This window comes from Agelaius tricolor, unplaced genomic scaffold (genome assembly GCF_023055355.1).
Source record: "Agelaius tricolor isolate 1412-34295 unplaced genomic scaffold, bAgeTri1.0.p SCAF_12, whole genome shotgun sequence".
NCBI lineage: Eukaryota > Metazoa > Chordata > Aves > Passeriformes > Icteridae > Agelaius > Agelaius tricolor.
The window spans coordinates 26,228,371-26,369,479 of NW_027269272.1; the positions used below are offsets into that span (position 1 = coordinate 26,228,371).

Sequence of the window (141,109 nt, forward strand, 5' to 3'; positions counted from 1 at the left end):
CGCGGTCCCAGCCGGGCGCGGGGAGGGTCCCGCACCGCCCGCTCCGCAATTCCACCGGGCCGAGCCGGGCTGGGCCGGCCCCCGCAGCAGTGCCGGGACTGCCCGCACCGATCTCCAGCGGCCGAGCGGCCCCGGGCCCGGGCATCGAGCACCGGGCATCGGTCCCGGCGCCGGCCGCAGCCCCGCCCCGGCCCCCGGCCCGCTCCCCCCGGCCGCGGGGGCGGTGCCGGCCGCGCCCCTCCTCCCCCCGCCCCCGGCGCGGCAGCGCAGGGCTGGGCTGGGCCGCGCCGCCGCCGCCGCAGCGCTCGGTCCGCTCCGCCGCCGCACCGCCGGGACCGCCGCCCGCCCCGCGCCCCCGGCCCGCCCGCTGCCCGCTCGCCCTCGCCCGCCGCCCCGCGATCATGGCCGGCTGGCAGAGCTACGTGGACAACCTGATGTGCGATGGCTGCTGCCAGGAGGCCGCCATTGTGGGCTACTGCGACGCCAAGTACGTCTGGGCAGCCACGGCCGGCGGCATCTTCCAGAGCATCACGGTGAGCGGGGCCTGCGGGAGCGCGGCCGGCGGGAGCGGGGCCGGGAGCGGGGCCCTCGGGCCGTGGCCGGGGGACGGGGGCACCTTGCGGGCGGGGGGCGCGGGCCCGGCCGCCCGCGCCGCCTTTTTGTGCGCGTCGGGAGCGGCGCGGGGCCGGTGCCGCGGGCGGGGGCGGCGGCCGGCCCGGGGCGGGGGGTGCGGGCGGCGGGCCCGGTGCGGGGCGGGCGGCGGAGGAAGGCGGCTCGAACGCCGCCGCGCCGCCGGCTCCATGTTTTCTCCGCCAAGATGGCGCTCTGCCATTGATGCTCCCCCGCCCTGCCCGCCCGCGCCCCCGGCCCGCCCGGCTCCGCGGCCCCGCCGCCCGAAGAGAAGGGCCGTGCGCGGCCGCCGGCGCGGCTCCCCCGGCCCCACGCGGCCCCGCCCCGGGCGCGGCGGGCCCGGTCCCGGCCGAGGCGGAGCGGGGCCGCCTGGGCCGCGGTCGGGGGGCCGGGCCCGCCGTGACGCTGCACTTTGCGGCCGCCGCGGTGCGGCCGGGCCCGCGCCGCACCCCCAGGCTCCGGGCCCGGGGCCCTTCCCGAGGGGCAGGCGGAGGGGCCGCGGCGGCGGGAGCAGCCCGGGCCCCGCGGGCGGGCCGCAGCCGGGCTGATGCCGCGGGTGCGGGCAGGCCCCGGGCTGATCCCCCGGGACAGGTGCGGACAGAGTCCGCGGCAGCCCGGGGTCAGGCTCCGGCAGACGCCCTGCGCCGTTTAACGGGCTCGGGCCCGGAATCGCTGAGGCAGAGGCTCCCCCGCGCGCAGCCACCGCGGAGCAGCGCAGACTGCGCCTAACAAAGCCCTGTGTTCTGGAGCACTTCCTGCGGGTAGCGAGGGGAAATCACGGCCTCGGCCTCTCCACACGAGACGGGACCAGTTCTAAATAGAAATTACAGCAATATACCCTTCCGTGCTAACTCTGAGCTCTTTCCTTTGACAGCCAGGAGAAATAGATATGGTTGTAGGAAAAGACCGAGAGGGTTTCTTCACCAATGGTCTGACCCTTGGTGCAAAGAAGTGCTCTGTGATCAGAGATAGCCTGTATGTCGATGGTGACTGCACAATGGACATCAGGACAAAGAGTCAAGGTGGTGAGCCGACATATAATGTTGCTGTAGGCAGAGCTGGACGAGGTAAGCACCCTTTTCTCTACCTTCAGATAGCTAAATTAGGAATGTGACCCTAAGTATAGACTCCAGCTATTAGGAGAACCAAACTCCTGTATTTAATGGCTAATTTTGGGAAATGATGCAAGGGAGTGGATGGCAGTGCTCTAGCTGACTTCTGACTGAGAATTATACTCATCCTTGTTCCCACCTGCATCCCAGCCCAGCACCAGGCTGTGCAGTAGTTGACAGGTCTGTGACAAGCAGGAAAAAGCAGGCTGCAGCTCCAAGCAGGCTTAGCTGGTATCCCATCACTTCATACTTGAAGCTCAGGAGGGGTCTGTTAATGACAGGCAGTGACTGCAAGCTTTCTCATTGTAAATTGCTTGATGGAAAGTTTATTCTGCAAAGATGTGAATCTCTTGTATGAGCTGCTCCTACTAAAAAGTTCTACATTAACTTTTCTTGCACTTCCTATTGAGCCTGCTAAAGTCTGTCCAGGCAGAAAAATCCTGTCCAGTTTGGTACCACTGAGAAATGTGCTTCATTGTCATACACCTGCTCCTTTGTGCTCTTCATTTAACTTCCAGTAAAATCTATTATGGTGCAGGCACTCATCTGGGATATGAAATAACGTCCAGTAGTGGTGTGCCTTACGTTGGGAACACCTGGGCTAGCATTTTTGGGCTGGCTGTGGAACAGGTTCATGAATGACAAGACTTTTGCTAATAGGTGTAAAACCAAAGGCAGAGCAGATGTCTGTAGGCTAAAGCCCAGGGCAGGCATGCAGGAAGAGGGTTGGCAGCACTGAAGTGAAACAAGCAGAGTTCTGACTTGTGAAATGACAATGAGAACTGTCTTAAGCTTTTATGGGCAAATTGCTATGGAGATAGAATCATAGAGTCATTAAGGTCGGAAAAGCCCTCCAAGATCATAGAGTCCACCCCTTCTCCCAGTGCTGCCAAGGCCACCACTAACCCATGTCCTCAAGTGCCACAACCACATGGCTTTTAAATCCCTCCAGGGGTGGGGACTCAACCACTGCCCAGGGCTGCACAACCCTTCCGGTGAAGAAGTTTTCCTAATATCCAGCCTAAACTTTCCATGGCGCAACCTGAGGCCCCATTGTGTGATCATGTGTAGGTAGACTGGCTGCAGCATTCCCAGCTTGGTGAACAGTCCCTGGCCTGTAGCAGCCCAGTGTTCCTTGTGTCCCCCTCCCTGTGGGGGATATCTCATGGCAGCTCACAGTGGCTCTTGCTGGTGAGCCTCCAGTGTTCCTTTTACCAGATAATCTGGGATACCTTGCTGGAACTGGGGGAGTGGGGAGAGCCTCAGTATGACAATTGTCCCTGTGTTTTGTCTTATGTAAAAAGTGTGGTTTACAGCTGTGTTACTGCATGGAAAGTCTCAGCCCAACTCACCCTTTGGGGTTTTTTACCAGCATCAGGGCAGTTACTCTGGTTCCAGATCATGGGAATTTTCTTTTGCCACACATGCACTGTACCCCTGCTCCTACAGGTGTTTAAACTGCTGCCAGGATTTCCTTGCTGGGTGATGAGTGATGGTGAGAGGCATTGTAATGCTGTTTTGATAGCTGGTGGCATTTTTCTCAGCAGTGAAATCTTAAAGCTTCCACAGTTAGATAAAATCCCTGAGGATAGCTTGTACTTTCTCCCAGCCCTTTCTACATCTGTGTTTTAACAAAACTGTTAAAATAGCTTAATACTCAACTACTAAATCTTGAATTTGAGGGTGTTTATTGCACTGCCTAAAAGTTGCATTATTTCCATGTCTAACACGCTCTTTTAAAAACTTTTTTTTTCTTTTCTCTTTCAGTCTTGGTCTTTGTAATGGGCAAAGAAGGGGTCCATGGAGGCGGATTGAATAAGAAGGCATACTCAATGGCAAAATACTTGAGAGACTCTGGGTTCTAGTTGTTAGGCAGACTGTTAAGTATTAGGGGAAGATTGCTATTAAATTTTCCTGGCGGTGAGCTTTAAACCTTACATTCTGGAAACTTTACTAGCAATGCAGGGTGATGGGGTATGAACCTGTGTCTCCTTTGTATCCCTTTGTTGGTGGGGAAAGGTGTTATTTTTTTTTCCCTTTAATTCTTTTCATTTCTGTTTTGTTTCCTTGTGTACTCCAGCATTGGTTATAGTCATGGGAAAGGAAGGTGTCCATGGAGGGACACTCAACAAGAAAGCATATGAACTGGCTTTATACCTGAGGAGGTCTGATGTCTGAGCAGCCTCTCCCCATCCACCTAGCAGCTGTCTGCAGCACCACCCGCTTGTGCTCAGTGCTACCAGACCGTAGATGGTAGTTTGTGTTTTTTTATTTACCCATTTCCTACTGTCATAACTCCAGTTCCCCCTTGTTCATCTCTGTAACCACTGTAGGTAACCGAGCCCATCTGGCACCACCATGATGATGATATGCATGATAACTTGAAACTTGGGAGGGGAACATGCCAAGTGTAGGCTCTGCTTCGTCTTAGCGATTAGTATGATATTGACAGCTAAACCAACTGAGATACTAAACAAGGTGCCGATTGTACAATCTAATTTGATCAATGCCTCTTCAGCACTTTGAGCAAGTCACAGCTCACTAGTCTTCCTTTCACAGAGCACGGTTGGGAGGAAAAAAGTGTGTGCATATCTTCATTTCTGTCCCTCTCTTTGTTTCTGTTTTTTAAACCCATGTGTTTGCTTACACCCATTTTTATAGTGCCTGGTTTGTTTAACCAATTTGCCACTCAAAAGCTATTAATGTCACATTAGTTTTGTCATTGCACTTCACTGTAGGCTTAAGTCTCTTACTTTTTCTTGATGTTGTCTGAAGGTTGTACTGCTTAACAAGTGCAATCACAAAACTATGAAAGGGTACAGATGTACTTCCTCCCATGACCTTAAACCACCATCCTAAGGACTCCCCAGACATTCCATCATTACAATAGCTCAGGCACTTTTTTTTTTTTTTTGCCAGCTCCTGTTCTGTAGTTGACTTGTGCAAGGCTGCCACTGTGGCCATTAGCTAGCCTGGTATAACCAGCTGGAGTGTGTCTGGTTTCAGTTTCTCATAGGACCAATTTTAATTTGCAGCTTGGGGGTCGGGGGGGTGGGGGGTGGTGTTTTTGTTTTTTAATATGAAACTGCAATGTCATTGTGGAAAACTGCCACCTTCAGCTACCCTGGGAGCTATGACTGGCTTCAGTCTTTCTGCCAGATCACTTAGTGGTGCAGAGTTTGGCTGCTCTGAAGCCACTGTTTGGATGAAGGTCGGTAGTTTGTAAGCTAAACTGTCAAAATACCATTTCAAATTTAAAAATCTTCATCTGGCCTGTCACACCCTTGCTGCAGAAATGATGGAGTGAGCTGCCTTGTGCACGAGTCATCTGAAAATGTCTGTAACCAAACTCAGTTCAGGCACTGTTCTGACCTGTATGTCCATTGCAAGAACTGCAGAACTCTGTATACTAAAGAATAAATGGGAGATGGTAGTGGTTGGAATAACTGACTTGGCTGTCTTGTGATGAATTTTTTAATATGTATTCTGTGCCATACTATTGTTAAAAAAAAAAAAAATGAACTGTTGCTATTGTGAGATGGATTTTAACTGACTCTGAGGGTTTCTTTTGACTGGCACTACCTTAGGGACATTCTAGTATTTGCTTCTATTGTTGGGCCTTGTGGATAATGTACAGATTTAAACAAATTCTTGTTGCTGATTTGTCCATTTCTTTCCCTGCACTTTGTTACATCTGGGATACAGTCTAACTCATCTGATTTAATATGCATTTCAAAAAATGCCATAACTATTAAAAACACCTTGTTTACAGACAGATGAAATAAATTTATTCCAACCAAACAAAATCAGACTGTTGGTAATTTTTCTGCCTCACACCCAGGAAATCCTCTGAGGCCCTTCAGTGCATGGCTGGCCCCGCTAGCAGGAAGTCTAAGTGCAGTTTTAAGTTTGGCAGGACAGCAGTAGTATAATAATATAAATAGTATGATATGATAATAAGGTAAGTAGTATGATAATATGACTAGTCAAAAGCCAGGCAGTCTTTGGGGCAGATCTTAAATTAGGAGACGATTTCTCATCTCTTAATTCCACGTTTATCCAGCTCTCTGGTGTGGGGCTCCCCTGCCCCTCTGAATGCTCAATACACCATTCCTAAACAAGCTGAAGGCAACCTGACATCAGACCTGGCAAAGGAGTGTGGTGGCCTGCCCAGGTCAGTACAGCCAGGGTGGGACTGTGCTCCCCTCACCCAGAGAAGGGGCAGATGTAAGGTCTCCCTTACTTTAAAGGATTGCACCTGTATTTGTTACTTCTGCTGAGAACTCCTAAAAATACAGGCCCAAGGGGATGTGATGGTGAACCCTGGAGCTTGTGGGATGGGAGGACCACTGAACCCAAATCATGGGAGGTCAATCTGCCTTCCTGGGCCCTCAAACTAGTCAGGTGCTTCTGGACAGGACCTTTGTTCTCCCCTCCTTCCCCCACACCTTCATCATCAGTGTCAGCTGCACCTGCTCCTCTGTTTGGCACTAGACCTGGGTCTAACTAAAACCTTCCTATATATAGTGTTCATATTGTCCCACTGCCAAGTGGCTCTGTGTCTGAACTGGATCTCCCAGGGCCAAAGTTAGAGCAGACCAACAACGCACGCAGAGCACAGAGCAAATTCCTTTCAGTAGTAACCGGTACAGAACATGCAAATCTGCTTCCCTCTTAAAACACATGTGAAGCTGTGCTCAGTGTCTGAACACAAAGCTGTACTCACCTTTTGACGGCAGAACCTTGTTTCTCCCCAGTTAGGAGGAATGAGGATATTATATTCCCAGAGCTGATTCTATGGTAAGGCCAGAGTGGATGGAATTGACTATAGCAGCACCCCAGAGGCAGAGCAGCTGCTGGCAGCACACACCAGGTACTTGTCATCACATTCCTTAGTGTGACATTGCTCCTTTCTGACCAATTTCCCTCTCTTGAGGTCTATGTCACCTGTTTCCTTCTGCTTGGTTAAGAATTAGGTGTTGTTCAAATTACTTTTTCAAATGCATTTGTTGGTGAATTTTCCTAGCATAACTGTCTGCAACTGACTGCAGGCACTAGAATTACGTAAGAGTATATTAAAAAGTTTAGGTCAGTCTGTGGTTCTGGAACTCTTCAGATTTTGGGGGCCTTTCCTGGAATACAATAATGAATAATCATATGCACTCACAGCAACAGCAGGGACCTATTTTAAGAAAAATCTTTCAGTGTAGTAATTACATTTTCAGAAACCATTTTCCCATTTGGACTCACCTAGACATATGCACGCTGAAGGGGAATTTTGCCTTGTGAAAATATACCACTACACTGGCTGTCATTACCCCATGGCTGCTGGCAGCAGTGGTTCCAAGATGAATCATCCTTTTGTTATTATCCTTTTGCTGTGCCTCATTGTGCAAAATAAACTTTCCCTGCTCTCAGCCAGGGCCAGAAAACAGATCTGCACTGCAGAGTATGTGGCTGCATAGAGTGTAAGGTCAGAAACCACATCTGGGACCACCTCACCTGCCATCACTTGGCCAGGGTTCTAGCACTGGGCTGTGGTTCTGCAGGTGCTGCCAGCTGGGAAGGAATTGTTCAGAGCACCCTGGTCCTCCTTCACACTCCCCCATGCAAACTACAGACTCTGGCCAGTCCAAACTCCTCCTCAAGCTAGAAGTGAACAAAAATGAAGGTTTTCTGCATAACTGAGACCCCTGCACATAGCACTGGTCAGTGCAACCCCTTGTACTGTGATTCACAGTATGATGCAGGAAACATCTGCTCGGGCTCCCAATAGTTCCATGTTACACATCTTCAAAAGCACTTCAGCCTCAGTAATGGAGGTGAGTACTCAAGGCCTCAAGTGATGCAAAAGTTCAATAAAGTCCTTTTGATATTTAAAGTGGAAAACATGTTTATTAACATTCTTTCAAGCTTTCCTTAGTCAAGGCCATATAAAAAAATCTCCATTTGAGTATATGCATGGTTTTACTTTCTACATAGTTACAGAGGTATTATATAGAATCTACCTTTTTTGTGATACACTGGTAAGTACTGAGTTCTGTGAGACTGGTGTAAGCACTTGTTTTCAAATCAGGTATTTGAAAAGAACAATTTTTTATATACAGTTTAGCAGACTAATGCAGCATAAAATGCTCTTAGTAAGAGGTATATGAGCCAAGGATCAATATAATACTTACCCTAAACTTTTTTTTTCTATGTGGAACAAAACCTCTGTCTCGGTTATCTCCCAGCTCCCACCTCCTCACTGGAACCCACACAACGAAGTAGTAGAAAGGAGGGATAATAATGTGCTTATGGTGGACCTGACCTTGTGAATTGCTCAAAACTAAGCATATACTCTTAAGTTTCCTCATCCTGGGAATTGCCCAGTGGAACTGCTTAAACTCAGCTACCATGGCAAATTCCAAAGGATCATTTGGAATCACTGCATTGAGATAAAAGTGGAATTTCTTCTGCTTTAACATACCAGCACATAGAATATTGATCTGTTCTACTTTTTCCTTTCAGCAGTGGTGACAATTTTTAGGAAAACTATACAAACATGCAAATACAGTTTTTGTTGGGCCTAAGGGGTAACACATATCTACATATAATAAATATTGCTCTCAGGATGACCCAGTTGTAGCTACAAAATGGAAATAAAAGTACTTCCAGAGAAATCCCATTTCAACAGGAGACAGTCTCTGCGATATTTCAGTTGATATAAACTATTAACATTATTCATTAGCATAGTGAAGTCCAGTTTAAGTGTTGGTTTTGAGAAGACAGAATGCGTGACTTAATACCTGAATCAAAAATAATCTACCTGTAATGATTTAACCAGAGTACTACTACATGAACTGCTGCTCCTATCAAAGAAACCAAATGGATTACAGATTAAAAGAGATTCCCTATGCAAAGGTTTGTAAATAGCCTCAAGAACCCTTTTGTTCATACACCTATGGGTCATTAGTAGTCTCAGACAGTGTTTGCCACTCTGTACTCCCTGTCCTCACTGGGCTGCAGCTGAACCACTACACTTTCTTCATTCATCCCATTTTCCGCATCACTGCTATCAACATTGTCATTGTCATCCTCCTCATACTCTGAGGACTCGGTCATGTTCTGATGGGAATGGGACTCTGACAGAGCCCCGAAGGACTGTGTGCTGACCGAGGCCAAAGGCCTGAGCAGAGGAGTGTTCTCAGACACTTCATTCTCCTCTTGGCTGCTGTCTGTCTCCGAGTCAGAGTCCCCCTGGGAAGGGACCACTTTCTGCTTACACACAGGACAGGTTTTTTTTGTTTTTGTCAGCCATGGGTCCACACACTTGCAGTGATATGCTGTTAGAAAATAAAATACAAGGACTTCATTATAATGGGGAAAAGGACAGGGAAATCTGCTAAACCATTTCTGTTCAGTGACACTGGAGAATTTTAGAACATAACACACAGAGAATTCTAGTGCCAAATTTGTTGGCATGCAGCCTGTTCAAAAGGCCTATTTATTTAAATGCAAAAGTGTTACAATAAATATTGATATTTAGGGGACAGCATCAAGTCTCAATTTTCTTTTATGTGTATATCCAAGGAAAATGCAAAGTGGGAATGCTAGCTTTTTAGCTTTCCTATTAGCAAAATGGGATTTTATAAATCACTTACTGAACATATGCACTGTAGGTTTTGGACAGTGTTTTGGAAAGCTGTTTTAATCTAAATTCAAACTTAAAACCCAGTTGCTTACCATGAGAGCACGGAAGGATCCTGAGCTTGTCTCCATCCTCATATTCATCCAGACAAATGGCACACACATCATATTCATCTCCTACAGCATACAATTGAGAATTAGTTTGACTTTAAAGGACTTGCAGCAGACCCTCCTGACATGCACTTGCATGCAATTTCTGCACTAATTTTTTTAAGCAGTGTTTTAATGCTCGGCCACAGCCTTCTCTGCACCCATTAAGGAAGTGTTAGAACTCCTCTATTTCAGCGAGAACAGGGCCAAGCCAAACGTTTTGTATGCTTTCACTCAAAACTCTTCTACCTATTTCAAGTGTACTCAAAATTATCACTGAAACTTAATACCCCTTTGATTTACAAGGTTTTTGGAGTTAAAAACAGTATGATCCAGTGAGTTAGACAAAGAATGATCCACTTGCCTTTCTTAAACTTATGTACAGGAAGTTTCTTAAGCTGATCCTTCCTAAGCCGATTCCTTCTTGCTCTGTGTCTGTCCTGAACAAATTTTGTTATCTAGATAACAAGATAACACGAATAGTAAGTTACACCAATAAAAGAACAATAAAAGTTTTGATTTATGAAGCTTTGCAGTAAGTTGGTCGAAAAGGAACCCTAGCTAACACAGAATAACTTCTTCCCTTGGCTGAACACAAGGATGAAGCCAAACAAGCCTAAAGGCTGTTCTCCATGAACATGGCACTTGGAACTGAGAGCACACAAGGGGTTTTTTGAGAGGAAAGAGAAACAAAAAGGTATGTATCCTACATAAAATAATGGCCATTGCTGCAATCCTCTACTGAGGCCTGTAAAAAGCAGGAAGCATACTGCAGAGCAAAACACAATTCATTAAGTTTGATCAGTTTTTCTTACAGGTTTAAATTATGACAGCTCTTTTAGAGAGTTATTCCCACATTCATCAGAACTGTTTCCATATTAGCTAAAAAAGTAGGTTGAGGAGCAAAGGGTTTACTTTGAGTTATTGTTACATGTTATACTATGCCATACTAAGATCACTCAGTAAAAAAAACCCCACTAAATACAAAGCTCTCCAAATAACTGTAATAAAAATTTTGTTTCCATTTTCTTCGTAGTCCCGAATGCTATTTCTGTTCAATTTCTAAATTTAGCACCTGTGATATGACATTTTTTCAAATATGATGACAAGCAAAGAAATGAACAAAGGATATTTGAATCTAAACTGTTCATTCAGGCTCTTTCACCACAGCTAAACCGTAAGCTGTATGCACAAACTGCAGTTTTTCTGCTGTAATGCAGATCCTTAGTGACAATCAGAGTCTCATGTAAATTTCCTAGTTAAAAACAAGATTGTCTTAAAGAAGCAGGGACAAAATCAGAAAAGAATGAGGACCAAATCCAACCTGGAACCTCCCTGAGCTCAATTTCACTGCACCAATTAATTGTCCAGTGCTCTAGTCTGTTGAGCTGTCTCTGTGAAGACCTCTCTATATGCAAGGGAATCAGTATCTCCTAGTTTAGTATCCTTGGCAAATTTACTCAGTGTGTATTCGACTCCTCGGTCTCAGTTGCTGACAACAACACAGCAGAGAACTGGCCATAAAATTGACCCCTGATGAGCACCACTGCAGCCCAGCCACCGGCCAGGTGTTACCCCTTTGCTGCAACTCCCTCAGCCTGACCCTACCCACAGTTCACCCACCATCCTGTGTACACAGTTAGCTTTCCTGGGGTGGTTTTATATAGAAGGACACTGTAAAAGACAGCAGCAAAACTTTGCTAAAAAGGAATTCATCTTTAGGTGATCATTCTGCTTTGTTTTCAGAGCTGCTGCAATTGCAATGGTGTCAAATGTGCCCGGGATTGTCAATGAAATATGTAACTTCCAGTGCAAAAAATACTAATGCAGAAAAATATTTTAAGTGTTTATACAACAGTTGATGCATTACTTGCTTTTTATTAGAAGGTAAAATAATAATTTTGGCACAGATTACAAAAAAATGGGATGCTGAGTATCCCGAAATATGTAACTATGCTACCTTCCCATTTCAAGGAGAGATGTCCCAGCTGAGAACCCCTACAGCAATGCATGTGCTGAGATCAGTGCTCTGTGCTGTGAGGCTCTGTGCTCACACACTCGTAGCTACACCTAAGTGCAGTACAAAGCAGTGAGCCCTGCACCCTGGAGCAGTGGGACTAATGATTACTAAGTTTGGTAAGGCAGGGTATGCTCACAGTGTACAAGAGCACACTGTGTGTGGGGCCAAAAGCCAAGCACTTGTGGAGTTAAGAGTGCAGTGAGGACAATTCCTACAAGCAGTTACACGCTAAGGAGAACACGCAAAAGGCTCCTGATATCCCTTTGACAAAATCCTGCATCTGTTTGTTTTATTGATAAACTAAAGGATTACATGTAAGCATGGTACAGATATGTGCAGTACACACAGCTTGACTCTTCCTTTACTGTATACCTTCCTTTAACTTCAGTGTGTGACAGCTCCCTGATGATTTGAAAGAAAAAAATATTATTAAAAGAAGAAACTTACCATAAATATGACGATGAGAATAAGACAGATCCCTACTATTATTAGGAAAGGGATTAAGTAGTACTCCAAAGGAAGACTGAACTCTGGGATTAACACAACGTGGCCACTGTGGGGAGGAAGAGATAACACCTTCTAAATTAATGAGGACTTAATGAACAAGTTGAGGAGCAAATACAATAAAAAAAATTTTAAAAAGATTGTCACACAAGACACAGGAACCCTACAGGAACCCTACCTGTGCACGGCAAGGTAGAAAATTCAGTCCATAGCCACACAATGTAAAGATAATTAAATGAAAGTATAAAACACTGTTTCTTAGAACATTTTTTGAGTTAAAACTATTTACTGACCTCAATCAAACCTAGAGAAACCAAGAAAACCACCTCATAGCTGCTTTGACAGCAGAATGAAAAAAATGTAACATGACTATCAAAACATACAGTGAAATTATTATTCACTAAAGCATTACAGATTGCTCTCAGCCACAAGACTTCACCTGAAACACCTATAACCTCTGTCATCACAGCATCCTACTTTAAAGCCATAAATATTCAAAAGAGACAACAATTGAATGCAAGGAGTAACACAGCTGCATGTGAGTTAACCTACCCTTTTTCATAAGTAAACTCCTCTTTAAGAGAATTAGCTGATGTCTCACCAATAAAGACAGAAGGAATGTCAATCTTCTTTAAAATCTCAACTGTATAAAAAAAAGTAGGAAAATAAAACTATTATTATGTGGACAATCTATGGGTACTCAAGATACAAGACCTGAACATTATGAGACTATCACAACAGGAAGACATTTTAGCACAGTGACATTCAGCCCAACGCACATGCATGTTACAGCTTTACTTCATGTAAGTACTATTATTTTTCCTACACAATTTCTAGGGAATTTATTGCAGGTAGAAAAGTTTCAATTCCTAATGGAATAAAGGGAGCCTAAAACCAAAATATGTTGATAAAACAGGATCATAATTTTAACTAGAATACCATTCTTCACTCAGAGATTCAAGCAAGTCACTTAGGTCCATTGATTTCCAGAATTTCTGGCAACTTACATGATTTTGTGAACTCGTTCTATAAGTTTTAATTAATCTGTCTTCCCTCCTTTTCACCCCAAACATAAATAAACATACTGGAAACAACTGTGGCTAGATAAGGTCAGAAAGAAGAAAGAAGAAAATTAACACATATTTCAGTCTCAAGAAACTGGATGAATTGTTGTCTTCTCTGTCTACCAGTGAAGGCAGTAATAAATGAAAACTTATCAAAAGATAAGTCACACATTCTAGAAAACTTTCTCCTCAGCTTCACGTTATATTGATTTTCCCCCTAATACTTCACATTTAAAGCTCAAAGTAACCTGAGTTTAGTCCATCTCAAAGCAGTCAGGTTCCCCAAGGCAAAAGCACATGTGGCTGAACATCAGCTCACTCTATGAGGTCTGTGTGTGTTGGGAACTTGTTCTACATTTGGTTACTAAGTGAAACCTGAAAATAAGATTCACATGGGTTGAGAATTCATTAAACCCACTTTCACATAATTGCCCAGACTACTCAGCTCCCATGTAGTTTGTCAAAGTTCACTCCTAGTTTACTCAATGGCATTTCCACTGGAAAAGAATTTATTTTCCTCTTATTTATTTTCTTGTTCCATATTGAACAGGTTGAAAACTGAACAAAATAAAGAAATGCCACAAAGAAAGCAGTAACAGCACTAGAAACACAAAGCACATACCACAGATAAAACCCAGCACTCTGACTATATTTCAAGATGTTCTAAACATATCCACTTCATGAAGGTTAAAATTGGAACAGCTAACACAAGAATGGTAAATGGTGCACTGGGCTCTAAAAACTCTCTTTCCAACTGAAAATCAGTGCAGGTGATATGCTAGAATCCATTTGTCCAGAGGAACAGGAAGATGCATCCAACAGTGCATCAACAAACTGGAATGACTATCACAGATGAACTTCATGATCTAAAGTCCTTTCCAACCTAAATGGTTCTATGACTCTAAATACTACAATGTCATATTATAAAGTTTGCCAAATGCGCATTTTCTACTTTTCCACTTAACTAAGAATACATCAGCTATTTTCCACATAAGTAATATAAATCTAGCCCAGAACGCTTGAACTAAAATTTGAAGGAAAACCAAAAGAAACATTGAGAGAAGGCACAAGTCAATGTATTTGTTCTTATGCAAAATTTCCTGTTATTATATCTTAAAAGCAAGAGGATTTATCTGGGTTTTTTGTTTAATTTGTTTTTGGTTTTTGTTCATTTGTGGTGGTGGTTTTGTTGTTGATGTTCTTGTGGTTTTTTTGGTGGTGCTGCTGTTTCCAGTGGGTGAAATGATATTCAAACAGGAGAGAAGAAGTGATACCTGTACTTACTGTCGTTGGATCCCATGCTTATGAGGTCATCAGAATCAACATTGTGAACTATAGCTGCCTTGTATCCAGCTCTCTGGGCATTTAAGACCTGTAAGCCACACAAAATGCTTACTGGAAAGACAATTGCTTCCAAATACAGTAGCCTGCCTGTGCTTTCTGAGATAAGGTGCACTCCCACAAAGTGATTAATATGGACATAATTTGCACCTATAAACCATGTGTCACCTTTCAAGGCAAAATCATATAATTATTCTTACACTCATGTAAAAATTTCTTCAGAAAGCCATTTTAATATTGTCTGCAGACAGACTATATATATATATATATATATATATATATATCAAAAACAGAATTAAAAACTTTCTACAAATAGTTAAAAATATTTCATCAGAATTGAAAATAAAGGCACTAACTGACTTTGGTAATCTAGATATTACCACTTGAGAGTTCATCAAGTCAGATGAGTAGTATCTTTTCTGTGCTTTAGAGATGTCAAATATCTCACCTGAAAGCCCAGGTATAAGAAGCTCTCTCATGGAAAAGTGCAAAATTATAACTATAGGTACAAAACTATTAACATCCTGTGTACCAATTACATTTCTAATATAGACTCACCTTTTCATTAATACAAGGAAAACCCAAGGTCCATGTAAATGGCATTTACTGCAGCAACTATTACCAACATAAACTTAGCTAAGTTACAACTGTTCATCTTGGATATTGCTTTTACTGCATCCATCACAGTATAAAAATCTCTGCACAAGCTGCAAAAGGCACTTAAGAGCGCCTTGAGAAACTTTTGGGTTACATCCCAACAACACCAATTCTCTTCCCATATTGCTAATGACTATTTCAAACAGCAGAACAATGATACTGGAAGATGCAGAATGTAGACACCTTGAGAAATTCCAATATTAAAAAAAAAAAGCAAATCCACTTAGAGATGTTAACATACATGCATGGTTGAGAATTTGGCCCATATTGCATCACCACAGAAAATATCCATAGTGCATGCATAAACAAATCAAGAAATAACTTATACCTGCACTTGTAACACTTGTCATTTTCAACTAAGACAGAAGTAGAGGACTTTTGCCCCCTTTGTTTTCCCACTGAGCCATATGCACACACAGTGGCAAGATTCCCAGGACAGACTGTGTGCCATTCCCAAGTCTGATGTGAAGGCAGATGACACGCAGTGAACCTACCTCTGCAGGTGGAAGCTACAGGCTAGGTAGAATTTATATGGCTCAATCACCACATAACTGAATCTACCACACAGCAGCAAAAGCAAACACAGCTGAAATCTCCTTTTAGTTCATGAAACTCAACAACAAACTGAAGAGCCCTGTTTTCCTTAAGACATCCTTAGCTGCCTCATTGTATCAGATTAATTTTCAAGAAAGCCATAGTCAAACACAAATCATTCTAATTGTGCATTTTTAAAATCAGAGAACATTAAGGGTTGGAAGGGACCTGGCTGGAGCATGTCCAGAGAAGGGAATAGAGCTGGGGCAGGGTCTAAAGCACAAGGAGTGGCTGAGGGAGCTTGGGGGCTCAGCCTGGACAAAAGGAGGTTCACGGGTGACCTTCTCACTCTCTACAGCTCCAACAGGAGGGTTCAGCCAGGTGGGAATAGGGCTCTTGTCCCTAGGCAACCATCAGTAAGACAAGGGGACATAGTCTAAAGCTGTGCCAGCAAAGTTCAGGTTGGACATCAGGAAGAATTTCTTCACAGAAAGGGTGATAAAACATTGGAGATGGTAGAGTCTCCATCCCTGGAGGTGTTTAACAAAAGCCCAGGCATGGCACTCAGTACTCTGGTGTAGGTGACATAATGGTGTTTAGTCACAGGTAAGCCATTGGTTGGACTTGGTGAGCTCTGGTTTATCTGTCTGGAGACAATAAAATTCTCCCTCCACTTCGTATCCATATCTATTCCACTGTTAACTACAGAAATTTTTCTGAAGCACCAATAAACTCTTTGAAACAGAGGGTGGGGGGAAAAATCACATCTTACCTTGACATCAAAGTTGCACTCCAGCCTTCGGATTAACACAATAAAAGCACCAGAGGAGTTGTCTCTCAGTGGAGGTGGGGCTATAGGTTCACATGCATTCTCTGGTTTGGAATTTATTAGAAATCCCTAGAAAACAGGAGCAGAAAAAGAAGTTTCATTTCTTTATAACAAAAGGATCAGTAGTCAAGTATATGGAAAGAAAATGGCACATTTTCATACAATAGCTAAAAAAATTGTTATTATCAGCTCAGTCCTATATCATAGTAAGATTTCTGCTACTTCCCTGACTACATATTTTGATTCATCAGAATTTTTATATCTGTAAAGAATTAGAAAGTTTAGAAGAAAATACAGTTTTTCTAATCCCATCATACTCAGACTCTGCAGTGTAATTCAAGAAAAAAGAAGACAGCATATACTACATTAATATAGGGTAACTATTGTTCTAGGACATATGAGACTAATACAGGAAACCACAAATACAATGGCCTAAGAAACACCAACACAAACTCAGCACTCACCAATTAACAACAGAACACAAGCAAAGTTCCATTTATATGACCCCAGCACTGACCTAGCATACAAAACAGTTGGTTTGCTATGGTAAGCAAAGATCACTCAATAAGCTACAGCTGAAAGCTTCAAGAAGTAGGAAACTCTGGCAATACCAACTTTGAAGCAATCTTTGAGTTTTTAGGTGGCTGAGATGGTGACCTTCTGTCAACAGTCTATAGCCACTTACTATAGAATCTGACAAATAGTTTTTTACAACTTGCTTACTAATAAATCTTAATCACAAGTTCTGAAAGAGTATTTCATGCTATTGTAACAAATATCATAGCATTTTAAAAAACTAATTAAAATCTTAATGCAAAGAGAAAGTTTTAGTATAATATTCAGTTCTAAAACTCCATCATTTCTACACATGTGATGACATCTGCCTTAATTAAGACACAGAGCTGTCTAAGAGTTAAAAAGGTCAGAATCAAAGCTCCTTATATCTATTTCTGGTGTATTAAATTGGCTCACTACTTGGGTCACTTAATCACCCTCTGATTCCCAATATAGTCAGTAAACAACTACACAGCTTTAACATACCTTCTCCCCATGATAACACTCACTGGGCATGGAAATGAAGCTTGCTTGAGGGAAATTGCACAGAAATTCCTGAGTTACAGGAATTCTTGCAGTACTTTATTACCCTTTGGGATTAAAAGGGCAACACGGAATTAAAGAGCAGTCCACCCTTTCACCTTACCACCAGCTTTTTTTCCTTTTTTTTTTCCTTGCATAGGGGTTACTTTCAACACTGCAACATTAACAATGCTGCAGAGCCAGTTTTTGGGGCCCTACAGGCTTACAGAGAGAATAAACATGAAAACAATCTCCTGCCCACACGGGCTATTCACGGTCTCCATGGGGTTAATACAATACAAACTCCCCTTTCTCCAGAATTTGGAAGGTGGTCTGCCTAAATTTTTGTTTAAGAATTCTAAGCTGTAAAAGTAAACACATCTCAGTCATAAACCCTCATACACTGTCCAAAGGGAACAGCAAGACGAATCACTGCCACATGACTGATTCCATGTAGCCACTGCCACAGCAAAAAAAAAAGTAAGGAAGCCTGAACCTCCCACAAGCCCTAAATTGCCTGGATGGCCAGACACAAGCTCCTTTCTCGTGGACAAGTGTTTCAATTGCCCGAGTGAAACAGAAAATACATTTTATCCAAAATGAACAAACTTACCGACACTGACTTGTACAAACCTGACTCTAAAGGAAACAAACGGTTCCTGTCACTGCAGAGCACCTCAGGTCAGGCAGCCAGAGAGAGAGACCCTGCCCCTTGATGCTGAACTCAGCACAGCACACCAAAATGCATAATCTCAGCAACAAACTGCTTCAGAGAATGTGAAGACTAGAACTGAACTGGATATTCACCTGGCTTTTATGTACTTTTCTAAGCAACAGGACTATGACACCAGTTCACAGCATTAACATCACCATAGGAAATTTATTTTTAAATAATTTAGTTTCTACCTCCTCTATCTTATATTACAGAGATAAAAGTTATGAATAAAAGCCTTCACACCAGTTACTACCGTCACCAGTATGTCTGGACAGCTACTACCTCAGCAGAACCCAGAAAGAGCAAAATGTGCCTTATCATTGCTGTCTAAGGAAGATGCATTTATTTAACCTCTCACAGTTCTTTCCTATTTTATTTTCAACTTAATCTCTCTTCTGTTAGTTTCACTCAGTCCTGTCTTCCAAGTGAGTGTACTGACCACACTAAAGACATGAAAAGTAATAAAAAACATTCTTGCAGCTGTATTTCAGAAGACATCAAGTCTTCAGAATTTCTAATCCAGTACAAAATACTGATAAAGCCTAACCTGTACTCCCATGGCCATATCCATCTTGGACAGTTTTTACATATTAATCATTTTCCATGAAGTCAATACAATTTTTCCCTTTCCAATTCCACTAACATTTGCAAACCTTTACATCTTACTTCTGTCTTCTCTAATACTAGGCGACTTTTTCAATTCCATATGGTGTAATATTTATATGTTTTTCCATATCAATGAAAATGGGATTAAGAAAAATTTAAAAAATAATTAAAAGCCACCTGCATATTTTCTGCTAATTCAATAGATCAGCACTTCCTAGTGCCTTCTCTTGATATTATTATGACCAGTTTTCAAGTCATGGCCCAGCATCCCTACCCAACATGATGCTATTTCAAGAAGTAAGACACTCCAACAGATAAGTAACAAAAATGTATAAGTGTATCTGCATTTTCCTCAAATATTGATACAGAGTGAAATAAAAGAGCATGAGTGTAACCCACACCTTAAGGGGCACTGGGAGAATGCGGGGACCTTCTCACCTGCTACTGGGTGTGAACTGCAATTGAAGGGAAACCATGTAAGGAGAGGGCACGGGATCAATCACAATCCCTGCCCTGGACCCCAGCGCTGGGCACAGCACACAGGCACCACTGCAGAGCTGCAGCCCCTGAGCTTCTCCCCTCGGCTGCTTGAGCAACACAACAAGAGTAGCAAACGCACAGCAGCTGTAACTTCCCAAAAAACTGAGCTACAGTTGTTTTATACAGCATAATTAACCTGGGCCACACGCATCTCTCTTCACAGTGTGAAGGGGCTTCCCAATGTAGGACTGTAGGGAGACAATGAATCTTCCAAATAGATTTTTCAAAAAACTGTATCACACAAAATTTAGTCTGTCTTCTGCTGATTCCAGTGCAAGGTAACTGACATCATGTATCAGGTATTGCCATCAAAACAAAGAAAACAGTGGTCTATCAAACTTCTTAGTAAGATTTCCATTATTTATCTATTTTTAATATATTTGATAAAAATTCCAGCAAAATCTCCTTAAGTAGACAAAGATTACCAAAATTCACTTCTTTGCAAAAGAATCGGCCTTTTCACAGGCAACATCAGATCCTTTGCACGTTTGCTGCTCACTCACACCCCCACCCACAGCATCAGGGAGGGAATTGGAAGGGTAGAAGCTAAAGAACTTGTGGGTTGAGATAGAGACAGGGTAATAGGAAAAGCAAAAGCCACACACACACAAGCCAAGGAAAATAAAGAATGAATTTGCTTCCTCCAAAGGCAGGCAGGTGTTGCAGGGCCCCATCACACACAGCAGTGACTTGGGAAGACAAACATCATACTCAAAAGGCCTTTCTCTTCTCTTCTTTGCCCCCACTTCATATACTGAGCATGATGTCACAGGCTCTGGAATACCCCTTTGATCATTTTGGGTCCTCTGTCCTGGCTGTGTCTTCTCCCAGCCTGCCCAGCACTCCCAACCTCCTCACCAGCGTGGCAGTAGGTGGGAGCAAAAAGGCCTTGGCTATGGGGGCACTGCCAGGAGTAACAAAATCACCTCTGTGTAATCAACCCTGTGTTCAGCACAAAGCCAAAACACAGCTCCATACCAGACACTGGAAGAAAATAAACTCTAACTCAGCTTAAAAAAGCACTATATCTCTCTCTCTCTCTCTATGTATATATATATATATATGTATGGGGTTTTTTTACCTTCAAGCCTTCTGCTGGCAGTCTGTAGCCAAATCTAGCAGGTAGATCATCAAATGTCTGGGTTCCATTTTCAAGGTTATACTAAGAAAAAGAATTAAAAAAAAAATTAGATTTGCAACAAGACCAATAGTTAACAAGTATAAACAAAACCAAGTATCACTGTGTATTTTTTTAGATTAAAATATTCATCAGACATAGGACATCTTGTGACCATGTCGATGACATCACAAAACTGCTTATTCCACCTGTCTCCTACTCACATGTTAACATCATTCTTTTCTTATCTAGCTGTCAGAACAAGAAAGTAAGTAATAGATATTTTGTTGAACTATTTACATGGCAAATCTTTCTTTCTACTGTATAAAACTCAAATACTATCATATGTGCACAACAGAAACTACAAAAAAAACCAAGCAAGCAAAAATCTGAAGAGCGGGGACACTTCGATGTGGAGTTTTCTTTGGATGGTAGTGGTGGGTCTTTTGCCCTGGATTCATTTGTGTACAGGGAAAGCAAGCTTTTAAGAGTTGCTTTACTGCAGCCTCCATATGCCATCTCTTCCCAATTCCCAACTATACATTCAGAATAGTCACTGAAAAGTATCTCTATTTTTAATTTTAATTTAGAGGAATACTATAAAAGACCCTAAATATGTGCAAGCTTTGTTTCCCCTTTCTTAGTTCATCTTCTCTGGCTGTATAACATGCCAAACCAACACAGAATTCAAACAGAAAAAAATGCTGTATATTTATGGCATATTTTTTAATTAAAAAAAAAAAAGTTTCCTGCAAAAGTTGTGAACTCTACAGTTAACAGACTTGAACATGCATCAGTTGTTTTATTAAATGGTTTAGTGAGTCAGAAATGTCTATTCATCACATCATCCAGCTGTCACACAGAACAGCCAAGTAAGGATCCTGTTTGCTTCAGAGGGAAGCTTCCTACCAGCCAGGCTTGGACAGGGGAATCCAAACTACAGTTCAGAGAAAAACACTGCCATGATTTAGCTGAAGTCTTCCAAAGGAGCAATGTTTGGAAAGAGCTTTCTTCCCACAGACTTTGAGGGGAAAGAGGTAGGAATGGAGCCAAATTTCAAAGAAGCTTCTTTATTCTATGTAACCAATGTGCCCCACACAATCTCTCCTCCTGACCTTCCACCACAGAGAGCACCAGTGCACCACCTTCCATTCACCTTCTTCAAAATGTCCTGAGCTTGGGCTACTGTCAGTTTGTCCTTGAATCTACTTGACAAGCCCCAGCTTAAGCCAGGAGTTTGACACAAGCCTATTTCTTTTTACCCCTTTTTAAAAAAATAACCAATCCTGTCTCACATAACAGCACTTTACATAGACAAGATCCTTTGAGGCTGCAACTATATGAGAACATAGAAGCATAAGACCACTCCTACATTTAAAGGGAAAAGAAGAACTTCTTTCCTTGGTAGGAACCCAAAACTTTGGCCAGTTTTGCTAACAAATGGTTAATCATTAAATGGTGAAATCTCTCAAGACTGTAAGTGATCTGTGCACCAGCAATTCCATGTGACACAATGCAAACATTCCCTCTTCTGAGCATCTTTTAAGCATTCCACTGGCTCCTTTGTACAGCAGTTTAGTATCTAGTTCATCTCTTAATTTCTTACTTCAAGATATTCTCAGAATAAATCTGCAACCTCCAAATATCTAAGAATAAAACACGCTTCATTTTTATACAGTATTGTTTTAGAATACTACACACAAAGCTTAAATAGGAAAAAAAAAAAACCAACTAAATTTCCAAAGTGCTCTGTTTTTCTTTTTTGAGGTTGAGGTGGGCTGTTTGTTTTCTTTTAAGTAACTTTTCTAAGAGAGGAAGAAGCAAGAATGAGTTAGGTTTTTATGAAAAGAGGAAGCTCAGACTTGGTGACAGAGAAAAGAGGGGAAAGGGAAATTGTGCTTACAGTAAAAAGTTTAAAATTTCACAATAAAATGATCATGTCAGTGCCATAATAAAGTGATTATCTATCTGCATTGTTTCTTTGTATTTTTTCTTCAAAAAGTTTTTACAGAATAGTATAAACTGATTCATTAATAGAACAGTTGAAGAGATTATTCAATTTCATAGATATTTCATCCATGTAGAAAAGTATTATTATACTTACTGCTAAAATATCTGCCTCCACAGGTAAAAGATTCAGGAAGGCAAACAACTGCACAGTCACAATAGTGTATATCTGAGTGGCAGACAACATCAGCATTCCTATTGATAACAGCATATTTTATTCAATATCTGCAAGAAAAGAATCAGAGTCAAGGCACATAGCAAATACTTTCCTGTGTCATTTTACAGGACTCTTGTCACTTAAAACTTTTGATATGCAAAATGTTATTCAATGTATACCTTGAGAAACAAGTAATCTTAAAGTTATAGGGTTATTTTAGAAGTTACATGATTATTTTAGAAGTTCCTTTTGCTAGAAGCATGTCCCTCCGTGGGAGTGACAGCATGCATAAACAACAAAAACTCTAAGAGCAAGACTTGATAAGGCTTTAGGCACCACAAAGCAATGCGAGGGGTACAAAGGGATGATCGTTCACATTACATTAATCATCCTTAGACACTTCATTTTAAACTTCCCTTCTTCTAGCACAAATCCAAATCAGCAAAATTCCTGATGTACCTTGAATAATTCCACTAAAAGTATGGATTCCAAAAATACACTTCCAAGAGCAATGCGATACCAACTTGAAGGAACTTGAGATTTCTCTCAGGCTTAGCTACACCATGACTGTGGGCAAGCAACCACTTAAGAATACAGAAAGCACAAAGTATCTTATTCCCTTTATAAAAGCTCACACCTAAACATGATCAAGTCGGAAAACCCCACATTCAGAATTTAAATAAACATGCTCCAGTACACCTCATACCCATGAGTACAAAACAAGCACCGATGAAGTGCTACATCCAGCGGGAAATGTAACCACTTGCACTCCTGAATGTAAGAGAATTGTAGGGTCCACAGATGTCTAAATGTCTCTAGAGATTCTTCCAGTCTCAAAATAAGAAATTACGGGAAATTACATAGAATAGTTGTAACACAAAACAATGGGTCCATTTCGGGGTCCAACATAGCTATAAGAATTAAAATAATTAACAGACAAGTTCCAAAAGTGCACAGTATGCACTTAATGTAATTATCTGAACATCTGGATCTCCACTAACTTCTTTTACTGGAGTAATTAATAAAGTACTTCACAAAAAACTCTTATTAAGTCATACAAAATGTTAGTTGAAACAATTTTTTGTCAAAAACCTCCAAACTGTGGCTTCTTATACAAATGCTTTCATGTGAATTTATTTTCATTGGACTGTAGGTATTTCTTCTGAAAACTGTTGACTTAACTGAGAAATCACAGCCAACACTACTACTACTCCTTTCTTTTTCAGAATCAAGAAAAACCTAAGAATTCCTGTCCTTCTGACCTACCTTTCATGGGTTTTTCAACCAAAAGCATTGTTCCATGATGTGATTAATTAAAGCAAATACCAGAGAGATAAACTTGACTTAAGCTAACATGAAGATAATTAGAATTTATTATTAGTATTTGGAGGAAACAGCTGACACTGATACTTTCAACTGTAGTATATAAAGTTTTGTCATTCTGCTCTCCAAAACCGATATGACATTAACAACTCTTAATGTTGTTAATTAATAACATGGTTCCAACTTGGCCAGAATCAGATATATAATGCTTTGTGAAATTTTCAACTGGTTCACAGAAATGAAGTTACACTCACAGGAAGGAAATAGTAGTGAGTTACAAAACTAATGAACTTTTATTACTAAATTAAGATTTATCACATTCTCTCATCAGCCTGCCCTAAAAAAGAGGACATCAGTGAAACTGGGAGGATAAAAGAACCATTGTTTCAAAAATACAGCCGTTTTTACTATGACAGAAACAACAATACACTTGAAGCTACCAGAGCACTTAAACCAACACAGTAAGTCCAGCACAGATATTAAGCAAGGTTAGAAAACACAAGAATTATAGTGATCCTTGCACACAACATGCATATACAGTGCACCCTTCCCCATCAAAGTTACGTGCACACAAATTCTTCTGTGCTCAGGATCTGACGTCTCAGATGCAAGCCAAAAAGCCTTACAATTCCTGAAATTCCATGGCTCTTTGGAAAGCATGCCCCTCTCAGCTGAGGGAAGCAGCTCAGAGCACATAGAAATGCAGGTGTGTGGAAAAGGGCTCTACTGTAAACTAAACAAAACAAGTTCAACCTGACTCTGCAGTAACCTTCCACGCTTCACACTTGATTTACCAGCGTGTATAGGCAAAGTTGTCCTTAAATAACTTTGAGTACTTCTTTGCACTCTCCATGCTAGAACACACAAACCAAACTGGGCTTGAAGTGCTGCATCCCTCTGTCATGGGTCTGAAATGAGGAGGGGAAAACGTGGGGTGTGCTGGACCAGCACAGCTATGAGCAGCAAAACACCCTGGAGTAAATACACTAAGCACATATAAGATAAAGGTCACAAACACATTGCACAACTCAGAGACACAGACAAGAACTTTCACAGCTTTTGGCAAATATTCACAGGTCAGGCTTCACAAACTACACCTAAATAAGAAATTTTTAGATATTTGTATCTCAATCAACTCAAAATCTGTTTCAGAGCATAATACAACACAAAGCAATTCTATATTCACATGGTTATGTTTACATTTTAACTCTCTCAATAAAACAGCTTTTCCCTCCCACTTCTAAAAAAAATAACTTGTACATTTGTATGAAACAAACTTAAATTCTATTCTTTTAAAGCCAAATGTGATTGTAAATCTTACAGCAATCACAAAAACAAACCTATGAACATAAGGAAACTTTGTGACAAATTCCAAATACTTTGGTAGACTGGGCTGCACCTTCCAAAATTTCCTAAGCAGAGGATTAACAAAAACTAGACAGCTAATAACAGTAATTCTCATTCACGTCCTCTGATCTCCCCATATCTGAATTCTTGCATTTTGATGCCATCGTACCATTACTGACACAAATGTCCATCTCAGACCTATCACAAAACTGGACACTGACGCACGCGAAGTAAGATCAGCATTCACACCTGTTAAGATGCAGGAACAACTCCTCTCAATTAATTTTAACGTTTTTACTAAGAACTTGGCTTTCAGCTAGTCAGACTCGACGCTACTCATCATCCCGCAAGCCCAACCAACACCTCCAGCCCGCCTCAAGAACCACGCACCCGGCAGAGACGGAACGCGCGACCAGGGGTCGAGCTTCCACCGGGCCAAGCGCGACGCTCGGGGAGCGCTCCAGAGGCCTCCGCTCCGCGTTGCTCATCTCCCTCTCGCGGTTCCCGGCAGTCCCGGGACCGCGGCCGCTGCAGCCGGGCTCAGCCCCGGCAGGGCCTAAGCCGCCTACGGAACCGGGCACCGCCCCGCCACTCCAAAGGTGGAGGCGAATAAGCACTGCGCAATGGAGCAGCAGGCCCGAAAGTGCTCGGCCGCCGCACGGTCGGAGCGCCCAGGGAGCCTAGCGGCCGTGCCCCAATGCTCACCTGCGGCCCGGGGGACCCGCCCCGCGCTCACCTGCGGCCCGCGGTCCCCGGGCGGCCTAGGCCGACGCCATGGCGCGTTCCGTGCGATCGGCGCCCGCGCCGGAAGTCCCGCCTGCCGCCGCTCCGTCGCGGGCGGTGGCACGAGACAGCCCATTGGCCGCACCGGCTGTCACTCAGTTGCGGCGGGGCGGGCCCGGCCCCGCCGGGGGCGTGGCTACGCAGTGGCTCCCGCCCCGCCGCCAGGGGGCGCGCAGCGCCTCCGGGGCCAAAGCGGCGCCTCCGGGAGCGCCTCGCACATCTGGGGCACATCTGGGGCACGGCTGGAGCACATCTGGGGTACGGCTGGGGCACATCTGGGGCACGGGCTGGGGCACATCTGGGGCACGGGCTGGGGCACATATGGGGCATGGCTGGGGCACGGCTGTCCCAGGGTGTCCCAGCGTGTCCCGGTTGTCCCAGGGTGTCCTAGGCTGTCCCCGCGGGTCCCAGGCTGTCCCAGCGGGTCCCAGGCTGTCCCAGCGGGTCCCAGGGTGTCCCCGGCTGTCCCCGCGGCCCCGGCGCCGCGCAGGCGCCTGCGGGGCGCCGCCCCTTCCCGGTTGTTGGTGGCGGAGCCGCGGCGATGCTGCTGGTGCTGTCGGTGGAGCACCGAGCTCACCTGGGCTGTTTGCCGCGGGCCGGCGGCGCAGGTCTGGGCCGCGGCGGGTCCGCGGGCGGGGGGAACCGAGCCGGGCCGGGGCTGCAGCGGGGTCTGTTCTCTCTCTGTCCTTACAGCCGTCGGCGAGCTGGGGCGCCTGGCGCTGGAGCAGCTGCGGCGGGGAGCGGCACCGCGGGCCTGCGAGTCCGCCGCCAGTGAGAGCCGGGCCGCGGGGAGCGGGGGCACCGGGACGGGGAGCAGGGTGACCGGCCGGGGAGCGGGCCGGGGACAGCGGGGGAGCGGGGAAAGCAGGCCCGGGCGGGGCGGAGCGGGCCGGGGGGCGGAGGGACCGGCCGGGCAGCGGGGGGACTGGGACGGGGAGCGCGGCCGGGGCGAGAGGGGGAAGCAGGCCGGGCCATGGGGAGCGGGGGAAGCAGGCCGGGCCATGGGGAGCGGGGTGACCGGCCGGGCCATGGGGAGCCGGGGGGACCGGCCGGGCCCTGAGGAGCCGGGGGAGCGGGCCGGGGAGCGGGGGGACCGGCTGGGCCGTGGTGATGCCGCGGCAGGAGGGCGGGAACACGGTGGGCTCTGCGCCGGCCACGAAGCACTGCCAAGGCCCCGGGGCACGGCGGAGAGGGGCCCAGGGAAAGGGCTGGCGGCATGGAGCTCCAGCACCGCGGCGGTCGGTGCTTCGTGCCTGGGGTGGGGAGGGCTGCGGACATCCCTTTTCCGACACAAGCCGTTCTCTGTACCATGCCATAAGAAATTGGTTTGTGTTTTTCTTAGTTTTATGCGCTAATATGCTGTACATTATTATTTGAAGGGCGTGACACCCTCTTCTTTTTCTAAGCATGTTTTGCACATTAAGCATTTGATAACTTTGCAGCTTTGAGTCTCGCTGCTGCGACAGTTAGCAAGTAAAAAACACTTTGTGCTTTCTTTAAAGGAAAGCTGAGCATTAGCGTTGACATCATTCAGCACGGGGTAGAAGGACTAGTGTATCTTCTTACTGAGAGTTCCAAGCTTATGGCAAGTATACTTTTTCATGAGGAATTTGGGGATACTCTAGAAATGTCTTCTGGACACGTAGGCCTCTAAAAATGCTGGTGAATGGGGAAAAGATAGCTCAAAATTTAATGACGTGTATTATTTTAATTTCAGAAAAAGGTGTCTCATGCTGTTGTCTTATTGAAACATTGTGTCTACATGTATGACTCTGGAATTTGTATACAGTGTCTGACGCTAAAACTTAACAACGTTTTAATAGTGTAATTTATTGCATATAGAGAAGTTTACTTCAGGATAAACTCTAAATAATAAAACTGAAATGAAGAGTTTGTTGTTCAGCTACTGCACAGGATGTGGGCTAGACTAGCCCCCTGTTCAGCATTCCTTGTCTTTGTCCAGTGTGGTGGGTTTGAGAGCTTTTTCAGCTCTTGGCATCTAAAGTTTGAGTGGGTATAAGTAGATACTAAATGATTAGTAGTTGGACAATTTCCAACTACTGTTTCCATCAGAAAGACTAGTAACTATTGATATAGTAGAATATTTGAGCAATGACTACATGGAGAAGGAGTGCAGAGACAAGGAATGCCCGATGAAACTCAGGCAAGTGTTGCTCCCAAGAGTAGGTGAGGAGGGGATGGAAATGGTGCAGAGCCTTTCCTTGAAACAGGGCTCTTGAGTGACAGGGTACAGTGTACTGTGGTAGGATGTGGTTGGTTGCAGACTGTTATTGCGGGGTGGTGCATCGGAGAGCTACAATGGTGTTTTCTGCGGAGTCGCTAACAGCTTCCCCAGTGCTGGGCCAGGCTGCTGCAGTAAGCACAAAGGCCTGTGAAGCTTCTCCTGCCCTTGGGACAGGAGCCTGAGCATTGTGCTGTGTGCTGCTCACGTGCAGATCACTGCTGGGTATTTGCAGTCTGGTTTTCAGTGGCACAGGAGCACCCTGACAAATGTCGTGCCTTGTGACACAACTGAGGTGCTCCCTCACGCTGTTTTGGTCTTTGATGTGAAGGCTTACATGTGATGGGGATGAATGTTCTTTAAAAAAATTGCTTCTGAATCTCATACAAATCTGCAGTAATGCATCAAGATCTGCAGATCCTTTAAAACCTGGATATTTGTTTTGTCAGAGGTGTAGAATTGTACTTGGACATTCCTGCAGGAAAATAAATAAATAACTGCACCATAGCATAAGTGATGTTTAGTTACAGTTTTATTTGGTTGTCAGGAAATAATGATGATTACCTGGCCTAAATTGCTATTTCTAGATTTCTGAGGCTGACTTCCAAGATTCCATTAATGTTTTGGGATTCTCAGATGAATTGAACAAATCCTTGCTCCAGCTGTACCTTGACAACAGGAAAGAGATCAGGAGCATTCTCGGAGAGCTGGCACCAAGGCTTCCCAGCTACCACAGTCTGGAGTGGAGACTGGATGTACAGGTGACTTCCCTGATGTTTTTAGTATTCCATCCTTTCCTTCACAATTTTTTTGCATAATTAAAACCTGCTAAACAATATAAAAACAATTGAGGCAGCAGTACTTCATGTATTTAAAAGTGACATGACTTTGTTAGTGACCCACAAACAGCCAGCTGGGAAATGAACAGGATATGCAATGATGCAAAGTACTTGTTGCCTGATGAAAGTTGAATTCATGGTTCTATTGATGTTTTTAAAATATTAACATATACTAAACATATTTGGTCTTGATTATTACCTTATTTTCAGAAATATTATGAAAGCATTGATTAAAGCAGGTTAGTATTAATTATAAAACACAATAGTAGCTTGGGTGTATCTTTAATGTGGATGCAAAGGGTTTCTGAACATTAGTCTGAACAGGTTCTACAAAGCTCTTGAGAACTGTTAAGAACAAACTTTGATAACCAATGGTCATTTTCGTGTTCCTGTTCCACTGGACCCCTCCTGCAGCTTGCAAGCAGAAGTTTGAGACAACAGATCAAGCCTGCTGTGACTATGAAGCTACATCTTAATGAAAATGAAGATCGAACTGCCCAGGTGTTGCAAACTGACCCTGCTACCCTTCTTCACCTTATCCAGCAGCTGGAGCAGGCGTTGGGGGAGATGAAGATGAACCACTGCAGAAGAATAGTGCGCAACATGAAATAACCTTGGTTCTCCTCTGCTGTCTTGCTAAGCAGTTTGTAAAACAACTCAAAACACTGCTCACAAATACATTTTGAGGAAAAATAAACATCTGGATCAGATGAACTGTTTTCCTGTGCAAGGACCTTGAGCCAGTATATACTGGCCAAATATCCTTGGCTGCCAGCTTCGCACATCTGTGTGTGGTGACCTTTTTCACACAACCATCTTCATATATAGTACATGGTAATTAAATGTGATCAAATATTATGACTTGGGATTTTTGACTGGTATTTTTTATGTAATTGATCTCTGTTTTCAGGCGAAACACAAGATTAGCCAATACATTTTGAGGAGAGTGGTTTCCCTCATTCCATCTCTCCTCACTACAGCCAAAGTCTGGAACTCAGGACAGCAAAGCAGAAGTTTTAGATAGAGATCTTTGAAACTTTTTGTGTCATCTCACTATTGCCCGATGAATCTAAACTTATTTGCCTTTTTCTCGGGTAAACATTTTAAAAAATCCAGCTGCTCTAGAGCTGATTGGCATCACAGTAAGTGCTGGCAGTTTACACATGGGTCATATCCTGAAGCATGTGCTAACTGAGAAGGGGGAGGGTTTTCCTTGGGGATTCTGAGTAAAATGGTCAGTTGAAAGCAGATGTTGAGAATGCAGAATGTCACTGGAGAGCCTGCATGTTTTTCTATGCAGTGTGTTGCAATATTGAAGAAGGAAAAGCTGCAACACTGAATGATTTTGTTTCCTTTTACAAAAAATTACCTCAGCTAAGGATGGTCAAAGGTAAACTTTGAAGCTGGGTGAAATTGAGAGAAGCTCAAACTCTGGCAATGATCCACAAAGAGACTCAAGGAGAGAGAGGAGGAGAAAGATCCTTTATGCCAAGCATCTTACTTTTAAATTGTACCTTTCATTTTGTTCTGGGGGAAGTACTGAGCCTGGAAAAGCAGCTGCTCGGCAGCAGGATTTGGGTTTAATTATTGGAAAAGCAGATTTGCCTTTAGGTGAGGTTGGAACTGCCCTGCAAGTTCTTGCTTCTCTGTCTTCACAGCATCCTGGGCGGCTGCTGAGGGCCAGCATTTCCATCCCGCTGGTGAATGTGACTGCAGGGCAAGCAGCACGGGTGCTGTGCCTCTGTACAGCAGGGGAGGCCGGGAGTGAAAAGGCACATGTGTCAGTAACCCAGAGATACTGGTAAAATAGGAATTCACCATGGGATACTGACTCGGATTTTCTTCTAAACTCCCAAATTAAAGCCATATAAAGCCACATTTAATGCATCTTCTCTAATTAATTTGCACTTGCTTTATAGAAACCCTTGAACATGACAAGACTACAAAGCATTTTTCAGAAGCTACTAAAAAAACTTACAGTGCTACTTTTAACCCATTTTATGGGTTAAAAGTATTATATTACGGGTTATTTTTTGTAACAGGGTTTTCTGAATTTAGTACTGTTCCATTGTGTTCTTTGTTCTCCATTGCCATTTAGTTCAGAGGAACACAAGTTTTCTGTTCCTGTAGGGCTGCTCACAGATGGATGTGGAGTACCAGCTGTAGTTACTGCCTGCTTGGAGTCTCCTTGCACAGAGCAAACCCAAAGCAGAGGCAGAACCATGCCAGGCTGTGCTGTGTGCTGGTCACTTGTTTACTGAGAAAGAACAAGGCTTGCCCAGGGACCCCTGAATGTTGCACTTTATAACAGACATCACAGGTGTTGCTTCACCTAGGTAGGTTTTCTCAGAAAAATGTTAATCTATGAAGAGCTTTGATGCAGAGCAGTGATAGATCTAGCTTTAAAACTACATGTGCCATTTCTTTAACTCATTAGATGCTCATCATGTAGGGGTACTTTTAAAAGTGCACTTACTTCTAAGCTGTTTGCTTGGGTTTTCATTGAAGAAGAGATTGAACTTGCTGCTAGAAAATCCACAATCAATAGGGTATAGTCATAGTACTGGGCTTTATAAATCCTTCAGATGAACACAAAATCTCTGTACTATTCAAAAACATTTGAACACAATGTGAAATTGAGATAAAATAATGTTATTGACTTATTTTTTTACAATGTAAAATCTTGCAATGAGAACAAAGAAATAATGATAAGGAGCTTTCTATGTCACACTTGTGATTTGCTTCCATTATCACTTAATCCAACCCCATTGTGATGGACGTGTCCTTGTCTTCCACAGACTTGAGCATATTGAGTCACTTGCCCTGAAAGCTGGTGGTCATATTTTTTTGTCCAAAGAAGGTAGTTAGTATTTCTAAACAAAGACTAATGACAACAATACTATGAAAATTTATTCTTACAGTTTTAATCACTTTCAAATTATTGGAGGAAAATCCTTTAGCCTATACCACATTTTCCACTAGAGAAGCCAAATGCAACTTTAGAGAAGTTCATGCTTATTTTAAAGAAATAAGGAATAAAGTTCAGAAAAACATTACTTAAGACTTTTCTAGTGTAGATTCTGATTACTGAGGAGGGTGTATTCTTATCAATCAGCATAGCCTGGTTTCTGTCCAAAACACAGAAATAAAATAACAAATGCATTGCTAAAATACAGTTGTGTTCATTTAGTCAGTGTGTGATATCTCTGTGTGTAGTCATAAAAACACTGGATGCTTCCCTCTGTAAAAACCAACACTTAAGTTGGAACGTGAACAATATTATTCTTTATATACACAGCTTCTGAATTTAAACAATTTTTGGTCACATCGCTATTCAAAAGTTATTCCAAATGATCCATAAAATGAGACAAGATTAAAACAACAATTGTATTTAATAATTATAGAAAACCTCAGGTATGCACTTTGATGACAGCTCTCATTTCTAGTATAGGCTAAATCAAAGACAAGTGACTGAATGGGCAGAGATCCACAAAGCATCATGCCTGCATTTGAAACTACCCCTATGGACAGTGAGCTGGAAGGACGTAACATACAGCTCTGCACAGGAATCCTACTTGCCAGCAAAAGGCCAAACCTTATCCAAATCACAGCAAAATGGTTGCTGTCCATGTCACTACGAATGCTTAATTTCTCCCCATAGCTATAGCATCACTAAATCATGCAATTAAAGTTGTACGTGAACTAATGTAAGCATCATTTTGCTTTCAGAAATTAGTATCGCCCATTAACTTTCTGAACAACGGTTTTGGAGCAAAGCTCCTTAGCTTGGCAGAGACAGAGCGCTCCGAAGGTTCCCCGGGCGCCACGAGCTGGGGCTGGACGGGAGCGGCCGCTCCAGCGGGGTCGCAGCGGCGAAGAGCCCGGCCGATGCCCCGGCTGCGAGCGGCACAGCGAGCGCGACGCGAGAGGGGGCGCGGGCGGGGCGGGCTCCGATGGCCTCCAGGGCCGTCCCGTGCCCAAAGTTTCCGCGGCAGTTGCATAACTGCGGGTGGGGCGGCGCGGGGGCCGGGCTGGAGCCGCCGGCACTGCCCCGTCCCGGCGCTGCCCCGTCCCGCCGCTGCCCCGTCCCGCCGCTGCCCGCCGGGGGGAGGGCGCCGCGCTGCCCGGGGCCGCCCCGCCCGCCCGGGACAGCGGCGCGGCTGGCGGGGGCGCAGAGGCTCCGTCCGCCCGCTCTGCTCCCGGCGAGCCCGCCCGCTCCGGAGGGCACGTCCTCGGCGGCGGCCCGGCAGCGGGGCCGGCCCCGGCCACCGCCCGTCCCGGGACGGCTGCGCCCGCCGCCGGGCCAGAGGCGCGGACAATGAACCCCGCGGCCGCGGCCCCGCCGCCGGGGCAGCAGGTAATCCACGTCACGCAGGACCTGGACACGGAGCTGGAGGCGCTTTTCAACGCGGTGATGAACCCCAGGCCCAGCTCCTGGCGCAAGAAGATCCTGCCCGAGTCCTTCTTCAGGGAGCCCGACTCGGGCTCGCACTCGCGGCAGTCGAGCACGGACTCGGGCGGGCCCCCGCCGCGCCTGGCGCCCGTGCACGTCCGCTCGCACTCCTCGCCCGCCTCGCTGCCCGGCGCGGGCGCGGCGCCGCAGCACGGGCACCTCCGGCAGCGCTCCTGCGATGTCACGGACGAGCGGCCGCTGCCGCCGGGCTGGGAGATGGCGCTCACGCAGACCGGGCAGCGCTACTTCCTCAAGTGAGTGCGGCGGGGGAAGCGGCCGGGGGGATCGCGGGGCGCTCGCCGGGAGCGGGCTGCGCCGTAAGGCGGCGGGGTGGCCTCCGGGTCCGGGGTGTGTGCGGCATTCCGGGGGGGAAATCCCTTCCCGGTGGGGGGAGAGAGGCGAGTGAGAAGTCCTGCCGTATTTGTTGATAACGAATTTCTTTCCTGCTTGGCTACACGTCCAAGATTCTGAAACTTAATTTTTTTGAGAAAAAGTTGAAAGCCAGTTATTTCAGGGAGTTTCTGGGACGTGGGAGCAGAGCTCTGCATGCCCGTGACCTGCCGAAGGTAGAAGGGGCTGTGGATGGGTGGGAGTTGCCCGGCCCGGCTCCGGCCGCGGTGTGTCTGAAGCATCCCCGTCCGCCGGGACGCGCAGGAGGCCGCCTTGTTCTAGCGACAGGCTTTGGGAAGTGTGGTAACACAACTGCCGATATCTCTTCTGGCCAGTCATTTTCGCCAGAGCGTTTTATTTATGACAATTGACACTTGATTCAAAGCCGTTTAATAGGCCTGAAAATAAGCAATAGCTGTAGTAAGTGGTAAGGCAGCAGTGCCTTATTTTGGTAGATTCTGTAAGTCAGCTACAGACTCATTGCAAACTAAGTCGTACTGCATTAACTTGGTAAATAAGATAAAATGTTTGCTAATGAAATAAAACATTTACTGATGAAGCATCTACCTCTGGATATTGAGGGAGTTAAACTGCCAGGACTCCAGGATGTGATTCACTTGCTTACTACAGCCTTCTTGTTCAGAAGAGTAAAATCTTGAGTTCACATATGTTCACCCATGTGTGGGTATTCAGCCATCATAAATGTCATAGAAACAGTGTGTGAGGGGAAAAAGAGACAAAACTGTTTAGAAAAGTGAAAAAAAATTTACTCGATTGTACAATTATTTCTTTGCCTTGTGGGTTTGGAATCTCTAACGGATTACTCAAGAGCCCAGTCTCTGAATAACTCTGCAGAGTTTAGATTTTTTGCCTTTTGTCACACTCTGAGCTAACAGCAAAGCATGTAAATACTTTTCTGTATGTCACTGTATGTTGTTTATGATACTGTGTGCATATGTCCCAGGGTCCAAACTTAGAAGTTTGTTATTAATCTGGTTTATCACTTAAATGAGAAGATCTCACGTCTCTGCACTTTGCATGGATTTTTCTCAATAGAACAAGCTACAGAGAAGTAGCTGACTGACAGGGAACAGTGTAACAGACCATTCATAAGTAATTATTCAATATAAATTCTTGCTAGGGTTTGGCTAGGGAGTGTTTTCAGATACCTCTGGCTAAAAATTGCATAATATAATCTTTGTATGCTCTGTGTCTTTTGACTAATATCAAAATGAGCTCATGTGGTTTCACCTTCCTGTAATGCATTTCTGACCTAGAGACAAAGTTTTCCAAGTCAATGGATTCTTGTTGCTTAGGCCAAAAATAAAAGGCCTTTAGTTAATGGAAAGCATAGGTAAAAGGCTCCAAGCGGTTTTAATTTTTTTTTTCCAAATCCTGTCAACAGTAATACTCTGATTAACAACATTCTTTTAAATATAAAATATAATATGCATTGTGCATGTAATTTGTTACCTAAGTTAATATTTGTTTTATTTCCCCAGTTTTATCTGTCCAATAGAACTTCTCTCGTTTATATAAAAATTAATTGGAATAATGCATTTCTTTATACCTTCAATGTATTTTGTTATACCCCAATGCTTTGGGGAGTAATATTTAGCTATAAAATGCTCTCATGCGAATGATATTATTTTACAAATGATGTAATATTCTTCAGGTGAAAATACAATTTAAGATTGATTATGGAAAGCAGCATTTAAAGCTGTGTGCAATAAAATAATAGGTGATGTGCTAAAAGTCATATTTGATTAAACTAGGCATACAAAGTTACATTTCTCTATACTCAAGGGAAAAAAAAATGCTTTCCAGCATAATGATAAAGATTTGTTTCTTGGCATTAGCAAAAAAAATATTGAGAAACCAATTGAAAGTAAATAGACATAATAGGTCCTATTAAAGCCTTAATTATCTGTTGAAGTTTAGAATGCAATTTGTTGTATTAAAACATATTTTAAATAATTATTTAACAGAAGTACTAGTGTGAGTTTCAATGAACAGTGAGCTAACCTTGTTGATGGGGAGCCAGCTACAACTTGAAGCAGTTGCAGTCCTGCATGTCAGTTCCTGCAGAAATTTTCTGGCTGTGACTGGAAGAAACATAAGTAGCCTGGGGACCACTCCACCCTGTAATTAAATACCAAACCACATAAGTGGGGGCTGGAAAACAGGCTAATGAACACACACTTGCAGCAATGTTATCTAAAGCATTTTTCTGTGTGAGCATGTGTGGAAAAAAATGTAAGTGTGATCTATTTGTGATAAAAAGCATTTCTGTAGAGACAGGCCTACTGCCTGCTCTTATGCCGTGAGCAGGGAATGTCAGTTGCATATTGAACTACATGCTGGGCTATGTATACATATTCTGTAAAAAGAATGTTTCAAGTATTACTTTATACCAACTTGGTTTAGCTGGTGCAGCCTCATCTTTCAAATGAAGACTGAGGGTTTCATATTTTCTCAATGTGTGTAGAGATCTTCTCGGTCAGACTCTCATAAACAGATTTGTGAAACTTTTGCCACTGTTATCTTTATCACTGTTATTTTTAAAATGTTACAGTAAACATTTGCCATATCAGGACATATTTGCCAGTAAGTTCTGCTTGGGGATAAGGAAGCTAATTACTTGCAATACTTCATTTACTCAAAATGTTCAGATTTTTTCTTACTGGTTTCTGTTGGAATAGAACTTGATTTAACACATGATCAGTTTTATATAACTAAGCGTGTTCAGCAGGACAGCAGAAGAGTAATATAAATAATATAAATACTATAAAAAGTAACACAAGTACAATGAAAATCTTTTTTCCTGAGAATGACAAAACAAATAGTACTAAGATAGCTGAACTGCTGAAGTGATTTTCTAATATGGTCTTTCCTTGAAAAGCATTTGTGTTAATTCTGTAGAGACTGTTGTTATTTTACATTGGTAATTTACACTGTGCTTGGTCCTGCACAGCATTCGTCATAGAGAAACTTTTCCATCTTGGTGCATGTAGTTACACAGCTGGAAGTGGGGGAGGAGATGGGCAGTGCTTGAGGAGGTCACTCAGGTTCTGGTAGGAATGTGGAACGCGCTGGTGCCTCTGCACTGCACGCACAGGTCTGGCCTCAGGTGTGACGGCTGTCCTGCCGGGGGCTCCCATGGCCTTGGCTTTCCTTGGTCCTTGGAGAGGAGCGGTGCAAGGCAGGAGGCCATGCATCCCTGCTGGCTTTGGCGTTGGGCAGTACAGAGAGACATTTCACAGATTCATGGGGCTTTTGGAGCATTTAGTCCACACCTTAAGTGAATTTTTTTGTTCCCTGTTTCCAGTGGTTATTCCTGTGGGACTTAGAGCCTGAACTCTTCCCCTTGCCAGTATCCCTTTATTAAAAATAAATTGTAACGTACTAGACACTACCAGGATGTATCATTGCCAATGGCTTTTATCCAAAATTGAGTGCATTAAAGAGTTCTTAACAGGCAAGAAGCTGTAATGCACCGCTGAAGTTTAGTTGTCAGAAATTCAACCATAGCTCACATTTATAACTCATTTTAGAGATACTTAAGAAGTTCTGAGATTGGAATGCACACATCAAAACTGAATTTTCAACCTGTAATTGACAGCATTAGGGGTCTGTTTGATTGCTCCTCAAGTGCTGATTTAATGAGGATGATGTTGGAGTTCCATTTAAAAACTACCAAGGATCCATGAGCTGCTCTTCTCTGAATTTGGCAGTAGGACCAGCTACAGAGTTTCTGATGAAGGCTGGTATCTATTCATTTTCTGGTTCAAGATGGTGTCTTTCCATGATGAACAGACTGGTTTTTTCAGAATCTAAAAATCATGTCATCGGTGCTGCTTTAAAGGATTTGGTGGTTAATGTGGAGCTTAATAAAATCTGAGGACTGAAGCAGATATGGAATAAAATTGCTTCAGGGACGCATCTGATTTGCAGATGGGATCCAGTTCCCTCTCCCGTTGAGTTTTCTGAGTTAGGATACAAGCTACATTTTGTATCCTAAAGTATCAGTGAAACATCAGTGAAGAAGAAAGCTTTAAGCAAGACTGCACTGACCCTAGAAGTATTTACAAGAAGAATTTCCTTTGAGGAAATATTTAAAAAAATTCTTGTAAAGAGCTGTCTAGAAGCAGAATTTGAATTTTGCTGTATGCATTCCTAAATTATTTAAGCAATCAGTGGTAGCTGTCCTGTACAAACTACTGTGTTGATATATTGGACTTATGTACAATTTTAAGATAATAAATTAATAATGTGCACATGGAATTATTGGTTTAATGAAATTTGTCTTAAGTTAGTCCTTTAGTCATAGTGTTAACCCAAAGTCCTTGAGTACTTGTGCATTAATGGAAAACAACTCTCATACATTCATCTCATTAGATGAGCTGAAAACACAATTGCTTTTTTGCATTAATGATCAGGAAATAGTAACAATTAGCATATTCTTAGAAAGATATCTATAGAATTGATACAGGTGTTAATTAAGAATGCTACCATGAAAACTGGACCTTTTCTCTGAACCCATCTGAAAGGGTTTTGTCTTTACAAATGGTTTGGGTTGCGCAAAGAAAGAAAATGAATAGTAGGTTTATTTTTATCATGTTTGTGAGCTGCTATAGTCAATATCTAAAAGCTGGTCTGCCTGACCATCTTTACTCCATAAGTAATAAATGACAGTGTGGAGAAATGTCTGCTTCTGAAGGTTATGGATGTGTTCAATTTTAAACAGGCTTGACAATATAGAATCTGTAAAGTCTTACTTTCAAGATTTTTGCTGTTCACTCCTTCAAATAGTGTTGGAAGAGTCAGTGGTTGGGCTTTGGCTTGTTTCCTTTTGGATGCTTTGGCTGAAGTTGAACATTCTGTCTTTTTGATGTCGGGGCCTATTACAGGACAAGAGCTTCTTTGTAACAGAGTGTTTGGTGCTCAGGGGCCTTGCTTGATTGGCAGATACAAATTGTATCAAAGCAATTAAATCCAAAGGAAATGTCATGTGGGCTGAGTTTCAACATAAAGACTTGTGGCATTTTCCCTCTTCATTTAGGGAGAGAAAGGTCAGCATGATGTAGGGTGGAGATATTTGGGGGTTATTTGTTTCTTTGCTTGTTTGTTTGTGGATCTTTTTATTTTCTTTAACTCAAAGTCCAGACCTAGAGAATTCTTTAAGAATGGAAAACTTGGGAACACTGCAGTTTTCCCTACCTATGACTATTTTAAAGGCAAATGTGATGGAAGCTGCACTGCAGAGACAGGCACAGCCTTGCTAAGAGAATTGAGCAGAATATATTGTGTTAAAACTGAAAGAATTGCCTAGAGTGTCACCAGAAAATAATGGAGTATAAAGGCAGATGTGAAAGAGGAGGCGGCTGCTCGCATGTCCTCGTGGTTCACAGCGTGTGCATCAGCAGTCACAGCACAAGCACAGCAGAGCTGCAGGTTCAGACACAGCTTTTCCTGCCGTGACTTGTTTCTCTGATCATGTCTGCTGACCCCTCTCTGTTTGCATGATCAAAATGTTCCTTTTTGTTTATCAGGTATTGATCTGTCCCTGATAATTTTTGGACGCATTATTCTGACAGTCTTCCAGGTTTGAGACTAGCAAGATGCTTCCATGGTACTTTTGAGTTTTTTCTTGTACCACAAGTAATCGTTTTTTCCTACCTGTGATCGATTTTCCTTGTCTGTCTACTGGGTTTTTTATTAAATGTTCTATATTCCTGTTTTCCAATGATGGATTGGTGAGAAAAGGTTTAAGCATTACAAAATGCAGTAATAGTCCTCCATCAAGCAATTATTGAAGGTAATATTGAAAATAACATGGAATGTTATTTTCACAGTGTTTGAACTGCGAGCCTTAAATTTTGTGTGGGCTTTTACAGAAGTTTTCAAAACTTCTTGATTGATGTATTTTCTTAGTTTTCACTGTCACTGTGAGGCCCCTGAGCTCAGCAGCCTCTGAGCAGCAGGAAGTGGGAATCGTTGGGAGCTGACCTGGGCTGAAGGAAACGGCAGTGAGGTTCCTGTTGTGCTGCCGACCGTGTCCCTTCGGAAATCATGTAATTTCTCTGTGCCTTCTTTTCTGGGCTTCATTTCAGCATCTGTTCTTGTCCATGAAAAAACTTCTGTGTATTGAAACAGGCAGTGTACAGTAATAAAACTTAAATATTGCTTCATGGATGTCGTTTCTTACCATGCAAGCTTACACCCTTTTGTGTTCCCATGGATCAGCTCAGACTTTATCACCAAAATATCACAGGCAGTTGCTGGTGATTCCTGATTGGTTGCTGCCAGCAACAGGAGTTCAAAATCCCTGAAAGGAATACAGATTGCTCTTTGAATACACTTCTGCCACTGGCAAAAGCTAGCTATAGTTTGTACAAACTACAGCAACTCCCCAAAGGCTTTTGAAGATAGAGCACATAGAGATATGTACAAGGAAGGCACCTTACCCAGCTGGAGTTTGTTAGATTTTCAGATCATATTTCCAAAGGTCTCCTCACCTGATAAAATCATCTGACCAATGTGGGTTGTAAGTCACCTTTTAAAAAAAAAATGAAAGGAAAAAAGAACAAAACTGAATTGTTGGGTGTTTGTTTGCCTAAGCAGCCTTTTGTAATCTTAAGGTAGAAATGGCAAAGTTGTTTCAGAAGTTTCTTAAAATCCTGTATTTTCAAATGCTTCAGGAATAGAAGTGACTGCCATATGAGAAAGGCTTTGGATTGTCTGCTTAGTCAGACTGTTTGGACAAAAGCAGCTTTTCTAATTTTGACATGTGCTCCATATGGTTTATCTCGGAGCACACAGGCAGTTCCATCCTGCGGGTGCCCATCTTTGCAGCCTCCTGCCAGTGCCCTCACCTACGTTAGATGTCTCTGGACTCAAACAAAGCAGAGTAAATCAGTGCAGCCTGTGCTGTGTGGGCATCATTGTGCAGCTCTGTGGGGAATGTAGAAAAGGTTAGCCTTTTGGAGCTGACAGCCAGAATTTTGAGTGGGAATTCTTCACAGAAGGTTTTTTTATTTCACATTTGGTTTTGATACTGCATTTCCCATTTCATGTCTTACTCATTCTATTGTATGTGTTTAAACAGAAATATAAGTGCTTTTGCTTCAGAGATTGGGGAAAATATTTTTTGCAAATGAAGCAAAATGAATGATGAAGAAAAGATGATGTAAAGGAATGCCTACTGTTACTTAAAATGTAATTTCTAAAGGTATAAAGCAGGCTGAATTGTACTGGCACATCAAAACTGAGAGTTTGATGTGAGTGAAGTTTATGAGGAAATTGTGGATCCCATTTTCATTTTGAATAAATGTGTGTCTCTGCAGCCTACAACTCTGACATGGCAGCCTTGCCAGCAGGAGGGGTGATGCTGGTGACTCTTGCCATCCCTTCACACTGCAGAGGATATACCTGGTATAATGCTTTGACAGCCATTCTTTTGATAAAGACTTTTCCAGTCAGGGAATGTTATTTTCACTGTCTCTCTCAGCCCTGACATTACCAATAGTATGTTATAATATTAGATAAAGTTTAATTTTTATTAGAAGTGTTGGGGGGCTCTACTTCTTTATTCATGTTCTATAGTTTGCATTTTGGTTTTTTGTCTGTTACTGGAAGACTTTGTGGGAATGGAAAATCAATGAAATTATGCTACTGCAAAAGAGCAGACAATGTAAAATTTAATAACTAGAGTAAATGAGATTTCTAGTGAGACTATTTATAACTTACTGAAAGTGCAGTAGTAAATTATTGATATGTAAAAGAAATTAAGCTTTTGTTAAAGATTACTAGTCAGTAAAGGCATGTATGTCACAAAAGCTTTTTCAAAGCTAGGAGAGCTCCTGGTTTGAGATTTGTAACTTTATAAAAACCTCAGCAATTTAAGTCCATAAGTCATAAATGAAAAAATAGCTCTTGGTGTTAACCATGCTAATGCTCACCCAAATATATGAAGAAATCTTATTTTAAACGGTCATCTGCAGTGACTGGATAATTCACATTATTATGTTTATTTTCTTTCTGTGGTAGTCTTTCTTTGAAGACAAAGGGAAGATCTAACTTTGATTCCATAAACTCTGTTTAGTCATATATATATCTTGTGAATTATTTGGCAAATTTGGCACGATTTCCATTGCCAAACATCTGGATGAAGGGTCATGCTGCCATGGCAGGTCCCTGTTTTGTACTGCAGTGTGGAAATGAGGGAGCAGTCTGGTGCAACAGAAGTGGTTTCAGGTGCTGCACATTCCAGAAAGCAGCTCCTGTGCTGATTCTCTTGTCAAATAATTGCTAAAACTTGGGCATTGGAATGATCCTGGTGTTTATGCTGTATATTTATGGTCAAATGCTGCTCAAAACATTCACTAAATTTTGAAGTTTTCCACGGTATTTTTTTAGCAATCATGACAGATCTTTCTTGTAACTAAGAGTTGGACAATAAAGGGCGAAAGAGCATAAGTTTGCAGATAAAACAAACTGTGATGCAGTTAAGATACAGAAGCACTGTCAGTTTCCATTTTGTGCTGCTTTTCCTGCAGATACAGACATATGTTTGCATTTATTTGAGTCATTTTGTGGTACTGCCTGGTTTGCTTTACTAAAAGCATGCCTTCTACTGAGGATATTGTCTCATGAACATTTCCTTTTTCTGTCAGGATGGCTTCTACTAGAACAATATTTTCAGTGGTCTTTTTTTATCTTAGAGAAACAAATGTCTGATTCATTTTTCTAGAAAAAACAGGAAGCTGTGAAGTAGACAGACTGGAAAAGAAATGCATGCTGTTACCTAAAATGTAATTTCTAAAGGTATAAAGCAAACTGGAAGTAACTCTTTGTTAGATTCTGAGGGGATATTACAGTTTCACTGTTTTTTCTCCTATTATCTGGACCTCATGTGAAGAACAATTTAAGATGATCTTGTTAAAAAAAAAACAAAACCCAAAAAAACACTTACTCATATGAAAACTTTAGATGAAAGCAGTTTCCGCGCAGCAGCCTCTGCACTTTTGTGAGTGATGTTTTCTGTCCCCTTGTTCAGTATTGCTGCACTGGGTCTGACAGATTTTCAGCACAACTACTTTTCAAAGCAAGAGAAAAGACCAAATGGGGAGATGGAAGTTGGGAGTTCTTTCTGGCATGTATGAGGTTGAGATCTTTTTAAAATGGAATGACATGATCAATGGATAAAATGTTCTAATTAATTGTAATAGACTGAAAAACCCTGCATATTCATAATCAGGTTACTAAGCATGGCTCTTTTTTTTTTTTTGGTTGGTTGGTTGGTTTTTTTGGTTTTTTTTACTGTAGAAATGATTGATCCTAGAGGCAGATTATTCTCAGATTTGCATGCAGATTTGTTATTATGACCTTCTTGGGTGCTGGAAATATCCACAGACATTTTGCACCTGTAAAAAGCAAAATGACCACATGTTGAAAGGGAAGTGGAGCATTACAAATCCCATACCACAGTAATCACTGCAGTGGGATTATGGTTCTCAGTACATGCAATCCCAAGTATCAACTCAGTGGTGGGGTGTTGATGCTGTGCTGTATCACTGGTTCTAGGCTTGACCTTGCTGTGAATAATCTGGTCCTCCATCCCTGTGCCTTTGGTACTGTTCTTTTCTCTCTGGGAGCTGTAGTCTTTACTGTTGCTGTAAATACAAAAATGAGAAATTATTGAAAAATTATTCCCTTAGCACAAGCATTGTGAAAATTTGAAGATTTGTCCTTCATGTCCCCCATGATAGAGGGGTGCATCCTAAGGAAAAGTCAAGCTAAAAGACTTCTGTTATTCTCACATTTTGTACACTGACAAATAGGAGATGAACTTCCTCAGAGCTGTAATGAAATAGCTCTGTTGAAAATATGTGAAGTTCAGTTTTGGCTTCTGCAGATAAGTAAAATACTGTGTGGAAAGATTATCTTGACTCTATTTATAAAGCACCTGCACAGTGCAAAGCCATCAGCAATGTTTCCCTCTTATTTGAAGTGGTGTCTTTTTCTTGATGACTGTACTAGGAACAGCAGAGAAGAAGAAAATTCTGAACTAAAATTCCTCTTGGGGGCATATGAAAAGAACGTATCACTGCAAGAATTCCATCTGATACAGACCTGAATTTTTCCTGACTCTGTTGGGCAGGCCCCTGTTGTGGCTTGGGTTTCAGGTACTGGCAGAAGGGAAATGTTTTCTAGTCATTCAGGTTTTTTTATCAAAAAGAAAAGTTGCAAAGGTGTTTCACCATAGGGTCTTTGAGACAAAGCTATGTCAGTTTTTAAGATTTAATTTATATGTGACATTTTACATAAACCACAGCTTTTAAAAAATTATTTAATGTTAGCTCCTGAGAGTTTGCAGTTTACAATTGAATTATTTCTTTGAGACATTAGAATAACTATTCCTTTGATAGTGTAATTCTAGATGGCATATGCAAGAGTCTTGACCTGCCAGATCATCTCTGCTAGGCCTAAATAAATCTTGAAAATATTTAATTGTACTTTCACTTCATGCTTATTATTTAAAGTAATCTAAAGCAAGAGGATGATCTCTTTAAACATAGATGAGGCATACATAATAGTTCTTCAGTTCACACAGTTTTTCTGTATGAGGTCAAACCTCAGAGATCTGGGTTAACTGTGCCATGAAAAGGGCTACAAATTTAAATCCAGGGCTGATAAATGACATACCTCCTGCTGCTTAATTTGGTGCAGTTTTTAGTTCGCTGTGCAACCTTTATTTTGACCCCTTTATTTTGACAGGACTCAGTGTAAGCACTGACAGACAGAGCCTTGCATGAAAATAACAGGTAAACAATATCTTAGGTACTGGAAAATACTGTGACATTGTGAGTTCTTCATGGGGGGAGCAGAGGGAGGTGCTGGGTGCTTCTCCCCATCCCTGGGGATAGGACAAGGGTTGGTTGAGAGCTGCGTTGGGGAAGCTCAGACTGGACATCAATCTAAAGCTCTTACTGAGGCCAGTCAGACACTGGAACAAGCTCCCCAGGGAATTGGCCCCAAGCCCATTGTTGGTCAAAAAGCGTTTGGATGACTCTCAGTGACTCTCAGATAGCTAGTTTAACTTTTAAGTTTCCCTTTTGGAGTCAGGCGTTGGACTGGATAATCCTGATGGGTCCTTTCCAGCTCAGGGTATTATATGTTTCTATTAAATAATTCTGCATTTATTTAATAAGAAGTCCAGTTGAAATACAGGGAGACTTTTTCAGGTAAGAAGCTGGTCTGAAATATTTCATTCCTACTAGATTTTAAAAACTACATGTTAGGTACCAGATTTTAAAAGATGTATTAGGAAATTTTACAGCACTTAGGATGCTGCCTTTTAAATTCTGTTTTTCAGTCAGTGTCAGCATTTTTTGTAGCTATGATACAACATTTTAGTACTAAAAAACCCACACCTTTTCTGAGGGTAGCTAACATTTTTCTCCAGCCACTCCATATACACACACACACTCCACACTACTCCCCAGTCAAAGTTGTATTTGTTAGCCCAGTTAAATGTCTAGGCTAAACATTGCCTGATCAGTCATTCTCTTACATTCCTAAACAAATAGATTTAGGGACTGCATTTGACTTGCTAATAGTATGTGGGATTTGTGCTGCCTCCATTTCACAGCATTATTCCTTTTGAGTACAGCACAGTGTATTCCTGTGACCTGTGCCCATCTTCTCATACCAGTAATCCTGAGGCACGTGTTCCTTGCACCCCATTAGAAATCAGTAAGATGCACCTACACTGCTAAACATCTGATATTTTTATACATTATTCTGAGCTTAAGGGAAGCCTTGCTTGTCAATGTTTCAATCTTAAAAATATTTATTTTCAAATAGACTCTGTTTTATTGGAATATTACTGCAGTGTCAGAAATGACAGAAATTCCTTATGTTCAGCTAAATCTTATTTGAAATTCTGGTCTCATTTTTAAATTCTCATGTACAGAGAACACCAGTGCAGAACTGTCACCCTTCCTAAGCTCAGGTCAACTGTCAGTTTTGAGACATTGTTTCTTTATTTTGGAAATGTTTTGTTTGAGAAAACACTTGGTCTTTTAACCAGCTCCTGCTTTTCATCTGTTTTTCATGGCAAATGATCATGTTTCCCAACCATTTGCAAACAGTGACTGTCTGGCAGGATTTCCTGGATACACGTTAGTTTTGAGATTTGAGTAAAAGGTCAACTTTCTGAACCCTGGCGATTAGTGTGGTTATTTGTCCTGCCTTTTCTTCCATGGGAACTAATCAGCTCATATGGAAGGTAGAAGTAGTGTCCAAGAAAAATTCATCTGCTAGTTAATCACCTCCACCATGAATCATAATAAAAAAATAATCCAAGTAGGACATCTCCTGACCTTTGTATACTAAAATTCTGAACAGCTGGAACGAATATGTTTGGAGTCAGAGTTTTGTAAGAAGCTTCTGAAAAAGTTATTCATAACCTGATCCCATTTTTGTCTCTTAGAGTGAGGTACTGAGGCCCTTGCAGCACATAACTCTAAGCTGTGTGAACAGAGAGAAGTGGATAACTAGTGCTGACTGTGAAAAGAACCATTTCTTTTAGACCTTTTTTTAAATATTCTAAGCTGGTCTTCAAAATTGAGAGGGTAATAAAAACAGGTAAACCAACAGATGTTTATAGAAATTTGACCAGTTTTAATTTGTTTCTTCTGACTCCACTGAAAGAAGTGATGGGATTTTTCTTATGTGCATATGCCATGTAAGAGATTGAAGCCATAGAAATTTTTCCATGTTGTGAGGGACCCCTCTAAATGGGCAGTAGGGAACAGTAGAGAATATGTTGATGTTGGTAAAAGACAGGGTTTTGTCATTATTTGCATAGAATCCATCAGACATTTCTTCAGCCCTGAAAGTGGAGGGGTGTGTTTGAGTATTAGAAGTCCTAATGGATTTCTTAATCTTATAGGGAAGAAGAAAGAGCCATGCTCCACAACCCTTAGCTCCAGCAGCTGAGTTTGGTTGATTGCTTTCCTTTTCCTCACCTTCTGAGGACTTACAAAGAGGGTAACATTCTTTTCTACCTTTTGTCTGTTCAAGAATTATGTATCTCCTGAATTGTCTGTTTTCCTTGCTGTATTCTCAGTAGTGATTAAATGGCCCAAATGGAGGAAGTAAGATAAGTCCTGATGCATTCAAGGTCATGATTGTCTCAGCATTCATTTAAGTGAAGCAGATTTTTTCCTATTGAATTTATTTTGCAGAGGAAATGCCAAAGGCATCCTGATAGCTGCTTTCTCTGCCCGTGGTGTCTGGAGCCTTTTTTCTGCTCTAGGAATGAGATCTGAAAGTTTTGGATTTGTAGGGTTGGGGCTGGAGGGGAACAAGAAGCAGCTGTGTTGGTGGTTTTTTTAGATAGGTGTGGATTCTCAGCCCCTCTGGTGTCTGTAAGAATGTCACCAGTGCCACCGACCCGCAGGTGGGCCAGTAGAGACCTGAGTGGAAGCTTTTTTAGACCTCGCAGAAATGCTGGGGCAGAACAACTCCATCAAGTAATCATGTATTCATGTCCTTATGTACATACTGCACATGGAAAAGAAATTTGTAGTGTTTATTTAACTTTAAATACATGGATTCGAAACAATGGTTCTTATGATTCTGTGATTAATCTGCATCATATATAACACTTAAAAGGATAGCAGGGACCAAGAACCACAATTTGTGGTTGGATAAAAATAGAAGTGTTATGAATCATGAGCAAGTGAATAAAACTTCAGTGTTTACAGGTACCAGTCACAAAGTTGTTCCTGATGATATTTCAATAACAAATTATTTTCTATAGTGCTGAGAGATTTGAGCGGCTTGGTATTTTAAATAATTCTATCTACCTCATAACCACTATTGAGGTAGATAAATATAGACCCAAAATAATTTTATTCATCTAAATAGTTATGTCAGTGATATATTGAATTAAATTTGTTGCCTCATCAATATTTTTAGTTGGTTATGTTTAGTTGGTTATGTTTTGCATTTGCTCTTTGGCAGACCAAGGTCTTATTTACAAGATATAAATCTTGCTCTGAAGAGCAAGGGATTTGGGTCATGGAAGTAAAAAAAAAAAAAAAAATAGTATCTAGTTTGGCTCTGCATGTCTGTTGTGCTGTAGCTACTGGCATTCATATTAAAATATAAGTATTGCTGTCTGTGAACAGAAGTTATTTTGAACTTCTGTTCAGTGAACAGAAGTTATTTTGGCCTTTTTGGAGCTTAATAAATGTACTGACTTGAAAGCTGAGGTTGTGAGAATGATCTCTGACTGAGAGCTGCAGTACCAGGAACTGCTTTGCACAAATGTGTGTATTTTGAGCCAGTGTTCAGTTTCTAGTGATGGAGGATTGTCTGTTTGGCAAAGGTACTCCTCAAACCAATCTGTGTTATTGTTTGGAAATCCTGACCAAGCAGTTCAGGAGCTTGTCATAGGAAAAAGTTAGAACAACTGCTGTGCATTTGTGGAAAGAAACTCTAGAGACTGTGGTAACAGTATTTTGTTTTCTTTTGAAGAAATGCTGTTCTCTGTATGATTTCAAAATCAGAAGGTAGGCAGGATTGCAGATGGGCCTACTTACAGAGTAGAAAATAGTTTTATTTCTGCAACAAAAACCTTTTACAGACATGCACTTGAATATATTGCAATGATCTAAAGCTCTTGACAAGTAATTCTTCAAATAAATGTTAGTTAAATAGCAAAATAGAGTCTTATTGGTATTATGACAATTAATTCAACCCTCTAAACTCTCTGATTAAAAAGGCACCAGTACTAGAAAAAAACCTCTTTTAATTTTTTTTTTTTTTTTTAGTGAATTTAATTTTTTTATTAAATTCACTAAAAAATAAAATGTTGGGCATGTTAATGCACATGCCAAAGTGCGCAACGCCCTGGAAACATTAACAGTCATTTTCTGACAGACTCAGAAACCAAAACCTGAAATAAAAATTTTGATTACAGAGGAGAATTCTGAGACTAAATTCCGTGGAGTCATGCATTTCTCTGCCTCTGGCCAGTGCAGTAGAATATAATGTTAGTTATTTTTTCTATAACTTCAAAGGTATTTTGTGTCCTGTTTTGCTCTGGGTTGTTTTTCTATCCCACCATCATTTCTTGCCTGGGGAAGATTTTCAATGTGTCCTTATAAGGGCACTGCATAGTTGAAGGGGGAGTTCTTATTTTTGCATTCATTTCTACTAGAATGCAGACTATGTTAAAGTAATAACAGCTTGTCTAGAAATTCCACCTTGGTAGTCAAAGACTGTTTATTAGGTTGGGCCACTTCTCCCATTCTTGTTACAATTCAGCATCAATTTATGTTTTATGTATGCAAACCCTGATTGTTCCTAAATATGGTCCCTTTTGACATGGCTTTTATACTGGTAAAATGAGACATTCACAGCATGACCTGGTGATAGCCCTCTAGCTCAAGGAGAGGACAGATAGAACCTTTCATTTTATAACCTGTTCAACAATTTCAGAAACTGCACACCTCTGAAAATGTCATGTATTGCTCACAAAAGATGCTTTGTCTTCAAATGGCTACATATTCCCCTAAATAAAATAAACATCGTTTTAATAAAATCATTATATGTCTCTTTAAATATGAGTGCTACAGGCACTCATCACGCAAACAAATGCATTAATGCTATTATATACTGTATACTTTAAAAACCCTAAGAATGCTCTATATAATAGCTTCATTCAATACCTTTTTTTTCTTTCTCTCAAGAATTGGGATTTCATCCAAATTCTAAAGGTTAAGTTGTCAATAGAACTCAAAGGGTGTTTTGTTTCCATTTGTATAACTAGTTTAATGTTTTTTAAGGCCTCCATGTACACCAACAATGGAATCAGTCAGTTACAGGGGAGCTTAGCAGGACATTCTCGAAGTTCTCTTCACAGCAAATTATGCTGAAACTAATTCAGGAAAAGAGCAACTCTCTTCACTGAAGGAGTTACTTAGCATAGTGTAATAAATATTCAAATACAGATGTAATGTTCCAGCTTCAAGATCAGAGATGAGGATGAATACGCAACAGAAGAACAAAGTCCATGGTTCAATCAGTTTAATAATTACATTGTAGCTCCTTGTTAAAGCTTAATGTAATTTTCATGAAGCATTATTGGTGTCTAAAAAGCAAGTGCCATGAATTTGGTTAGCTCAAACTTGGGAGCTGGAGTACTGCAGAGCCTCACTTGAACTCCCACAGGAACAAGTGGCCGAACTATTGTGTTATTAATTTCTACACTCTAAAGGAAAGTGATTGAGAAATACTGGATTTTATATTTGTGTGCTTTTAGTGATGTAAGGAATGATATATTCTCATTCTTTCCAACTGCTGAACAGCAGAAATGGAATCAGGAGCATGCATCTCTAAGCTCTTCCACCTAATAGCTATTTTAGTTTCACATGTATATACTGGGTACGTGATTTTTGCAAAATATTATTAACATTTTGGCTTTGAATAAGGCAGAATATTGTCCATTCCTTATTAACAGTGAGTAATGTTGGCATATAATTAAATTGCTGAGGTAGATGTTTGGGCTGAGCCACTGGTTGTTTTGAAGTGTTTGTGGGGGCATCTTGAGTGCTTTGCTGTGGACACACTGGGTGCACCAGGTTACTCTGAAGTGCCAGCAAGTGCTTTGGAAGTGCCTGAAAATAAGCAAAATTCTTCTTTTTCAGAGGGAAGTTCTTCATACTAAAATCTTAGTACAGCATGTGACTTTTGATGTCTGATTTTGGTGTAAAATGAAAATAGTGCTGTAGAGTTTTGTTAATCTCTCCCACTTTTTCCTTCTCTGTCAAAAATCACAAGAGCAGAACTGACTGTGACATTGGCTGACACTGTCTCAGCCATTTCACAGCTGATGCTGTCCTGGCTAAAGGGTGCTGTAGAGCAGTGGCCTGGCCCCGTCCTCTTCTTTTCAAGTATTTTTCTCCATTTTCTTCACATGGGGCTGCAGGCTCAGGCAGATCAGTCTGTTGATGTATCTGAAACAACCAGCAGGATTTTGAACATAAAAGCAATGCATATTTTGTAGATTCAGGGGCTAGGTGTTTCAAAGTACTCCCTGAAAGAGCTGAATACTGTTACATATCTTGTACCCCTGATCTGTAGAATGGGGATAGCCTTGCAAAACCTAATGGACATGTCTGAAGTTTCACTGTGATGATTTTCTCATTATCTTTTAAAGATAATTTATTACACTTGTCACTAGAGCGGAGTTTGAAAATTTTGCAGTAGGTATGGGATGAAGCTGCATGTAGGTTTAAGAAAATACTTCATAGAGCAGAGTTTGAATAGTGAAATGCGCTTTGTGAGTAAGACAGGTACTCTCCAGAAAAAGCATGTGATTAGATAATTAACTGTGGTATTACAGTGCATGACTGCAAGGGAGTGAAGAGAAGCCAGCACTGAGTTAGCTGTGTTCATTGTGTTAAACTTTCCACGTTACATTTTTTTCGGTAATGTGAATATAATCTGAAAAAAAGTCTGAGACAAGTGCCAGCCTAATGACATTGATGCATTGTCGGCACAGTCTGGCATGTAAACTGTTGATGCCAACCAAGAATTTTCTCCAAACGTTTTCTGTGTGGGTTCATGCCAGCATGAAGCTCATTGTCTTTAGCAGGATGTGATTCAGATCATAATTTAACTCAGTCCCATTTCCACTTAAAAGTTTGAATTTAAAAGAGCTGTAAACAAGTTACAAGCCATAAAAATTGGGCTGAAATCCTACTGAAATTGTAGGATTTTCAAGCACTTGTAGGAGAAGTGACTGTCTCTTCCATGTTTGAAGGTAGCTGCTACATCACAGGGACGGCTGCAGTCTGCTTAAAGAGTTAAAGTAATCAAATGTACAGGTGCATGTGTAACATTAGGTCATGGTGCTGTACTTTCCATGGAGTCTTTTCATGTTGTAATGAGAGCAGAGCTTCGCTCTTGAAATTTTCCAGTCTGTGGTGAGAGAAGGGGAAAAGCAGCATGGCAAAGGAAGGCATCTAAGGAGAGAACACTGTATTCTCATGCAGTTGTTGGACCATGTCCTGCCTTTCCCAGCAAGAAACATTCAAATATTGTCTTTCAATATCCAGGAAAACATATAGCATATGCGCAGGTGTTTTTATAAGAGGTAATTTAAAATGTTTCTCACCTACTGATTTCTAGTGAACAGTAAATTCCTCCTGCTTTTGGATTAGAAGGATGGCAGTAACAGAAGTGCATCCCCAGGTCTGCAGAGCTGGCAGGTGCTGGCACAAGGTGACCTTGGTGGGACAGGCAGGGGCAGTGCTGAGGGTGACAGGCTGTGTTCGCTCTGGCAACAGTTGTTGTGGCACCCCCAGCCAGTCCTCCCACCATTCCAACAGCTGCCATAAGCTGCTGTGAAGTACCACCTAATTATAGCATTTTCTTGATCCTCTTGATCCCCTTCAGAGATTCCTGGTCCTACCCTTGGCCAAACTCACCACCCAAAGGCAAGGCACCCGTGAAGGTATGACAGTGGCACCACTGCTGCTGCCATCCTTAGGGAGGAGGTGGTTCCATGGCGAGTGGTGGGTTTGGAGGTCTCTAAATGTCCCAATAAATGTAACTACTACTGGTAAGCATTTAGGCTAGTTTCATAGTGCAGTGTCACATATACTCACTAATTCCATTAGTTTCTGGGAGAATTGGACGTGTACACATAGGGTAATTGTTTCTAAAGCTAAAAATCATTCCCATTCACATCTTGCATTTTCCTCACCTGTGACTGTAAGAAATAAAAGATCACATAAAAAAGAATACTAGAGGTAAGTTTTTTAAGAAGTAGATGGTACTAGACTTTTACAGATGCCCAATATTCTGTGAGTTTGTACACAGTTCCCCTTTTGCTGCTGCATCCTGCATGGGGGTGATTACTGGAATAGTGTGGGGATTGGCCCTGGTTGTAGTTTTACCAGAAATTGCACTGCAGTACCCTGAGCAAGCTCAGACAATAGACTCAAATGTTGTGTCCCTGAGGTAATTTTCTTAAATTTAAAAAACTTCCCATCTGTATAAAGGCGTATCTTCCACATCACACAGTGTCAGAGCAGTGTGAATGGCCTCTGACTTCCAATACACTTTCTTTCTGTGCTGTTTTTGTTTACAGGGAGCAGAGGAACAAAGAGAAGGTTGGGCAATGCCTTGGCTCTGCTCCAGGAGATGTAAACAGATTTCCCAATGTTTGGCTTTGGATGGCTGGAGGTGCTCCAAGGCAGTGTGAGTGTGGCTCCCTCGGAGGGGCTCTGAGTCAGAGCTGAGGGCTGTGCAGGTGGTGAGTTACCAGCTTCCCACTCAGCAGCAGCTTCACTTTGATGTGGCTCACTCGCAAAACCCACACTCAGTCCCTATGTATAAGCCCTGAGAAAGTACCCCAAAAAAGCTCCACGCTGCTGGTCAAACTCCATGTTTGTGTTATTTCAGGTGATAGTGCACTTACAGAATAATCAGTTTGTCTTTCTCACCTCCCCTACAACCTTTTTAGATAAGTTGCTCTGAATTTCCTAATACCAGAAAAAACAAAACAAAACAAAACACGAAAAAAAAGTTTGAAAATAGAGCCCACTGAGATACATTGGTTGTTGGAGTGCATACAAGCAGAAAGAGAATTGGTGTCCCTAATGCTGCTGCTTGCTGATTTAAACTCACTGAGATGTCTTGGCAAGGCTGCAGTGGAAGTCGGGGATTAGAGCCTTGCAGTTACAAAATGCAGGACAAAGCAGCAGCACAAATTCAGGGGAACTCTGACATTTCAAAGCAGGAGACTGATACCCAAACAGGAGGCATTTAACAAAAGGCTAAGGTGCAACAGGTGGAACAGAATCCTGAAGTCCGAGTAAAATACTCAGCTGTTTATATCTGAGCTTTGGTTTAATTTTTCTTTAATGAGGGTCTACTGTTGGGATACAATTTGCTACTTGCTGTATTGGTGCACTGCAGGACTTTATGGGTGGGAATGCCATGATCTGAGCAGGCTGGAGAAGCAGCTATGGTAGCGTGTTCTCTGTCCTATTTGTCAGATTCTTGTGTGTCTCATTTGAGTTTTTTTATCATTGAGTTTGTAAATATTTAACTTTCCCTGATTTTATTGGAACATGTAAAATTCTGGTTTGCATATGGAGACCCCCATCAGTCTCACTCATGATGCAGAAACAGAAAGTAAAATGGACATCTCTGCTTTTCTGTTCTGCTTGTTTATGAATGAAGACCTTGTTGAAAAATGGCCAGCTCTGATATTAGGATTTATAATAATAAGAGATGCAAAAATTGCTTATGAAAAACTTGAAAGTGAGAACTTTAGTATGCATTTTGGGGCTGCCTTGTCATGTGTTTGAATATTCCTCAAATAAGAATCTTATAGAAGTAAGTCGTAGATGTTCTTTAATTATCTACATAGTTCTATTTCAATATTATAGATGAGGCAAGATATTGCTGAAGTTTGAGGCTCTGTGACTTCATGCACTGTATGCAAGAATTCTTACACTTGAAATATAAGAGTAAAGAGAATAAAAGCTAAAATGTAATAAAAATTTACAGTGACGGGAGAATAAATTTTAATTTATTAAAATTTAATCCTAGAGAGAAGCAATGGTGAGTGGTTTCATTGTGAATATTAACAAATACTCTAGAGGCTGTGAAGAAAGGAAGTGACTCAGCAGTTTGAAGCTGAGTAACAATCATGTAAAAGTGTGATCTTCCGTTTGAGAATTGTACATTAAATGCAAAATATTAGGGGAAGAAAATGGCTACAGACCGCATAAAGATGTCACGTTTTTCTGTTCTTTAAAAAATGGTCTAGGTTCTTTTCTTTTTTAACTTCCTGTAATTCACACTATTTTGGTAATACCCAAGATGTGCATCACAATATAGACTGAAACTTGGTTGTGAAATTGGTCTGGTGATGAGCTGGGTGTGGAGTGGTGACAGCAGTGGTGTTCGTGCCACTGGGGTCTGCAAAAGCAATGATAACTTTAAGATGGAGCTCAGTAAAAATTTTAGGCTGTTCTTTTATGAAAGTTGAATCAAAATGGTTTTCCAAACACAGAATGTTTAAATTTTTATGCCTCTTGACATGTTCTTCTTAAAGACTTACCTCTTTGTGACTAAAAAGCTAATAGAGGAGAGCCCACTCCAGTACAGACAGTTACCTGGTTAGCTGGTTGGGCTTGAAGCCAGGCAATCCCTTGATAGATAGTAGACTATTGATTGCTTCAACGTACGTCCTTTTTCTTTTCTTGTTTCAAATAGAATTACATGCTAATCCTTAAAATGCTTCTCCTGTTAAATTTCTTACAAAACAGATGCATTTCAGTGTAAACTTTCAGTTGCAACAAAACCATAGTTCTTTTACCGCTGAATTCTGTGGCCAAAAATATTTTACAGGGATCATTGTTATTGTTACTTCACTGTAAAATTTATGTGGATTTGTGCATGACTCCACTGTTTTTGGGAGAATGCATGTATATGAGAGTTTGCATACTGAAATGGTAGGTATGTTGTTAACTACATTGCAATAAAAACTCTCAGTGTCTTTACAGAGAAATTGGTGATTACACATGAGTCATAAAGCTGTAATCTGCCTGGTTTGGTAGTGGGAATATTTGCTGGTATTCTTGGAGACATAGTTTTCATAATGTGGAAAGCAAGAAAGCAGTTGGATTTGGCAAGACAAATACTTGTCTCTTCAATACTCAGGAAAATGACCATTGCTGAGTGAAGAATGGCCATACATTGTGTATTTAGAAAAAGACTGGTAGGACAAGAGTAAACAACTTTCAGACAATTAAATAATCTGAAGATGAGTGTGTATTACAGATTTTCAGTATGACAATAGAATTTTTCAATTGTTCAAGTAAAAGTAATTATTCAGCAATAGAGCAAAAAGAAATTAGAACAGCAGGGGCAGAAGATCAGAAGAAAAAGTGAGCAACCAGATGATAGATAATTTCAAGTGGGTGAGAGTGAGATGACAAGGGCAGATGTGGAATAAGAAAACCAAACAGGATTTTCATGACATTATGCTTAACTGTCTAAATAATATACCAGGTATTTTATGTTAAGCTTGTATCTTTTCTTTCTCAGTCATATAGAAAAAATTACAACATGGCAAGATCCTCGAAAACCTATGAACCAGCCACTGAATCACATTAGCCACCATCCTGCAGCCACGTCCACACCGGCACCACAGAGGACCATGGCAATGTCTCAGCCAAATCTCAGTGAGTACTGGATGGCATCTCTCTGGTGAAAACAAAAAAGAGATAGGAGAGACACCTTCTGATTTGTTTGTCAAAGTAATTTTTGGTTCAAGAAGGTAGCTCTGATTCTGCTGTCAGACCTAACAATATGTTCTCCCCTTCATTTAATTAATTTTCCCCTCTGTAGACTTGGCAGCAAGTGAATTTGTACTGTTTGAGGTGAAGTTCTAACATCTTGTGATCTATTTTAGAGCCTCCATGGCTTTTTGGCATAGTGTTAGACATAGAGAAATAAATTCTGTCTGTGCTTTTCTGTTCTGAGGTGGTATAAAACCCCCATAAGCCCTCCATATCGTGTCCAGGCTGTTGGAGAACTTGTGCACAGTTAGTCCTACGTTTCTTCAGGTCAGAAGGTGTAGCTGGTTTGCTTGTTAGTTTGTTTATGGTGGTGGGGTTTTTGCATAGTGGGGTTCTGCACTGTAAGCAACTTGCAATCTACTAAAAAGTCTTTGTAGTATGAATTACCCACAAAATTCTTATAACTGCGTGGTTCCCTTGCTGTTTCTGTTTAGCACTTCAAGTGTAAATTTAATCGTCAACTTACATAAATCTGATATTGCCAGATTTAAGCCTTAGTGAAAATAAAGCCATTAAAACTCAAAAATTTTAAAGAAAATTTGTAAATGGAAGAGAACATTTTCACGTATAATTGAGAATTACAAATAATCCCTAATATTTCACTTCTGGAGCTTTAACTTTTCTACTACTCAAGAAGATGAGCTTACAGGCTCAAGACGTCAAAAAGGGAGACTTTAAAACACATAGCAGTTTCTTGTTCTGGTTAATTTTTGGTAAGTTGATCTCATAATTTCTTGATTGTCCACTTGCAGTGTGGTTCATGAGTGCTGTCTCTTCACATGACAAGAAAACGCTGAACATTTGTCTGCTAATGATCACCAATAGAAGTAGTGCAATATTTACTTTGGTCTTAAATTTATAAGAAACACCTAGGACCTCTGAGGTAATTAGCTTCAGTTCTTTTTTCTACCTTTGTCTCATCAACTGCTTTGCTTGCATATATGCAGTAAGAGTGTTGGTTGCATTACAAGATTTAGTGGGCAGTAGCAAACCATAATGTGAGAGTGGATATCTGCAGAAGAAATCGGAAAAAAATCTGAAAGGTTAGGATATCTGCAGAGTGTCGTAGCACATGGTGAAACACAATTGCTCTGCTGTGGCTTCAAACCACAGCTGCGTGTGGGTCAGTCTGTTTATAGCAGTGCTGGAATGGCTGTAAGGTAAGAATAGGACAGCAGGGTTTTTGTTCATACCAACTCCTCCACTTATGTTAACATCTGTTGCATTGTCCCTAGTTAAAAAACAGTACCATAAATCAGGACACTGTACAGAACATTTTTCCCCTCAGTTTATTAGTGGAAGTGAATTAGTGGAAGTTTATTAGTGGAAGCCAAACACATGTATACTGAATTTTAGACGAGGGTCTTTCTTGAGATTCAAAGGATTAGAAATAAAAGTCTATACCTAATGAAAAGTCTGTTCCTGAAGGTATTTCATATGCCCAATAAGGGTATTTCCACAGACTTCAAAATCTGTCCCATTAAATACAGTCTGTATTTCATTCAGTACCCTTCATATATACATATATATATATGTAAAATATGAGGTTCTATTTTTTGTGTAGGCTTATATGCAGTTCTTGGCATAGTGGTTCAGATGTATGATTGAATTTCCCACTAGAAGTAGTATGCAAAAATCTGCTCAGTATCCATATTTATTTAATCCAGAAAACATTCCATCAATATGTTTTGATGAGCTTTTTCTCATTTTGATGATTTTCAAAGGCACTAAATGTGACACTATTTTATTGAAAAATATATCTTGCAAGATTTAATCGAGAATCAACATGTGTATATGCATGTAAATACACACAGAAGAATTACACAGAAAGATTGCAGTAATCTGCAGAGAACACGGCAGCCCCTGAACATTCACATGGCAGTTTAAAATCGACATGACTCTCGTTGCCAGTGCTGAGGCAGAATGCCTCTGTTTCTAAACTGCCGTGGCCAAAAGGCAGGGCCTTTGTGCTGCCCCGTGCTGGCAGCAGTGCAGCTGCTCAGCCCCACGCTCTGCTCCCCTCAGCCAGGAGGGATCCTGCCCCCAGCTCACACATATGAGGGGGGCACACTCTTCTGGCCCTAATTTTGTGACCTTGCAGCAAATGAAGTCTGTGCCTCTGTCTTTTGCCTTAGCTTTTTTTTGTTTGTTTGTTTGGTTTTTTTTTGGTTTTTTTTTCCCTGTAGGAACTAAAAGAAGTTTTTCTTTTGAAGATGTGCCACTTAAAAGAAAAAGATTTAAGTATTTCAGGTCTGCACACTGGTCTGCACTTCCAATTGCTAACACATGTGTTTTCCTTGTACTTCTTATGAAGAGGAGGAAAATATGTTTTGTTTTGTACAGCTTGTTGCTTTGGTTTATAAACTTCTTTCAGCAATATTTGCTGGGAATTGTACAAAGGCACTTACAAACATTTTATCAAAGCACAGAGTGGGACTAAGTGATACCAAATCATAGTATGCCTGTGTTGGGGGCATACAAAAGCATATAGTGAAAGTTGGTTGAAATTAGTAGTCATACCACAAAAAATCTGCTGTATTTTTCTAGCTTTTATCTTACTATGGTTTTATGTTGCCTGTTTATGAGCTGCAAGTGAACACTTCATTAGCGTTAGTTTTCACACTAACATTTAAAGCACTGCCTTTTAAATGTTATAGAACAAAGGCATTGGGTGTTTTTTCCTTTGATGCATCTTGTTGAATTTACAGGAAAATAATGTATGCTAGGCAGGTTTCTGTGCTCATTTAAACACCATGACTAAATTCAGTGACATTTCAGGAATGAAAAGGAATATTTGTCACATAGATTGAAAACATGATCTTGCAGGTTAGCATATATTTAGGCTTGTTCATTTTACCATTGTTGTTGTTCTAAGGTGATTTGTATATGTATATTTGTAGATGTAAGGAAAGCACAGCATTAATAGGAATGTTTTCAGTGTATGTTTTGTTGTTGTAAACAAAGGGCAAGTGATCAGTGTCAGACTAAAGACAAGCAGAAAAAGTGTATTTCTTGCATCTTCAGAAACTTCATTTACCATGATGCTGATTCTGCAGAGATCCTAATTTTCTTTCCCTTCTAAAACAGAGTCTTTTCCAGCTGATTGATCAGGTATTACCTATCTCTTGCCAATCAATTAATGCAGTAGAATCAAGGGCCGTTTGTGGAAGGAGGGATTACTCTAAATCTTTGTTTTAGCTGTCAGGCTGAGGTCCCTGAACAAGGAGAGTGATCTGCCCTGTGCCTGAGAGGAAGGCGAGAGCAGCTGCAGTGCACCAAGCCGTGGGTCACTGCTGCCTCAGTCTGAGCTGCACACCCCTTCTGCCTTCATGGCATTCCCTGCTGTCAAAAGATGGTGGAGGATGATTTTGGACCACATGTAGCAAGATTTAGAGGAAAAAATAGGTCCTTACAGGAGTTTCTTTTGCAAGATTTTTTAAATTAAATGCTACTTGTTTTGTAGTCTTTCTGTATTCTACATGAAGCAACACTCAAAACCATTGTTATTTCCTTCCTTCTCCCTTCAAAGTGTTTTAAACAGATTTCTTTTGTGATTGTACTCTTCATTCAGTGGGTAAACACAATCTGGTCCTCATTTAAATATTTTCCAAATTTAACAATTTGCAATTTATTTTTCCATAAAATAATGAACCCCTCTAATAGTATTTACATTTTTGGCATGAGTTAGCTTGAATTTATATGTGAGTTCCTTAAAAAGCTCATACAAAAAGAACATCCTATCTGCAAAAAACCTCAGAAGACTTCTTGCCTACCCTGTGGCACAGCTGGATGTGGGATTTGGGCCTTGGAGCAAATAGCAGTTGCAGGCTGCAAGGCACAGTTATTCTACGTCCCGTGTGAGTGACAGAAATGTGTGTTAAGCGGTGCCCAGAGTTTGCTGGTTTGAGAGATTTGGGCACTGCCACTTTGTGAAAGGCTTCTGAGTTTGTTTGGGTGTGGATAGGGGGATTTCAATTTATCTAACCGTGGTTAAAATTGGTGTTTGGTCTAACTCAAGCTGCCAAAGCCCAGCCAGGTGGGGTGTCCCTGATGCTCCCTACTGCCCAGCCGCCGCTGTCCCCTTCGCCTTTCCTCACAGTGGACACTCCTGCAGCAGCAGTTACAGAAAGGTGTGCCTGGTTTTACTCCTTCTGGTACAAAAGAGAACTTGTGTGATTCATCAGACTGTGCACAGAGATGGGATTGATGGGCAGAAAGGGTTTTAAATGCTGTAGTTACTTATGACCTGGCTGTCAGGGAGGGAGTGACAAGGTCTGGAGCTCAGGAGCAAGCTGTATTCATGTGGATCTTCTGCTTAGAGCTGAGCCATCTTCTGTTACCCTCTCTGTTTTCTCCCTTGCAATGTATTGTTTTCCAGGTGAGTTTGTACAAGGTGGTCTTTCAAGGTCCCTGCTGACTGAGGCTGTTCTGCAATGATGATTGATATATAGTATCTGTTGGCCCAGATAAGGCTGCCTTCAGAAAATGTACCTGGATCACTTTTAATTCTGTACACTGACATAGTAACTTATAAATATATATTCTCTTAGGTTCTGCCAGAATGAATTCATTAATATGCACATTTACAGGGGGAAAAAAATCATAGTGTTACAATTCCTGAGATTTTCTGTGTTCCTGTACTCTGTATCTGGAGCAGAGTGTATTACTTTATCTCTGTGCCACTGGTTTATCAGCTGTCTGCTAGTCACATCCTCAAGGAGGTTTGATAAGAACCTCATTAGTGGACTCATTCAGGTGTACTGAATGGAGGGACAGTTGCTGGGAGATCAGTATTAATGTTGTGAGCTCACAAAGGCGGAGATGCCTGTTCTGAGGTAAGGACTTCTTTCCTGGATGAGTTTCCACACACGGCTGAGGCCTTGCACAAGTTATGGTTGTGTCCATCACAGAATAGCTTAGCTGGGAAAGGGCCTTGCAAGGGCTCCAACCCAGCCTCTGCTGAAAGCAGGGTCAATGGTGGGACCAGAGCAGAAGCTTGGGACTTTGTGCACGCAGGTGTAGAAATCCTTTGGGACAGAGGAGAAGGTCCTGTTGCAGTTCTCACATGTTCTTCAGGAAGGAGACTGGCACCATGAGGAAAATTCTATCATCAGCACTGAGTGGAGCAGTTTCAGAACATGTCCCACATCCACACCCACCCACCTAAGAATGGAGAAGAATTTCTGGCAGAGGGAGAAGGGTGCCACATGTACTTTAGTTTGTTCTTGACGTCTCCACTTTCACCTGATCAGATTATGTGTAAATACCGACTATAAGAAAAATAACATGACTCATCTCTGGTAGAGCTGGTAATATTTATCTTCATTTTATAAATCAACCAATTCAGGCAGAAGACAGTGGAAAACCTGATGTTAATTTGTTTAGGGTCACTGTATGCATTGATCCTGAGAATTCAACCACGTGTACTTCTTGTATCAAACTCCAGGTGAAGAACTATTTAATTTTTGGTTTTCCTTTCTGAGGAAGAGAACCTTACCCTCAGAATGTACTCTGTCAAGACCCACAAGCAGGTGTGACCCAAGTGATACAAGCAGGATGGCTTTCACTATTAATTCACTGGTTCTCTAAAATGTAGGACATTGGGTATTACAGATTAGAATTTTTTATTGTGAAGAGCTTCTGATGCTTGTTGTTTAATAGAAAATCACCCATGAATCTAAAAAGTTTAGCTTTCAGCTGTATTGGTAATGATATTTCAAATGGGTCTGGACAAGTGGGATTTATAGCACTTTACCTCTGCTTTCAATTTTTTTAACCAGCCAGGAAATCCAATCAATAAAACAATGCCAAAATCCTGTCTAGGAACAATAAACACATGAACCAAAGTTTCCATATCCTGCCATGATAAAAGAGGTGTAGCTACTATTGTTTAAGGATGATAAAAGGCAGTTTTGGTAACTATGTCAAAGAAGTCTCTGGAGATAAGAACACAGAAACTCCCAAAGTGTTCAAAACCTAATTATATGTATTTTAGTGTTCCCTAATGTCCATGAAGAGTGTTCACTAATGCCCAGGATTTTTCAAGTCTTGGTTTGCCTTGGCTAGAAATGTGTGACACTGAGAGGAATATGTTTTTCCCTCTCTATAGTCCATACCCTCATACCACCTGCGTGGTGGAAAGGCTTCCTGTTCCAGATCATTTTTAATTACTGGATATCCTGAAAGAAGCAAACAATTCATTTGTGGTCAGCGTGAATAATCTTGGCACCTGCTTCTGATGATTACTTTCTGAGACCTGAAAGTATTATAGAGGACTTGCACACTCATCTGTGGGAATGAGTGTTTTGTGATGCAGCTCTCAAAAGAATGAGGGGATTTTGGTAGTTTGCAATTAAAATCTCTAACAAGTGATTTCTCAGACAGATCTCAAATGGAGTAGTTTATTTATGTTTAAGGACAGTGGCTAATAGGTCCAGAGTCTAATAGGAAGTAACGTAAGTATCCAGTAAATTAAATCAAAGGACATACACCTTTAAACCAGCAACTGACCATCTAGTAAATCTAAATGAAATGCTAAAGGTTGATGTGTTCAAGAGAGATGTTGGCATTTTTTCAAATTCTAGTAATTTTTAATTTTGACACAAAGAAGTTCCTGTTGGTGTAAGCATTTCCCCTCAAGGTTAGTAATCCAAACATGTACTAGTGCAAGAGTGGGGAGGGTCATTTCCATAGTTTCAAAGGAAATGAAATGTAAAAGCTGAAGACTGCACGAAATGAAAGTAAAAATAATTTATTAAATATTTTAAATCTAACAGTCATCAGTAATTAATCATTAGCATTAAAGCTGTCTGTCCACTCAAGCAGCTCCCATCATCACTTTTTGTTACTGATTTATTGTTAAAAGTGCTTGCAGAGTAAATCTCCAATCTTTTAAATAACTTCCTGCTAAATCATAGCTTTGATGTTGCACCTGCAGGCTGTTTGTATTGATTTTTTTAATCTTAAATCATTGAAGATGGGAAAGATTAGTTAAATGTGGATGTCACAGGCCTTAACAGTTGAAACTGATGAGAAATTTCTATATAGCTATTTTCAGCTCAGAAGTCTGAATAAAGGAGTCTCTGTGCACTGGGATGGTGCAACTTTTTGCTTTAATACTTTACAGATTTTTGGAACAAAATGCACCAGAACTGAAAAGCAGCATTTTTTGCTGACCTTGTTAGAAGGCTAATGCTTCTTTCTGGGAAATAAATGAAACAAGCAGTTCTTTGTTGGCTGAAGTGGAGTGAGAAAAGGAGGGGAGCCCAGTCTTTTTTTTTTTACAGTGTCATGACTAAGTCAGAACTGTAGTATGGCTGGTTTTTCAGTTTTTGGGGGTTTTTTTTAACCTTTGTAGACATTTGTTTTTCATCAGACTGTGTTGCATGAGACCTGGCTTTGGCTAGTTCATCTGAATTTGTGTCTGGGCTGCCTATAAACAGAGCAGAAAGACCCCCAGTTGCTCTTCTGACACTTAAATAATAAAAATGTCCAGACACTTCTGACACTTTAATCATAAAAGTAGGTGCAATCAGTTCAATGCATATGTCAAAAATGATTAACACTTGCATGTTTTGGCTTCTGCAACTTGCATGTCTCTTGCCCACAAAATAATCCTTGCCTAGTATATATCCAGTAAGGTCATCCACAGAAAGGTCTCCTACAATGTCAGAAAACCTAATTCACTAGGATATCACTATTAATTTAAAGGCAAACAAAAGCAATAAAATAATTATTTTATTTTTCTTCTAGCTGGAAAAAGAAAACCACATAGGTCTAACTTGATGTAAACAAAATAATTGCAATTTCATGAACTGCAATGGAACTGTGGTTGCATAGTTCAGGTTTGGAACTTAGCTCCATGTTTTTACTTGCTTTCATTGGGGCTGGATAATTGCATAATGGCTGTTTATTGAAAGACTTACTTCATTTTGCAAAATAATTAGGTTTTCCCCAAGAGAACTGAATTTAAGACCACCCTGAGTCTGTCTGCTGTAATGATGATACTTTTCTCCTCTCATTTTGGACCCATTCGCCTTTACCACAGAGTGGTAAATTTGAGCTTTTGAATATTTTTTCTTTGCAGAACTTTAGAAATGTTACATTGGAGTCCCAGACCCTGCCTAGTGAATTGAAGCTTACTGAAGACCAGTTGTTTTTTCCTTTAGTAACTTTTTAACCTCTCAAAAGCAGCCCGATGGTCCAAAGGCTCCGCAGAGCTCTGGCTGAGAGGAGCTGTCAGGGGTCCCTGGTGTGTCTGATGGTGTCAGAGTGGGGTCTGTGTTGGGCAGTCTAGCTGGAATGTGAACTGCAGGTTTTTCTTTTTTAATCCAAACTTTGTTATGATCCTCATACCATTCAAATACAAATTCAGAGCTGAAATATAAATTAAAGCAGGAATTACTAAAACCTCATAAATAGCACAACAGATGTGCCATATGATTATATCACAAGGAACAGAGATTTGTAGAATGTCTTTGTTTGTTAAGTTGCTCACTAGGGCTGACACAAGACTTTCCTTTCACTGGGCTTGTTCAGACCATTAGTGACAAGAAGTTACCAGCTGTATACCAACCCACTTTTGCTGTCTGGGTTCAGTTCTGGTTCAGTTGAGCAGTCCTAGGAAAAGCACTTAGGTAAAATATTTTTCACAAACTAAGCTCAAGTATGTACCACAAGGGTAATTTGTCTATTGTTGGGATTCTTTTTATTCTACCAGTGTATTTAAAGATGCACTATTAGTTTGAAGTCTAGACAGTATCAGACCTATCAAGCATGCTTAAAAGCGTTCCAGATAAAATATTTTTCCATTTTCCATATGCATATCATTGTAACTCTACCATTAAGAAAAGCAACTTCGTTTATTCAATTTTTTTTCTTGTTGTTTGAAAAACTGACACCGTGAAAATTGGTAAAGCAGTAAGAAGTCTTAGTCCTGTAATAACTGTATCATCACACTTTGCCACAGTTCTTTTGAAGAGGCTGGTGTTCTGCCTGGGTACTGGGGCTTGCCCAGGTAAGTAGGGTTGCAAGACAAAATCTACCTGACATTACCTATGGTCTTGCATATGAAATTGCATTAAGATCTAGCCCAGATCTGATAGAATTGGAATCAATGAATCATTTGGGTTGGAAAAGCCCTCAGAGATAATTGAGTCTGACCATTAACCCAGCACTACCAAGGCCACCACTGACCCAAGTCCTCAAGTGCTGCAACCACACAGCTTTTAAATTCCTCAAGGGATGGATCACTGTCCTGATCAGCCTGTGCTAGAACTGGACAAACCATTTGGCAAGAAATTTGTCCTAATCTCCAATCTCAGCCTCCCGTGGGATGACACACTGGAGTGTGCAGTGCTCTCCAGAACACCTGCTTCTGTAAGCAAGTTGCAAAGATGGTTTGGATCTGCCTGCGTGCTTTCCACAAGGTCCAGAAGGATTTATTAGTGTGGGCTTTGCACCACCTACAGGTAGTAAAGCTGCCCTTAGATCCAGACTGGTCCTGGAGATAGCCCAGGACTAATTCTCACCCGGTCCATGCAGCTAGGCCTGATCTGCATCAGTAATAAATCTAACCTGGGTCCTGAGCAAACCATAGAGTTAAAATGTTGAAAATTCACTGTGTTTCACTCCTGGCTTGTCTGGAGGATTTCAATCCTGGATTATGGTGCTATTCTTAGCACCACAAACAGGAAGAAATTTGTCTTGCTAAGCTAGGAGGGATACCTGCTGTCTGAGGTGACAGGGCATTCTCTTAGCTTTGTGACATGTTGGCTCCAGAGTGACACACAGAGAGCTACACAGACTTAGTTTCTTTCATAGCACTTCTATGAATGAAGATGTCCATCTCACAGAGAATTCTGCTCTGATTTATAGTTTCTGAATTTGATCAGAAAAGATGATGCTGATTTAAGAAATATTAACAATCTAAGCAGTATTAACTTGTTCAGCAACAGCCTTCTGTCAGCAAGTGAAGGGGTTTACCTGGGTATAACTCAGGTTTGCTTACTAAAGGTCCTGTTTCTAACCCTGCCATCTATGATGTTCTTCCCCTGTCAACCTTTAGAATATCCTACCAAAGGTGGGGGACTGATGGGTCATATTCTAGCAGAAAAGGTTTCAGTTGTTAATTGGAAATTACTTCCAGTAATAATTGATTTAAATCTGTCAATAAAGAAAATGTTAAGTTGAAATATTTTTACTAGCTTACTGCCTATTATAGGCGCACATTTTTAGGAATTTTCAATTTAAAAAAATGTTATTTACTAGTTCATTAGGTAAATATTTGAACATACCAGGATAAATATTATTATATTGTAAGTATTCCTGTTTGATACACTCAGAACATATAAAATCACTTATTAAGCAATTGCTAGTGTGGATCTTGCCAGATGGAGTCGTTCTCTCACTCATTTGAAGTGCAGCAATTCTAGCAATGCATTCCTGTGAGAGAGCAGCATGTGTCCTGGCCCTCTGTTCCGGTGAGCGCTTGCAGCCGGTGCCACGGGCTCTTGTCGTTCGCAGTGCTGAGCGCTCCGCCGCAGCTGCCCCCCGGAGCCGCCCTGCCGCCCCCGAGCCGCCCCCCAGCCCTGCTCACCCTGCCCGGCGCGCTGGCCACGCAGCAGCAGCAGCAGCAGAAACTGAGGCTCCAGAGAATCCAGATGGAGAGGGAGCGGATTCGGATGCGCCAGGAGGAGTTACTGCGACAGGTAACGCCAAAGATACTCTTACTTTGCTCAAGAGCTTTTAGTTCAATGCATCATTTTTAACAAGTACACTTAGTAGCTCTGTTACTTTATGTCAAGACTAACTATGGTTTTACAGAAGGGTAACAAAAAAGCTAATATAAACAGATAATTTCATTTTTTTTCTCAAAACTAGCACTGAACAGAACACAGGATGGCCATCAGTCAGAAGTCACTGACCTGCCGTCTTTCTTAATAGTCATGTAAGGGCCAAATTCTGTTCTGTGTCTGTCCGTAAGCAACTAGGGCAATGCTGATTCATGTGCAGTTTAACTTGGTTTGCATAGGAGACCATGTTCATACTTCACTGAAGATAAAGGAAGAACATATGGAATTGTTCTTGACTCCAGTCTGTACTCTCTTAATTTGCACCCTTTGCCTTTTAGTTAAAATAAAATCACATTCACATCTTACATGAACACCTCTGATCTAAAGACTTTTCAGAGTTGGTTATTTGTGGATGTTTTGCTTATTGTTCTATTTCTTGAGTTTCAGCTCTATATAATGACTCATTCTGTACAAAATAGATATGTAATTTCCTTTATACTGCCTTAAGAAAACAAAGTTTTAAGAATTGTGTTTCACCTGTTACAGTCAAATCCACTAGTGGTGTTGTGTTTGTATGGCATAATAATCAGATTCCTTAGTGGAAAAAATAGATAATCTGTTTCTCTCAGAAACAGCATGAAAGAAGTACACTTTATCAAGAAACACATCATTTTTTGTGGCCTTGCAAATGCTGCAGTTACCAGTTCTAAGTACCTTTAAAAACAGCAACTTTCACAAGATAAGGTGGCAGTCTCTGACATGGGCAGTGGTCTCAAGTCTTTTGTGTGGCTTCTCCTTTCCCATGAAGAGCTCATAACAGAGATGGATGTGAGAAGAGAGTGAGGGTATTTGGTACGAGCTTAGTCATGATTGTCATCATGCTAACAACATGTTTAGTTATTTTTACTCTCTTTGGCTCTATTCTTTTTTCAAGACGAGCAAATTAGGCTTCAAAACAGTTGTGCCATTAACACAAGGGATGGTTTTGCTGCTTTGCGACTTTGAAACCAACACATTCACAGCACTCTGCAGTTGTGCCATACTCAGTCAAGACTTCCACTTACTGAGCCCAGTACCACCCTGCCCTTGTAGCCTTTCTTGAAGTTCCACATTGCATGAGGCAGCACAGCGTCACTTTGCATTACTGAAGTTTTACAACTCGTGTAACTCTTAGAGAGGAAAGCAAGATCCAAAATCTCTTCTTCCTAACAGAATGTTGTGAACTTCCTTCCAGTAACCTCAGAATCCTGAATCCTGGCAAGTGAGGGTGCAATTATCCTCTTGGGTCATCAGTGTCCAAGTACAGTTACTCCTGTTCTGACCCTCCCTTGCTGTTTTTGCTTTTCTAGTGTAACCTATCTAAGGGGGAAATGCTGAGTAAGGGTGTGTGCTGCTTCGAGCAGCTGTGAAGAGGTGCAGAGCATTTGAGCGAGAGGGAAAGGATTCTTTGGAGGGTCACAAACCTTTCAGCCCAGTAGCAGCTGCTGGCTCCCCACAGCCATTCCTGGCAGCAGCTGCTGGGGTGGAGCAGCATGCCCAGCCTGGAAGAGGTCATAGCTCTGGAAGCTCTTGGCTTAGGGAATTTCTTTCCTTCTTTGTCCTCCTCTTCATGTAGTTGCTAAAACCCTAGAACTCTAGATTGAGTACATGCCAGAAGGGCAGCATTTCAGAAAACCAGTATGATAGCATCTACTTAAAGGTTTCCTTACTCAGTTTTATCATTCTATAAGGAGTTAATGTTCTTTTACACTAATTTGGTTTTGCCAGCTTTCCAAAGGAAAAGAGAGAATCTGCTTGCTACTAAAGAGCTTCTTGGAAATGGAAGTTGGTAGAGGTAATGTCAGTCAGAAATCTCTGAAAGGCCCTGCAGAGAAGGTGCCCCAGCATTTCTTTGTGTGCACCAGGGCCATTATGCACTGTATTTGTGCATACATTTGAAGGGTACAAATAGTCCCAAAAAGGCAGCACTTCTCAGAGGCTTCTTTCTGGTCCAGGGCTCCTATTGCAGAAATTGTCCAGAAGGTTACAGGGACTTAGAAGAGGCTGAAGAAGCGGTGGAGCAACATGGAGAGGAACATTTATCACTGTTTTGTCCTCGCAGAATAGACCTTTACTGGCCTCCTACAACCTGAGGAGAAAAATGCCCCTGTGCTCCTGTGCTGTGCTCCTCCCACTGCACAGACTGGCCGAGGGTGTGATTTACTGGTGGCACAGGCAATTTCTACATCTCTTGCTTTCCACCGTAAGTATGAGGACTGGCAGAAGAGGAATTGCATCTACCAGCAATGTAAACACACTGTAAAAATGCTCTCACTCATCTCCCCCAGCTGGAAATGAGAGTTTGGCAACTAAGGGTGGAACTCAGGTCAGTTCTGCCGAGAAGAGTTCCAGGAAATTTGACAAGAAATTTCTGTGCTTGTCAGGCATACAGATAAAAAAGGGTTTACATCAGAACTGTGTTCTGAGGCAGTGAATCATTCAACTCACTATAATGCTGTGAAGCTGTAAAAGGGTTTTGAAGATAACCACTTGTGAAGTTTTTGACATGACTTTTTGATATCAGAATACTGTGGGGTTTTTTAGTTTATTTTATTTTGTTACTTATTTTGAAAGTCTTCTTTGGGTTTATGTGCGTCATAGTGCCAAGCAGATCACTAAAGGCACTTGGTCCTTTCTTAGCTGAATGCCAGAGGTGGTCTCTGCTGGCCAAAGTGGAGGCACGCTCCTACACTCAAAAGACTGGGAGCTCACTGGTGTGGCTGAGACTGATATTGCTGCTCATAGGGTGCGAGACATCTCTGCCATTTTTTGCCAGACTTTCATCCTAGGGTAGGAGATTTACAAAAATTCTTCTTAAAAACCTTGTAGTCATGCTTAGAATAGAGAATAGGACATAGTAGGGTATCATAAAGTTTTGGGTATTGTGTAGTCAATCCATTTCTCTATTACCATTGCTGTAATAATGTCAAAGGAGCAAAGGAATCTGACATCTGTAGTAGTTATAAAATTGCATTGTGACTTCTGAACAAATGACCTACAGGAGAAGAACATGTGTCATGTATGGTAGAGCCAGTACTCTGTCTGCTTCCCCAGCCAAATCTGATTCCAGTGTGCAAGAGTCTGTTCTTCCACATTTTAAAAGTACGCATGGAGTTAATATTACAAGCAACAGGCAATATGTTGAAATAAAGACATGGGAGGTGAGCCATTCCCCAAGGGAGAGTGAATCAAGTAACTCTATAATAAATATGGTGTTTTTTGCAACAAAGAAGAGACAGGAAGTTAGATTATGTAACTGATAGTGGGAGTTTTTCTTTATGGTGCTGCAGGCTTTTCAGCTTAGAGATGTTTTGCTTTGGATGGCCTGTCTAAATCTCGTGTGGCTGTAGATGTCATTCTTATATTTTTTAAAAAGTACTGAAAATATCTGCCTGTAGACAGCTAAGAAAACACCTTCCTCTTCTAAGAGGTTTGTACATTTTCACAGACTCCAGCTGATTAAATTCTAAGTAGAAATGTCACCATTAAAATTGTCACTTGACAAATTTAATCAAAAACCTAGCATACATAAGCTATTAAGAATCTTAAGAATGTTTGTTTTTAACACTTGCTAAGTACTGACACCATCTAAAGTAAATTGTAATTTATCAATGAATATATTGATAATTTTGTTATAAAGGAAATATTGCTTTTATGGGCACCAATATGTGCTACTTTATTCACAAAGAAACCAGACCATTCCTCCTCAATGAAACAAATAATTGAAAACATAGTAAAACATTATATTCTAGCCTTGAAGACCTGTTAATCCTTTGTGTGCTGGGGAGACAATGATTGAGTCAGAGAAGTTTTCTACTAGGATTTAAACGAAATATTTACTTTGCTTGTTTCATTAAAAAAAAGTAAGTGGAGTTAATTATGGTAAGAATAGATATAGCTTTATTATTTTAAGGTCTTAGGATTTTTATTTGGAACATCCAGTTGAGGTCAGACAACCTCTGTATAGAACTCTGTACCACTAGATGTCATGTGTGTTTCACAGAGATAATGCTGGAAGAATTTATCTTTCAGGAAGAGTTGCAAAATAAGTTTCCTTTGGCTCTGATTGCTTGTTTGTCACCCTGCAGATAGTAGACATGAGACAGGTCATTAAGCAAATGCTTATTATTAGGCAGAGTGTTCTAAATAATAGAGTGTTCTCAATAATTCTAAAATTATTGAATCACAGTCTTGGTTCCAGTGGTTTTCTTGTAACACATTAAGTACTTTGTGGTAGCTGAATTGCAGGCCTGGCTTCCAGACATGGTGGAACTGACATCTAGATTCTGTGGTGCTTTAAGCTAGCACAGGTGGGCATGAAAGACACGGTCTGTCTACATCATGGTTTTCTTCATATCAGAGTAAACAAATACTCATAGTAACATCACTCAGAATTACTTTCCTTCAGTGTATATGTTATGAGTTCATTATATGTTGTTACAAGACTACAATATTTCTGAGCTGTTGGAATAACCCTTCCCTGGTATTTATTTGTCTTTTCAGGAGGCTGCTCTTTGCAGACAACTTCCTGTGGACCCAGAAAACATGGTCCCAGTTCAGACAGCTGTGAACACCCCTGCCATGACACAGGACATGAGGCCTATCACAAATAATGGATCAGATCCTTTTTTGAACAGGCAAGTTCATTCTTTTTCATTAGGCAATTGCTTCTGTTGCCTTCTCTGGGCTGTTACAGGCGTCTCTCTAAAATAGTCCCTATATCATCTTCTTTTTTTACTTACTGTAAACAGAGGGGATGGCTGAGTGGCTGGCCTGAAATCTTTCAGTTTATGCTTCAAGAAGGAATCTTTAAAAGAAGCAATAAATTGTAACAGGTGGTTTTAATTCTATTGTTAGTGTGTGTAGAAGACTAGGTAGAATAGGTATGTTACCTAAGTAACAAAAAAGTAAATACATGCAACTTTTTAGGCTGTCAGAACTGATTTCAGCTAGAGAGTTATATATGCATGTGTGTATTTCAAAATGTAAGAGTGACCTTGCTTAAATTGCTTTGTTGTTTGGGCTGATGTGACGCAAATATTATGTTGGCTGATCAGTGGCCAACAGTTACAGGATGAGGCTTAATGACTCAGTATCTATTTCTGTGTTCTCTTCTAAGACTGTGCTCAGGAACTGTGTCTATCAGAGCATCTTTACTGAGTGTTTTTCATGTTTCAATTTGTAGTGGGCCATACCACTCCAGGGAACAGAGTACAGACAGTGGCTTGGGATTAGGATGCTACAGTATACCAACAACACCTGAAGATTTCCTCAGCAACGTAGATGAGATGGATACAGGTAGAATACTCAGATTTAGCTTAAAGTATAATCCATTATATTATGGCTAGTAATGTTTTATAATTGCATAACTGAATGATAATCTGCAGCTTTCCTAATCAAGAGAACAGACTGACATTGTGGGAGAAAAGGCCTAGAAGGTGCTTAGTGCCCAGAAAGTTCTCAGCTTTAACTTAGGTCCAGATTCTGCTCTTTTACCTCAGACTGATATTAAACAGAATAATAAAACCTGGAAAATGCAAGCCTTAATTTCTGTTTTCATACTATTGTCCATGGTAGGGGGACTAAAAAGCTTGTTATGTGTTACATGTACAAATTAATACATTTTCTAACTCTGGGAAATCAGTCTTGCTTGTAAGTCTCTTACATCGGCTAAGTTGCATTTTCCTTCAAACAGAATGTATTTAACTAGCTTACATTTTGATACATATTTGTTTTATGTTAATGTCCTCATGGTGTTTAAAATACTGAAATAATTTACTAGGAAATCAAGAGTTTTTTCAGAGAGTGAAATTCTCAGCACTTCCTCACCTAAACTTCCTTTTGAAATCATTAGAAATTCAGTATTATGCAGAGAATGAAAGATTTATCTATTAAAGGTTTTCATGCTTGTTCTTATTAATTTATGGGGGGGAAAAAAGTGTAATATTACAGATCTAAATTGCTGTAAAGCACTTTTTTCAGTTATTTCCTACAGACAACGTTGCCCCTGATGCAGGGAACAGGATGGAGGTGTACATGAGGGCCCTTTGCTGCTTCCTGGGCAGACCAGGAGACAAACTTGAAACTGTCATGCTTCCCAAGTGGCAGACCAGAGCTGGATGCCTTGAGCACTGCTGGAAATGACCTTTTGTGCTTTTGAGATCAAAGCCAGGGTGTGAAATGTATTCTTAGGAGGATATGTACTCTATACCTAAATGCAGTTTTGAGATAAAATTTGTGTGGAGTAGGAGTGCTCCCAAGTGCTTGTGGGAAAGGGGCAATACATTTTTATGTAGTTCTGTTGTTTTAAATTACTCACAATAAGACTTTGGTACTTCAAAAGTTCTTCTTTACTTTTCCTAGGAGAAACTCTAGCACAGACAGCAATGAACATAAACCCACAACAAACACGTTTCCCCGATTTCCTCGACTGTCTTCCAGGGACAAACGTTGATCTTGGGACTCTAGAGTCAGAAGACTTGATCCCTATTCTCAACGACGTGGAGTCAGTGCTTAACAAAAACGAGCCCTTCCTTACCTGGCTGTAATCAAGCAATGCTTGTTGGGCCTACAGTGCAATTCAGATTTCTTTTTCCTCTTGGGGTAGGCATAGAATATCTAAATATCCTCAAGAGATACAACATACTGCCATATTGACTTTTGTTACATCATCTTTATGGTCAGTTTAATATCTGTCTGAATTTGATTGATACTAATTTAAGTATGAAATACATTTATATCTATATATATAAAATACATACATGGATATATATTTCTTAAAAAAAAAAAAAAACATACCACTTTACACATCTGTGTACTTTTTTACCTTTTCAAACTGGGCAGAAACGCTTCAGTTTTAGGACAGAAAGTGGCTGATGTTTGTACACATCCCTGACTGATCTCCTGGGTACTGATTGACATCACAGACCCTTTGTGCATCAGAAAAGCTAACTCCTAGGTCACTTGGTTCAAAAAAAGTGCAAAGGATCAGGACATGAGAGCAGTTTTATTATTATGTTTATGACAATACTATCAGAAGCTTTTTTAAAATCAAATTACTTAAGCCTTAAAAAGCTTTTTTAGTTGTTAGTGACTAACTGTTCTCTATAGAATACAGTTCAAATAAGATCCATATCAAGCATAATAATTCCTATTATATATTTGTGAAGGCACAAACACTACTGTAGCAGTTTCTTTTTTTTCAGTAAATTACTGTATAGTTTTCAGAAAATAATTACATCTAGTCTCAAAGTACCAGAATTATTTAGCAACATTTTTACACTACAATATTGTTACAAAATAAACCAGGCTGGTACTGACTGTTGCCTTTTAAAAACAAAGAAATGTATTATGAACAAGCATTTTTTTAAAAATTCTTAGGTTTTTTAGTTTATTATATTAAGCACTACAGTTTTGTAACTTAACACATGAACAAGCAATTTTTTATATATATGAAATCTGTGGCAAGTATCTTAAATGCAAAAATATTCTTTTAAAATCAGTTCTGGAAAATGTGGCACAACTTGTTAATGTCATACATAGGGGAAGAAAAATCTTCCTCATACTGTTTTCAGTGATGTTTATAACTGACAATGTAAAAATACATGTAGTTCTATACATGAAGAAGAACCAGGAATTTTATCAGGGCACTGCTAAAGCAGCATTGGGACTCACCTGGTAAAGCTGCTTAGTTTTTATGTCTTTCATTTACCATAACTGGTGCACAGGACACGAGGCATGTGCTGTGTGGTTTTGCCTGCTATATATCCTACAAAACTTCTTTATCAGAGGTTTGGGACTGAGAAGACATCAAGAACATTAAGTCTGCAGTTCCCCTGAAATGCAAATGAAGTCCTGAATATTCTTAAATGTTTTGAAATTATCTTATTTATAATTAATGGATATAAGCATTTTGTATTGAAGAATAGGTAATTTTATGAAAGGCATTATAACTTTTCTCTAAGCTTAATCCAGGCTTTGTAAAGAGAAGAAGAGATGTAGCACTAAGTGTAAATGTGTGTTTGCCGGGTCTGATAACACTTAGCAAGATCTTACTGATGCATCAGAATATTGACCCTTAAAGACCTTTTTCCATCTGGTTGGGTGAAGGTAGGTGAAAAGGTCGGCGATGAAGTGGTGGGAATACAGAGTAGATTTGGAAGATGATGATGAGGTTATAAATGTAGATCCTTGCTGGGAAGGATGGCTGCAGACCGGGATGCATAGCAAATGAATCTCTGGTGTTCAGTTAAAAACATAAGAGAAGCACTCAATAAAGTAAATGACCGTGTCTGTGCTGAACTTCTAAGTGTACATGGTGTCACAGGGAGGAAAATAAAAAGCACACACACTGAAATTTTGAAAAAAGAGATATTAGGCAAAGACCTACAGTTGTGAGGTTTTATGACATAGTAAAAAGTAGCTTTTAAAAAATGTTCTCATTTTGGTTTTTTTTAATAGAAAAAGAGATGTAACAGCAGAGTTGTGTCTGCACAGAATTTAATCGCTGAATGGGCATTGTGTTTATTTTATTCTTTTTGGGGTTATTAGTTGGGTTTTTTTTTTATTCTTGCTAGTTTTGCTAACTGTTGAGATACCATAAACTTCTTTTCAATAAACAGGGACCGGGCAGGGCTGACCTGATCCCTTTTAAGGATTTCTTCAGGTTGTCAGCCTAAATGAAAAACAGATGGTCCTAAGGCTTTATTATTTAGTACCATGACTGATATTTGTAAAGAATTGGAGATTTTCTGGCCAACTTTCAAGGCCATGTCACCAGCACTGCTCATTTGGCATAAGGAGCCGGCAGCCATTGGTGCTGGAATGACCCACAGCAGCTGTGGACCTGCTGCTGGTGTGATCCAGGGGGTAGTGCCTACCCACACGTTACCTTCAGAGAGTGCAGTTTGTTCATTTGCTGGCAAATCTGCAGCATTTAACATGTAAGTTTGTCATAAGAGAAGATATTCTGAGCAGGTTGGCTAGCAGCTCTGTGAGGTAGCTGGTGCTGATTCCTGCCCAGCCACATGCATTGTTGTCAGCCAAAGGCTGTTCTGTGTATGGGGAAAACTAATGCAACTTTCTAGTGAAATCACATCAGGTGTTTATCAGAATTGTGAAGCTGCAAGCTTGATTCCTTTTTTATTTCTGGTGGTTGAGTGCCTTGGTGCAAAGACCTTAGAAGGATAAAGCAATCATAAACTCTGTTTCTGTGTTACTTCCATAGTAAACCAGTAGCAGATCTGAAACAGGAAGGTACTGAGTGGAGCAGCACTTTCAGGCTGAAGCAGCTGCCAGAATCTTAGGTTAGATCTTTACTCAGTCATGAAACAAATCTTGGTTAAATTAAAAGTGATTCTTTACACTGTCAGCTTTTAATTTTTGTTACGGAGATAATGTATCCGATGAAGTGCAATGACAATAAAATCTATTTTTCAAAGTTACCTTTAAAAAAAGTTTTTGGCTTTAAACAGACTTATGGCAGAATTTTTCAGTATTCAAAGCATATGTAATATGAAAGTAAATTTATTGTTGACAATATTTCACTGTACTATTTCAGGTTTTGAGCATTTACTGTACTAAATTGTACACTGTCTACTTGTAGTATAAATACAACCAATGTGCCAGCTGGACAATTTTGCTGTGACCATCCCTGAGGGGGCATATGTAAGTCTTGGTGATACAGAAGTAATGGGACATGGTTAATTACAGTTTGTATTCTGGTAATACAGTTAGAATGTAACTCGGGGAGGGATTGGGTTTGACTTTTTGTCAACAAATACTGTTTGGGGGAAAGGAAGGATTTAAATCTCTGTTTTAATTACAGAAAAATGTGGGTGGTTGTCCAAATAAACTTGTTTCCTAATACATACATCCATGTACATGCTAGTTCTTTAACTATTTTATTTACTTTTTTCATTTTTATATGTCTTGTGTGAGCATTTCTTTTTAATTTTTAGTACCTTGCAATAGATTGTACTAGAGGCAATCAGATCAAACTGTTGTATCCTGGGTTTGATTCTGTATTGGTTTTTTAAAAATTATTCCTTTGATCTTTTACATGAAAAAATACAAATGAACTTAAAAGATTTTGGATGCATATTGTTTTTTTAAAATAATTTCTTTAGGGGAGGGGTGGGTTTGAGGGTTTTATTATGGGCTTCCAGGGGACTGTAAAACACTGCTTAGAATAAAGGTGTGGACATACTGTTCTGTGAAAAAGGCATGCATTTTGAATTAAAATATTCAATTTTATATTGTATAGTCAATTATTCATATATGTATATACATATTCAATATGTATATTCAATTCAATATACATTTGAATTAAAATATGGGGGCTAAGACCCCACCCATGTCAGCGTAATGGAAGAAGCCAGCCTTTCCACCCTCTGACAGCTGGAATGTCTCCAGGGTTTGATGTTGTTTGCCTTGCAACTGGTTATGAGTGATGTACAATCCATGAAGAGGGAGCTAAAGTTGAACTGGAGACAGGTGATGAACATTCAAGACTGGAATGATGTGAGGAAACATCCCTTGTTCTGGTCTGAGCAAATATTTTTTCAACATTGTATATGTTACTTCCTTGCTTTAGAGGTGAACCTTTTGCAAAGAGTCTCCAATTAATGCATCATTCCCTGAAAGATGACCCTGTCCTGTAGTTAATGTATCATTTCTCTGCAGTCTATTTATTGAAGACAATCAAAAAAGACTAACTGTATATAGTTCAGCTGTGCAGGGGCTTAACCAATTTTGTCCCGCTGAAGTGCATGGGCTCAAAATCACATGCTCATACTCCACATGTTGTAATCTGAGTTGTTAGATAACCGATGTGTATCCTTTTATGATAGCTCTCAGCTAAAACAGTGCCATGCAGTGTTGAAGTTGCCATGCTCTCAGCACTCTGCTTACCCAGCAGACAGTTTTAAGGGGTGAATAATAAAGCATCAGCCAGCATGGATATTTCTGATATTTTTACAAAGAATACTAATATTCTTTCTTTTGATTACTATTATTTTTACTTCTGTATTAGTGTATGTTCATAATTCTACACACTGTAACACAGTGTGGTCTTTAAGTTGGTCAGGGTTCCTGAGGTCTGTTAACACTTTCAGTAATCCTTGTTTGTGCCTTCTTTCTTACCACCATCTTTCTGTCCCTTCCTAGCACTGCACTCTCTTTATCTGTGCCTTCTTTTCAATAATTAACACTGGCTTTTTACATAATTCTCTGTTATGAGGTTCTAGGATTAATCCCTCTCCTTCATTTTACTGGATGCTTTGCTGAGTAAAAACACAGAACAATCTCCAGTTACTGCGGAATTGATACTGCGTATGTGTGATTTGCTTGAAATTAAGTGCTAGGGGAGAGCCTCAGATGTTAGTTTAACTGAATAGATTTTGGAATATCATTGGTGGTGCTCCAAAGTGTGGGTTCAGCTGGGCTGCTGGTTCTGGCTCATTTACCCTTTTTCAGTACACCTGAAGGCCAAGGTGTGAATGCAGTCTGGATCACAAGATGAAATGTGTGCGCCTTGTGTCAGTATCAGTTCTATATTAGCTCATATTAGAAAACCATCACATAGCTGGGTGTCTCTTAGAAGCAGTAGCACATTGATTATGGTTTTAGGTTTCATAGCTTGCTGCCCGTTATTTCTTATCCCATCTCCCACAAAAATTTATGTACTCTGCTTATTGATATATCAAGGCTGTACTCAGTGCAGCTACCCCATCCCCTTGTTGAACACTGATGAGAAACATTCCTTGTTCCCAAAGGCTTAATAAAAATCAAACAGGGCAAATGTGAGATGAGGTGCAGGACAGCTGCTCACCACAGATGAAAGAATAGATGTGAGATAGTTGCACAATGTGTGTTTGTGTTGAAATAAAGGGTGCTCTCAAGTTCCTGGGCAATGCAGTAGAACAGGTGGGATAGACAGCTGTTTCTGAAGAGTTTTTTTGTAATTTATCATCTTGTACAACATAATTCTCAGTACCTATATCAAACTGTTTAACATTTCTGCATATTGCTCAACAGCTTCTAGTGCTTTCAAGTACTTCTAGATTCTTCAGATATCTCCTAGTGTATATACACAGTACATGACATACATTTTCTGAAAGCACAGACCACAGAATCATTATTTCAGAAGGAAAATTTACAGAACAGATATGGCCAATATTGAGAAGCATTGAGACATCCAACCTGGCAAGCTGGTATGTGAAAATTTGTTTCAGAATTTTTTAAAAGAAGCTTATTAGTTTATTTGAATCCCTCAAATGTCTCCAATCCCTCCTATCTTCTCCTTGATTCCTTCGGGAAGTAGCTTTTTCTTTTAAAGTTTTAAAAGTTCTTTCTAAAAGGTATTTTTGCCTTTGAGCTAGCTCTCATTGTCTTTCCTCTCTCTTTCATAGTATTGTGCCAAATACAGCTAAATTGAACTTCTACAAAAAGATTAATGAACAGCATTTTTGCTCATGTGTAGATTGGAAACTGGGGATTTACAAGCTGCTTAACTGACCTGAATAGAGAAACTGTAACACAAATTTGTATTTTGCCTGAGAATACCCTCTTTTTAAATGGAAGCTCTTTTACAAAAATAAATATGAATGTGAGAGTTGTATTTCACTTATTTTATTCCATGATGAGAGATTTCAGGAAGGCTGGAAAGGGAGTCAGGGCTTCATAACACTAGTGGGAGGAGGAGCCCTTCATTCTCATCTTAGCCAGAGCCAGTGCATCTGAGGGCTGCTTTGTGGAGTAGCTGCAGAAGGGATTCTCTCAGGATGAGGAGAGTTGTCTGCAATAATCCTATTCATTAGACAGTTCCTTCTCCCTGTAAGAATAAAAACATGGAGGTAATTTCCTGGTTGCTATTGCTGTGACTCTCAAAGGCTTTTATTATTTCCTAATGGCAACAATGTATGGTTTTGGCAGTATGTTAGAAAACATGATCATGGAGCTGGAGGAAGGGCAGTTTAGTTTTTCTGACTGTCAGCTAGAGGTGTGTATGTAACTCATCAGTACACAAAATAACAAAGGAGAGCCATCAGTTGCTCACCCCACAACATCCGCAGCATTTGCAGTCCCCACAGATGGTTCCAAAGAGGCCGTTCACCACCTGAATGCCACAGAGCACTCCCTGGATCCCGCTCATCACCAGCAGCAAGGAGAAGAGGGTCAGGTGCCATGGGACAATATTATCAGGTGAAGTACACTTATTCCACAATGTATGGTCAGCAAGGTAATCCCTACATGAGAACAAAACAGTTAGGAAGAAGCTATATTAACTCACAAAGGAGTCTCTCACCACTGAGAGGCTGTCACTGCTGCGACATGGCCGAGGTTGCACTCACTGCAGTGAATTTCCATTGTCACACTGGTGCTACTTGTCTAGCAATTGACTTCAGTTTAGATAAGTTGAAGCAAGTGATTTGGAAAAAACAAGACATCAGAAGGGAGCGATTGGAGACAAGTATGTGTTTGATACAATTGAACCATTTTTAGTGTTTTGGGAAGAAAAGATCTTAGCCAAGCATGTGCCAAATGGGTTTTATCTGTTACAGTGTTTTGTCAGGGGCATTTTTGCTGCTTTTACTTGATTATAGCATTTTTTTGTGTATGGGGGTGGGTGGGAGACTGTGATCAGGGCATGTAATCCAGTATCTCAAAGTAGAGTTGAGAACAAGGGAGTACATTGTAATCAAAACAACTGAATTATCAAAACAAATCATGAAATTATGCGTGTCACCTCTTGTCCACTGAGCTGAAAATAACAGCTTTTGCTGTTCTAGATGCCTCATGTAAAGTAAAGGTAATAACTTCCATAATTTTTACCTTCACATTTTGATTTAATTGTAAACTGCTTAACCACTGGCTATATTTCATCTGCATATTCTTAGTGCTGAGTTGTGTTCTTGTCAAGTGATTTCTGGATTGCAATCAAAACTATGTTTGAAACAGAGCATATTTCCAAAGACTCAGACTGAGACCAAGGGAGTTGGTTTCTGGCACTCACTGGCCCATGAACAAATAATCCTCTACCTGTACACGTTTCATTTTCTTTTTTTTTTTTCTTTTCTTTTTTCTTTTTTTCTTTTTTTCTTTTTTCTTTTTTCTTTTTTTTTTCTTTTTTTTTTTTTTTCCCAAGTAATTTTTTTTTGGTATATTATGTAAGAAATGCTGCCAGGTCACTCTTGACTGAGGCAGACTACATTAAAGGCTCTGAGGTAATGGAGAGTTTACTACAGCCCTTGCCATTCTGTTCTGATCACACCTGCTCTCCTCAGTAGCACATTGTGACCTGTTGTTTGTTGAATTGTCTTGACTTAAGTCTGAGCAGTGACATAGCTGGGATTAAGCAATAAATATACATGAAAGTGAACATCTTTGAGTTGCAGAGCATGAGGAGCAAGCAGCTTTGAAATGCCATAGCCAAAATAAAATTATACATAGATTATATTATATTATATTATATTATATTATATTATATTATATTATGTAGTAATTATTTGAATACCATTAAATTTCAATATAATCATAGAATCACAGAATGGTTTGGGTTGGAAGGGGTCTGAAAGATCATCTCATTCCAATCCCCCTACCATGGTCATGGACCCCTTCCACCGTCCTAGGTTGTTCCACACCCTGCCCGACCTGGCCTCAAACACTGCCAGGGATGGGCCATCCACAACTTCTCTGGGCAGCCTATGCCAGTGCCTCACCACCCTCATAGGGAAGAATTTTTTTCCTAATAATTGATCTAAACCTACTCTTAGTTTAAAGCCATTATCTTGTCCTGTCATTACATGCTCTTATAAAAAGTCCCTCTCCACCTTTCTTGTAGGCTCCCATCAGGTACTGGAAAGCCACAATCACCCTGAAGCTTCTCTTCTCCAGGCTGAAGAATGCCAATTCTCACAGCCTTTCTTCATAGAAGAGGTGTTCCATCCCTCTGATCATCATTGGTAGCCTCCTTCATCTGTGTCATTAATGAAAATATGAAATAACACCAGTCCCTTAGGGACACCTCTTGTCACTGATGTCCAAGGATCCTGAGCCACTGACCACCACCCTCTGGATGCGACCATCCAAACACTTTCTTCTCCATCTAACAGTTCACCCAGCAAATCCATCTCTCTCCAATTTAGGGAGCAGGATATTGTGGGGGATTGTGTCCAGACAAATGACTTCTGTTGTTCTTCCATTATCCACTGATGGAGTGACCCCATCATAGAAGGCCCCTGGGTTGGTCAGGCAGGGCTTGCCTTTGGTGAAGACATTCTGCTTGACCCAAATCACTTCCCTGTCCTCCATGTGCATCATCAGACCTTCCAGGAGGAACTGCTCCGTGATCTTCCCAGGCACAGAGGGGAGACTGACGGGTTGATGGTTCTCAGGGTCCGCCTTTCTACCCTTTTAAAAGAATGGGTGTATTGTTTCCTCTTTTCCAGACACCTGGGGCTCCACCTGACTGCTGGGAATTTTCAAATATGGAGAGTGGCTAAGCAAATACATCAGCCAATTCCTTCAAGACTCTGAGATATGTCTCAATGTGTCATTGCTATTCATCAAAGTGGAATTTATTCCCGTATGTTGCTTATCATCCCAAGAATAACCTAGGAAGAGGCTGTGAATTTCTCTTTATAGGCCCCTTTGAAACTCAGTAGTTTTTATTGTACTTGCTTTTCTTTATGTCCATGCTCTTGAACCTTATGAAGTCTTGCTGTGTGCTGCAAGCACTTGTACGATCTTGTATAATTTAGAAAAGCAATATCATTCTCATTTTTATACAATGGATTTGGAATTTGAATCATCTCACAAACTTAAAACATGTATATCTTTTCTTTCTGATTGCCTTGTCTTACCCAGCCTCAAAAGGGTAGGTCCAACCTCCTTGACTTTGACATTTAGGGCCTTTATTCAGGGCTACTGCTGACAAAATAAAGCAGTATCCAGCTCCCAGAACTCCAACGGCAGCAAATATTATAGAAGAAAACATCTGATGAAGAGAAAAATAATGTTATTTTGGTTTCCTAATGTCAGCTGTTCCCTGAAGTGTTCCCTAAATTCAGCTGTTAATAGTCAAATAGTCAACACCTGAACAGCTGAAGTCTATTAGTTTTCATTGCATAAAAAATGTGTAATGCATACTTGTATTGGTATTTTAAAGCTTTAGCAGCATTGGCCCCGTGTTCCTGAGGAGGAGAAGGCAAGGACTGGCAGCAGATGGCACTGCTCCCCTCTGAGGCCTCCTGCTCCCGTGGCCAGACCTTCATCTCAGGACACTGCAAGCAAGACTAAAGTCTTGGACCACTCAAGGCATTAAAAAAATCTTAAGTATCCTTTACAAGTTAGCTTTGGTGTCTTGGTTATATGTAGACCAAATAATTATAGTTTTCCTTCCCAAGTCTCCCTTTAGGTTTCATATTAGTATACTTTTTCTCCTCACAGGTGTAAGCTCTAGTATTACAATTGGAATGGATGGGAAAGTATGTCTTCATTTTTCTGGTTTCTATTACAGAATTTTCCATATATACTAATATGTAAGTAAAATCATGCAAGAACTAATGCACTGCCTGAATTCTGAAATACTTGTAGCTATAACAATTTGTAGGTTAAGGTTATGTGCTTTATTGGAATAAAGTGATACAGGTGAAGAAAAAAACCCATTACTTTCATGTCACAGAATCATTTGGGTTGGAAATGACCTCTAATATCATCAAGTACAATGTGATTTTTTTGTTCAGACCTCATTGCAAGAGTCTTGTCTTGAGTCCTGGCATGCATTTTTATGTTGCTATATCTGTCAGGGCTAACTTTAAAATTATGATTTTGTAGTAGACATCAAAATAATGGGTTTCAGCTAAAATACCAAATTTGGTTCTCAGACATGCTGATGCTGACAAGGTCCATAGGACTCTTGGAGTAGAGTGTACTTGGCACTCTTGGCTGTATCAATACTGCCAGTCAGCTGCACTCCAGCATGCTGTCAGCAGAGAAGGCAGGCTGATTTGCAGGCAGCGCCACACACCTGCAGGTTGGCTCCCATGCAGCCAGTGCTGGCCCTGGTCACGGCGGGAGGGGGGCCCTGGTCACGGCGGGAGGGGGGCCCTGGTCACGGCGGGAGGGGGGCCCTGGTCACGGCGGGAGGGGGGCCCTGGTCACCGCGTGAGGGGGGCCCTGGTCACGGCGGGAGGAGGGCCCTGGTCACGGCGGGAGGGGGGCCCTGGTCACCGCGGGAGGGGGGCCCTGGTCACCGCGGGAGGGGGGCCCTGGTCACCGCGTGTGGCGGGCCCTGGTCACCGCGTGTGGCGGGCCCTGGTCACTCCCGGCTGAGCAGCAGCAGCACTGCAGTTCTTGGCTGCCTGTGGAGTGGTATGTGCTCTGCAAAACTCAACCAGCTTCTCTTGACTGCTTGCAGAAAATGGATCATGCAGTGTTGTAAAGACAAACAGATGGCTCCATTTCCTCCTTCTCAAGGTTCAACCTGTTTTGTTGGTATTGCATGAAGACAGCATCAAAAAGAGAATTTAGGGAAAGCTCTTCAGTCAACCTCATAGGCATGAATCTTTTCCTATTTGTTTTTCTCTCTTTTTTTTTTTAATTTTCATTGGAAAATCTGTTCCTTTGTTTAAAAACTTTACTGATCTACTGGATCAAGAGAATTTATTTCAAAAAGACATATTTTCCTACTAGAAATAATTTTTTTCTGATTTAATTTTTAAACTAAAATGCTTGAGGTATTTACTAGTGTCTGAAAGTATTCTTTGGAAACTTTTCTAGTGTGAAAGTAAGATAGCTATAAATTCAAAGTGGAACCTCACCCACACTGCTTAAAGTAGGAGGTTGGATTAGGTGATGTCCCGAGGTCTATTCCTTCCTGAAAATCTTCCTGTGTATCTAATGAGACACATCTCATTTTGTGGGCCTGTAGTGAGTTGGGAATGTAGTGTCTAACTGCCAGAGTGATTTTAAAAGCTGCCAACAAAAAATGGCTAAGGAGAGGACTGTTGTACTCTGCAAAACAAAATGTAGATCTTTCAGCAATAAATTTTAATTGTGATAGTAACTGTAAGTATCTTGATATCCTTTTGCTATCCTGATAGCAAAAACCAATGAGGCCATACTTTTGTAGTACCTGTGGTAAAACATCAGAGGCATAATACAATTTTTACAGCCTGCTATTTCTACTTCCCAGCACTCAAACAAATGGCAGGGCTGTTTGTCCCACATTAAGAAAGCCTCTATCTAGACTCGCAAAGACTGTGAGAGGAAAATACATATATCAGTAACAATTCAGCTTTTACTTTTTTTGCCATGTTTCCTTTCACTTACCGCAAACCTCTTTCCACAGCTCCGATTACCACAGCATCCACAGCAATCATTATTCTGAAGGCCCAAAAATACCAAGGCAGGGAAGATCATCTATGAATAATATAAATATAGTTTGAACTGGGATTACATCTTCTTTTAAATATAGTAATTTTATGGGTTTGGGTTTTTTTCTTATCATTAGTTTAGGTTACTTATTGCCAAACCTTTGGATGGCTTATAACTTATTTGTTTATCCAAGACGAATTTGCAGTCCTGAGAAAATTCAACAATGCAAGTCATGGCTGTGGGTGAGGGAAAGGTATAAATGTCTGAATTTAGACACTTACCAATACACCTGATCCCAAGATCCCTCCAAAGTACCAAACTTCATCTGTAATGTGTGCACTCTCTTCAACTTTTCCTCCAGGGAAAAACAACAAAATATTAGCGAGGGTGCAGAGCACAGCCAGGGGGATGAGAGTACTTCCCAGGCACTTGGCACAGCCTCCCGTGCACATGCTTCTTTAAAGGAATTGTAAACACAGTTGAAGATAAAATCTCTCAGATGTTCTCAGAACTGATTTATAAAAAGAAGTTTCTGGGTGTACTTTGCAAAATCCAGTTTCTGTTGTGCTGTTAGAGGAGTTGAGCCTGTAGAATGCTCCTGTCAGTGTTCCTGCAGTCAGTTGAAAAGGCACTGTGCTGGTTTTTTATATGTCCTTGCAGCTGTGATGTCAATTTTCTGAACGTCCGTAAATGAAATTACGTTCAGGGCAGCCTCTCATTTTACTATGACAACCCACAAAATCTGTTAATATTTTACTAAGGTGGCTGACACATTTCATAATCTGGGCTCAGGTCATGGGTTGATATATGTCGTAGTTCTGGATCATCATTTTTACAACACATGATCTTTCTTCATACTAGAAAACACTTATTTTGCAAGGACTGACAAAAAATGCGTAATGAGTCAGCTGATATGAATAACATATTCATAGTCCAAGTTTTTACATGTCGTGAGACAGTTCTGTAATTGAAACAGTAGAGAAACTAGCTAATACAAAAATGAGCCATTTTAGACCAATAAAGATACACATCCACAAACCCAAGAAAGTTCTTGGGTTGCAGCGAGATGAGAAGCACTTATTTATTGAAGTTAGGTGGTTGGACTGTGCCTCAGGGCATGCATTTCTTCTCTATTTTTGGGATTAAAAGATTGATTTTATATTTATTTTGTAATTTCATATTCTACATGATGGAAGACTGCACGAAAGACTGAATTAGAAATGCTCTAATATTTAATAGCCCTCTTCACCAAATATTAAGTTATATGATGAAGATGAACAAAAACCTGACAGTATTTTCCATAGATTTTATTTTGAAATTATGGCATATGCCATGTTTTATGATAACTCATACATTTTTTTACTTTCATAGGACAATATTTAATAAACTTAAGCTTATTCAATAAAGGATGGCAAGAAATGATTGTCACTACTGCCAATCATACGTATTTGTTATTATATTAGGAAGACCAGAGGACGATTTTTTTTGTGAGGACCAGTCCTAGGAACTGCAGTGCTGAGCAGACTCATGATTTCTGATGAAATGACACTAGTTTACTTTGTAAAAGGTTTTATTCAGGTACTTTTTAAGACGAATTTTTGAGTGGCTTCTCAAGTTGGCACATAATGCAACAGGAATTAAGTGAACAGGTTCTTGGTATGAAGTGCAGATCTAGCAGAACAGCCTGGACAGTGACAGTGGTTGTTCCTGGTGGACTGGAAGATCCCCATGAATCACAGTGCATTCCATGCTGTTGGCACAGGAGCCTGCAGCTGATGATTTACCAAACAGTTTCTGGAGGTTGTACTGTTTTTGTTTTTCATGTGTCACCATGATTCCCCTTAGTGTCTTTGCTAGAGCAACAGATGCTGTTTGGTACAGTTTGGAGAGCATGGCCCTTTGCAGCTCACACTGCTCAGCCAGAGCAGCTGTCTCTGCCAGGCACTGGGAGCTGCCAGTGTGTTGCCAGCCGTGTCCGGGTGTGGTGTGTCTGACCTTGCTGTTCCTCTGCACAAAGTCGACAATGCCCAAGGTATTGCCACTGGTTTGTTGGTTGGTCCCTGAAGGAGAGAGGAGCCTCTGGTCCTGTCTGTGTAACAGCAACATACATATGGTCCCTGAGGATAGCATTTTGAAAGGCATATGCTCATAAATTCAACTTTTCATCTCAAGAAGTAAGCTATTATGCAATCAAAGAGCAAGCAAAGAAAAAAAATCCTGAGAGAGCACAGCTTACATGTGGTAGTCGATAGGATGTCAGTTGGGCCAGTGTAAGCAGTTTTCATGGCTTTCAACAGCCAGTAATTGATTCTGTGTCAAAGATTCAGAACCTGAAAACTCTCCATATGTCACCTGATACATTAGAGAGGCTTTCACAACATTCCCATTTGGTAGAGAACACCTGTAATTTGTCTCCAATTTACAGTGCCTTGGTAACAGGCACTGGGAAAATGTTTCCTGTAGCTGGAATATAAGTCTTAGTTGGCTTTCTCCCTTTCTCTATCTGACTACAACGTGGCTTTGTTTTTGCAGCCAGTGAATCCTGGCTTTGCAGTAAAGAGGAAAAGTTTTAAGTTTTATTGCATCCAGCACCCTGCCATCCTATTTCACAGCAAGTGGTTCAAAGACAGATTCTTCCATCAGGTTGTTGCCAGGTGTTCACAGCACTCCTGCACTTTTCCTTCCTTCACTCACTAATGTTGCCAGTGCCACTGAAGTCTAGCCAGACCCCTCTGTTCAACTATACTCATTTATGCATGGAGTTTTTAAACTATTGCCAGCTTTTATGTGAGGAGTTAAGCTGCACATTATTCTTAGCAGGGAAGTGGCATCCAACCTGAGCTGGAAAGCAGCACTCAGATTGAGTCAAGCATTTTCCCCAGGGAAAAACTGACTGGCTTGCACACTCAGCTGCTCTGAAAGAGGCTCTTCCCTTCCATTCCCACCCATGTTTTCCAACTCTGGCCATCTGTTTGGGAGGAGTGACCCATTGTCAAACATTAGCCACAATTCTAGTCCTGGAATAAATGTTTCATCTTGGAGACTCTGGTAACTGGGGTGGAACCAGTCTTTCAATGTTGTGTCATCCTGTCCTCTTGAGCAGCATGTATATAGAAACTGTAGTATCATAATGGAAGGCATTCCTTTCTGGTGTACTTGAGCAAGGTGTTTCCTTCACTCTTCATCTCCTGAGTCATACAAAGTCCATGCTGTGTAGAAAAGTGAAATGACAAATTTTCCTGTAGAAAATTATAGGAGTATCAGGCCACTCAGTTTTGGTAGTTTCAGGAGGATGTAAGCAGTGCTGATACCTTTCAAATTTTGTATTTTGATGTATCTAGTAATTTGGAATTGTAGATAGGTTTGTCTTGATCCTTTTTTTGTGTCAATTACTGAACTCATTAGACAGTTATGACCTGAGGTCATAAGTCCTTGCTCTTGTGATTTGTGTGGCTGCTTCCATATTCTAAATGTATTTTTGATACCTGGAGCTTGATAAGCTTGTGACAAGTACTGACCCTCCCTTAAATTGAGCCAGGAGGGAGTGGGATGGTACAAATTTATAGGTAGGATGGGATTTACACTAGCCTAGTAGAAAACAGGTCCGCTCAAGCCTCTGCTGTTGCTAGTAAACTTGTGTGTATGCATTTACACATATACATATTTAATAATTTACAAAACATATATATATATATGATGACACATAGATGTCAAGCAAGAAATACTGAAGGATGTTCCTGCATCAAATTGCTCTTAACACAAGTAACACAATGCATGCTTGGTGTTGTGCAGTTCCATTGAGGGCTGGAGAGAGGCTAGTAAACTGTGCACCAAATTTCTTTCTTTCAAGAGAGTGCAAAGGAGAATGAGCTGAAAAATGTGTCCCTTCATGTGACCCAAATCTTCATTGCAGTGAAGGATCACATTAGCACAAGCTGTTTTTTGGAGACCTCTAAAAAGCCCTCCAGCTCTGACAGCAGTGTAGTAAAGGGGTACATCCAGTGGAATGTACTGAGGAGGCAGACCCTGCTCCTCTTGCTGGAGATTCAGGCACTCCTTCACCGTGAAATGCATGGATATGTAATGCATGTCAGTGAGAAGCTGAAAATGGGGCTATGTATGTACAAAAGTAAAAGCCACCATTGCAGCCATATACACAGCTTTGGCATGGGAGAAATTAATTCCCTTTCCTATTCCCAGGCTCCTCTGTCAGACCTGGGGGCTGGCTGTACGTGAGGCACCTGAGAGCAGAGAGGGGAAGATGCCTAAGGAAAAGCTAGGTCTCATGGGTTTCCTCACGACAGGTTTTCCTGTCCCAGCCCCAGCTGCTGGACTCTCCCAAGCTCTGAGGACTGACTGTTGATATACATAGTATTTCCCTCATATCTTTTTGACCTTTGTCAAAGCTCAGAGCTTATGGAAAACGTAGCTTGGACTGGGTGGTGTCCTCAGTGACACATGGACATTGCATCACCGTGAATACAGAAAAGCCAAGTATGCTGATGACGAGTGTCTAGGAGAAGTGGGCTGGAAGGCACATTAGAACTACTGTATTCAACTGTACTGTAACTCAACTTTATACTTTGCTGTTCCATAGTCATGTTCTGTTTTACATGTCCCCACTGCTCATTCACCAACTTTCCCACAAATGCCCTTTTTGACATGGAGTGTGTTCTGTAAGGGTTTTAATAAAATTCCATTCCTTCATTCTCCTGGAGACATACTCTGAACATGAGTCCAAAAGTAACTGTCAACCAGTAGCAAATGGGCATGTGGGCTCTAAGCAATCTCTGATGCTTCTCTAATTTATATTACTTTAAAGTAAGCAAAAATTACATGACTGTATGTATGTAATACCTCTCTTTTTCTACTGTTACATTTCTTGAATCTTATGATATTTATTTTTGTTCATTTGTATGAAAAGTGTGTTGTTATGTATTAATGAAATTGCCTTTTTTGTAATCCACAATGTCTGTAAGAGAAAGCAAAGGGACTTCAGAATTGCGGTGGACCACCTAAGCACCACTGAAGTACTTTTAACAATTAGGACAAAAATTCCACCTAAGGTATTTTCAAAAATGAGAGAACAAAGGAATTGTTTCCTTTAGGGTTACCTGTTCCTTATTTCTCTGTGGGGCTGTGTGCTCTTTATTGTCTTGTTACAAGTTTTTGCCAAGTCACACAAATTGTTATTTACAGTGGTTATACAGCATTTGCAGTTATATTTTCTTCTTGTCACTATGCCTGCTGAAGTGCACAACTGTCCATCAGGTATCATTAGCCTCTTCCTGTAATTTAGTTTTTCTTCTTCCTCTTGACAAAAACAAGCAAACAAGCAGGATATACCTGGGAAATTATGCCAGTTGCTTCAAATTTTAGTAACGGATGAATCTGCCTCCTATTTTTACCAGACGCATTTATTCTTTCCCTGCTTTGCAGGGAAGCGTCACAGGATGCTATCACTGGGCTTGGTTTTCTGTATCAAAGTGACTATTAGTCACTTATATGTCTTCAGAGCCCAGTGTTCATCCTGATTCAGAGTGTTTTGAAGAGTGCAGCAATATACAGTGTGTCTCCATGTGTATTATCCTCACAGAAACCCAGTGCTTTTCCTGCTTTGGTCTGCTTCTAGTTTCATTTTCTAGCAGTCAGCGTACCTGATATTTCACAAGAAAATTTCAGTTGTAAGAAATATTTGTACAAGGACTCTAAATCTTTGAAAATATGAGAAATTGAAATTACTGTTGCTTGAGTGAGATCTTGGCTACAACTTGAAACACATAGTTCCCATCATATTCAGGGAGGGCAGATTTTAATTCTTGTATTGTTGGTTTTAACAGGCTTTTTATGTCTATATTTTGAAATTATTCTATCCCTTTGTCTTTTGCAACAACTAACATCTTTAAATTTTCCCATCACATGCCTGGACCTGGAATTTCCTTCTTTGCTTTTATAAGCACTCAGATTCTTATAGTGTGTGACAAAAGCCATTCAGCTGGCTTTGTTCTCCCACTCTCCTTTCAAGGGCTCTTACAGACAGCCCAGGGTTTTACCAGCCTTTCTGGTGCAAATACCCGATAGAATGCCAGGAGTGCTGCTGTGGCTACTGTGGCTGTGGTTGCTGCCTTCCTTGTTTCCAAACCATCAGCGCTGGTGCAGGTGGAGATTGCTTCTGTCTTTACTGGGGTGCAAACATCAAGTGTACACATAGCCTTAAGGGAAGGTAGGTGCCAGAGATAAAGCCAGTGCATTCTTACCCCTTGCTAGATACCAGTGTAATTGAGATGAAAATCCTTTTGTGAATTCAATAACTCACCATAACTAGGAACCTTATGTGGCCCCAAATACAAAACAGGAATAATGCCGCAAACTTTCATGGAGTTGCTTTACTTTCACCCTGGAAGAGAATACTTACTTCTCATCTTTCTTTCTAGTCTTGGAGGAGATGGGAGTAGAAGAGAGCCAGCTCTTTCTTTCTACAGCTTGCTTGTGATGATGAACATCTTTCCCATATGCTGGTTCCTGTGGTAATGAGGAGATGTGAGCTCCACATCCGTCAAACCCAGTCTCTCTGTCAAGTTTCATCCTTGCTGCTTTGTTTCATATTTTCCACTTGTGTTGTCCAACTGAATTGATCACGTGCTCCATGAAAATGGCATGATTGTGGCTAATTGGCTCTTTGCTCTCTTGCTTCTCCAGAATTCTGAAAGGGATATGTCTGCCTTAAGGCTTGTGTAGGGAGGCAGAATGAAGAATGAAAGGAAGGAAGGCTATCTTTTCTGTGGAAGTAGAACTGTTTCCATTTTGGGTCAAATCTGAAAGACTGTTACAGTTTTGAGTGTATTCAAATCTAAGGATTGCTGTAGGTAATTCCAAACTGTATGTGTCATGTACTTAGATGCAATTCTGTACAGCTTTTGATTGACAGTAAGAATGTTATATACACCATTCTCTTTAATCCATCTGATGAGAGACTGGGATGCATAATGCCTCGTATTTCTCTTACTCATAACTACAAACATGCCTCCAGCTGGCTAGTCCACCTCCTGTGCTGATTTCACCCGGACATTTGTTAAGAGTGGGGTCATAGTCCAGGTTTACAATTTATTTCCTCTTCAGTTGTTTTCTTTGTTATCCTCATGCTGCAATTCTATTACAGAAAGATTGTCAAGACTGAATAGTATGTTTTTCTATGCTGCTCTCCTCTGATAGCAAGACTCAAGAAATTCTAAAGGAAGCAGCTGGTTGGGTTTTTATCTGTGGAATGCCTAGAACTCACAGCTGTGACTTTTTCTTCATTTTTCCAAAATAAATAAAACATTTAGTTTTTACTAAATACATTAAGAACCTAGTTGTATACCTTGGATGTATCCATGGCTCCCTCAAACTTTTGTGGGAAGCCTTGCTGTAGAAGAAATGAGAAATTGTCTTACCCAAATCCTTTTTCATCCACAATTTAAATGGTATTATTTTACCCAATATGCTGAAGTTGCTAGTGGCTTGACCTTGGAGTTCCTGGTTATCAGCAATAGGCTCCACAGGCTTGTGCAGGGCAATGTGAGACTACATGTTTGTGGCCTTGTCTGCAGTAGTCACTGCAATAGTGGAGATCTGAGACTGAGCATTTGCTTTTGCACCATTGTAGTAATTAATTGATTTCTCAGTTAACAAATAAATTTAAAAACTGAGACAGACCATGCAACATTAAGTCTAATTTCCAGCAAATTTTGTGGAAGTTTGTGTTCTTTTTATGAACTGGTTGAAAATGTGTGAAAACTTGGGAGTTTTGTGAATTGTATGCTGTCTACTGACATGCTGTCAACTGACAGCCCCAAAGACAACTCTCCAAAGAAAAGCCCACAGAGCAAAGACAAGCCATGCTATTCCTGTTATCAGACCATAAGTGCTTTTTTTTTTAGCTTGGATTTCTTAATTAGAGTTTCAGAGGGAAGATGGGACAACATCTACACCTTCTCCCAGCATCTTTGCCCCTTCAGTTCTTTCTGTGCTGTTGCAGCTTTGAGAAGCTCGCCCTGTCCCTGTGTCTGGAGAATTCACAGGAGTGGGTGTGCATGTTCCATGCTGCTCCCTCACCCTCCACTACAGCCCTTTGCAATCATGAAATCTACAGCAGGTACAGCAGCAAAGTGGTTGCTCTGTAAATAGACATCCAGATGGTCTAAGGCAAATGTTTTGTATTGGGCACTGCTTGTGCCTGGTGATTATGGATTAGTTGCTATTAAATTTGCCAGGCTAGGAGTAGAGTTATACTGCTGGTTACAGTATCTACATTAAGCTTCAAATGAACCTTAGCAATGGAAATCTTGCCTCTGGGCATGCCCTGTCCCTTCTTACAGCATAATTCTTGTCATTGTCACTATGCAGTATCTTTTTCGGGTTCTGTTGTTGTGTTGTTACTAAACAAAAGGACATTTGAGCTCTCCCTTCATTTGATTACACCTTCCTTTTTTTTTTTTTTTTTTTTTGCAGACCAAGTTTGTCCCAGCTTGAAACCAAATTAGCTGTTACTCCCTCATTGAAAGCCCATATGGTTTTTAGGTGTAGTATGTCGTACACAGAGTTGGAATGTCTTAACTACTTCACAGATGTGTTTTTTATTATATTCTATAGTTTAAAGTTTCTTTTCTTTTCTGAGACTTACATGGACCATTTCATTTTGTCAACATAGTGAAGACAGGCATGATACGTGTTTCCAAAAGAATTTGAGTCTTGATTTCAGAAGTGAAAACAAACTTGAAACAAGTGGTATTTTAAATCAGATCTTTTTGTTTCAAAACAAGTAAAAAACCTTTATTGTCAGGAACAAGTTATATTCGGTGACCTTCACTTGGGTTTTCAAAGTTGACACAAATAATTAATTCCTTTCCACCACTTCAGTTTAAACTCTACCATGAGTGGTGCAAGACTGTCAACTGAAACCTTTTTCCTTAAAGCAGGGAATCTACAGAAGAGAACAACAGGTTTTTCTTGTTGCGTCACTGAGATGATACCAGCTACACTTATTGAGAGGAAAAATTGCTTTACCATAATAGCTTAATAAATGGGGGTCTTTCAGCAGCTTTTGTTAAGTTGGTTTTATTTCCATGGCAACTCTTTCTGCTTCATGGACAACTTTGTGTCAGTAAGGCTGAACAGAGAGGAAGATAGGCCTTTCTGTGCAGCTGTAAGTGGGCAACTACAATAAATTTCCATATCACAAACAGATAGTTGTGTAGGAAATGCAATGTTACAGTTTGATGAGAATCAAATGTCAGCAAAAAATAAACAGGTAATTGAGAGTGAGGCTGTTGATAATGCAGGCTCATCCAGGCTAAAAGCTCACACAGGATCTCAGCTGCAGGAAGCATAATGCAAGGTCTCTCTCTTTCTCTCTCTCTCTTTCCTTCTCTCTCTCTCTCTCCCCTCTCTCTCTTGCTTTCTCTCTTGAATTTTTAATGTGTTTAGGAGTGTGATAGAGCCAGGTAACTATTAGTCTATTCTGGAAAATAACCTCTTGCTTCTGTTTCAGTTTGATGCTTCTGCATCAAATTTGATGTTGGCTACCATGTAGTTGCAAAATCCAGAAGACATTTACCAGAATGCAGTTTATTTTTGAGATTTATCATGTAGGGGTTAAGGGTTTATTTTGTTTTCTAAAGGCGCAGAAGTAATCCAGTTTGAATGCAAAACACTGGAGTTTGTGAAATTGTTAGAACTGCAAACTCAGGGTTGGTTACAAAATTTTTTGGTTTTATTTTTTTTCAAGCAGCAAAATAAAATTTGGATCCTTTTCACATATGTGTTTTCTCACAAAACAATAATGTAGCATGTTTTACGACAATTTATGTGCTTAGTCTTGATGTATTAAACTTTCTTTTTTTTGGTAAATGGTTAAAACTGTGGTCAGAGTTGACTCACCTTGAGTAGATTAGTTATCACTTGTGTTAATATTTAATGGTACGGTACCAGGCTGTACCCTGTTCCTTTCAGAACACTCCCATATTGTTTTGACAGATAATGGATCTCTTGCATTTATATCAGGGATCTGGGATGAAGTGTACTGTATGACCTCAAAAGTGCAGTGCTTCTGCTGTGTTTATCTTTATGTAAGGGCTGCCATGGACTGTAACAGTGCAAACATTCAGATTCCAAGAGCCTAATTCTGGACTTAGAGTGATTAGCAAGAAAATAGGAATAATTTAGATTTTTTTTACAAAAGAGATCATTCTAGTTAGTTATCTGTATTTCATCATGAAAAATATGTTGAGCATTTGAAGCTGGCCTGAGGTCAAGGGACTGTGGCAGACCTTAGAGTTCACATTTTCTGTTTTTCCTGTCTGTCCCTTAAGCTGTCTTTTGTATCATCTCCTCCTGTCACCATGGCCAGAGATCAATTGCACCCCTGAGATGTGGTGCCTTCTGCTGCCACTTCCCCATGGCCACGGCTCTGCCTCCCCCCTGTCCCCACGCACAGCACCATCACCTCTGCAAGTGAGACACTCTGATGGAAGGAATATCGCAGCAGGTGCCTCTGTTCTACAGAAACAGGGATCTGAAAAGATACCACCCCAATATACAGGCTCATCCTCTCTGGCACTTTGTTAAGACTCTCCAATTGCTTCCCCTGCTCCCTTTGTTGTGTTTTTGGTACTTCACCAAGAGCACAGAAAGCACATTTTTGGTAGTGAGGGGTGCTTTGGCTGCTCCAGGCTGCAGGGCTCCTGTCCTGGCCCAGGCAGCAGACCTGGGCCTCCTTGTGGCTGGGGGTCAGCAGTGTCCACCTGAGTTTCCACCAGCACCCAGAGGAGCAGGCATGGTGCTGGCATGGTGCCACTGTCCTTTGCAGATGGGCTGATCTGGCTGAACAAAAGTGGTTTGAAAATTTGTAATTTCCACCACTGGGCTAGTTTTCATCCTTGTTAGTTCTCTGATCCAGTCCAAGTAAGACCACAGGAATGCTGGGACCAATTTCAGGGAATGAGTGTGAACGGGATCTCAGAAGAATACAGGGAGTTTACTGTTGAGGGCTGTGCTGATGGGCTGGGTTGCATGCAGCTGTTATTGACAAGAGAAGTCCCTGGTTAGATTAAGTGCAAATAGTTTAATCAAACTCTTTTTGAGGTGTCTCTCTGTTTCAATTTTCCCTCTTGGACTTCTAGCGGTCTGGAGTGATTTTAGGACTCCAGAATGAACTTACATATATGGTACTAAGGATCTGTTTTAATAGCATTTCTTTTCAAGTTCAATGTGTAGGAAATTGCTATTTGTTTGTCAGCTTCTTGGTAGCCAATTCTCACACCATTTAGAGGAGCTGGGAATAACACTACCTTTCTAGAGTGGAGACTAAATTTTTTTTTAACTGGTGAATATGTTCCAAAACCTTAGTATACCTCTACAACCTGGTTTTAGCAAAGTAGGTTCTTTTAGATCATAACCACTATGCATTATAGTACCACTCTAGGTTGCCCCTAAGTGGCCTGTCAAGATTCACCTTGGCTCCTCTGATGATTACTGTGTGATCTTGTGCAAGGGCTTCACCTCTTGTCACACCCTAGCCTTTTTTGAGTAAAGCTATTGTATACTCTTGAAATATGTATATCAATACTAGCTTAAAACTACCTGACTTGCTACATGAATTGTCATCTTAATACAATGAGGTCTTTATTCCCGGCTTCATCTTTGTATTTTGCTGTTTTTACTGACTTATTAGTCTCTAATTACAATGTGGAGCTCATCCTGTGAATTTGACAACAGCTTTGAAAGTGCTAAGCTTTTTATAGCCTTTTATATGTTCTTTGGCATGGGATGAAATTGCCATTTCTCTAGCATTGAAGAGAAGAAGAAGATCTGGCTGAATAGCTGTTTCAGATCCATGTTTATGCTTGCAGGTAGAACCAGTTTCTCCCAGACACAGCAGATACGCACTTTGATTTTGTCAAAACTCCTGGCTTTTCTTAGTTTTTGTCTGTCTTTAAATGAAAATCAAGGAGGGACATGGGCTTTTCTATTTCTGATTTCTATTTAGGCAACAGAGTAAGTGACCTGAATTTCAAGATGCTGAAAATCACAATACACTAGTTAAAATCCCCTTGGGATTTGGTACATAAACTGCAACCAATTTGCAGCAGGAACAACAATTCAGGAGGAAGGTACAAGCTGTGTGTCTTTCCAGGAAACACGCATAGCCCTCATGCAGAGATCTTCCTCTGCAATTAGTGGTGTTAGAAACTTGGTGCTTAGCCTGGCTCTGTGCTCCTTCACTGTTTCTGCTCAGTCCCTGTGCTGTGCTGCTCACATAGGAGCATTCTGTTTCCTCCCTGAAAACAGTGCCCTTTTTGCCTGATGCTCTTTGGGACAAGCTCAGGTGGTGATTTTCTGTCTGAAGATTTGACTTGACAGATGGCAGACGTATCTGCTCTGCCTTCTCCCTTGTGGAGCTTGTGGAAATCACTGAGGAATTCCCATGCTGTTCAGCCATGTTATGCTGGAAGCACTCACTAAGAATGCACTGTGCTCTTTAGATTTAAATGGTGAGAAATCTGCCGCTGAACCTGGTGGTGTGTACTGCGTGGGTATTTTCCTCCTGCTCCACTTGAAAACAGGAAATCTTCTGAATAGTGCTGGTAGACTGTAGAAATGATACTTCCTTAGTGGTGGTGCATTTAGGTCATATCTGTAATGATGTGGAAACAGGTGTTTTCAGAACTTCTGTTAGTCTTTAAAAAGTAACAAATATGGGAGTTTTAAGGCAAAGGCTATTTAAAAAGTGATCTCTGTTTTCTTGACTGTTCCAATAATTATCCCTGATAACAGGTATTTCTGCTAAATGCATAGCGGGTGTTACAACGTAGTAAGAATATTAGGAAAAAAAAATACAAAAAATAAAGACCAATATGTTTAGTCCTACATAATATTCTAGGGCATTTGATACACAGAGAGTTTGCTCCCAAGTTATTTTTCAGTTGGAATGCTTCTACCCAAAAGGTATAGATATGATTGAATGTGTAGGTATGCCTCGTAAGTACCATACTTAGAAAAGCAGAGTTGCATTTTTAAATTTTTATTATTTATTTCTGATTAGATATTTCAGTTTTGCCTGCTTATTTTTCCTAAGATTCCTAATACTCCTGAAAACTTGTGCATTTCTGTTTTATAGTGAGACTATATAATGATAGTTGAGTTGCAAAGTGTGTAGGAAAAGAGAAGGTTTTTATTAGAACTTATGAGCTGCATTTTCTCAGCAGGCAGGTCAGCATACTCTGCACACCTGCCTCTTACACGCAGTACCCTGTAACACCAAGGGAGAGCATTCCATCTAATCTGGGGCTCACTGGAAAAAGTTCTTAGTCATTCCTTCAGTGGCACACACATTGCCTATTAAGACGTATTTTTAGAAAGAAGCATAAGTCTACAGCATGGCTCACAGAGACTATTTTGAAATACCTGGCTACATCCACACCCATGCTTGTAGCCTTTACTTGAGGAAACTTTTTAATTACATCCATGACAGCTGTGTCCAGGTTGAGCAACAGAGGACAGACTCTTAAATATAATGGGCTACCTGTTGGGCAAGTGAATCAACTATTTTCAAAGAGGGAACGTTCGTGTGCTGAGCAGAGCTAAAACCAAAATATCCAGGTACATAGCATCTTTGAAAGCAGACATAAAACCTCACAAGATTTTTGTAGACTTAACAAGATAATTTGGGTTAGCTTGAGGTCAGGATGATGTATGCTGGAAGAGAAGTGCTTGATCTGTCATGTCATGGTTTGTAGTGACACCTGCAAAGGCACCTCAGAACTGACACTAATTTCCAGCAGGTGTGAGGCTAACTGTGTCAGCCTTGTGGCAGGGAGAGGGAATTCCTCCCACTGGGATGGATCTAGCTGGCTGCTTGAGTTTGTTGTTGGCCAGGAGGAGTGAGTCATGCCTTGATCCTGTCAAAGAAATGAGGTAGATTTTGGAGGTTGGAGCAAATAATTTTGTGCATTTTAAAACTGGAGTGAACATCACTGCTTTTAGAGTACAGATGTAGGAAAAGTTGGGATGCCCAATTCTTGACAACAGATCATTAAAACTCCTCCTCAACATGAGGAAAGTCACAGGCCTTCCTCAGCCTCAGGACTTACTAGACCACATCTTTTTGTCAAACACCTTATCAGTAGGCAGGTCATGCTGGCTGTGCTGCCTTCTTGTGTGCCATCTCAAGTAGCAAAAGGTTTTGAGAGGCGCCCAGTACAGCAGAGCAGCAGCAGCCCAGGGAGCTGTGTCCTGGAGCTCAGGACTAGAGTAACAGTTTTCCAACAAAGTAAAAGTTCAGGTGTGAATATATTTGGCAGGATTTACAGGGCACTTTGCTTCCACTGATGTCCTCTTGTGAGCAGGCAGACTGGCACTCCAGGCTTTTTATTTTGTTTCATGATCATATGCTGAAGGTAAAAAAGGGCTTTTCATAATTTTACATATTTCTTATAAACTGTTTTGACTGTTACATATAAGCAAATTTCAAGTGCATTATGAAAACCACCCTTCTGTAACTCATCTGCAAGTGAAATCTATTCTGTGTGAAGGAACAAGATTTCCCCTCATGTAATAATAATGACAGTTTTAGGACTTTCTTACATTGGATTGGGCAAATTGGGTTGTTACTGCAGAACACTGTGCTAATTCATAATGCTTATATCTTATTCTAAGATTGATTTAGAGAAGTGGGGAAAGACTACCTTGCTTTTGGGAGTTTGTATTATGAAGAAATACATTCACTCTGCTGGTTTTAATATGAATTTCTAATAATGCTTTTTGTTTTGTTTTGTTTAAAGCAGGAAGAAAAAGCTTTTTTTCTTCCCTGTAGTGTGTGAACGTTTGGGAAATGCCTCCACATGGAGAAAGAATCATAGGTTTGACTATAAACATTTTGGAGAGTTCTAATGTTAAAGGTATGTCTTTTATATCCAGTAAGAAATTTCAGAGGCATGTATTTGTTTTTCAAATCTGATTAACTCTGAAAGTAAGATTCAGACACAGAAGAATGAATCCACAAAATTTTTCAGGCACTGTTCAAAAATGTTCAAAATGTTCAAAAGAAGTATTCCTTAACACAGGTGAAAGGCAAGGCTCCAGATCAGGTAACTTATAAAATGAATAGTTTTCTACTTCTAATCGAAGTGTGATTTTATTGGAGAGAGGTTATTAGTATGAGACCATTTTGAATTCTGTGTTGAAAATATTATGTTTTGCAAGCAACAAAATAAACTTTAAATAAAATTTCCAGTATGATTTAACTGATTTTTATAAAGAATTCTATATCTTTTCAGAATTTCTCATTGCTAACTACTGCACAATGCTGTGAGCAATATGATGAAATTAGTACCTTCAGCTATGTGAATAATGTCTGGATACACAGTGTTTTTTACTGCTTTTTCCTGTGCAGTAGCACGGGCTGTGTTACAACGTGTGGTAAATCTATTGCAATTGCAGCTTTGCTGCTGCTGCTCTCAGGTGCTGAGGCTGTGGAACTCAGCTTCACTTCACTCAGTCTGTGCTGACAGACAAGGCACCTGGGAAAACAGCCTGCCCAGATCTGATGCTAAGGGGTGTTCTCAGCTGGTTATTTTAGAGATATTTTCTCTTCCCTTGCATACTCTGTAGTGTGAGGAGGAAATCTGTCACTGGGGATTCTAACCATGTCTGTACATATAATGGTTGTCAGACCTCCCTCACAAGTATTTGAAGTATGTCGCCATTAAATAATTCAGCTAAAAAAGTTGTTCATTTTTATAACATTAGTCCTGGGATTTTTATAACATTAGTCCATGTGCTACTTAAAAAAATTAAAAGTAGTTAGAAAAAAGAAAATAACCATTGTTAAAGTAGTAAAGCAGCAAATACCTATTAAAAACAAGTCATCTGTGGATTGTAAATCAGCTAAAAAGTAAAGAAAGGGAAGAGATGCACTGATATTTTAACCTAATTTTAAGCAAAAGCTGGAAAGTGTTCAATTAAAAAAATTATTGTGTAATTTCCTCTTGTGATATTATTGTGATATTTTCCTCTTGCCTAACAGTAACATAAAAAATGTTGCTTGGAGAGTCAGAGAATAGTAAAAAGGAAAAAGAGTTGGTTTAAACCTTAGATCTCAGTCATCTCATGATCAGAGAAGCAAATGAATGCTACGGCACAGCTTGGAGCTCCTAAGTCTCTGTGTCTTTAGGTGTTGGTACCTCTCGGCAGCTGTTTTGTTCAGAGCTGGTCTCTGTCACATGGGGCAGAACATGCAGTACCAGCAGCATCCCAGCCAACCTTTCTTCCTTCGGTGAAGGGGAGAAGAGGGAGACTGTCTTCAAACAAAGAGAACTGCAGCTCTCCCAAGAGCTCCTCTGTTTTCTGTGGCAGATGTCCAGGCCCAGAGTTTCTGTTCCCAGCTGAGAGCTCAGCATGGCAGGAGCTGCACCAGTGTGTGTGGAGCAGAGCTTGGAAGAAGGACCCTAGAGTGAAGCTCTCCAAACACCCACCACGCCATTCTGCTTCCCAATGAGCTGGCTGTCAGCAGTGATCTTTCTATTTAAGGGTTTTGTTTCATTAGTGTGTTTGAGGGGCAGAAATGAAATATTGGAGGCTGATGAGGTTTGCAGTCCAGTTAAATTCAATAGGATCTATGCTTAGTAAGATCTTGTAGCTAAAAATCATCTTAATGCTTTGCATAATGACTGCTTTATAAAATGAACCGAAGGAAATCCATGATCACAGTGATTACTTATGCAGAGGTAGAAATTACCATGTGTGTAAGTAACAGGCTGTGTTAGTCTGGGTTTGTGTACTTTAGATAGATGTGTTTACTTTAATTTATTGTCAGGATTGTATTTGAACCTAACCAATTATTAGTTATAAAGTTGAATGTCTTATGGATATAGGCATTTTACAGCTATTAGTGGACTTTGGCTCCATAAAACTATTAGAGGACCTTGGCTCCATGTAGTATTTTGTCTTTCATATGATAACACCTATCATTTCCAAGTGTCTATCTAAACCTTGGTGTGTCTCGATTGTTTCAGATTATCATAGAAGTATGGAATCAGTTTATTAAAGCCCTCTGGGACCGTTGAGTCCAATGATTCCCCCAGGACTGCCAAGGCCACCCTAACTGTTTCACCCAAGTGCCACATCTACACAGCTTTTTAATCCCTCTGGGGATGGGGACTCCACCATAGGGCTGGTCAAACCTTTTGGCTAAGAAATTTTCCCAAGTATCTCATCTAAACCTCCCTTGGCACAACATGAGGCTGGCACATTATGGCTTATTCTACCAATATGGAATTACTCTCCTTAAAGTTCTCCAGTGCTGTACTAGTGTGAGACATCTAGCCTAATACAGTCCTTTGCTTTAAGAAAGTGAATATGGATTAGGATCCTATTTTTGTCATATGCCTGTTTGAATATATCCTTTGGTTCCAGTAGGACAGTTCACAATACAGGGCTAAATTTTGTCTTATAGGTATAAAATAGTTAATTTTTAACTGACACAGAACTTTAGTGTGTGCTAAGTTTTATTTTCTGTGTTTCAAGCAGTAGGAAATCTAGCTTTGAAAATGTATTGCCACTAGAATTGAGATGAATTACTTTACTGTGGTGGATCCTTGAACTAATGCCTTGAGGCCTGCACTCTATTCAAATGCAACTGCATGGGCTTTGGAACAGGACTGGTTCCAGATAGCTAAGAACTTGGACCACAAGTGAGAAAGTACCTACCAATAAAACATGTTCTAGTGTCTGTGAAGACTGTTTGAGAAGACGATCAGAGAGTCCAAATTATACTACTCTTACATGACAGGATAGTTAATTTTCAAATTTTTAAAAATATGTATTTTCTATTGATGTTAAGCTCTGCCTGACTAAAGGAACTCATTTTTGTTTCACAGAGCACCTTCTTAATGCAAAAGGAGAACAGGAATGGAGTTCCAGCCTCTTCTGTCTGTTTTCTCATTCTGCAGAGCAGATGTGAAATTCCAGGAGAGGAGAGACTGTCAGATGTGTGTTGACTGAATCTAGGAGGTGAGGGTGTTGCACACCTTCACTAGCCTCAGCAGGTTAGCCTTTTGTCTATAGTTCACAGTCTAAGTTCCGCCTTGTGCCATAGTTCCATGCAGAACTATGCAAGTGCAGTGTCGGTGAAGTTATGCTCTTGCAATGCTGTGGCTGTATCTGAGCCTTTTTTCTTTAAGGCAAGGAAAGACAGAAGTGTCTGTCATGACTTCTAAGGTACTGGGACTCCTTATCATCAAGATAAAATGACTCTATTAGCAGTGAAAAGTTATATAGCCCTGACAACTGTGTACCCTCTAACCAATGATAATTACTTTTCTTTTTCCTCTTTTTAAGTATAATTTACAATGTTAAGGATGATCTTTGAGATTGTTGCAAGATGAGCTTGTAAATTTTAGGTCTTCACTTTATTTTGACAGAAAAGTAGAAATGTCTTCTATTTTTCAGATTACTGTTTTATAATCTTCAATAATTAAAAGCAAAATCCAGATTCTGCCTTGGCAACATTCATTCATTCATGATCCTAGTGTTATCAGGATTGAGGTACTAGCAATAAAATTTAATAGAACCTTGTTGTTAACATTACTAGGAATGTACTGTTCAGACACTTGTCATGGTTTAACCCAGCCAGCACAGAGCTGCTTGCTGACTCTGCCCTCGATGGGATGGGGATTAATAGTGAGAAAACTGATGGGTTGAGATAAAGAGTTCAATAATTAAAATAATAATAATAAATTGTAATGAAAATTGACTGTAAACTGATTTCTGTTGGGATAATATTTTTATTCATTGCACATTAATCATAGGCTGGATTAATCAGCAACCTACTCTAAAAGTCTGCATGTGAACAATGCTGTAATGGCTTTGTAATTGTAATGATTTCACAGGACGCATCCTAATTTTCCTTGAGCCCTTTGTAGTCTCTAAGTAGTGCTCCTTTAGTAACCCTATGTCTTCATCTTAGAGCAGAGTGTAATTTATCAAAATCCCAGGAGTCAATGGAGTATAACACATAAAAGCCCAGGATGTTTTTCCTGACAGGCAAGTACTTTGTTGACAGGGTTGCAGTTTCTTCTGCCTGATGGTGCCTGCCTTTTTGGAGGGAAATCCCATCTGATTCAGTGTAGGCACTGGGGAAGAACTGTGGTATTTTGATTTTTTTGAGGGTTTTTTTTTCTCCTCACCTTTAGGGGAAGCTTCCAGTTTGTTTTGTTTCCTTTGTCTTTGTGCTTATGGAGAGCAGAGAGCAGGACTACTTTTCTGTAAAAGAAGAAAGTTGGTTTATTTTCTTCTTTAACTTAACATTTATAAGTTTTATATATATATATATATATATATATATATATATATATATATATATATATATATTTTGGAAGAACTATCTTTTGGAACTAACACCTGAACCAAATCCCACCTGTCTGGTCAAAGGTGTCACTTGGTGGGCATGGTACCTTAGTTCAGTTCCTCTTCCTGTAAGAGTGCCTTGTGCCTGGCTCCTGTGCCACCAGGAGCTGTTACTGAGCATTGTTGTATTCCACCAGAGGCAGATGCCTCTCACCTGAAGATGGTATTTCAGGTGCTGTTGTGGGAGACTTGAGAGCTAGAGGTCACTGAAGGCAAAGGCCCACGAATGGGCCCAGCAGGACCTGTCTGGTCACAGCCTGATTATCACTAGAGGGAGCTGGTGGAACTCTTGGGGTAGTCTATCTTCTGAGCACTGGCAAAAAGTCCCATGGGCAGGATCTGACTCCTGGGAGGAGATGGCTGCGGGACAGAATGCTGCTCTGGAATGAACACATCTGTATTTCTGCAGCATGAAATTCTATGGTTTTATACCGAAATGACACAGCTACTTTTAGCTGTAATTACAGTACAAAGGAATAGAAAAGTCCTAATTCAGGAAATTAGTATTTCCCCATCCTCCAAGCCAATTGCAGTTCATTAGAAAGGCACCATATCTGTGCATTTGAAAACCCTTGAATAGAGCAGCTGCAGTAGAGTGCTGTATCTAGTACCACATGGTAGACATGTCTTGCAGATTTACACAGCATACAGTCTCAGTTGTGTTGTTCCAGTATGTTACCTAAAAAAAATACTAAGAATGAATTAAATCATAATCAATTTTAAATGTTATTTTCTTCTGCTTTTCTCCCTCAAATGTTGCTTAGATGAAAAAGAATCCTCTGTAACTAGTTTTTTAATAATGGTCTTTAATTGGTTCTTTTTAATTGTTTTTTTAAAATATTTTTAAAATAATGGTTTGGGAGTTTTCCTAAAAATTCCATCTTACTAAAAATGTGTGCTACTTTTGTATAACATTTTTCAGACCCCTTGGAGGAACATGAGTTAAATGGTTGGTTTTATCCTTGACCGCCATTTTAAGGAACATCTTGTAGCAAAGATTCTGTGTGCTGAGTGTATATTGTTAAATGGATTTCAGAATTCCAATTTGAATGATGATAGCAAAGATTGATGGAGGGATGGGATTGCAGTTTAGGAAATAATTTTTTAAGAGTCTTGTGATCATGTCTGATTTGCTTTTCTGGTTGTGATGTCTGATTCAACTGCCACTGATGCTGAACGATATGCAAGTAAAGACAACATGCTGGAATATTAGTCATGCTAATGTGAAAGACATGTTAAATTTAAACATTCATTTCCCATCCTGCTACTATGGAATAAATATGTAGACTGTTCCCAGCCAAAGCAACAGTTGTGGGATTGTTCAGCAAGTATAATTAAAACATTTAATTGACATGAACTTACTAATGGCTAATTCCAGATGCAAGACTGCATGACCAATCTATGAAGCATATGCTAAGGAAAAAAAACCAGGCAAATGATTTGGTACTTTTCAATTTTCTTTCCTTTTTTTGAGCTTACAGATCTAAAATACATGGTATGATAGAGGTAGTCTGTTTTTTTTCTTCTGGATTAGTAGTTCACTACCAACAGGATCACTTTAAGAAAAACACAAAGGTAATTAATGACTGACTTTTGCACCACAAGACCCAAAGACATAACACTGGTAATTTTTGTTCCATGTTTTCAATGTCTGTTTTTTGTGGTTGCTGCAGGAGAGGGGAGACATCAGTGACACACTGCGAGCTGTAAGACCATCTGTTCCTTGTACTGTGCTATGCAGACTTTGTATGGTAAACTGATGCCAATTTTCTGACCCATACAGTCATTACAAACACACAATGTAGAAGAGAGGATGCTTATAGTACTGTGATGCTAATGCCTCATGCTTGTTTAACTTTTGCAAGAACATCACGCTTTTAGGGATAGACTAGAAATCTAAAATGCAAACCTGTGGGTAAATAGTACAGTCCAAGTGAAACAAACTTTTGCTGGCCATTTTGCAAGGCCAAGGTTTCACCTACAGGCTGTTGCAGAAATAGAAAAAGGATTTGTTTGTCCTATGTCCTACTTTTATCATAATAACATTGTTGAAAGAATTAATGAATGCAGGCTACAGCATGGTTTTTGTATGTCACCAGAAAACAGTGTTTGAAGTGGTTTATTTGATTGTGGTATTGCAAGTCCAGGGTCAGTAATAGTTGTTCTTAAGTAATGTTTATGGGTTCTTCTTTAAAGAGAGGGATTTCTGTACACTCATTTAGTGGTAGCTCTGCCCTGATTGTAAGCTTTTCAGTCTCCAAACTGGTAGGTTAAATGGAAAAACTACTTTTGTTGCATAGTTGCTGACTCCTTCTTACGTCAGCATTATTACTAATAAACGAAATGTTTTCTGTATGTGTCAGTGTGTGTTGCTACATAGAAGTGTGAGCACTCACTCCACGCTGACTTCTATGGTTCAGATCAGATTTCTGTCTCAAAGTGGTGACAGAGATAGCAAGCAAGCACATGCATGTGTATTACAGCTGTGTTAGGAGCAATTGCTCTCATAACAATAGGTAGTTGCTTGTGCTCATTAGTAGCTCATTAGTTCATCTGAGGAGCTGTGATCTAATTAATAAAAGTAATCTGGAGACTTTCTTCTCTCTGTGGCCAGGAGACCATAGGTACCAAGGGCTTCATGATGAGCAGTTTCCTCTTGTGACTATCCAGGTCGAGTTTGTCAACCAATGTAGGCTTGAGAGGTGGTGAGGACAATTACAGCTGCATCACAGTGTTTTTTGTGGATGATTACTGGAAAATATGGGTAATGCACCATTTGAACATTGAGAAATGGATGGCAGCATCGATGGGTCAAAGGGAGCTGGAGTTGTCCTAAGGTCACCAGGAGCTCTGTCTGCACAGCTGGCCAAGACCCTGCCCTTAGTTTAGCCAACAGGTGACCACACATTCCCACTATGGTCCCAACAATTGTCTGAGTCAGCACTGGCCTCCATGAGCAGCAACCTATTAAACAGTAAAAGACCAAAGGAGAACAGCTTACAAGAGAATACACGTGGGAATTATTAACCTGTGTAAATACATATGTTATGTTGCCCAGTCTTTCCAAATGAGTCCGTGAAGCCCACGCCATTATTTCCTTTGCTGTGTTTCACCTGCAGATGCCATACAGTTACCACATCCTGTCAATGCTTCCATGAGAGTCATTTTCCTCCATTAACATTTTTCTGATGGTGAAAATGTTAATGAAGATTCTGCAAAGAAAAGTTATATTCTGGTTAGACTTCCTGGTAGAAGCTGTATCATAGGGTGTCCAAATTGCAGTGGCACTAGTCAAGCCCCCTCGATTCACACCTGACCAGATCTTTCAATGTAAAAAAATTGTATTTGCATCAAATACCATGTTTCCTTCCTTCCTTCCTTCCTTCCTTCCTTCCTTCCTTCCTTCCTTCCTTCCTTCCTTCCTTCCTTCCTTCCTTCCTTCCTTCCTTCCTTCCTTCCTTCTTTCTTTCTTTCCACTGTTTTCAAGGTCATTGGAAGATATTTTAAATATAGAATTGATTTTAAACACAGGGTGTTCTTGATGACGTAATTTTTTTTAAACAAAGTATTACAAAAACCATTATTTAAGTTGTAAATAGAACAAATTTACAAGTTTTCAAATATATGATTAGGGCTAGGGTTTTAAATCCATGTCCCACAGGTGATATGTTGGTGTGGTTGTTGAGGTGGGGGAAGAGTATTGGGTGGTGAGTTTTGGGGAAGGAGTGGTTTGGGCTTTTAGCCCAACAAAATAAAGGAAGTTTTCAGTTGAGCGTCTGTCTTCTTCTGCAGAGGAAACTTGCAGAATAATGTTTAGGGTTGTTTTAGTCATTAGAGGTGAAGCACACAATAATGGCCAGCCTATGTTTGTACAATTGGAGGATATTTCTCATAATGAAGGAAGTCTCCAAGGTCAGCATCAACAATACCCGGAGAAGTTACATCACAAAGCCACAGCTGCACCAGCCTGCTCTCTTCCTCTGCTTCACCCCCCACCTTTTATTTTTGCACACTCTTTCTCAGCATAAGTTGCACACATCTCTTGCAAGAATACCATGGTTTTGACTTGGGCTTGTGTATACCATGCTATTTAGCTATTAAACATACCCCACTCCACCTTCAAAAATGGAACCTGAATATTTTTTTTAAAGTTTCCTTATAGTCTTCTAATATCCTGTACATTCCCAAACTCGATTTGTCTAGCTTCTGGTTTTGCAATGAGAAATACATTGTACTGTGATGATGGCAGCAGCAGCACCACCTGGATCTAGTTTGGGCCTGTGCATTTTAGTTACCTCCTGTCATGTGATGGCAGTAGGCATGGCAGCTCACACCTTTGTGTTGAGCTGTGTCTGAAGAAAAAGGCTCTGGGTTATTTTAGAAAAATTTGCAAGAGGGAAAAGAGAAAAGGCTAGATCTTAATTTTTATAGTGCACTTTGTGTCTCTATTTACTATGGAAATTAATGTTACTGGTACATAAAACACCATTTGGAAACCTTGGATATAATCTGTTTCTTTCTTGGCATTTTTCTTTTTGTGTGTGTTCTATACATGATATTTCAGTGCAAGGACTCTCTTTTATAATTCTTTTTTTAAGCAGTATTTTTCATGAGTGTTTGCTTGGTTTAACTGTTACCAAACCATTTACTAATTGACTGTTAATCTAAAATCAGCTTTTCTTATAATGGAAAGAACAAGGACAATCCTAAGAAGCTTACCTGTTCCTTTTATTTGTTTTCCAACCTCCTGCTGAGGTTTTCTGTTGTTCCATCAACAGGATAGTAAAGTGAGAGGTTGCTCTACATACTTCTTATTGCTGTAGACCTTTTTCTGTTTATATCCAAAACTCTGACTCAATGCTGTTGAAGTCAGCCAAGTCTCTCCCTGGCTTCAGGTTGTTCTGAATCAGCCTATAAACCTCAAATTCAAAGCTGCTTCTAACAAAGAAAACAAAACATCTTTCCTTCAATTCCTAACAGAACTTGTGTTGTGGTTTAAGCCTGTTGTTCACATCTAATCATGTTCACCAGTGATTATTCCAAGCATCATATGTTTGTGTGAAATCACCTAGTATTCAGTATTTCCTTCATTGCATTTGGTTAATCTACAATTAATGCATTTTAAAAGGGCGGTGGTGTTCTGCCATCCCTGCCCTCTCACTCTGCAATTGAGAATGGTGGTTAGGAAGGGTTATAAACGTCATCTAGGTAGTTAGGTAACCCCTGGTATTTAAGGAGGTAAGAATAAACACTGATCTTCTTTTAGGTGTGGATAGGTGTGAGATAGGTTGAATCGGACAAGTTGAAGGAGGATTTTTAAAGTTGAAAAAATGTGTTTTGGAAGGTGTGCTAGATGTGTTGGTTATAAGTTGCTCATCCTTGCCCTCCTCTGCATTGTGGCCAACACTTTACTTTATTTTCCCAATGGTGAAACAAGATTTGCTTCAGAGCATCACCTCAGCAAATACGTGGAGTGCCTTCATGGCATTCTAGGTGGAGGCTTTCTGGTAAGTATTAACCTAGTGTCTTCTTTCAAATTTATTTTGGAGGTACTTGGTACTGCTCTTTCTCTACTGGTTACCTGAATTTATTAATCAAATATCTTTGTCAACAGGTGTCTCTGTAGTTGTGTATATAAAAAAGAGCTGTATTATCCCATAGCTATAATTAATTATTATTGATTTTGTTATCTACAACATTATGTCGCTTTAAAGCTAAAAAAATCATAGGGTCAGGGGCACAGAATCCAAATGCAAAAGTGAAACAAAGCCTCTCAGCAAGTCACAGTTAACATAAATGGTTAAATCTTAAATTGTTGTTATATTATTGAACTACTTTCCTTTTAAATGTCCCTAAATAATGAGCATTTAGATATAATTCCTTAATTTCTATTATCTGACATGCTGACAGCTATTTCTCTGCCTTAGCTGTTTATTCAGAGGAATTGAGTGGTAGTTGTTAAAGCTTTGCATTTGAGTAACAGGATGCAAGGACTGAGTGCGTTTATTATAGGATGTCATTAATCTGAAGTTCTTATTTTCTATCTTTTCAGTTTTGTGGATCACACTGCAGCATATTTAAGACCTCTAACTCCAGGCTTCCTTTTTCATCTTCTTTTAGAAGTCCTCTTAGAAATAGGTTATAGGTCCCTTCCAATTCTTAAGACTATGATTTTATGATCTCAAGGTGTCTGCAAATCACAGGTTGAAAACAATTGCATGCTAAGGTGTTTTGTGTTGTGAGAGGTGCTTACAGCTGTATTACAGTCCCATTGGGACCTGGAGTGGGATTTGCAAAGACTGGGCTTTACACACAGAATAATACAAATGGAACCAGTGGAACTTCTCCTGCAGTGCACTTGTACAGCCTCTTCTGGACTTGAAGCATTGAGGCTCAGCGTCGGGTTTGAGTAAGGGTTGACAAGTATGTGTCTGTTCAACAGGATAGTTATTGTTCTAGTTTCATGTTAAGTAAGTCTGTGGCATTTGCAAATAACTCTCTACCCTTTCTTTATTTTTTTTCCAGAGTACTCTTGGGTGTAGAGTCTTAAGTGGACACTGTTAAGTGCTATTATTGCTGGTGGGAGGATCCTCTTTTTAATCAGCTCCTTCTTGTTCATTCAGCTCCTTCAGTTCTTTCTTGATTTTATGCTAAAAACTCAGGATGGTTTATGCTTTTCATGGATAGCTTCTGCTTTGTTACTTTGCATTTCTGTCACTGGGAACTGGTTGTGAAATCTTGGAAAAAAGTAGATGTCTATAATAAGATGTTTGTCTGAATTGAGCAAAATTTTATTAGACTTTCTACTGTAGTCAGACTGGTTTTTCACACAGGTAATTATGATTGCTCTTAAGTAACAAGTATATTGGCAGCAGCTGTTTTTCAAATAACTTTATTTTGTAGTCCTCATTGGAATAAAGCTAATACCCTTCTTTTCTTTTTTTTTTTTTTTTTTTTTTTTTTTGGCAGAGCATTTTATTTGCAAATACAGCATTTAATGAAAAGAGAAATTTTTAAAGCTGAAATACTTTAAATGTAGCAACACCCCAACAGTTTCTTTCTGTGCTTAAGTGCAATATTGCCACAGTGGCAATAGAAATATACATGTGCTGGGGTTGGTGATGTCAGTAGTGAGATGCCTACTGTGTTAAATAGGACTAAAGCTGAATGACCTGTACAGCTTACTGCCAAGAAGCAACATAAATGAATGCAGTTTGAGTACTGTATTATATCTGCCCTCTCTGTGCAACCAAAAGGAACAGTGTGGGGTTTTTGTTCCATACCCAGGTACTCATTCCAGCTGCAGTGTTCATTGGGCTTCACAATGACGACTGCTGCGGGTGCTTTGGCCATGAGGGCTGTGGAAAGAGCTGTGCGGTAAGTGAGCCTATACATCCCAGTCCCAGGTAATCCCAAAGACAAGGCGATGGCTGTGCTGAAAGTTCATGTTTATGTCTGCTCTGCAGATGCTGTCCTCAGTTCTGGCAGCCTTTGTTGGGATCCTTGGCTCTGGATACTGTATAATCATTTCAGCACTGGGCTTGTCTCAAGGACCGTATTGTCTTACCCACCTAGAAAGAAACTGGATCTATCCTTTCACTGACTCCTCTGGAGGGTAAGTTGTCTGTTCATGAGGAAGTTATCTCTTCCCAATGTACACATGGGCTTTATTCCAGTACCTTTCAGCAATGTTCAGTAACCATATATCAAAATCTATTCATAACTCTATCCTTCCCAATTCGAACATAACAAATGGCATCAATTACCCTTGCTGCTAGAGTATAAAATCAAAGCCATTAAAAAAATATAGGTGATTAAATCTATACATCATATACTGTTCATGTCCAGGAACATCTCTAACAAAATATAAAGTTTTAGGACTTTGAAGTATTTACAGACTAGGAATAGTGGTTGTTAAGATATTTGTCTTATCATTTGTGTAAGAGTCTGTTTTGTCAATCTTGCTTCTGAAGCTGCTTTGCACCAGCATAAAGTGGCACAATGCCCACATTAGTGACAATGGCATAGAATCTCATAAATGAAACTTGAGAAGATTTATAAGAATCTTTGTACACTGCAGGACAGAGAGGGCAAGAAGCTCCTAACTAACCCTAATTAAGGTTCTCCTGCGAAAAAAGTCTCAGTGTGCTATTCTCCATTAATGCACATAAATCCTGATGTGGTTCATATCACGGCGGGCATTTAAAGTGTCTGTATGGCTGGCAACCTCAAGGGTGTATCTAGCAACAGCTTATGGCTGATGCCAGACTAGAGACAGTTGGAGTACTAAGAAGCCACATAAAGCTCTTTGCAGCAGAGTTTGAATTTTATATTTCACTTGTATCTCTTGTATAGTTTGTACTTCACTTGTATCATTCCTCTTTCTCCATCTTTCTGACTGTGACTGAGTGTAGAAGAACTAGTTTAGGTCCTTGCTGAAGGCAAGTTCTGATGTTCTCAAGATGTGAGTGAGCAGTAACAGCTGAAATACTGCAGTACCTCACCATATTTTTTCTGTGTTTGGCTCATCCAAGTAAGCATATGAGGGCCCAAAGACAGTGACACAGGAGAGAAAGTGACCCATTTGCCTCAGATCAATGATTGCTATCTTTAGAAAAAAAGCCCAATCTTGCAAAGCTCATGTGACTGTTTTGAGAAAAACCTTTTCTCTTTCAGCTTTCTTGAGTTTGTGCCTCACTTTAACCAGCAATAGGAAACCTTAACCTGCATTTATACCTTAGATTATTTTTTTAAAAAGAAATTAAGACACAGCAAAAATGTGTGGTTGATATTTCAACATCTTCCTAAACTAAAGAAACCTTGCATGGAGTAAAACATTGCTTTTTCTATTCCCTTAGGAGTCTATTTCTAAGGCAACCTAGCCTATTAGGACTCCATAGAGTGAATAGCCTCAATAGAGTTACAGGCTAGACATAATTTGGTTATAGTGTATGGTAAGTATCCTACTCTGACACAATGTTAATATGCTTTTAATTGCTGTGTACAGGTACTTGTTTGAGTATAACAAGTGGTCTGAATGTCAGGAACCTCAAAACATCGTGCAGTGGAACATCACCCTCTTTTCCATCCTGCTTGTTTTGGGAGGAATAGAATTCATTCTGTGCTTCATACAGATAATCAATGGCATTCTTGGAGGACTGTGTGGGTTGTGCTGCAGTCATGAGGAGGTAAGTAGTTTGCAGACATACCCATACTTCCAGATGAACATGTAACTTGTTACTTATACTACTGTGGAGTTTTACTCAGCAATTACTTTATAGGTATTCTTAAGCAACAATTCCCTGTACAGCTGTTCCTATAGCCCTGCTGTGGTTAGAATTTTCATGCAGTGTTTGATCACATGCTTTCAGCTGATTCCTCAATGGTCACAGTAATGTTAATCTGCCTAAGAGCTAGGAGCTAGAGGGCTTTTGTCTGTCCAATGACACATGCAATCATCACACTGCATAGGTGATATAACTGAGATACTGATCTCCTGGTGTTTGTGGTCTTTGCCTAAACCATTGTGTTATTTTGTGGTGCTTGTTCTAACTATATTGTATTAGCCTTGGCTTTTGTCCACAGCAGCTCATAAGCTACTGACAATATGCTGCATATAATGAAAACTGCAGCATCCTGGCCTTGCACAGTGGAAGTAAGATAAGAGAAAGAATTAAATTGCAAATAGCTAATAAAATCTGCAGACAGATCTGGAAGGTTTTGGAAGGTGGATTTTTTTTTTTTAGTGAGGAAAGGAAATTTTCTCCAAATTTCTTTAAAGCCTTGTTAAATAGTTTGGACATATTCCAAAATCAGTATCAGAGTGCTAGTGTTGGAAAAACCATAGTTTAAAGCATGAACCAGATATAATTTATATCACACACTATAGGTAAGCATGTGTTTCACATTTTTAATTGACACAGTTGAGTCCTGGGGCTCTTTCAAAGCTATTGCCACTTTCTTCCCCCTGTCTTCCTTGCTCTAACTCCAGTATAGAAGAGCTATGCTATGGTTTTCTAAATGTGCTCAGGTTAATTTTTACATTTTTAGTTGGATACAATATTAGCATTCTTTCTATTAATATGTTTCTTTCTTTTTGTTCCCCCCCACAGACATATGTTTGCTAGAAACCTCACCATGTATTGACATTGGTGCATGTGTGTGCTGTAATGAATATACTGTGGATTTTTTTAAAATATTCCAGGCAAACTGAAATACACATTGTTGTCAAACTGTGCTGTTGCCATGAATTTAACTGACTTGGGGCCTTTGCCGTTGGAGTCATATGCAGGTTTTCCACTAACCTGCCTGAACTGAAAGTAAATGTATCCTGAATATCTTTGGTTCATTTCATCTTGGTACAGGCAACTGCCTTAAAACATGTCACTAAAGTGACTTTATTTATTTTTCTCTTTCTACTGACACAACAGCTCTGTACTTTGTCCTGTTTTCCCAATAAAGTTGCTCTTTCATTCTGATCTTGGAATGAACACAAACCAAATCCAGCCTGGCCTGGATAAAAGGTTTTGGTTAGCTGGACCAAAACCAAAGCAGCAGTAAAATGTGGATGACTGAGGGCTTTTAAGAATTTTTCTGAACTTCCCCTGTATTTCACAAATAAAGATTTGTATTAAAAATACCCAGGAGGTGTCATTGATTCCTTCCCTGCCCATGTTGAAACACTGCTTGCCTGGTCTTGGAGTAAAGGACAGTGGTGGCCTGAGAACATGGATTTAATGCAGTCAGGTTATAACCTGTTTTTCTTCTCCAGCAGGCTCTGCCAGAGTAGGAACTGCTTCCTTGCTTGGTTTGGCTCATTGAACTGGAACAGGTGTTTGTTCCTCAATAAGGGTTCAACAACAGCTCTGGGTCAGATACAACAGCACATGTGGAGACTTAGTCCTGGGTCAGGGCTGGCAGCTCTCAGCCGGGGAGCTGAGAGGGTCCCTGCACATCTGAGCCTAGCTTAGCACCTCCTGGTCTCCCAAGGGGGATCACCTCCTGATTGCTCCATTTTATCCTGAGATAAAACAAGATGCGGGCATGACTCTTGTTTTTTGCCTCAGCTACCCTCAGGCCTCACAGCGTTCAAGGAATGCAGCCCAAATTCAGGTCAGTAAAGACAGATTAATCTGAAATACCTGACTTTACTGGCTATCAGCCTGAAGGCATTACTGTAAGGTCCTGGGTAAGAACCTTTGAAGTATAGCTTGTTGCACATTAGAGTGAATGTTTCATCACAAGTACATCTGAATAATGTGCTGCCAACAGCATTGCTGGCAAAGCCAGCATGGTAGCATTGCTGCTGGCAATGGCATTTTTCAAGTGAAAACCAAAATGTGACAAGCTCTTTATTTCAAAGGAATGAGGCTCAGTTTTTGAATTTAGCTGTTCATACTGTCCTTGAAAACAATCAAGTTAGTTTCTATTCATGGGATAAAAAGAAGTTCCAGTGGGTGACAGTGCATCCTTAGGCTATTTGTAACAAGGAGGGTGGTCCTTAAAGACAGCCAGAAACTTCAGGTGTATCTCAGGCTGTCTGCACAGTTAAGTCTGCCCTGTACAAATACATACCTGAAAAAAAGAAGTGAACTGTGAAAGCAAAATTGTCTACATACATCTACACCAGCAAAAGAATTCTCACATGAAAAGAGTTTGTATCTAGAATCTCAGGATACCTGAATTTTGCAAGAGTATTTATTCATACCTAAATACATAGAGGTAGTTGAGGGACTTTAATGCCATTTAATGCCATTTCTTTGTAGTGTCTATCCCTGTCCTATCCTGCTATGGGAGGGAGGAAGGAGAATACCTGCATGCACATATGTATACACACAAAATTCCTTGCAGCTGTGTGATACAGTGTCTTTGTGTGTGAAGATACAGTTTTGAAAAAAAATATCTTCAAGTTTAAATGGGGTATGGAAGGAGAGAAAATAGAAAAGAAAGTCCTCAATAGAATAATGTATAGTTACCATGCAACTTAACTTAAGGATTTTTGCCTTTATTCTTGCATAATGCTTATTTGTTTTTCTGGTACACACAATAACTTAAAGAACTGAAACAATTTTGCAATATATAGAATTCCAATATATAGAATGATTAGGCTAGCATTTAGACTCAAATCAGCACAAATGCATGCAGCACCAACAGATTCTTGTAGCCCTAATGCACAGCATTACTGCTCACTCTCTATATTGTCATGTAAAAAATGGCCAGCTGGATTATTTTGATGTCTGGTGCATAAGACATTGTTTTGAGAGATTTATCAGTTACACTGTGAAGAAGTGATTGGTTTAGGTTGTATTCATATCAGCTGGTAGAGAAGTCACACAGAGTAAACATGAATTTTCGGTAACAGGCTTGGAATCAATTCATGAATAATGACAGCAATGGAAAAGCAGTGCTTGCAACACTTGGCAAGATGCTTGAGAAACTAGCTTACAGGTTTGCTTAATTCTTAGTATAAAGTAGTTGTTTCCTGTTCTAGTGGCATTGTGTGCCAGAAAAATAACCACACTGAGCTTTGCAGGGCTCAGTTCAAAAGCAAAGTCATGAAGCAGACTGCTGTACTGCAGAACAAATGCTGCTTCAGTCATCATTTCTCAAGGTAGTTTCTAATCAGAACAGGTTATGATGGAAATTACATTAAATTTGATTATAAAATAAGATGCTTGCTACTAATTTTGGCCTTTGCTTTTAAGAAAATATTTCAGCCAATTATATGATATTTGAGTTCTGTACTAAAAAAATCATGGGGATTGGATGTGCGTGATTTTTATGCAGCTGTTTCCTCTGCTCTCTGTGGCGTAGTGTTGATGACATGAGCTCTGTCTCTGCCTATGAGTCTGGAAAGGCAGGTTTGCTACTAATTCTGATGAGAGGAAGACCTGAAAAAAAGTATCCGTAGTGGTGAGAGAGTAAAACAGGAAATATGAGAAGATCAAGAATGAGGACTTCAAAATGAAGCCTCCTAGGAAAAGAGGAGAGTCACAGCAGAGAATAGGTAGAAGAACGGTGGAATTGTGTGAGTACCGCCCCGCCCATTTCCTTGTGTGATCTCATGTTAAGCGATAGTATGGAATTAGTTACAACGTACAATCCAAACAGCTTTTATGAGAGGATGAGAGGAGCCTCATGTGTGACGAGCCTGAAACAGCTCACATGGAAACAGAAGGAAAATACATTGGGATGTCATTGCTTCTAAAAACAGCCTTCCTGCTTTTGATAGAGGCCCCTTTTTTATTTGTTTTGTGGTGGGGGTTTTTTTGGGTTTTTTTTTTTGTTTTGTTTTGGTTGGTTGGTTTTTGGGTTTTTTGGGGATTTTTTGGGTTTTTTGGGGGTGATTTTTTTGGGGGTTTTTTGGGGGGGGTTTTGGTTTTTGTTTGTTTGTTTGTTTGTTTGTTTGTTTCGGGGGGGTTTGGGGGGGTTTTTTTTGTTTTTGTTTGTTCTCCAGCTGCAACTTTGCTATTGAGTAAAGCGTAAGGTCATTCTTGAGTTACTTTTCTGGTGACTCACAGGGGCATAAGACTGAAGGCTTGGGTTTTGCTGCAAGTGTTCAAACTGCCCTGGCTCTGTGTTACTGGGATAGTGTTTAGGTGATCCGGGGTTGGGGAATGATGACATAGACTATTGCAAAGCTGCCTGACTTTGGCTTTGCACAGTGCAAACAGCAGGCATTTCAAAACAACAGCCAGACCTTTTGTCCTGCACAAGAAGTCACATGTACATAGGTCAGGCTTGTAGCTGTGCAAGCTCAGCTGTAAGCACAGAATGAAACAACTGGAGAAATAGCAGGATTTAATTTGCAAAGTACTGGAGCCACATAATGCAGTGGGAAAGAGTAATTGATTAAAAGTGTGAAAATAAGTCTGCCTTGCAGTTTCTAACCAGTGTTAATTGGGCTTCTGTAGTCTTTGCAAGATGGCCCAGACTCAGCCTGCTGCTGAAAGTCATTATCTCATTGGTTCCCCCTTAGGGTCCTCCTAATAAATCTCTGTAGTATAAGGCAAAGTGTCGTCTTCTGTACAGAGACTGGGCATATTTATCTTCTTAGAGCCCCCTTCCCTATGCTGCAGTGTGGTTGAAAAACCTTGCTTCTGTCACAAACTATGTTGCAGTTTGTGTGGTGGGGAGGAGGACATTTTTGAGCAGTACTAGGAAATGAGAGCTTTGAAGTTCCTTCCTGAGTCTGACTCCTAGACATATTTCATTTGGAAGATCACAAAGGAGGATCTTTTAAAAGGGAAATGACTACATAAAGCCATGTTTAACACAGGACAGTGAGTTTACACAGTGATATTCATCTGTTGTTCTGCTAACTGTTAAGCACTTCTGTTCCTGGAATCACACCTCAGTCACTGGTTCCTGTGAATATGAAATACTGAATCAAGCTGGGGAGGTCAAAATATTTCTTATATTGAAGGTCTTGTAAACTTTTATTAGCTTAGAAGAAGAAAACTTCCAGAGTTCTTGAGAGATGGCTTTGGAGACATGTGGAAACTGTTTGAGTTGCCTGCTGGTACCTCTTGCACTTTGGAGTATTGTTGTGAACATCCTCCTATACTTTCCAAACGGGAAAGCTCTGCCTGCTGCCAGTTACCAGTTCCCCAGCCATGAGTGGTATTTTGAAGGCATCTGTTTCTCAGGTGTGATGGTAAGTGCTCAGTCTGTGAATTTTTAATGAATTGCATTCTACTGCAAATAATATTGGATTACTCTTCAGTAATGTAATTGCTTTAAAAAAAGAGCATATGGATTTCTTCAATAAAAACCACTGCAGGCAGAAAACTCAATCAAACTGAAAAAAATAGTATACTGAATGACAAGTTATGTATGTTATTAAGTGCAAATGATATTGCAGGGTGTGTTGGGGTTTTTTTTCTGCTGTCTTTTTGTTTATATGTAATTTATGCTTACATTATGGAGGCAAACAGTATATTGATTTAATCACCTGTGGAGGTTGAATTAGAGGTCTTTTACCCAAATGAACTTGAAAGACAAATGAAAGTCCACGTGAATGTAATCAAAAGTTTGTGTTACTGCCTTTTCCTAGAGTGAATGTGTTGGTAAGGAAGGCAATACTCTGATTTGTGTGCCTGTGTCAGCACGAAGGTGTTGAACTGATGTGTTTGTATCAATAAAATATCCTTCTTTTCACTGGTATTGATTCTTTTGTTTGTGACCTTGGTTTTATAGTTTCAGCTTCACTGGTGTAGCTGTGCCCAAGGTCATAGCACTTTACTGTGATGGTAGAGGCTGTACTCTTTGTCTTTCAAGTACAAGACACAAGTACACCAGCAGCCTACTAAAACCACTCGAGTTCCATGTATGCCTTGAGTAATTGTCCTATGGATCAGCTTTAAAATATCAAGACAGCAGAAGAGATGCAGTCCCTGCCTTCCAAAGGTGAAGGAGACTTTGGCTTACTATCTGCAGTTATCTCACTGATCGTATGATGTTCTCTTACAGATCCTTCTTTTGGCAGTAATTCTAATAACACTGGAGTGTAGTGTGTTCTATCGGTGCTGCCAGAGTGAGAGCTGTAACAAAACCTACAGGGTGAGTCTGTGTTTTATTTCTGTGCATCACATTAGTATTTGTTTCCAATGCCTTCCTGCTCCTGCTCCGGCACATCCTGCTGCCCTCTCCACTGCTCTGTTTTCACTTCCTTTCACAGAAGATTCTAAATTGGGTTGCAAGGTCACAGAAAGTGTAGCTTCTTTCATCTGAAGCATAAACAGGATTAAAAAAAATTAGACACACATTTCCCCAAATCCTTGTAAAATAAAATAAGAACACAGAACGAAGCACACCAGCTAAATAGCTTCATCCCTTTGCCTGTATTATTTGGAAGTGGTTTTTTTTCAGAAATTACTCAATACACTCTATCTGGGATGCAGACATATTTAATACACAGCTGCATTCCTCTGGTATTTTGGGAAACAACTTTACAAAAACACAAGTTTAAAAACTCCACAAAATTAATATATAACTTATAGTTGTAGAACTGTCTTAAACTCTGTCTTAATCTTTCTTTTGTATGTGTATTCTTACTATTCTTTACCTGCTATTTTTCTTTCTGGGTTGTGAAGACTGGGAAAATCAAATGTGAAATTCAGCCCCAAGGAAGTAGCTAGACAGACTGAATGATCATATTTGCTGTTGACACTATCCCCACAAGGTAATACTTCTCTCTCTCTCTTTACTTCAGAGTTTTATTTCTATTGTGCTAGCCCTTCTTGGAATTGCTTTCTCGGGATACAGTTGCATCATTTTTATCCTGCATTTGATTCAAGGCCCTTTCTGCAATTCATCAAGTGGATGGAATTATATTTTCAAAGACACTGCTGGGGGGTAAGAAACATTGGTCTAACTCTTCTGGAAGAAATTGTTTATCAAATCAGTAGTCAGAAACATTCTTCTTACTTCAGTCTGGTGTTTCTCTAATAGGTACCTCACAGATTACCCTGCCTGGTCTAAGTGCACAGAACCTGCTAATGTTGTGGAGTGGAATATTATTTTACTCTCGATTTTGATAGCACTCAGCGGACTGCAGTTGATCATCTGTATTCTCAAAGTAGCCACTGAGTTGAAACGAACACTCTGTGGGACCTATTCTGTTTTTGTGCAGGTAACAAAACATCTGAGGTTTATTTATTCAGCATCTCCTTGTCACTGTAGCTTCAGCAATTTCTCTCAGTTGTAGACCTACCCTTTTGATTTATGCATTCTCTATGCTATGGCATATTTTTTCCAGAGAATATGTACTGATAATACATTTGTTTGTTTTGATTCATCCACTAATTTCTTGTGGTATACAGAGGCTAGTGGCTGCTCACTCTGACCTTTTAGACTAGGACTGAGAAGAAACAAAAGTGTTTAGGAAATTAACATGGATGCCAAGTCCCTCACTATTATGTCAGCAGAGGTTGCTGAACACCTTTGTTCTAACATTCAATTGACAGACATTCTTACTAATGTGTGGCTTTCACAGCAATAATGAGAAAGATTAGCACTTTTTTTTTTACTTGCAGGCTGGAATTCTCTGAAAATGGCAAGGAAACTGTTGCTGCTTCTCCCCCATCCCCAGAAAAAGAGAGAACCTCTCCATAATCCATAGCAGTAGATTTGAGTGCTACAAAGAAAAATGATACCCTTGTCTTAAATCTCTGTCCGTCAAACTTCTATGTTTTGGATGAAGTCTATTTGAACTGTCTGACATCTACATTTTTCTTCACCTGTCCTGTTGCGCCTGGCAGGGACACTTAATTTTTTTACCCTCCAACTTGTTGTGACAGTAGGGATATTTTAATATAATGGAACTGCTTTTGTATTGAAATCACCTTATTGGTTTTTCTTAATAGGATGCTGTAGAACTGCTTTTGTACTCCCTTGTCATTGCTTAGACCATATGACTGTTTGTGGTTTCAAAAGGGCCTGGTTCAAAGCCTAGTACATCAAGAGGGGTTGTTAGTGCACTGAGTGAAGCCATGATTTCTAAATGAATGAATTTTAGTTACAGACAGACCATGATGGCAATCATGGAAGGAGGTGGGCAGAGCCTACACTTGTCCTTCCATCTTAGAAGTTTGTAACTGCAAAAAGCAATTTCTGAAAAAAGTCTATCAAGTCTTTCTGTGGTAAGAAAGGCACCTGGGCCTGATTGACATATTAGACATACAGGTCTGAACTCAGCTCTACTAATTGGTACATATCAATAGCTGCACTGGGTTTCTTTTCACTTTACACTTAGAGGAAAATTTTTTTCTTTTAGTCAAGTATGATTTGACTTGAGGGGACATATGAGGGAACTTTGTGGGCACCCAGTGCTAGCTTATTAATATTCTTCCAAGTATCCTGACCGTGCTACACTGAAAGGCTAACATTCTTGACAATGATGATCCAATGAAAAAGAATAACCTGTTTTAAATTAGCAGCTAAAAGGTATTTTTACTTTCTCAGAGAATTATTTTTTCATTCTCAGTGAAAATTCAGGGATTCACAATGAAGTGGACACCTGGCTCATTTGCAGTTGCAGGGCCAGTATTTGACTGTATTTAGCACTCGTGGTTTTGATTTTTTTTTAGTTTTTTCCTCTGAACACTAAGAGGAAAGAGAAATATGTACTTCAGACTTGCAATAATGCATGTATGCCTATTACATCAGAACTAGTGCAAACTCAGGTACATTGTCATCAAATACTAGCTTTGGGTAAATTATTTAGAAAAAATTAGAATATATCAGTCATTTAGTTCTGTTTCAAGACAATGTTGAGTTTTTGCCTTCATATTCCTTTGTCAGATGGGTTTGTATAGCTGATTTCTTCCTGTAGGATTTCAAGAATGCATCTAAAATTTTAATTGCTTAGTTTCTTTTAAGTTGCAAGGAGTATAAAGTAATTAATAATATCTAAAAATGAGGCTAGTCTTTTGGAGATGGTTCAACCTGGCATGGATTGTCAGGGGTGCATGATACAAAGGCATGATGATAAAATGAGGACTGTGCCATTGCACACTTGGTTTTCTCTAGACTTAAATATGTGACATATCATTTATCTTAAATTATAATCCTGCATTTTTATGGATTTGTGGATGTTGTTTGTGGACAGAAGGAAAAGAAAGAAAACTTAAAAAGCAACCTGTACTCCCACCAAACATCTCAGAGAATCTTGCTGATTTCTTGCCTACAAACTCTGGATCTGTCTTTATCATTTTTTGTGTGATTGTGCCTGGTGAATTTACATTTCCAATCTATCACAGACATCTCTTAATTTTGGGGCTTAAATTAAATAAAGAGACATGTAATGTAGTTCTTGTTTGGCTTCCTGATCCTGCAACCCTTTTTACCCATAATCCAGAATCTGGCATCTCCATTACCACAACCAGCCTCAACTGAAACTTGGTGGTTCTGCTTTCAAAGATTCAGTTTATTGATTTGAAATTGTTAAGAATACTAAAGGCTAACAGCAGGCTGTATTTCCAAATTTAACAGCCTGTTTCACACAGGCCTTTTGGATGTAAGGCAAAGTTAACCTTGATCTAATCAATTTAAGTCCTGATTCAATCCTAAGTATATTGTGTTTAAAAAGTGGCTCTATGAGCTGTCTCTGGTAGCAGAACCAAGATTCCTGCAAAGAATTTTAATTAACTTGAATTCGAATTGGCTCGAAATCTAGACATAACCAATGATCCTGATGGTGGTGTTTGAGGCAATGTGACTGTGCAGCTGCAGAACACAGACCTCAACAACAGGGAGAAGTGGCCCTCAGGGCCAGAACAAGGCTTGCACCATGTTGGAATGTGGAGAAACCCTTCTTTGCGCAAGAGTTCCTGAACATGAGATGCTGAAATCCCCGTGTAAACACCCCAGGCACAGGAGGAAGAAAGCTGCGGATATGAGTTCAAGCATTATTTGTCCCCCACAGCCAGTGCATTTTGCCAGAGTATCAGGATTCTGTGTCTGGGACAGTAATGCCATTCATTTAAAAGACTGCAGGTGGAAATCACAGTAGACATCCAGTTTTGTAGCAAAATTCTGTGGAGCCCCATCCACACCTTTGCATTTTAGGGTATATTAATATCTGTGTAGGTAAAAGTGACTCTTGCAAAACTACAATTTCCTGATTGTTCCCATTATGGATAGAGGGGTTTTCCACATAGAGCAGCAGAGGATAAATGAAGCTGCACCAGCTCTTTAAATGGTGTTTAACTGCAGAGGTTTACAGGCAACCAGAGCAGCAGCATGAGCAGCAGGCAACAGACACACATCATTCAAATGCGAGAATTGTGAAATGGTGGGGGTTCAATTCAGCCTCGCTGTGTGATCTTATGAATGATATATATGATATGCATATCTTATGAATATGAATATATATGTGACCTTTTGTCAGAATATTCAATTTGGGGGTTTATTTATTATTTTCTTTCAAGGAAAATTTTGGAAGTAAAATATTTGCTTTATCTTTTCAATGCAATTTTGGGGATTTCAAAAACAGTCCGAGTATTTCAGCATCCTCAATATGAGAAATTAGGTACTGTGGTTTAAAGCAATTAAGGAGTATTAATGACACCAAACTGCAGACCCATAATTTAACCAATTAAATAGGGTCTTTTTATTTAGGTCCTGAGAGAAGTTCCTGCTTTTCAGACACTTTCTGAAGATAAAACAGACCTCAGAAACTGAGGTACTTTTGAGCTCCTTAAGAAAAAGGTAAGAGGAGTGTGTTTAGGCATACAGATAATCTGAAAGTTTGGGGGAGGTGCCATTAAAAGCAGGAGTGGAAAATATTGCCTGTCAGAAGTTTTTGTTATATTTTTACATTAAAAAACCATTCAGTTCTTTTGGAAATCAAGGAAGAGTAATTTAGAATATTCGGGGGTGTGAGGCAAAGTAAAGCATATACTTTTACCCTCAAATAAATGTGGAGATTTCAAGGGTATTGCTGGTGTTGTTTTTTCTCTTCCTCAATCAAATGGAAATCTGAACAAAAATATATCAAAAACCTACATACTCATGAACAACTGAGTTATGAAGGAATGACTTTGAATTAAAGTATTTTAATAGGAGGTAAAAGCTTTCTCATTTTTACCTCACTTAATTTACAAATGGGTATTTGCAACCCCAATAGGCTGATCTTTACACTGCTCTACTTATCTTCATCTGTGGCAAAGGAAAAAAAATCCCTACAGAAATAATTTTGATAATGTGACATCAACCTGTGAAACTCCAGAATTTCATCATAGATTTGGAAAGATTTCAAAATCTCAGCTTTGGCTTTGTCATGTAGAGAGAAGTAGAATCCTTCATTTAATCCGAATGTGTAGAAATATGAAGAAATTAAATATTCTGACAGTGACTGATAGGAATAGTGATTAAAATTTGTGAATTATCTTATATGTCCTGGTGAACAAGACTTAGATTTTTATGTCATTAAAGGAAAACTGCTATATTTTAGTTATATTCTGAATCTTAGTCTTCTATCCAAAATAATCATAATTTTTCTGCCCAGTATTAAAATAGATTAAAAGGATATCCTGCTTATTACAGATAATTTTAAGTTGCCATACAATGGAAAATTGTAATTTTAGTTTAGAATGAGTATAATTGTGTCAGTGCTCAGAGCACAGATGACATTTTTAAAGAATTCCCAAGTCTGTAAATCCATTTAAATCTGCTTTCAATTCAGTGACAAGATTTGCACTCTACAACAATCTGAATGCTATTTTGTGTGATTGTAGGTTTGCAAAAATAGAAAAAATTTCTTTGCTTTTCTGAACTGATGAAGTTACCAGAATCTTTTGTTTGCTCTTGACACACAGAGACATTGTGCAATTGTTTTTATTGTTTCCACAAAAGCAAACAGCAGCAGGGAGGGGGAAGTAAGGATATGGGGAGTAGGAGGGATAGGAACATATAAAAGGAAATTGCATGTGTCCATCGTGTGTTTTTATTTCATGTTTTCCTCAAGGTCCATGAATGCAAAATGAAGCTATTTCTCCTAGTCTGCTCGCTGGTTTCTTGCTGTTGCCACGTTGGGGCAGTGAACCGGGAGTACTATATTGGCATTAGAGAGACTGTCTGGAACTATGCACCGGGCAATGCTAATGCCATCTCTGGGCAGCTTTTTGCAGAAGAAGAGTAAGTAAAGCACTGTTGAGTTCTATTTTACAACTTCATCTGGTTTAGTCACCAGGGCAGTACTGAAAACTTGGTGAAGGCAGTGAAATGAGTCTTGGTGTCAGTGGATTTTCTGTCAAACATATATGGGAATTTTGATTTTTTTTCCAGGCTTGCTTGAGAATTTCATTCCAATGTTCTGCTAATTCAAAGCATTGGAATATGCAGTAGAGTGTGAATTTGTTGTAATGAAATATTTACTCAGTAGAGACTAGAATAAGACCCTGAATGTCTAATGGTGTTTAATTTTGAATGTCTAAGGTGCTAGTGCTGAAGACATGGTTTTTGTTTTTAAATGCAGAACTGACAAATTTAAAAACAAATTATAAATTTAAAACTTTCCTACTGAGTACAGGTTTTCTTTTTAGTTATTCACTGTCAGCAGGGATGGTTTTCACTGGTGCAGAAGCACAGCTGGGTACTTCCACCCACAGTGGAGGAGCTGGGTTGCTCATTACAAGACAAAGAGGGTCCTGTGTAGAGTTAGAACAGTAAGTAGGCTGAAGATATGTAGGGTGAGGAGGGGGGAAGCATTCTGGAGGTCTGAATAATCAATGAAGAAAATCCAGATATAAAAGGCATCAGAAAAATATTTGAGAGAGGAAAACTGTTCCTTTCTTCTCTTTTTGCAGTGCCCTAAAAATTATATAGGACTGTATCAAAGCAAAAACAGTGATGAGAGAAATCAGAAATTTGAAAGTCAGAAATCTCAAAAATGCAGTTCTCATTTAGTCTGTGGATGAGGGATTACAAGATTTCCTGTGGTTTGTTTCCTTTAGTGAGAGCCTCAGCCATAACCTGCCACTCAATCAGGTGTGAGATGAAGCAGTTAGCTTTTCATTTTTTCCACTCACAAACTTTGTGAGCGGTAAGACACTGCCAGGGATTCAGCAGGCTAGTAATTCTGATTGGGGGTGGAAACAGGGCATCCTGTCTGAGAATCACAGAGCTGTGTTGTAATACAACAAGCCACTGCTGTTCACTGCACTTTCACTGCTTTCCCCTGGTTGGTGGTGACATGCTGCATGCTACATTAATTTCAGGTTTTCAGTGCTTGTATGCCTGCAATGGAGCCAGTCCTTTGTATTGTACTTTTCAGTTTCAGCTTCTCCTCCTGGATGCTTTTTGAAGGTGTGCTTGTGTAGAGATGGATGTTTACAGGGGCAGGGAAAAACACAGTGCAGAAGGAATACTCTACAACTAAATGGCAGCTGTTTAAAAGGTCCAAGAAGAGCCGTACCATACATGTTCGATTTAGGCTGCAGCTCAAGAGCCTCATGTACTCAGAATTATAGTAACTGAGCCTTTTCTCTCCAAGTGGAGCTCTGGACTGGCATTTTAATTACACTTCTGACCTGCTCTTGCCAAGGCACCTACAATTCCTTCCCCATATGCTCAAACAAAACTCCACCTTGTAGAAAATGCTTTGCATTTTTGGGCAGTATTAACTTATTTCACCACAAGACTTGCGTGTAGTTGTGCACAGTGCTGCAGAGACCTGGTCTTTATTTGAGACTATGAATTAAAAACCACATGACAGATGCATTTATGTTTTTTCTTTACAGGCAGGCTGAAGTCTTTCTGAAAAGAGGACCACACAGGATAGGAAACACTTACAAGAAGGCTATCTACATTCAGTATACTAATCATTTATATGATGTGATAGTTGAAAAACCTTCCTGGCTGGGTTTTTTAGGTCCTATAATTAAGGGAGAAGTTGGCGATTCCATTACTATTCACTTGAAAAACTTTGCTTCCAGAAACTACACGCTGCATCCCCATGGTGTAAGATACACAAAAGAAAATGAAGGTAAGCTTGATTCCATTCTGGACCAGAATTTATCAAAAGTTAATCATCCCTTTGAGTGTAAGTGGTGTTCTTCCATCAGAGAGAAGACTGGTCAAGTAAAAAGAGATTTAAATTAGGACACAATCAATTTAAAATAGGAGCTAAGTTTGATAATTTATCAGGAGTAAAATACAAAGCCAAAAGTGGAATTTGTGAAGGAGGCAATTTTAGATCAACATTTTACCTGAAATAAGAATATTTGTGCTTCAACCAAAATAAGGGTATAAAGGTATATAAGAGATTGAGGTATGGAAGATATATAAAAATTTGATGCTGTGAGGAAGACGTTAACAATAATAATGTACTGCTCCAAATTCTTAACACTAAATTTATGTATATGGTATATAAGATACACAAGAATTTCTTAAAATGGGTAAACAGATACTGCTTAGTAATTTGTTTTCATTACAACTAGCATGTGACACACTCTGTCAGATCAAAACATTGTATTATGTAGCAGTACGTACACATTTCAGAATTTTTTCTGTTGCTATCATTCCAGCAACACCTATATTCCTTCAGGGCATATGCAATGTTTTAGAACAGTTTCCAAGATTAATATTTAACAAATGTTTTACAAATATTTGAATTATTATCTTTTTTACAGGAAGCACATAGTCCCCTCCAAATAAATTAAGGACTATCTTTAATGGGCCATTAATTGAAGTACTCCTATGGACTTCAAAAGCCAATGAAAAGATTCCTAAAGAGAAAGACAACATCTACTCATCTGATTTGAAAGTTGTGGGTTTTTAACCTGTATTCAGATGTTCAGTCCATTTTGCTGCAGCATGTAATCAACTTTCAGCATGGCAGCTGCTATCCTAAAACCCTGTTGCGAATGTGTTGTGCTAATGTTAACTGTGTGGAATTCTTCAGGCGCTTTTTATCCTGATATCACCAAAGATTTGCAAAAGCGAGATGATGCTGTCGAGCCTGGAGGCCAGTACACTTACACATGGGATGTGACAGAAGATCAAGGTCCAGCTAAATCAGATGCAGACTGCATAACCAGGGCTTACCACTCCCACATAGATGCTCCCAGAGATGTTGCCTCAGGGCTTGTTGGGCCTTTAATAATTTGCAGGAAAGGTAAACCATAAATAAATAAGTGAGTAAATAAACACAAATGCAAGGTGATTGATAATTATTATTGATAAGTATCAGTGAAATAATTTCCTGGAAGAGGAGATTACAATCGATTTTGAAATAACTGCTTTTGGTCTTCTCAATCAGCTGCCTTCAATAGTGTAGGAAGTAGTCTGATTTTGTGTATGAGAGTGAATATAATTTGCAGAATGCTTTGTTCACAAATTCATATGAGTCAGATGTGCTATGCTAGCAATGTGCAAGGAATTGTAAATACTAATATAAGAAAGAGATTAACATGCAATATTTATTCTCAGTAATTTTATAGTAATTAATAATTTAATATAATATTTTAAATTTTTAATTAATATAGTAATTAATAATTTTATAGTAATAATATAGTGATTTTATATCTATCAAAAGAGATTTTTTGTTTCTTAAGTGTGTCTATAAGTTTATGTATACAGTCATGCTCAAGGAAAGTGTCAAAACATGAAGTAAACAGGGTCCAGCCCCACTGAGACTAGAGTTAAAACTGACAAAAATATTAATGTTAGTTACCAAGATTTTGAATATACCCCTTTGTTTTTCAGATACAATGAATAGGGACACTGATCAACACTTTGATGCTGAATTTATCCTTATGTTTTCTGTGGTGGATGAAAATCTCAGTTGGTACCTAGAGGACAATATCAGAACATACTGTTTTGAGCCTTCCAAAGTGGACAAAGATGATGAGGACTTCCAGGAAAGCAATAAAATGCACTGTGAGAGAACATTATATCAATGTTGCTTGTCACTGATCTTGTGAAGTAATATTTTTCTGTCTTGTCTCTTTTAAAGATGAATTGTAGAACTTTATTTTTTTTAAAATCGGGAATATTTCTTAGAGGATTAAGACAGATTCTTCAAATTAAAATTTTAAAATTTAAAAGTGATGGCAAGTATTGTACAATCAAATCTTTGGAGTTGTGATACAAAATTCTTAGGGGCCATGAAGCTCTTTGCCAGTGTAATTTTCCCAGGCAGTGTAAACAGAGTTGTGTTACTTTGTTCTGTTTCTTAGTCCTGAGCTCTGTACTATAATTTCATAGTTTAGAAAAACAGTTCTTACTGTTAGTGTAAACAAATAAGATACCTCTGGCTCTGGCACGTATTCCAGAATCATAGCTATGTAGAGGAAGCATGTGTCTGGTACTGGCAGTGATTTTCAAAAGTGTGGAGCTTTTTTTTGAAGCTCTTTCTATTTTGAAGAATAGAGCAATGGTTGTATGATATCTGCATTTGAAGAAAACATCCTAAGGTCTGTGAAGTTAACTGTAATAAATAACATTTATTTTAGCAATCAATGGATACATGTATGGATACCTCCCAAACCTCACAATGTGTGTGGAAGATAAGATAAAATGGCATCTTTTTGGCATGGGTAATGAAGCTGATATCCATTCAGCCTACTTTCATGGACAGACTTTAATAGAAAGGCATCATCGAGTTGACACCATCAGCCTCTTCCCAGCCACATTCATTGATGCTGTCATGGTACCAAGGAGCCCTGGGGAATGGCTGCTCAGCTGCCAAGTGAATGACCACATTGAAGGTACAGTACAAGTTTCAGTGATCAGAATTTTTTACCTTAAGAGTTTACTGAGTCACTTTTGCAGAGCTCTTGACCTGGTGATATGCCAGGCAATATTCTCCTCTAGGTAAAAAAACTCTCAAGTAATTGAAATGCCTACAAGCGCATTAGATGGGTTTGAGCCTGTATAGACAGGAATCAAGGGATTCTTTTCCCTAATGGACATCATCATCAGCTGGCAGCACTTAGCCCAACTGCATTTTTGCAAGCCTCGCCGTTGGGCAAAAAACCAGCATGATGTTTGCCCCCTGCTGGAGATAACTAACCACAATTTTCTGCTTGCCAACAAAAAAGTTGGGGCTCATTCCATCTTTGAAAAGGGGCACAGAACAGGCAGGCTAACTTGCCTACTGACAAATACATGTTCTGGAAAGTGCATTCATGAATAAGCAGAGATGTTCTTTTCACTTCTCTGTATTGTCCTGTATTTTCAGTTTTAATAGCCATATTAAATACTTAGAAGCTAATTCCAGGCTTTTGAATGATCTATATTCCTGTGAGCAAAGTGATTTATCACAAGGTGGGAAAGAACACAGAACTGAAAATAATTCTCCAAGATTTGAAAACACCAAAATAAAAAGTGTGTAACCTACAGATTCAATGACACAGAGGTTCCAAGCTTTATCAGATCAAGCAATATCCTGATATGGCTGAGGCATTCGGGCCAAGACTTAAACCCTAAAAATTGGCCAGATTTATAGCTGTAAAAGGGCTCTCTTCACTATATTATTTGTGTCTCCAGCAAGCAGATTTGCTAACTGCTTCCCTTAGGATGCAGACTTGGGAGTTCCACAAGTAAGTTGTTGAATATATTTAGATAGAGGATGGTCAGTCTGACCTTGGCTGAATGGTTCATGGACAGCACTGTGTCCACTCTACCCTAATCCTCTTTGCCATGCCAGTGGCAGCTTTACAAGCAGAATGCCCTTTACCATGCCTGTCTGCCTGCTGTGGATACCACAGCTGTGTTTCTATATCCTAGCTCAGCTGGCACACCTTCTTTTACAGCATTTATCTTCCATTTTGTGATTTGCACATCCATCAATGGTGTGGGAATTGTCCAGGGAACAGAAGAGCTGTTGGATGCAGGGAAAGAGAAAACAAAATGCAGTTCCTTCTCCCCAGGTTTCTCTAGCTCTTTTTTTCCCAGGTGGTATGCAGGCCCTTTTTAAAGTAGAAGATTGTAAGAAATCCACACCAGGTCACAGTGAGAGTACAAAGATAAGACAGTACTTCCTTGCTGCTGAAGAGATCATCTGGAATTATGGCCCATCTGCAGTGAACCATTTTACAGGGCAAGAATTAATTGTTGACAGGTAAATGCCTCTAATTAAAGAAGTTTTATTTTCCAGGAAGAATTGATTTAAGCATGCTAAATAAGGTAAGCATATGGCAGAACTGACTTTTAAGCATAATTGCTCATTGTCCTCATCTGTGCTTAAATATTAGTGCTAGAATAAATATCAGATCAAATTAGGTCATTTGTTTTCCCTGTAATCTTACCTTAAATTTTGCTGCTATGTTAGCTGTTTCACTGTGATTAAGATGAATTATTGTGTCATATACAGGCTGTGACTCCTTATTATTCAAGATGGTTGATTATCTTGAGTTAGGGAACAAAGCAGGAGATCATGACCATTGCCTTCAATGATGAAACTCATGCTAACAGCATCTCATGTAGAAAACAGATTGCATGGGATAGCTTTGCTCGTTACACTGTGTTTACATATTTACGACCTGGACACACTGAATACATTGATTCCTCAAGTTTTTCATCTGCTTGCTCTTCCACAAGCAATGAGGCACAGTTCAATGTTTGAATAGTGGTTGGAAAACACCGAAAGGTCCTTTCTTAAAGAGTAGAAGTGTCGACTGAATCTTCTCACTTTTTATATAGATGTTACATATTCTTGGTGTTCGCATCTGCTCCTGTTGAATTTTTGTAACTTCTAATTAAAAGAAGAGTAAATTCAAGATTATGAAATGTTGACTAATCAATCTCTAAGCGGACTGGCTTTGTAAGGGCAGCTCAGCACAGTGGCTTTTTCTTAATAAGTTAGTGAAGGATAATGGATTCCTGCACATCTTCTAAGTCACTGCATATAAGTGTGTGACCATACCACTGAAAGAAACCCAAAAGACAAACTCAGCATGCTATAGCTCCAAAAACAGAGTTAAGGTCTTACTGCTTTTTTACAACTGAGCATTTGACTTGAAGTGTTTGCATCTATGGCAATTTCTTTTGCACAGTGAATCTCACATCTTTTTTGAACAAAGTGAGACAAGAATTGGTGGCTCCTATAAAAAAGCAATTTACAAAGAATATACAGATGGTTCTTTCACTGAACATAAAAAAAGGCTTGCAGAGGAAGCACACCTTGGACTCCTAGGTAAGAAAGTCTAAACTTTTTTTGTGTCAAAGATTTATGAGAGTAAACAGTCACTTCCACTGGTTAGTAAGCAGTGCTCCCACCTCCAAGGAGAAGCCCTTAGCTCTCCCTGCCTCTGGCAGTCACTAGTGCCTGTGGTTTCCCCCAAGGTGTAAAGAAGCTCTTGATGCAACACTGCCATGGTACCCAGCTTCCCTGTAGGAGCATGCCATGGTTTCCAAAGGTCAGGGTCTTACTTACAAAGCCAGGCTAGGCAGATCTAGTTCTATTGATAACCTTGCTGCTCCTGGCATGGGTTGGTGCTAATGTCTGTAAATTGCTTTTCGAAGGAAAGGAACTGTCCTGAAAGTCACTGGGCCTCCAAGTGAACTGGAATTGGTTGCTGCTGGGCAGTTGTGTGATTCAGGCCACGTGCCAGGGACCTGGTCTGTGGCCACAGAGGCCCAGCGGCATTCCTCATGCAAGGGAAAAAGAAGCCAGCCACTGAATGCCATAAATTCAGGGTGACCATTTGATGGAAATATCCCATAATTAGATCGTGTACACTTTTCCAGGACCTGTGATCAGGGCTGAAGTGGGTGAGCGCATCAGGGTGACTTTCCGGAACAAGGCCAGACGCCCGTTCAGCATCCAGCCCCACGGCGTGAGCTACCACAGGAGCGGGGCAGGGGCGCGCTTCGGCACCGGTGAGCCGCCCACAGGCTGCTGCAGCATCTGAGCACTCACTGTCTTACCTGCCCATATGCTGCAGGTGAGAAAAGAAAGAATGTGCACTTGGCATAATTCCCAATGCTGATTTCTGTTATAGGTACCGAATCTCCAGCCTCTCATGTGAGTCCTGGCACCACATTTACATATGAATGGGATGTGCCAGAAGATGTGGGTCCCACAGACCAAGACCCAGACTGCTTAACCTGGCTTTATTACTCAGCTGTGGATGCAGTCAGAGACACCAGTTCTGGCCTTGTGGGTCCTCTCCTAGTGTGCAGGAAAGGAGCTCTGCTTTCTTCTGGGAAACAGGTCAGTCAGAGAAGAAAAATGGAAACATTTGCATTGCCACAGCTAAATCTGCTTTCTCTTCTCAGACCGCACCACCTCCTCTCCACATTACAGTTTCACCGATGTCCTAAGGGGAATAAACAACATGAAGAAAGTGGGGTTGGTTTTCAATATGGCTCCAGATAGACAGTCACTGCTATGTGAAAACACCACTGTCATGAGCAGCTGCTGGCATTCAAGTCTCAGATAGGATGAGAATCTCTAGGAAAATGTAGAGATTTTAAAGATCAAATACAAACTCACTTCCAGAGGTGGTCGTTGCTGATAGAATGAACATTAGCAGTAGATACTTAGTTACCAGATACAGCAATTACAGAGCTTTGAGATTATCAGAATGCAGTATCAATGTATGCATTTACTCTATTTTGTGACTTGTACTCATAAATTATTACAACATAGGAGTTTTGCCCCTGACATTTTCTGTTCATTCATTTCTATTTTCCCTTCTACTATTTCTTCTCAACAGAAAAATGTGAACATGGAGTTTTTTCTACTTGCCACAGTATTTGATGAGAATCTGAGCTGGTATCTGGATGATAATATTTTGATGTTTACACTAAGTCCTGATAAAATTGACAAAGATGATGAAGACTTCCAAGAGTCTAACAAAATGCACTGTAAGAAAATTATAAGTTAGTGAAATATTAATTTCTGCAGTAAGGTTTTTACTTTAATGGTTTCATGTTTGAGGCAGGAAAGCTGTATAGTGCAGACACCTTTCATTCCTTTCCAGTGGGAAAAAACCCCAAACATTTCAGTGCAATTCAGTTTCAACCAAATGTGGTAGTTTAAAGTATAATGCCAGCTGTTCAAGGTCATTTGTTTTCCCTGTAATAGGGAAAACATGGTTATGTACCACTTCGAGCAGATAGAAGGAAGAATTAGGTCTTCAGCCTGTATGTAACACTATGAGTGCAACCAGTCAGCAAGACAAGACTGACCTCTGCTTTGCAGATGGTGTAGTTGAAAGGAGGTCTTTCACAGAGTTACAGAGAAATTGAGGCTGGATGGGACCTCTGGAGATCACCTGGTCCAACACCCTGCTCAAGTAGGGCCACCCAGAGCCACTTGCCCAAGACCATGTCCTGATGACTTTTGAGTACCTTCAAGGATGGACACTCCACCATCTCTCTGGGCAGCCTCTGCCAGTGCTTGGTCAGCCTCACAGTGTTTCCTGGTCTTTGGAGGGAATCTCCTGTGTGCCATTTGGTGTCTGTTAGTGTCAGCAGGGCTTCTGTCCCTATCACGGGGTACCACTGGGAAGAGCCTGGCTCCATCCTCTTGGCACTCTCCCTGAAGGTGTGTGTACAGGTGGGTGAGATCCCCCAAGCTGCCCCTTCTTCAGGCTGAAGGGTCATCACAGCTCTCTCAGCCTTTCCCCGTAGGAAGAGAGGCTTTCTTGTCCCTTCATCATCCTTGCGGCCCTTTGTTGCCCTCTCTCCACTGTGTTCATGTCTTCCAAACCGGGGAGCCCAGAACTCAGCACAGCCCTGCAGGTGTGGCCTCAGCAGTGCTGAGCAGAGGGCAGGGATCCCTTCCCTCCATCTGCCAGCTAGACTTTGCCTCAGAATGGCTCTTTGCTTCTTTAAAAGGGCAGAATTGAGTTTCACACTGATTGTGTTTTAGTACTGCAGAAATGTTTTTCAAATTTCATGGGAAAAAGACGTTTTTACCCTCAGGCCCTAACCCTGCTATTAAGTCCTAATCTTTAAGCATATTTGTTTTATGCATTTTGAAAAAAATTCACCTCAGGCCATTCCTGTTTACAGACTCTTGGCACTGAGCATTCAGTAGTACCTGAGAAGCCCAGAATTTGAAAGTTTTGCAAAGGACTGTCTAGAAAGGGTTAGTAACTCAAATGAAAAAACCCCTCTGATTGCCTCCACTCTACAGATGGAGGGTGTTGCAGGGTATAAAACAGGATCTTTTATTCATCCTGTATACATGACAAGTAGAAAGCAGGGAAATTTCCATTTGGCCAAGGTAGTGATATGTGCTGTGGACATTGAAAAGGGAAACAGTTGGAAATTAAACACTGGGGTTTAAAAGTTGTTTTGCTTGAATTGATTCTTTAGTTTTGTTGATGATAAATTATTTTATCATTGATATTTCTGCCAGTCTAAGGCATGACATTACATCTGAAGTGTTTATTAGTTAATCTCTATTGCAGAATTAAGTAATATATTAATCAAGGTGGCTTTTGCTTTCTCAAATCTTCTATAGCCATTAATGGTTATATGTATGGAAATCAGCCTGGTCTTGAGATGTGTAAAGGAAGTGTTGTTTCCTGGCATTTGATGGGCTTGGGTTCAGAAGTTGATGTCCATGGGATATACTTCTCAGAAAACACATTTGTAACTAAAGGAACAAGAAGGGATACAGCAAATCTGTTTCCACATACAGTTCTTACAGCTATTATGAAGCCTGATTCTGAAGGTAAATGTCTTATTTAAAAATTCTGTTACTAATGCAGAAACTGTTACCTATGAATGCTTTGTGCATAGAGACAAGCTTTAAGTAGGTGGTATATTGATCCTGGTGCTAAAACTATGCACAGTTGTGTTTGAAGGGCAGCCAACTGTAAGGACATATGCTCTTAATGCTAAATCCTTAATTTTCCTAGCTCCTCTGTAGGCTGAATTTTATTACTACAAGTAGCCATGCTGCACAAAGATTTTGGACATTGCTTATATGAGATAATTATATTAAGATATTGCTTATATGAGCAATAATCTGTGTCTCAGTCTCCTCAAGTCTTTGTTTCTTATATGACCCCTAGGAGTTTTTGAGGTGTCCTGCCTGACAGCAGACCACTACACTGGGGGCATGAAACAGAACTACAAAGTGAAAAAATGCCACCAGTGGAATGTAGATTTATCTATGTATTTGCATGAAAAGATTTACTACATTGCTGCAGTGGAAGTTGAATGGGACTATTCTCCTAACAGGACATGGGAATTCGAGCGGCATCAATACCATGAGGAAAGGTACTTCAGAATGTACACAGGGGAGAAAAATGCAAAAAAAAAGCGAAGGAGCAACTCATTTCTCCTCTGAAACTTTTCCTCTTCCAGACGTTTCTAGACACACTTTCTTTTCATAAACATATTTGGGTTCACTCGAATTTCTTCTTACCCAGCAGTGCTGCCATGTAACTGAGCCAGACAGCATAATGCTTGAGAAATCACACAGATCTTCTGTGGGACAAGTGTAGATTTTAATGGATCCTGGATAATGCATGTGCATTTGTTATTTACTGATGTTGGTAGTCCTTGATGTAGAAAGCTTAAAATGTTCGTTGTCATATGTCCTGATAAACAAGGTCTTTGTCTCATGTTTATTTGTAATCTGAGTAAGGTTCTTTGACCCCTCTCAATTTCATGAGCTTATACAAGATACATTCATGAATGAACTCACAGATCATTAAGCTCGTTGTCTTGGTATTTTATTTCCAGTATTTGAATCTCAGTGAGAGAGAACTGATTGGATAAACAAATTCATGCCAGTTAGAAGAAAAGGCTAAACAAGAATGACGAATTTCTGTGTTCTACCTGAATAACTCGAGTAGCAGATTATAACTGTATTTTGTTATTAACTGAATTGTATTTTCTTCTTTTTCCTCAGTTTGATAGTACATATTTTGCCCTGTGGACTCTGACATAATTCTAAGCACAAGTAATATGGACTATGCTGTTAACAGACTTTTCCCCTCCATATTGTGTCCACTCCCCATGCAGTTCAGCTTTACAAGTTTTAGGCTTCATTTTAGGTGTACACTGAAGTTGCTAAAGGCTCTGTTTTTCAGTGTGCAAGTTGCTGTGTGTCTTCATGCAGTTTGCAGCATTTGCCAGGCCAAGCACTCAGCATTTTTTCAAGTACCATAGACTTGATCTATTTATAGTTGGGTTTTTAACCTTCTAAAGGGGAACCTCCCAGCTTAACAAGAATGTGTTCATGTTGAAGATACTTGCAGTTTATGAGATTACTCTTTCAGTTTATGAGATTACTACTTCTTTTGAGCCAGATTCTTGCTTGATAGTTAATTGACATACCTGCAAAAGATGTTGTAAAATACATGAAGGAATGCACTTCTTTCTTCTTTTGGCAGCCCAGGCAATCCATTTTTAAATAAAGATGACAAATTCATTGGCTCAAAGTACAAAAAGGTAGTATATCGCGAGTACACCGATCAGACATTCAGTACTCCCAAAAACAGAGCAAAGGAGCAGCAGCACCTGGAAATTCAAGGTAAAGTCATCATGTTCAGTTTTGAAAATGCAAAAAATGCAGTCACACAAATCAAAAGATACTATTTGAATAATATTGAGTGCAGTTCTACCCACAAAAAATTGCCTCGATCTAAATGGAAAACCTACTTGGAAGTGCTACTTTTACTGCAGTGCTTTCCCTGCAAGATAACATTGCTTGCTCTACAAGGAAAAAAACCCTTTTGGTTTGCTGCTTGGTCAGAGATTCTAAGTCAGCATAAAACTGGGCAGCAACATCCAAACTGATTTCAGGTACACAGTAAGTGCTCAGAACTTGAGATGTAGAGGCCTAAATTTAACATCTCAAGTTGGCATGTCATAGTGAACATTTTCTTTATACAGTTTTCATCTGACTTATAAGCCAATGTTGTGAATTGGAACACGACAAGCTGGCTCTCTGTCTGTTCTGATGTTTTGTAAAACCAAGTTAATCTTTCTTTTCAATCCAACAGGGCCGCTGCTTGTGTCAAACACTGGAGATAAAATTGTAATAGTTTTTAAAAACTTAGCATCAAGACCTTATTCTATCCATGCCCATGGAGTGAAAACAGACAGTTCTGTTGTTGCTGTGACTAACCCAGGTATCAAACCACCCTTTTTTATTTCCAGCAGTATCAATACTTCTGGTAAGATTTAGCAAGCTTCCAGAAGCAGGAAAAACATCATTTTTGTTTGTCTTGCCTCAAGTTCTTAAATTTTTGACACCGATTATGACTAATACTTCCACAGTTCAAATGCCCCTCATAATTATTTGTGTGTCCTAGTCCTTGACTGATCAGTAATTTTTTGATACAATGTGGCTGCACCTTTCATGAAAGCAAACAGGTTTGGCTCCACAGGCAAAGCATAGCTTATGCTATTACTTCTCAATTTCCTCTGTGATCTTTACAAAATATTCAACCGACTGTTAAGTATGGTGATCTGGACAGTGCAGACACACTCACACACACAAAACCATTGTCAGGAAGAATCATGGATCTGCAGAAGGGGCCACCAGCTAGTCAGTGCAGTAAATGGGAACTTCAAGACAAATATAATAAGCTGTAAATGGAAATAACATCTGCTTCATGATGACCACCTGGGTCAGCACATTGAAAACTTCAAAAATTAATTGATACTTATTTAATTCAGGTGATACAACAATGTATGTCTGGAAAATCCCAGAGAGATCTAGTCCTGGGAGAGGAGATTCACATTGTATTGCATGGGCATACCATTCAACAGTGGACATTGTTAAGGTATATTATTGATATCAGTTTTGTTTATGTCTCCAACATAGATATAGTCAACGTAGATGAGTTTGAAAATTTTTCTGCTTTCTCTGCTAAGGTATTTCCCCTATTACCATACCTTTGAATTTATATGCTTCTCGAAGGCAAGTTGCAAGAACGTCAGGGCAGAAATTCAATGCTACAGACATTCATGGTTTTGCTTCCTGGTTGTTCTGCTGTTAGTACAGGTCATCTCACATTCCCTTCTCAAAGCTAACACTTTATAGCTTGCTCAATATCTAATCAGTCATTTGGGGGAAAACTGAAATGCAACTATGAAACACAACTCTTCTATTTTTTTACCAAACATGAATTAGCTTAATATAGTATTTTTAATGGAAATTAATGTATTCTTGCCATTGTCTCAATAAATACAAACAGTGTCAAGAAGTATATTTTGAATGGAAATCAAGCTCAAAATTATAAAAATAGTTTGAAAAAAGAGCAGTAAATTAATATGGAAGAAATATTTATAACAAGAGATGAAAATGAGGTAGTCTTCATTGAACTTGATTTCTGCGTAGCATGTAACAGTGGAGAAATAACTTTGTTTGACACTGGCTTCCCTTCTTCCCAGATACTGATAGCTGTGAAGATAGTAAAAGGATTCCTGCACGTCATGGAAAGTATTTCTGTTTAGTTATATCTTGCAAGTATGTGGTTTTTCATTTGTCATTTCAGGACACTTATAGTGGATTAATAGGCACACTCATCGTGTGTCACAGACATTACTGGCCATCATTTCATACT

The 141,109-nt window shown here is 40.2% G+C and overlaps 9 protein-coding genes across 17 annotated transcripts in view; 6 read left to right on the plus strand and 3 right to left on the minus strand.

The window, feature by feature from the left end:
- The first annotated feature begins 252 nt into the window (after window positions 1-252).
- On the plus strand, window positions 253-5,548 carry PFN2 (profilin 2). 2 transcript variants are annotated; one of them, XM_071438303.1, is made up of 3 exons: window positions 253-533; window positions 1,505-1,697; window positions 3,823-5,548. In XM_071438303.1, exons 1-3 carry the CDS (start codon window positions 402-404, stop codon window positions 3,918-3,920), a joined length of 423 nt encoding a protein of 140 aa, XP_071294404.1. In that variant the 5' UTR covers window positions 253-401; the 3' UTR covers window positions 3,921-5,548. The 2 variants fall into 2 exon arrangements, with proteins under 2 accessions (XP_071294404.1, XP_071294403.1); XM_071438302.1 differs by having other exon boundaries at window positions 262-533; window positions 3,510-3,839.
- Window positions 5,549-7,617: 2,069 nt separating this feature from the next.
- On the minus strand, window positions 7,618-26,249 carry RNF13 (ring finger protein 13). 4 transcript variants are annotated; one of them, XM_071438292.1, is made up of 10 exons: window positions 26,096-26,248; window positions 22,630-22,757; window positions 20,490-20,570; window positions 16,414-16,539; window positions 14,394-14,481; window positions 12,598-12,688; window positions 11,989-12,094; window positions 9,886-9,979; window positions 9,468-9,548; window positions 7,618-9,067 (listed from the first exon to the last, which is right to left on the minus strand). In XM_071438292.1, exons 2-10 carry the CDS (start codon window positions 22,741-22,743, stop codon window positions 8,703-8,705), a joined length of 1,146 nt encoding a protein of 381 aa, XP_071294393.1. In that variant the 5' UTR covers window positions 22,744-22,757; window positions 26,096-26,248; the 3' UTR covers window positions 7,618-8,702. The 4 variants fall into 4 exon arrangements, with proteins under 4 accessions (XP_071294393.1, XP_071294394.1, XP_071294395.1 ...); XM_071438293.1 differs by having other exon boundaries at window positions 26,065-26,214; XM_071438294.1 differs by lacking the exon at window positions 26,096-26,248 and adding an exon at window positions 25,750-25,988.
- A 213-nt stretch (window positions 26,250-26,462) lies between these two features.
- On the plus strand, window positions 26,463-30,081 carry COMMD2 (COMM domain containing 2). Its single transcript, XM_071438301.1, has 5 exons — window positions 26,463-26,750; window positions 26,836-26,913; window positions 27,645-27,727; window positions 28,972-29,145; window positions 29,638-30,081. Exons 1-5 carry the CDS (start codon window positions 26,684-26,686, stop codon window positions 29,833-29,835), a joined length of 600 nt encoding a protein of 199 aa, XP_071294402.1. The 5' UTR covers window positions 26,463-26,683; the 3' UTR covers window positions 29,836-30,081.
- Window positions 30,082-33,257: 3,176 nt separating this feature from the next.
- WWTR1 (WW domain containing transcription regulator 1) lies at window positions 33,258-75,932 on the plus strand. 2 transcript variants are annotated; one of them, XM_071438297.1, is made up of 7 exons: window positions 33,260-33,930; window positions 56,213-56,349; window positions 66,991-67,175; window positions 69,361-69,501; window positions 71,802-71,935; window positions 72,484-72,596; window positions 73,662-75,932. In XM_071438297.1, exons 1-7 carry the CDS (start codon window positions 33,542-33,544, stop codon window positions 73,844-73,846), a joined length of 1,284 nt encoding a protein of 427 aa, XP_071294398.1. In that variant the 5' UTR covers window positions 33,260-33,541; the 3' UTR covers window positions 73,847-75,932. The 2 variants fall into 2 exon arrangements, with proteins under 2 accessions (XP_071294397.1, XP_071294398.1); XM_071438296.1 differs by lacking the exon at window positions 69,361-69,501 and having other exon boundaries at window positions 33,258-33,930.
- A 4,411-nt stretch (window positions 75,933-80,343) lies between these two features.
- Window positions 80,344-86,393, minus strand: TM4SF4 (transmembrane 4 L six family member 4). Its single transcript, XM_071437022.1, has 4 exons — window positions 85,958-86,393; window positions 85,632-85,721; window positions 83,162-83,295; window positions 80,344-80,545 (listed from the first exon to the last, which is right to left on the minus strand). Exons 1-4 carry the CDS (start codon window positions 86,126-86,128, stop codon window positions 80,344-80,346), a joined length of 597 nt encoding a protein of 198 aa, XP_071293123.1. The 5' UTR covers window positions 86,129-86,393.
- Window positions 86,394-108,743: 22,350 nt separating this feature from the next.
- Window positions 108,744-115,758, plus strand: TM4SF1 (transmembrane 4 L six family member 1). The gene is made up of 5 exons (XM_071438306.1): window positions 108,744-110,626; window positions 112,407-112,496; window positions 112,586-112,734; window positions 114,127-114,307; window positions 115,232-115,758. Exons 1-5 carry the CDS (start codon window positions 110,450-110,452, stop codon window positions 115,244-115,246), a joined length of 612 nt encoding a protein of 203 aa, XP_071294407.1. The 5' UTR covers window positions 108,744-110,449; the 3' UTR covers window positions 115,247-115,758.
- A 2,771-nt stretch (window positions 115,759-118,529) lies between these two features.
- Window positions 118,530-123,929, plus strand: TM4SF18 (transmembrane 4 L six family member 18). The gene is made up of 5 exons (XM_071438315.1): window positions 118,530-119,775; window positions 120,591-120,680; window positions 121,333-121,475; window positions 121,572-121,752; window positions 122,156-123,929. The coding sequence occupies exons 1-5, from the start codon at window positions 119,599-119,601 to the stop codon at window positions 122,168-122,170; spliced, it is 606 nt and encodes a 201-aa protein (XP_071294416.1). The 5' UTR covers window positions 118,530-119,598; the 3' UTR covers window positions 122,171-123,929.
- A 2,664-nt stretch (window positions 123,930-126,593) lies between these two features.
- The window catches only part of CP (ceruloplasmin), a 17,429-nt gene continuing 2,913 nt past the window's right edge, over window positions 126,594-141,109 (plus strand). For 2 of the 3 annotated variants that reach the window (XM_071438308.1, XM_071438307.1), the window contains exons 1-16: window positions 126,594-126,758; window positions 128,363-128,607; window positions 129,526-129,738; window positions 130,329-130,502; window positions 131,078-131,332; window positions 132,522-132,687; window positions 133,622-133,761; window positions 134,316-134,447; window positions 134,570-134,781; window positions 135,287-135,437; window positions 137,044-137,256; window positions 137,600-137,807; window positions 138,929-139,068; window positions 139,541-139,669; window positions 140,220-140,326; window positions 141,041-141,109. The exon at window positions 141,041-141,109 is cut by the window's right edge and continues 148 nt beyond it. In XM_071438308.1, the coding sequence (XP_071294409.1) occupies window positions 126,604-126,758; window positions 128,363-128,607; window positions 129,526-129,738; window positions 130,329-130,502; window positions 131,078-131,332; window positions 132,522-132,687; window positions 133,622-133,761; window positions 134,316-134,447; window positions 134,570-134,781; window positions 135,287-135,437; window positions 137,044-137,256; window positions 137,600-137,807; window positions 138,929-139,068; window positions 139,541-139,669; window positions 140,220-140,326; window positions 141,041-141,109 (2,709 nt within the window). In that variant the 5' untranslated portion in view covers window positions 126,594-126,603. The remainder of the gene's footprint in view (window positions 126,759-128,362; window positions 128,608-129,525; window positions 129,739-130,328; window positions 130,503-131,077; window positions 131,333-132,521; window positions 132,688-133,621; window positions 133,762-134,315; window positions 134,448-134,569; window positions 134,782-135,286; window positions 135,438-137,043; window positions 137,257-137,599; window positions 137,808-138,928; window positions 139,069-139,540; window positions 139,670-140,219; window positions 140,327-141,040) is intronic. The other variant, XM_071438309.1, reaches the window with a different exon arrangement.
- HPS3 (HPS3 biogenesis of lysosomal organelles complex 2 subunit 1) overlaps window positions 138,249-141,109 on the minus strand; it is a 26,393-nt gene continuing 23,532 nt past the window's right edge. For both annotated transcript variants that reach the window (XR_011680935.1, XR_011680934.1), the window contains exon 18: window positions 138,249-139,055. The gene's annotated coding sequence lies outside the window, so the exon portion shown is untranslated. The remainder of the gene's footprint in view (window positions 139,056-141,109) is intronic.

Coding starts and splice junctions, on each gene's coding strand:
- RNF13 (XM_071438292.1), bottom strand. CDS start 22,743: ATGCTGTTATCAATAGGAATGCTGATGTTGTCTGCCACTCAGATATAC. Junction 9,980..11,988: donor TTCTCATCGTCATATTTATG/GTAAGTTTCTTC, acceptor CTTGTTATCTAG/ATAACAAAATTTGTTCAGGA. Junction 9,549..9,885: donor TGTACATAAGTTTAAGAAAG/GCAAGTGGATCA, acceptor TGTATGCTGTAG/GAGATGAATATGATGTGTGT.
- WWTR1 (XM_071438297.1), top strand. CDS start 33,542: ATGAACCCCGCGGCCGCGGCCCCGCCGCCGGGGCAGCAGGTAATCCAC. Junction 56,350..66,990: donor AATGTCTCAGCCAAATCTCA/GTGAGTACTGGA, acceptor TGTCGTTCGCAG/TGCTGAGCGCTCCGCCGCAG. Junction 69,502..71,801: donor TACATCTCTTGCTTTCCACC/GTAAGTATGAGG, acceptor TTGTCTTTTCAG/GAGGCTGCTCTTTGCAGACA.
- COMMD2 (XM_071438301.1), top strand. CDS start 26,684: ATGCTGCTGGTGCTGTCGGTGGAGCACCGAGCTCACCTGGGCTGTTTG. Junction 26,914..27,644: donor GGCCTGCGAGTCCGCCGCCA/GTGAGAGCCGGG, acceptor CTTTCTTTAAAG/GAAAGCTGAGCATTAGCGTT. Junction 29,146..29,637: donor AGTGGAGACTGGATGTACAG/GTGACTTCCCTG, acceptor CCCCTCCTGCAG/CTTGCAAGCAGAAGTTTGAG.
- TM4SF18 (XM_071438315.1), top strand. CDS start 119,599: ATGGCTTTGGAGACATGTGGAAACTGTTTGAGTTGCCTGCTGGTACCT. Junction 120,681..121,332: donor GCTGTAACAAAACCTACAGG/GTGAGTCTGTGT, acceptor TCTTTACTTCAG/AGTTTTATTTCTATTGTGCT. Junction 121,476..121,571: donor TTCAAAGACACTGCTGGGGG/GTAAGAAACATT, acceptor TTTCTCTAATAG/GTACCTCACAGATTACCCTG.
- TM4SF1 (XM_071438306.1), top strand. CDS start 110,450: ATGTGTTTTGGAAGGTGTGCTAGATGTGTTGGTTATAAGTTGCTCATC. Junction 112,497..112,585: donor GCTGTGGAAAGAGCTGTGCG/GTAAGTGAGCCT, acceptor TCTGCTCTGCAG/ATGCTGTCCTCAGTTCTGGC. Junction 112,735..114,126: donor TTCACTGACTCCTCTGGAGG/GTAAGTTGTCTG, acceptor TGCTGTGTACAG/GTACTTGTTTGAGTATAACA.
- TM4SF4 (XM_071437022.1), bottom strand. CDS start 86,128: ATGTGCACGGGAGGCTGTGCCAAGTGCCTGGGAAGTACTCTCATCCCC. Junction 83,296..85,631: donor GCTGTGGAAAGAGGTTTGCG/GTAAGTGAAAGG, acceptor TCTCTTCATCAG/ATGTTTTCTTCTATAATATT. Junction 80,546..83,161: donor ACCTACCCTTTTGAGGCTGG/GTAAGACAAGGC, acceptor GTTCTCATGTAG/GGATTACCTTGCTGACCATA.
- PFN2 (XM_071438303.1), top strand. CDS start 402: ATGGCCGGCTGGCAGAGCTACGTGGACAACCTGATGTGCGATGGCTGC. Junction 534..1,504: donor GCATCTTCCAGAGCATCACG/GTGAGCGGGGCC, acceptor TTCCTTTGACAG/CCAGGAGAAATAGATATGGT. Junction 1,698..3,822: donor TGTAGGCAGAGCTGGACGAG/GTAAGCACCCTT, acceptor TGTGTACTCCAG/CATTGGTTATAGTCATGGGA.